Here is a 144,179-nt window from a genome sequence, read left to right on the forward strand (position 1 = left end):
ATAAAAGCCCAACATTATTTTTTGTTTTTAAATGTAGTAGAATGGACTGCTATTTAAATAAAGCTGTTTTCAGGGCTTCAAGTACTACGGCATGGTGCCAGATTTTCGGTGAAAGAGCCACTAGCTCAGTGACAAATCCAGAGAAGTAAACATTTGACATAATTGACACGTCTAGCAAAACACCGCCAAGGCGTAGAGAAGGCCAACTTCAAAATAAACCTCCCTATACCAAGTAACATGTGGGGCGCAATGCCAATGAACGCTTTTATTTTAAAGTTGTTCCCGGAAGCATTTTGCCAGTCGCGGGCCACGGCGCGACGGATGACTTGACTCGTCCTGCGGAATGTATGTTTGCCGTTCTTATTGCTGGCGTAAACAATTGAGACCAACGTCAACAAAACAACTTCATACAGAAATCACGTTCGATCACCAATTAAAAGCACTAAAAGAAGACTTAATTACGCTGACATTGTATTGCACGGTGCCTGTTGCCAGTGTTTAGGGCGTTTACAGTGTTAGCGTGCTAACAGTGCTAGCGGCTGCGGCTCGAGTCATCGGACTACTTTTCAAAGGCAGTCTAATCGACGTAATGATGTGCACACTTTGATGCTGACAGCCGGACACAGTTGCCATTCCTATTAAATAAACCGAGCTCACTCAATTGTGCACTTGACGGTCGGCAAAATCACAACTGTAGTTCTGACGTCGCTTTGTCTCACAGACGAAAAACTACTCTACTACTACTACTCGGAATTTACATAGAGTAAAAATCAGTCATGCAATAGAGACAGGTAAAACAAAAATAACACTAAATAAATGAATAATTATCTTAAGTGGGTAAAATACAGCAAGCACCATAAAACATTGAAACAATGACGAGTGACTCATCATGAGTCTCATGCCGAGTCAAACGGCAAAGAGTGGGTAGATTAGTAGTGGGTAGGTTGCCTAATATTTAATTGAACGTCATTCCAAAATCCATGGGGAGAGATTTCTCTAAAATCTTTCTAAAAACTTTCTAGAGGAAAATAATGTGCTGTTAAGCACAATTTAAATTTAAGTAAAATCTTATCTAGAAATGAAATTTGGTCAATTATTATTAAGTAGAAATATATTTTTAATGTCTTCTGTATTCATAATTGTTCTTTCACCTTGTGAAAATATTATTTTTTATCCAAATACCTGATTATTCAATAGAATTTTCCGTATAGATATTTAAATACTAAAATATTCTATAGCTGCAGCACAAGAGGGGACTGCAGCCCACAGTGCTATACTGTACTATACATAATATAAATGGATAATGAAAGAGATGACCTGACACTTGGGGAGGACTGGCCATCGGGAAATTCACGAGTTTTCCAAATGCCCAGTCCATCCACGGCGACAAATCGAATAGTAATTAATGGCTTGATGTTGGTCGAAGAACGAATCGGCATGTTGGACACTGCACCACCACTCGCCCCAAAAAGTTCGGGCTCAGGAATGTTTTTTACTTTAAGTCCTGTTTTTTAGCTATACTGCCCGGTCTCTCACTTCTGCATAGCAAATCAGAGCTGCCTGTCATTGCTCTTACTGTTGAGCTCAACTCACCCCCTTTAATTTCTGTGTACTCAAGGCTTGGCCTATCTACGACTACTACTATTACAAATACTATTACTACTACTATTACTACTACTACTACCTTGGACAAATGATTAGGTACGCCCAAGATTCTCGTGCCCCCGCCCACCCAGTGCAGCAGCCATCTTCAACAATTGATTAGGTACGCCCAGGATTCTCACCACTCCGCCCACCCAGGGCAGCGGCCATCTTGGCCACTTGATATATCATACATCAGCATGACCCCAGGACATGGTCATTAGCCATTAACTGGCTATTACTGGCTGTGTTATTAGACATCAACATGGTCCCAGGTTATGGATAGTCAAGTCATTAGCCATTTCTTGGCCATTAGCATTATCTTTGCATTAGCTTAGCATGCTAAGCTAACGTGATATGTGACATTAGCATGACCCCAGGATGTACCCAGTAGGGGCCCCTTCATTTGCCACTTCATGGCTATTAGCATTAGCTTACACGTAATGTATGACATCAGCATGACCACAGGATATACCCAGTAAGGGTCATTAGCCACTTCCTGGCTATTAGCATTAGCTTAGCATTGGCTTAGCATGCTATACTAACACGTGATATGTGACATCAGCATGACAGCAGAACGGACACGGACACGGACGACCTAACTACTACGGAGGTCTCGGTCAGTATGCTGGAGTCCATAAATAAAAAGTTAGAGGTCCTCTCCCTAATCTGCGAGGAGGTGAAAGGATTTAAGGTAAGTATGGAATTCTTCAGCCAACAAATAAATGATCTCCAACGCAACAATGCCGAGATACACGCTACACTCGTGACTGTTTCAGCCGAGTTAGAAACCATTAAAAAGGAAAATAAAATGCTAAAAGAAACTATTCTGGATGTTCAATCCCGTAGCATGCAGGATAATTTAATATTCTCAGGTATATCCGAGAACACCTCTGACAATCCAGAGGTTGAGATAAAAAAATTTATGACGACATCGTTAAAAATTCCTCAGGAGACGGTAAATAACATCTCCTTTCACCGGGTACATCGGCTTGGAGCCCGTAGGGGCAATAGACCCCGTCCTATTATCGCCAAATTTGAGCATTTTAAACAAAAAGTATTTGTTAAAAGTAAAGGACGGGAGCTTAAAGGGACCTCATTCGGAATGAATGACCAATTCCCTAGAGAGATTAATGAGCGGCGAAAGGTACTGTTTCCTATAATGAAACAAAATAGGCAGGAGGGTAAACGGACTATGATGGTCGTTGATAAACTATACATCGATGGCCAACTATTCCGGAACCCCAACTCCACTCCCTGGCTGTTCTAATTAGCATCGATGGAACTAAACTTTGTTTGATTATTAGATGTATACGTATACATATACATATACATATAATGTATATGTGGTTATAAAACCTAAAATATGAATACTCATTATGTTTACGCTATATTATAAATATAATAATAATACATAACTATATCTAAAAGTAGATTTAAACAAAAAAAAAAAAAATCTCGCTTGGGTTACCAGTTACTGGTGTATTATAATGTTGTTTAACTCCCCACTAACGTCCTTCACTTTCACATCCCTACCCGTTTTTTCACTGTTATATTTACTTACACATTTCCTTATATTTTACACAAATTATATAAATCACCTAACTACTTTGATTCTATCCTATAACATGCCAGTATTGACAAATGGCCTATGCAGATATTTACACAGGACTGAGCCTATATTGTTTGTATGCATAAATTAGTTCTGGTTTCCTGGAATGTTTGTGGCGCTCGCTCACAGGCAAAAAGAATAAAAACTTTAGACCATCTCTTAAAATTAAAAGCAGATATTTGCCTCCTGCAAGAAACCCACCTACAAAAATCTGAAGAAAAATTACTTATTGATAAGAATTTTAGCCAAGCATACTCTGCCCCTTATAACAGCAGACAAAGAGGAGTCTGTATACTCATACATAAGAATTTACTCTTTACTCTAAATAATACAATAACAGACCCAGAGGGCCGATACATTATTATTCAGATAACTATATTTAATAAGATATATACACTTGGCAATTTATATGCCCCTAATAATGATGATCCGGCCTTTTTCCATGAATTTTTCTCTCAGCTGTTTGATTTAGCAGCGAACTCTACTATTATTATTGGAGGAGACTTTAACACAGTCTTAAATCCATTAATAGACCGTTCTAATAACACAACATGTATAAGGCGATTACAATCTACTAAAGTAATAGGGGAATATATGGATGATTTTGGCCTCGTCGACAGCTGGAGACTTAAAAACCCAAATAAGAAGGAATTTACCTTCTTTTCCGCTGTACACCGGTCTTTTTCAAGAATTGATTATTTTCTTACAAATAACTCTATTGCTGATAAAACTGTTACAAAAATACATCCTATTATTATTAGCGACCACGCACCAGTCTCACTTTCCCTACAAGTTGATTATACTTTTAAACCACCACCAACATGGCGTTTTAACATCTCTCTTCTAAACGATGCAGAGTTTGATAAAATTATAAGGAAAGAGTGGGCAGACTTTTTGGAAATAAATGACTCTCCAGGCCTATCGCCATCTCTTCTCTGGGAAGCTGGGAAAGCAGTAATTAGAGGTAAAATTATATCATATTCATCTTATAAAAAGAAACAGGATCAAAAATTTGAAAATGACTTGGAAGATAAAATTAAACAACTGACGGATGAGTACGCAATAAACCCAAATGACCAAATATGGACTGACTTACAAAATACAAAAATACAGTTAGACGATATGCTAACTAAAAAGACAGAGTTTATAATACAACAATTGAGATACAACAACTTTGAATATAATAACAAATCAGGTAAATTTCTTGCAAACCAACTTCAACGCAATCGGGAAAAATCTCTTATAACGGCTATTAAAGGGACAACTGGTGAATGTACACAATCACCAGAAGAAATTAATCAAATTTTTTATAACTATTATCGCAACCTATACTCAGAAACTAACAAACCTAACCCTGAGCATATTGAGGCATTCCTCAGTAGCTTAAATATGCCTCAGTTAACTACTGAATATAAAGATATGTTAGAAGCGCCACTTACTATAAACGAGTTGTACAGTGCTCTAGATAGTATGCCTAATGGCAAGGCACCTGGCCCAGATGGTTATCCGGCTATATTTTTTAAGCACTACTGGTTAATGCTTGCTCCGCTATTCTTAAGAGTAGTAACAGAAATTAAAACTAATGGTTACATACGTCCACACATGAATACAGCAGCAATTAAACTTTTATTAAAGCCAGAAAAAGACCCCACCCTTCCATCAAGTTACCGTCCGATTTCACTAATTAACACTGATATCAAAATTATTACTAAGGCTTTCACATCTAGATTAGAAACAGTAATCTCGACAATTATTCATAGCGACCAAACAGGCTTTATTAAAGATCGCCACTCTACTAATAATATTAGGAGGCTCTTTAACCTTATTAGCATGTCACAGCGGCATGATAAGAAGGCAGTTATTATATCGTTGGATGCAGAAAAAGCTTTTGACAAAGTTAACTGGTCCTTCCTCTTTGCTGTTTTAAATAAATTTGGCTTTGGGAAATCATTTATCCACTGGGTGTCAGTATTATATGATTCTCCCAAAGCTACAGTTACTACTAACGGGATTATATCTAAGCGCTTTATTTTACAGAGAGGCACAAGACAGGGATGCCCACTATCCCCTTTATTATTTGCAATATTTATCGAGCCACTTGCAATAGCCATACGCCAGGAAAGAAGGATTCAAGGAATTCACTCTGGGGTAACAGAACATAAAATTAATCTATATGCCGATGATATTTTACTTTATCTAGAAAACCCGGCGATTTCGTTAGGGGAAGTATTTAACTTAATAACTAAATTCTCACAGTTGTCAGATTATTCTATTAACTGGACAAAATCAACACTTCTACCTATTACAGAAAATTCATGGAACCCTGCAAGCCAGGACCCACATTACTCATTTCCTATAGGTAATTTAAAATACTTAGGCATAAAAATCTCACCTAAATTAACTGATTTAATTCACTTAAATTTTTCTCCACTTCTGGATAACATTCATAGTGACTTGGAACGCTGGAATAATCTTCCTATTTCTTTAATAGGACGAATAGCCACCGTTAAAATGAAAGTTTTACCTAAAATAAACTATTTTTTCTCAATGATTCCATTTAAACCTACGGCTAAATGGTTCCAGTTGTTGGACTCAGCCGTTACAAAATTTTACTGGAAAAAAAAAAAAGCAAAGATTAGTCTATCTACTCTTCAGAAAAGTAAATCCAAAGGTGGCCTAGAGGCACCAAATTTTATGTACTACTATATAGCTAACCAGCTACAATATATCGTTCTATGGGCACAACCCAACAGAGATACTAACTGTTGGCTGGAACTAGAACAGAAGGATTGTAATAACCTCAGACTTCTAGATTTACTCTTTATTACAACATCGATTAAGCGACATAATTGTTTTAAAAACCCAATGATCTCCGCCACCCTGACTGCTTGGTGGAAGGCATTAGAAATTACAAAAGCCCAAGTGGAGCCCTGTGGGCTTTCTCCCCTATGGCATAACCCTGACTTTCGAATTAACAACCAAACGTTTTATTTAGGTGTGTGGGAGCAGAAAGGAATCACACATCTTCACCATCTCTTCTCAGATAATATGTTTATATCATATACATCTTTGCTCCAAAAATACAAAATAACAAACGGAAATTTTTTACATTATCTGCAAGTTAAAAATATGATAAAGAAACAAATTCCAACACTTCAGGGTACGCTCCAACCGCCTGGCTTAGCTAAAGATATTACCAAGCTCTCTCCGACAACAACAAAAAAACTTTCAAAAATATATAAGTTACTTTCATATACGGATAAAATGTCTTTACCCATCTTAAAATGGGAGACAGACTTGTCTATAGCTCCGGAATCTGACTTTTGGATTCAAGTTTGTGAAAATGCATTTAAAATGACAAAACACACAAATTTACAACTTATCCAATACAAAATAATCCATAGAACATACATTACTCAATATATGAAGAAAATGGGCCTCTCCGACTCCGACATTTGTCTCCAGTGTTTACAAAACACTACAGACACTTATTTTCATGCTTTATGGTTATGCACCCCGGTTATGTATTTCTGGACTAAAGTCTTAGAAAAACTTTCCGCTATCTTGGACTATAGGATACCTTTATCTCCAAACTTGTGTTTGCTAGGTGACCTAACAACAACTGACCTACCACATAAACAATTTCAATCTACACTTGTAGCCCTTACTATCGCTAAAAAAACAATTCTTGTTAACTGGAAAAATAAACAAACTCTGAATATCGACCAATGGTCTAACCTCCTTATAAATCACATTTTAATGGAAAAAATATCGGCCTCAAATAAAAAACAAATATCAAAATTCATAGAAATATGGTCTACGTATATAGAATATTTTAACCTAATTCTGGTTATTTAATTCTGCCTGTTAGCGAGAGCCACCACATTGTGATAACTTACATTGATGTCTCTGCATTTGGCAGTTTGTTACTAATGGTTGTGTTTTTATAGTCAGGAACCCAGTTGCTGCCAACAGGATCGAACAGATTCACCTCCAATGGGCACTAAAGGCTAATATTCGGATTCACTGCATGCCAGGGGACTAACGCTACAGGTGCTGTCCCCCCTGGCTGGGCGTGGGCGGGTCTGCCCCTCTGTTGGCTGCTGGGTGGCGGCTGCGTCTTGGTCGTTCCCTGGGTCTCGTGGTGGGTGCTGTGTTGCGGGGCTCTCCCTGGTGTCCGGGGCGGCGCCGCCCCGGCGCGGTCCGTCGCTCTGGGTCCGGCGACGCGGGTCGGGGCCTGTGGGCCGCCGGGGTGCCCCGTGGTTCCCTCTCCCCTCCCCCTTCCTCCCCCTTGCTTCCTCTCCCTCTTCACCTCTCCCCGCCCGTCCTCCGCCTCCCTGTCCCTTCTCCCTCGTCGCCCTTCCTCCTCCTCTCCCCCTCTCTCTGCGGCCCTGCTGCTGCCTCCTGCCCTTCCTGTCGTCTCCTTCCCCCGTCCCCTCCCCCTCCCCTGTCCGCCCTCCTCCCCCTCCCCTAGGCCGGGGGTTCCGTCCGTGGCCCGGGTCTCGGCGCTCCGGGAGCCGGGGGAGTGGGCGGGGTTGGTGTTGTGCCCGCCCCGCTCCGGTGGGCCTCCGGGCACTTCGGGCGGGCCCCGGTATCCGGGGGGCAAGCCCCGCCGGGGTCCCGGTGGGGTGGGTGGGGGTTTTGGTGGGCGGGTGCGCCTCCCCCCCCCCGCCCGGTTGGGGGGGGCCCAGCTGGTCGCTCCTCTTAACTCACTGCACTAGTTTTGCACAATACATTTTAGGGCACATAACACACTTTGGGGGGGAGTGGGGTGGGGTGGAGACACCGTCTCCGCCCTGCAGCTCCCCTCCAAATTTTAATGCACCACACAACTGGGGGGGGGGGGGGCATCGGTTGGGGCGGCCGCGGTATGAAGCAGTGCTGCGGTCGCCTGTCCGTGTGCACCCCCCCCCCCCCCATTAATTTATTTTAATGCACCACATACGCTCATTGACATGCCTGGGGGGCGGATGGATCGGAGCGGGGGGGGATATCATTTCCCTCTGCTCCGGTTCACCTGCCCCCAATTTTAATGCACCACACACACACACTTATGTATATACACTGGGTGGGGTCACACACACGGTTTAGGGGTAGAGTTCGCCAGTCGGCGAGCTGGCGAACTTAGTAACAGGGTTAGTTTTTCACTTTGATCGTTGGGGTGACGACCGGGGCCTCTCCCCGCTGGGCCTGGGGTTCGGGGATGCCGCCCGTCCTCCGGTGCCCCCATCTCCCCTTCTGCCCCTGGTGTTCCGTCCCTCCGCGTGGTGGGGTGGGCGCGGGTGCCCTCTCCGCTCCGCTGCCCGGCCCCCTCTTCGGCGCGGATGCCTGGGTGCGGTGTGTCCCCGGGGTCTGGGGTCGGGGGCTGGGGGGCTGTCGGTTGGTGGGGGTGGGGGCGGGGGGCGGGGGCGGCTTGGTTGGTGGGGGGGTGGTGGTGGGGGTGCCGGGGTGGGGGGTGCTGGGGTGGGGAGGGTGTCTGGGGATTTGGGGACCTGGGGGCGGTTGGGGCTGGGTTGGGGTGGGTGGCGGGGGTGGGGGGCGGGGGGGTCGCGGGGGGAGCGGGGGTTGTGGGCCGGTGGGGTGCCTGGTGGGCCTGCAGTGCCCCGTCCTGCTGCGTTGGGTTGGGGGCGCGGGCCGCGTTGGGGTGGGGGGCGCTCCTGCTCCGGGGTTTGCTCTCCGGCCGGTGGCCCCTGCGGGGCCCGGGGGTCGTCCCTTGGCGCGGCCGCGGCCTGGGGGGCCCTGAGGTGTTGCGCTTGCTCTGTCCTGGCGGAGGTCGACGGCTCCCCTCTTTGGTGGAGATTTTCATGCATGCTAGATCCACCACACCAGCATCTATCGAGACTCAGACACAATTTGTTTCTCCCTCAGGTCATTGATTCGGTGGAGGCTGGTGTCTGTGGATCTCACTCTGCTTCGTCTGTCCTTTCTACCTTTCCTCAGTTTCTCCTTTGGGCCCTTGAGGTTTCCCTGATTTGTTGGAGTTGGGATGTCTTTGGGGTTGGTGAAGGTTAGTGGCCCGGTGGGTGGTGTCTGGTCGGTGCTGGGCTTCGCTTTTCTTTCTTTTCTTTGGTCCCCCTTTGGGTCTCCTGGCGGCCCCACGACTCTGGCTGGATTTTGAAGTGTTCGGTTTAGGTGAACGGTATGGGAATTCTTATTTATTTTTATTTTTTTTCGCACGCACGCACGCACGCACACACACACACGCACGCACACACGCACAAACACACATACAAAAAAAAAAAAAAAAAAGGGAGAACAATGATGATGACATTTCAAATGATCAATACTGAGATCTCCCAAAAAGAAAAAAAAAAAAAAAAAAAAAAAAAAAAAAAAAAAAAAAAAGCATGACAGCAGAATATACCCAGTAGGGGTCATTAGCCACTTCCTGGCTATTAGCATTAGCTTAACATTAGCTTAGCATGCTAAGCTAACACATGATGTATTACATCAGCATGATAGCAGAATATACCCAGTAGGGGTCATTAGCCACTTCCTGGCTATTAGCATTAGCTTAACATTAGCTTAGCATGCTAAGCTAACACGTGATGTATGACATCAGCATGACTCCACGATATAACCAGCTGTGGTCATTAGCCACTTCCTGGTTATTATCCTAGCATTAGCATTATTTCAGTTGGCTAAGCATTATACATCCACCACCAACCCCCACACGCTAGGGTTGGTGGTGGCCATCTTGGCCAATCGATTAGCTTCACCCAAAATTCTCAAGGGCGGCGGCCATCTTGGCCAATCGATTATGTACGCCAGAGATTCCTGAGGTTTAGAATCATACTGTGGTTAGGCAAAAATGGGTGTTTTCAACAGTACGACATTTAACATGACACCGAGAGAGCAATATTCTAAAGACCAAAGTGTCACGGCTTGAGAAGGGAGGACCCAGATGTAGTGAGGTAGGAGAGCCACGGCAGGGATGCGGATAACTTAGGTTTAATTGACCAACAAACCTAAACACAAAATCACACACACAGGCGGACAAAAGTAAACACAAAATCACGCTCATAGGCGGATAACAAACAAAATCAAAATCACGCACAGTGGCGGCAAAAAGGTAAGTCATGGCTGTTTCTCCAGTGCCTGAAAAGGAAACAGAGCAGCTGACCCAAATCATGACACAACGATGCTACAGCACAGCGTTCTACGCCCAGTGTGCCACCTCTTACGTAGGCTACACATACAGTGCTGCTCAAAAGTTTGTGAACCTCTTGAGCAATTTGGATTTTCCAATTGCTTCAGCCTGATTTTGTTGTTCAATCTGAACCATTACATTTCATATGCAATAACAGGTGTAGGTTAAGCATTTCAATGCAATGTTCTTTTTTAAAAATCAATTGTGTAGTCAACTAGATTCACACAATCCTCCTCTCGCACAGACAGATTAAAAAGAGATCAACTTTGACAGACCTTGTGTCCAGTCATTTTTATCCTCTTTGGGTCCAAAACTAACATGCACCTCTGGTGAGTGAATGAATACTATTGGAATACCAAAAAGATAACTTTTAAACATAAGATGCTAAAATTCCAACACTACATAAACTATAATGTTCTTGCATGTCTTGAAAATGCACAAGTACACCCATCTTCACAATAGTACATAGTGCAGTTATACCCTTGGGGATCCATTGTAGAATGACTTCGAAACTATTAGGGACAAATTGTTTATCATACGCTATCCATCTTAGTATGCAAAGATCATATTCTACATTTGATTTCTTAATCAACTTGAACCATAGTTCCATTATAAAACGTGTTACAGTATCCATGAATTTATCCTCATGCATCTCCATCCTACCATCTGCAAGGAGGCTTTGAATCTCCCTTCCATGAACAATGTTCTTCTTCCATTTTGATATAAAAGTCTCATCACACCAGTTGACCACCGCTCTCATCTGTGCAGCATGGAAGTATTCCCTAAGATTTGGAAAGGCCATTCCTCCTTTGTCTTTCCTTGCCTGAAACATTTCAAATTGAACTCTTGGTTTTTGGTTATTCCATACAAATATTGAAATAACTTTGTTCCAATTTCGAAACTGTTTGTCAAGAATATTAATGGGCAAGGGTTGAAATAAATAAAGGATTCTCGGGAGTATGTTCATTTTTATAACCTCAATCCTGGAGCTACAATTAAATCCAAGAACTTTCCACCTTGCAATATCATTTCTAATGTCTTCGTCTATCTTGTTATAATTTGCATTGCATAGATCATCCATGACCCGAAGATATTTCAATTCTTTGGCTCCCCACTTTAAGCTATATCCCATTTGTTTGTCTTTAGTTGGGTGATACTTAAATGTCAGAACTTGTGTCTTCTTTAAATTAAGTTTGTAGCCAGAACAGAAACCATATAATTGCAAATTCTTAATCAGTTTTGGTAAACATGAGTTTGGATCCGCCAAGTAACAAATAACGTCATCAGCAAAGAGACCCACTAAGTGTTCTTTTCCGCCAATTCGTATCCCCCTCAGAAGATTGCAAAAAGGGTTGGTGAAAGACATCAACCCTGTCGAGTAGACCTCTGCAGCTGTATGGTATCAGTCAGGCTGCCGTTTATCTTTTTTTTCTTCGTATAATAATAAATAATAAAAAAAATAATAATATTAACTAGAAAAATAGAAATTTTGAATGGGACTGCTGACTCTTGCAAGGTGGAAACACGCATGTACTGTACTATATGTAGTACTTGTAGCAATAGTAGTAGTAGTATAGTAGTAGCACTTAGATACCTAATCAATTGGCCAAAATGGCCGCCGCCCTGGGCGAGCAGAGTGGCGAGAATCCTGGGCGTACCAAATAAATTGGCCAAGATGGCCGCCGACCCGGGTGGGCGAGGGGGAGAGAGTCCTTGCCGTACCTAATTAATTGGCCAAGATGGCTGCCGCCCTGGGTGGGCAGAGTGGCGATAATCCAGGGTGTACCTAATTAATTGGCTAAAATGGCCGCCGCCCTGGGCGAGCAGAGTGGGGAGAATCCTGGGCGTACCTAATCAATTGGCCAAGATGGCCGCCGACCCGGGTGGGCGAGGGAGAGAGAGTCCTTGAAGTACCTAAATAATTGGCCAAGATGGCCGCCGCCCTGGGCGAGCAGAATGGGGAAAATCCTGGGCGTACCTAATCAATTGGCCAAGATGGCCGCCGACCCGGGTGGGCGAGGGGGAGAGAGTCCTTGAAGTACCTAATCAATTGGCCAAGATGGCCGCCACCCTGAGCGAGCGTAGTGGCGAGAATCCTGGGTGTACCTAATTAATTGGCCAAAATGGCCGCCGCCCTGGGCGAGCGTAGTGGCGAGAATCCTGGGTGTACCTAATTAATTGGCCAAGATGGCCGCCGCCCTGGGCGAGTGGAGTGGCGAGAATCCTGGGCGTACCTAATAAATTGGCCAAGATGGCCGCCGACCCGGGTGGGCGAGGGGGAGAGAGTCCTTGCCGTACCTAATTAATTGGCCAAAATGGTCGCCGCCCTGGGCGAGCAGAGTGGCGAGTATCCTGGGCGTACCTAATTAATTGGCCAAGATGGTCGCCGCCCTGGGCAAGCGTAGTGGCGAGAATCCTGGGTGTACCTAATCAATTGGCCAAGATGGCCGCCGCCCTGGGCGAGCGGAGTGGCGAGAATCCTGAGCGTACCTAATAAATTGGCCAAGATGGCCACCCGTACATAGGCCAAGACTTGAGTACACCAAGAAAAAAAGGGGTTGAGTTGAGATGAGCGAGATGATTGGCTGAGGCAGTTGCTATGCAGACGTGAGAGACCAGGCAGTATAGCTAAAAAAAAGCACTATTTAAATAGCAGTCCATTCCATTGCCTTTAAAAAATAATAATAATAATCTTGTGTATGTTTTTTTTTTAAATGTATTTTTTATTTTTTATTTAAATAAGCTGAACAGTATAAAATTCAAACGATTGAAATCGGTCAAGAAATGTGGAAGTTTACCATAATCGACATCAACTAAAAATATCTTACTGTCACTTTAAGAGCGCACACGCATTTGATTAGAACTTGTTGGACACACTTGAATTCACGCACCAACATTCTATTGATATTGTATGACAGACGCACACCTGCAACGAAAGCCTCTCACGACTTAACGGTTCAAGATACAGATTCAAGAAATGGCTCGTTAGAACGGCAAGGGTTTGGGGAACACGAGCATGTTCTCATTTTTTTTATCAGATGAAAAATGACCAAATGAGAGCAGGTTGAAAACTTATGATTTATCCAAAATGAAGAGGAAAAAGGAGGCGAATTTAACATGGAAAAGATAGGCGAGTTAGTCCGACTTCTCCTCGCTTAAAGTGAAAATAAAGGTACTCAATGACACCTTAGCCAAATAAAAGTTAGTTTGTCTGAAAGAAGAGACTTGTCACTACAAAATGTGAGAATTTGATGTCTAGTGAGCAAAGATTGTGGCCATGGTGACGAGTTGAAGTGAAACTTTTGACTTTTGGAAATATATTTTTTTGGTTCCCGCCACTCAAAGCCTAATTGCGCCACAGAGTGTAATAGAAGGCTATTTCACTCACTGTCTTTGAACCCGCACAGGGGGGGGAGCTTTCATTCCTTAAAATAAATTTAAAATAAATAAATAAAATAAATCTAAAGATGGGAAAAATTCCTACAAAATGAGCTAAAATTCATATCGGACAGATAACGTATGCGCGCGCAGCGTGTCTTGGAAAAAGGTGCTTGATCTGTAATTTGTCCCACCTTTCTCCATTCATTTCCTATGGGAGTTTTTTGGGAATTGCGTCGCCATGGTAACTCGGAATTCCTAGAAAAGTAATGCCGCACCGAGTCAGATCGAGCCGCATCGTTTGATACCTCATTTGTCCCGGTGCGATCTACGGTACGGGCCGCATTTTTGCGGAAAAATCTGGGGATTTTCTAGGGTGGAGCTTATGCTTATGCTTGTGCTGCTTTCAGCAGTCCCATAATAAAAAGAAAAAAAAACACTGTCCTAGGTAGAATAACAATATGTGCCTGCTTTGATTTACTCAGTATAGTTTTATGTGACAATTCAGGGGGTTGATTCTTCTACAGGACAGATGGGATGGGGGAGGCGAATGTGTTAATTAGTCCCTTTGTGCTTTACAACTAGCCAGGAAGTCTCCTCTGAAAACGACTCAACTCTTATCTTATACCTGTGTTTTTCCATTCCTGGGACAAAGAGAGGGGAGGGGCATGGTTGGCCAACTGTATTGAGACATCATTGTGACAAATGGGGGCGTAGTCATGTGACTCTGGGAGGAAACGGGAAACGACACAGTTTGAGAGACAATATGGAGAGAGTAGGCTCATATTCTCCTGTCCACGAATTTGTGAATAAATCTACAAGAAAATGCCTGAATTCACTGATCTGTATGTTTTATTAATCAACGGCATGAACACGCAAATGGTAAGAATTTCTCATCCTTCAACACAATCACACGTGACTTGGAGAAAGGTGGGGTATCGAACAGCCGGCCATCTGGCAACCGTCTCTGCAACCTGAGCCACAGCCGCCACGAATTAATCCAAACCTCTTAAAAACCTGAAATAAAAAAAGCCCAATTAACACCATCAAAAGCGTTTTCGGCATCAAGGCTTATCAATGCTGCCGTTAAATTGTTACGCACAATCTAGTCAATAATATGTATCGTTCTCCATATATTATCATGGGTTTGGCGCCCCTTAATAAATCCCTTCTGGTCCTCATCAATAATATCACCCATAATATGTTCAAAACGTTTAGCAATAATGGAAGTATATATCTTATAGTCCGCATATAGTACTGATATTGATCTATATCCTGAGCATGTTTCAGTATCTTTACCCTTGGGAATAACTGATATCAAAGCCTCATTCCAAGATGATGGTATTACCCCATGTTCAAGATTATAGTTAAATGAGGATTCAAGTAAGGGTACAAGTTGTGCCACAATTCTTTTATACCATTCAGAAGGCAGCCGATCTCCCCCAGGGGATTTGTTTGGCTTGAGTTTTTAATGGCCTTCTCTAGTTCTAATCTACAAATAGGTGATGTCAAAAACTTTTTTGTGTGTCGTTCCTATTGAAGGAATATCTAGCGTGTCAAGGAGAGATTTAATCTGGTCAGTAGTTGCCGACTCAGGTTGACTGTATAGCTCTTTATAATAATTACAGAAGAAAATGTTGATTTGATTTCCCTCAGATCATATGTCAAATTATTGGTTTCTGGGTCCCTAATTTTGCAAATCGTCCTGTCTGCTTGTTGTTTCTTTAGTCTCCTGGCCAATAGATTTGTAGCCTTTGATTTGGATTCATAATATGATTGTTTCTTTTCCACCTCTATACTATACATGCTATCCAAATTGTCCCTACATTGCTGAATTTTAGACAAAAGCTCAGGATCCCGAGTGCTTTTGTTCAATATCAAGTAACTTTCCCCTTTCCCTCTTAAAATCTTCTTCTTTCTGCTTCTTAATTCAAGCTATAAATTTACTTTTCACGACTGCTTTCAGAGCATCCCACAAAATATTAGGATGACCTCACCATTATCATTCTCTTCTAAGTATATATGAATATCTTTCTTGACTTCTTCCCCAAAAAAACTTATTGTTTAACAGTCCAATGTTCAGTCTCCATAATGTATTTAGATTTTCTAATTTTAACTCAACTACAAGATTCATTTCACAGTGATCTGATAAATCAGCCACACCAATTTCGCACAGCTGTATTCTGTACAAATCACTCATAAGAGTAAAAAATAAAAATAAAAAATCAATTCTAGCATAACTATTATTGGGTCCTGAATAGTGGGCGTAGTCTTTCCTGGAGGGGTGTAGCTCCCTCCATGCATCAACAATACTAAATTCTCTCAGTATGGGTTTAAGGCATTTAGTAGCATAAGTGGAATTTCTTCTAGTTTGCTATTCATCATCATGTTGAAATCACCCCCACATACGATCATTCCCTCCATCTTCAAAATAATCCTCTCAAACAAGGTCTTGGAAAATCTAATGTCCATCATTTGCGGAGCATATACATCAACTAAAGTCACAGTTCCAATCTTCCTACCACAATCCTAAAATTTCCCTCTTCATCACAGATTTTTTGGGTACATTCAAATCTGACCAAGTTAGAGATGAGCATAGTCACACCTCTTCAACAACCTTGTTGACAAATGCTATAGAATACATACTGGTGACCAAACTTTTCCAGTTTTTAATTTTTCCTGTTCAGACAAATGAGTGTCTTGGAGAAACACAACAAGAGCATTATCTTTTCATAACTTCATCATGACTTTACGACGTTTGACAGGATTATTTAGATCATTCACATTCAACGACAATAATCTAATGTTATTTCTCATCATGTCTTACCATCACTTTAAATAGCAGGCCCCAAAACATAAAAAATACATGAACATTTAAACACTCGCAAAACATCAAAACTTGTGACTTGACAAAACAAGGGTATGGTTCACCACCCTTCTTGCTCCCTGTTGGTGGTAGTGGGGCAGGAAACTTCAAACCTGAGGGGGCCCCCACTAGTATTCTCCAAGACCGGAGATTGACTAGAAAAGTCCAACATAAACTCCTTACATGCAATTCCCTTTATTGGTTTACTTAAAAATATAAATTTCAGTCATGAGGTCTTGTATTGCATGGGTGGCCATGGGACGTAAACCTTGTGTCCTTTAACTTTTAGAAAATAAAATGTAATTAAAAAAATTATGTTAAGTATTAATATAAAATATTGATTCCATTTCCTTTTCAATTTAAAAAAAAGAAAGAAAAAAAATGACTTCCAAAATTATGGTATTCAAACTTAGAATACGTACCACCACATCAGTACAAACACTAGCCCTATAATCCACCCACAGTTCTCGATGCGCCCGCTGTATCTGGAGTTCCATGTCAAAGCAAGATTCTTCTTAAGAAAAGCACTCACAATCATCAAACAAAAATGGTCTGAGCTCAGGTGGACAGGACCCCACAAGGTGACGGAGAGGACATCTTCTGCAGTTTGCCTGCATGGAAAAGGTGATACGTGGTATCACATCTCCTCCACCCGACCGGCAAGGACACCGGCTGGAGCCATTGTCCCTGCACCAGGCAATCACCCAACAACAACCGAGAAGCAAACCGGCTCCCACTGACATCGTTCTATTCAAATTTGAGTTCACGGTATACGGGCAGAATAATCCCGGTGACTCATCCTGGGACCAGGCAGTCTACCCTAAGGTCCTGAAGAAGCTGACAGCACCCTCCAGCAGCAACCGAAGAACATCATCTCGAGATGGCTTTGAAGTGGGAACGCATCTCCATCTGCTGCTACATCACGACACTCTTTCTCATATTGACTTTTATGCCAATCTGGTATCTCTGGAAGCCCCTCAGTACAACCTTGAACGTAACCACAACACATCGTACTAAGCGAAGTATTGATTCTCCACAAACTCCCTGGCACCCCATGGACAGGGGACATCCCTTAACTATCACATGTCAACATGTGGTACACATGCTTACTCCACTACAAAATCTTTCAATGAATCAAATTGTTCTTTAATACCACATACTGCTAAACAACCTTCTCTCACTGCTAAAGGGATGTTTCATTGTTGTGTGCTTTTGCTTCTTATTCTATTGGTAAGATGATAATGTCCAATCTTTCCACACAACCCTTGCTTAATGTTGCGCCAGCCGATGACGGCGCTTGTACTTTTTTTTTTCTCTTTAATTTTGTTTATTTCATGTGTCGGACTCTTTTGAGTCCGAAAGGGGGATTGAAATGTATCTTTTGCCCAGATTTAGTCATAACTGTTTTAATTTACTCATTTCCTCAGTAGAGCTTTGTTCTGCGGATGTGTCCTTGTGAGTGTTATCGCAATTTCTGCCAGGTGCACTCATGACTGAATAACCTCCTCTATTCCTCAAATGGGCTTTGGGTTTGAATGATGTCCTTGAGTTTTATCTCATGTCCGGTCAACTCTGGTTGAACTGTTTACTGGAAACTGTGTGGTACCGCCCTTCAAGATAGTATAAGAATATTGTAAGTCCTCTGTAATCTTCGCACTTGTGAGAGGCTACATCCATTGTCTGTAACTCACTTGTGCCTGGAATATTCTGTAGAAATAAAAGCTTTGAAGGAACTGTTCATCGATCTCCAGCCTGTATTCAGATAACCAACATTCTCACTACCTGAAAGAAAACGAACACGCGGCGGAAAAGATCTACTCCACAACAACCCTAACCCATAAAGTCAATCATCGATGTTCCTTCTGCCTCCTACGGCACCCCGTAAATTTGAAGATTGTTCGTTCGTGAGCGACCTTCCAAATCAACGATTTTGTCTTGCATTTCACCACCGTAAGCACTGTATCCTTCATTGATTGACAGGCCAACTCCAACGCTACTATGCGAGACTGCGCCTCTGCAATGATAGCGTTAAGGCTCTGTAGCTCTCTCAAAACATCATTCTTGAATTCGACAAGGTCGTCTTTCATCGCCCACTTTCATCTTAAAGTTGACGAGGTTTTGTTTCAAGTCGGCTTGGAATTTCGATTATCTGACTGCAGCTGCACACAGCTGGTGAATTTTGGCCATAAAATTGACATGTCCGGAGCACGCAGTCAAAACGGAGTGGAGCCGCAACACACGCACGCGGTGTAATCCTGGGGTAAGGCAAAAGGAATTCAACCATCTATTGAAGATTGACCCCGCTGCGTTGGCGGAGCCGATTCATTTCCTTTCTATCGACTTGTTCAAATTACACCGTCTGCGTATGCGCTGCGGACCAGCTCCGTCGTGCCGCATCCCACCGGATGGATAGACCTATTTCCTTCTACCTTATATTTTTTTTGCCGGACGACCCATCCATTGCCATGCGTCAAATGGCAAAGTAGCACAACATTACACAACATTAAGCGGGACAGGAAGACCGACGCAGTTTCAAAATAAAAATGTCCGGTTACTTTTCAGAATAAAATACTCGCTAGATCTTATTTTGCAATCATGTCAACACAACGACATAATGCTTAGTGCTTAATTCATTGTTTAAACACCAGCAAACATGGACGAGGAGAGATTTATAATGGGGGTGGAAAGCCACAAAATTATATGACACGGGCACATCCTTTTATAAGGACAAACTAAAAAAGGATGCTGCATGCAACGACATAGCAGAAGCTATGGGAGTGGACGCTGAGTTCATTCAAAGGAAGTACACCTCTCTTTCTGTTTCTCTTTTATTCTCTTTTTCTTTTCTTTTTTGATGTGCGTGAGTATGTGCATGTGCGGGTGAGTGTGTGCATATGTGCCGCACATATGTGCATATGTGCCGCAGCCCGCCGGACGGGTAGACCTATTTCCTTCTACCATAAGGCAATATGAGTGTGTGCTCATTAATTCACCTAAAACCTATTAAAAATCCCATACCGTTCACCTAAACCGAACACTTTTGAATCCAGCTAGAGTCGTGAAGTTGTCAGGAGACCCGAGGAAAGATCAAAGAAAAGGAAGAAAAGTGAAATCCAGCACCATCCAGACATCACCTACTACCCACCTGGTTAACAACCAGAATCTTTCACCAACCCCAGAAACATCTAATTTCCAACAAATTAGGGAGACCTCAAAAGACCAAAGGAAAGACTGAGGAAAGGAAGGAAGGCTAAATGAAGCAGAGGGAGATCTATAGACATCAGCCTCCACCGATTCAACGACCAGAGGAAGAAGCAGATTGTGTTTGAATTTTGGTAGATGCTGGTGTGGTGGATCTGGCATGCATGAAAACCTCCACCAAAGAGGGGAGCCGTCGACCCTGGCCAGGACAGAGCAAGAATAACCCCCCAGGGCCCACCAGGCCGTGGCAGTGCCAAGGCACAACTCCCGGGCTCCGCAGGGGCCACCGCCCGTAGAACAAACCCAGGAGCCAGGAGCGCCCCAACACGGCCCGCGCCCCAGGCCCAACGCAGCAGAACAGGATACCGCAGGCCCAACAGGCACCCAACCGGCCCACCCACACCCGCCACCCACCACCCCCAGGCCCCTAAACCCCCAGACACTTATTAAAATTCAAATTTGAGGAGAGTTGTAGGTCGAAGACAGTGTCTCCACCCTACTCCCACCCCCCAAAGTGTGTGTTATGTGCCCTATGTGTCTATTAGTGTATTGTGCAAAACTAGTGCAGTGAGTTAAGAGGAGCAACCAGCGGGGCCACTCCTGACCCAGCAGGGGCAGGAGGCGCACCCGCCCACCACACCCCTAACAACCCCACCCAACGGGACCCGGCAGGCATATGGAGACAGCACGGTGGGGCGACAGGGCTCGCCCCCAGATACTGGTGCCCGCCCGAGGTGCCAGGAAGATCACTGGAGCAGTGCAGGCACAACAACCCCATTCGCCCGCGTGGCCCCTGGAGCCCCGAGACCCGGGGTAGGGGGAGGAAGGCGGACAGGGGAGGGGGACGATACGGGGGGGAGACGACAAGAAGGCCAAGGGGGTAGAAGGAGGAAGGTTGGGAGAAGGGACCGGAAGGCGAGGGACGGGTGGGGAGAGGCGAGGAGGGAGAGGCGGCAAGGGGGAGCCGAGAGGGAACCACGGGCACCCCTGAGGACCACCCACCCCGAACCGCGTCGCCGGGCACAGAGCGATGGACCGCGCCGGGGCGGTGCCGCCAGGGAGAGCACTGCAACGCAGCACCTCCCAAGAGGCCCAGGGAACGGCCAAGACGCAGCCGCCACCCAGCAGCCAACAGAGGGGCAGAGCCGCCCAAGCTCAGCCAGGGGGGACAGCACCTATAAAGTGAACCCACTGGCATGCAGTGATTCCGAATATTAGCCCTTAGTGCCCATTGGAAGTGAATCGTTAGGAGTTGGTGACTGTAAGGTGTTATTTGATGTGGTCTACTCAATCCTGCTGGCAGCAACTGAGTTCCTGACTATAAAAACACAACCATTAGTTACAAATTGCCAAATATAGAAACAGCAATATAAGTTATCGCGATGTGGTGGCTCTCGCTAACAGGCAGAATTAAGTAACCAGATTTAGATTAAAATATTCTATATACGTAGACCATGTTTGTATAAATTTTGATATTTGGTTTTTATTCGAGGCAGATATTTTTTTCCATTAAAATGTGATTTATGAGGAGGTTAGACCATTGGTCGATATTAAGAGTTTGTTTATTTGTCTAGTTAACACAAATTGTTTTTTTAGCGATAGTAAGGGCTAAGAGTGTAGATTGAAATTGTTTATGTGGTAAGTCAGTTGTTGTCACCAAGCAAACACAAGTTTGGAGATAAAGGTATTCTAAAGGCCAAAATAGTTGTTTTTCTAAGACTTTAGTCCAGAAATACATAACCGCAGTGCATAACCATAAAGCATGAAAATAAATGTCGGCAGCGTTTTGTAAACACTAGAGACGGAGTCTGAGAGTCCCATTTTCTTCATCATATATTGAGTAATATATGTTCTATGAATAATTGTATATTGGATAAGTTGTAAATTTGTGTGTTTTGTCATTTGAAATAGGTTTCCACAAACTTGAATCCAAAAGTCAAATTCCGGAGCTGTAGACAAGTCTGTCTCCCATTTCGAGATGGTAAAGACATTTTATCTGTATACGAAAGTAACATATATTTTTGAGAGGTTTTTGTTGTTGTCGGAGAAAGCTTTGTAATATCTTTAGCAACAGGCGGTTGAAGCGTACCCCGAAGTGTTGGAATTTGTTTCTTTATCATATTCTTAACTTGCAAATAATGTAAAAAATTTAGTTTTTTTATTTTGTATTTTTGGGGCAAAAATGTATATGATATAAACATTATCTGAGAAAAGATGGTGGAGATCTGTAATTCCTTTCACACACCTAAATAAAACGATTGGTTGTTAAATTGAAAGTCGGGGTTATGCCATATGGGAGAAAGCCCGCAGGGCTCTAATTCTGCTTTTGTAATTTCTAGTGCCTTCCACCAGGCAGTGTGTTTTTAAAACAATTGTGTCGCTTATTCGATGTTGTAATAAAGAGTACATCTAAAAGTCTGAGGTAATCCTTCTGTTCTAATTCCAGTCAACAGTTAGTATCTTTGTTGGGTTGTGCCTATATATTGTAGCTGGTCAGCTATATAGTAGTGCATAGCATTTGGTGCCTCTAGACCTTTGGATTTACTTTTCTGAAAAGTAAATACACTAATATTTGCTTCTTTTTTTTGTCCATTAGAACGGCCGAGTCCAATGACTGGAACCAGTTAGGCGTAGGTTTAAATGGAATCATTGACAAAGAATAGTTTATTTTTGGTAAAACTTTCATTTTAATGGTGGCTATTCGTCCTATTAGAGAAATGGGAAGATTATTCCAGCGCTCCAAGTCACTGTAAATGCTATCCAGAAGTAGAGTGAAGTCTAAATGAATTCAATCAGTTAATTTAGGTGAGATTTTTATGCCTAAGTATTTTTAAATAACCTGTAGGAAATGAGTAGTGTGGGTCCTGGCTTGCAGGGTTCCATGAATTTTCTGTAATAGGTATTAGTGTTGATTTTCTCCAGTTAAAAGAACAATCTGATAAATGTGTCTGCTCCTCTGTTGGCTGCTGGGTGGCGGCTGCGTCTTGGCCGTTCCATGGGTCTCTTGGGGGGTGCTGCGTTGTGGGGCTCTCCCTGGTGTCCGGGGCGGCGACGCCGTGGTCCGTCGCTCTGGGCCCGGCGCGACGCGGTTCGGGGCCTGTGGGCCGCCGGGGTGCCCCGTGGTCCCCTTTCCCCTCCCCCTTCCTCCCCCTTGCTGCCTCTCCCTCCTCGCCTCTCCCCGCCCGTCCTCCGCCTCCCTGTCCCTTCTCCCTCGTCACCCTTCCTCCTCCTCTCCACCTCTCTCTGCGGCCCTGCCGCTGCCTCCTGCCCTTCTTGTCGTCTCCTTGCCCCGTCCCTTCCCCCTCCCCTGTCCGCCTTCCTCCCCTGTCCGCCGGGGGCTCCATCCGTGGCCCGGGTCTCGGCGCTCCGGGGGCCGGGAGGGCGAGTGGGTTGGTGTTGTGCCCGCCCCCCTCCGGTGGACCTCCTGGCAACTCGGGCGGGCCCAGTATGCGGGGGGCGAGCCCTGATCCCGGTTGGGGGTGGGGGCCACGCTGGTTGCTCCTCTTAACTCACTGCACTTGTTTTGCACAATACACTTTTATAGACATATAGGGCACATAACACACTATGGGGGGGGGGGGTAGGGGTGAAACACCGTCTTCGCCCTACAACTCCCCTCCAATTTTAATGCACAGGAGGAGGAAGGGTGACGAGGGAGGAGGGACAGGGAGGCGGAGGATGGGCGGGGAGAGAGGCAGCAAGGGGGAGGAAGGAGGAAGGGGGAGGGGAGAGGGAACCACGGGGCACCCCGGCGGCCCACAGGCCCCGAACCGCGTCGCCGGGCCCAGAGCGACTGACCACGCCGGGGCGGCGCCGCCCCGGACACCAGGGAGAGTCCCGCAACGCAGCACCTGAAGGCATTATTTGATTACTTTATTAAGTGTAATCTTTTGCGTGTTCAAATAAATTGCAGAATTGAGATCGTATGAAAAAGTTCATATAAGGAGTTTATTTAAGAGCTCTTAAAGACACAGGAGAATAGCTTACATTCGAAGATGATGTTAAGCCTCCAGTGTGACGAAAATGATAACATACAGTTGCTTTATACTTGAAAAAAGAATACTCCCGCCCTTAGATTTGACAAAGAATTAGTGTTCTTAATAAGCAGACATGAAGATACTGATACGATTATCTCAGCTCCCCACCAGCCTCGGAGAAATTATGTAGACAGGCTTTGACCTTGGACCTTCAGTTTTTACGACCAAATGGCTAATGACATGAGAACTTGACCACTTTTAAAACATACACATTCTTATCTCAAGAGCTGGAAGGGAGTGAGAGATTCCAATATATTTCACAAAAACATTATCACAGTGTTATTCATTTAACTACACAGCTATATGGCATCTATATACTTATAAGTAAATTCAAAAACAGTAAAAATATAAATTGAAAATGTTAAATGTCAACAGTTCCTCAATTGAACTAGTAAAAGTTCATAACAAGACATTTAACCCCTTAAAACAGTCTAGAGAAAAATTCTAGCGGGATCTTCATCGGATGTCGCAACAGCGGTTATGGCTTTAGAAGTTACTGATTCTACCATTAAATAAGACGACTTGTTTTGAACATTTTGTTTTTCAATAGCTGTGGTAATAAGTCTTTGGCACAAAGATCTGATACACGGTACACAACAGCACCCACAAGTAGTTAAAAAAGCTGCAAATACAGACACAGAAATTAGAATTGATGAAACCAATGTTTTATATCTACCAAAAGCATCCATCCAGGTATCCCAAATTGACGCATCAATACCGGAATGCTCTTTCATTTTTTTATTAAGTGTTCGGAGTCCCTCAATTGCAATGGTTAAACTTCCATCCAGTGCAGTATTATTAGGAATAAAAGTACAACATTGTTCTCCGAACATTGAACAAACACCACCCCAGACTCCATTGTGTATTTAGTCATTTTTGGTTGATTTACTCATAGTTTTATCAATGCAAATTAAAATTGGAAAATAGTGATCAGGTCCGGAGAACCATGCCCATAACATTAGCCCAAAACAAGAGGTATTATTTATGGTTACATTAAGTGGCCGCATATTACCTTCAGGAAGAACAAAAGTTCATTCGAATTGACCTCCCATTCTACGCAATGTTACTCTTTTGCTAAAGAAAACTGCCTCCACGCTTGAACCTGACGGCCAGTAACGTCCACTTTGGGTGGTAATCAGGGAACTCCAGTCTAGTCGTAAAACACTTCCTGTCAAATACCACCAGTACTTGAGCCAAAGGCTCCCCTTCGTTGACCCCCCCACCACTAAATCCCCTCAAAGATTTAATGGGAAGTTTAACAGATGTGTTTGTGTTAGGAGCAACTGTCAGAACAATTGAGTTATTATAAGCCCAGGACATTATCCATGGAATTCGAGGAGAAACAACATTTATTTTATCACGGTGTGTTGTATTCAAACTCGCGTCAATGAAAAACCAGATTGGCACAACAATTAATATGAGGAAAATCGTCGCGATGTAGAAAGTAGTAGCAGATTGCCTCTGTGAAGCCATCTTGAGAAGAAGTTCGTTTGTCGAAGGAGAAGGACGTTTGTCAGTCGCTGGTTGATTTTTTTTTTTAGAAGAAGAAGAGGTGTTGTCAGCCTCTTTCCGAACCCTGGCTCACTGCCAGAGATCCAAGGATTGGTCACCGGGATTATCTTCCCAGAGTGTGACTCAATCGTTGTGAATTGATGAAAAGGACACGTGACTCAATCTCCATTGAGTGATTTCCTCCTCCAGAGCAGCAGATTGACACTGGATCAGCTTTTCCAGGCGAATCAATTGTGAAATGATGCCCAGGGAAAAGGCACTTGAATGAATCTCCTTTGAGCGACTCCTCCGCAGGCAGCTCGTCAGGTAGACACTGGAAGCCGGCGTGTTTGGATCCGTCAGATGGCTCCCCTGGTGTGGGCGTTGATCATCAGATGGTTGCCCTTGGTGGCAGCGTTGAGCCAGATCCAGCGGGCCTGGTAGATGACAGGTGGTACCAAGTGTCCCCTCTCCTATGCAAGCACACCGCACAGGATGTACGCTCTTTCACCGTGAACGGTCCCAACCACCTAGGAGCACACCATTTACGTTTAGTAACTTTCAACCACTCATATTCATAATCATTTATTTTTGAAGGAACATCTGTTTGGTTATTTCTTAACTTGGAGAATGTAGATACTATCTCCTTAATTACTGGGGGCCTCTCAACGTGTGACTCTCCCAGCGGAGCATTAGGAGCTGGAAAAGGCCTTTTTTTATGACCTTCAAAAGGAGTCCAGCCTTTAGCCGAATTTAATGACATGCGCACATTCATCAATGTGACAGGAAGAGCTTGCAGCCATTTCAATTTTTATGAGGCCAGTGCTTTAGCCAACTTTTCTTTAATGTTTCTATTCATTCGTTCAACTTGTCCCTGTGATTGAGGATGATAAACAGAGCCAAATGTATGTTTTAGCCCCAATGCTTTCTCTACCTCCTGTAGATGTTTATTTTTAAAGTTCGATCCATTGTCCGATCGAATTTTCTTGGGGAAATGTGGCGGTATGTAATGATTAATTAAATGTTTTACCACAACCTCTGCTGTTTCAGACTTACACTTCCGGCCACCCGGAAAAGGAATCCACAATTACCAGTAAATACCGGTAACCTTCTATTGGCTTTAACATATCAGTAAAATCCATTGAAATTACTTGTCCCGGAGCTGTCACTTCTGGATCGTGAGTGCCAGGAGGAGGTTTAGTTGTAGGCATACAGTTGAATTTATTACAAACACTGCAGTCCTGCAGTTCACTTTTCACGATCTGTTTCATGTAGGGATGTGACCAATTTTGTAGTCTCCTCAAAGTTTCATCTATACCAACATGGCATATTCCGTGGGCTTCAGAAATTAGGATTTTTAATTGTGTCTGTGGTGGGATATATTTACCTTCTCTCAGCCAGATACCTGCATCATCTTGTTTCGCCCCTTTCGCAAGCCAAACGCTCCTTTCCTCGGGGCTTGCTTTCAGCTGCCACTGCTTAATTGTTTCCGGAGTTATTTCTTGTCTGTCTCCTAATTCACCTTCGCTCACCATAAGTTGAAGTTCTGGGCTGTATCCGGCATCATCGGAATCATTCCCTACTGAGACAAAATCATAATTTTTTGAATGCCCTTTGCATTTGATCACCGCCAGTGCTTTTGGTAATAATAATGCATCCATCAAATTAAAAATGTCTTGTTGTTGTTTAATAGGGGACCCAGACGCAGTCATAAAGTAATTTCTTAGCCATTCTTTGATGGCAGTATGCAAAACAACATGTGCATAAGCTGAGTCAGTATAAATGTTCCCCTCCGTGAGTCATCACCTTATCGTGGTGGAGGGGTTTGCGTGTCCCAATGAGCCTGGGAGCTATGTTGTCCGGGGCTTCATGCCCCTGGTAGGGCCACCCAAGGCAAACAGGTCCTAGGTGAGGGACCAGACAAAGCATGGCTCAAACGACCCCAATGATGAGTACAAACATTGGATTTTCGTTTCCCTTGCCCGGACGCGGGTCACCGGGGCCCCCCTCTGGAGCTAGGCCTGGAGGTGGGGCTCGAAGGCGAGCGTCTGGTGGCCGGGCCTATACCCATGGGGACCGGCCGGGCACAGCCCGAAAAGGCAACGTGGGTCCCCCTTCCCATGGGCTCACCACCGGTGGAAGGGGCCAAAGGGGTCGGGTGCGCAGTGAGTTGGGTGGCAGCCAAAGGCGGGGGCCTTGGCGGTCTGACCCCCGGCTACTGAAGCTAGCTCTGGGGACATGGAATGTCACCTCTCTGACAGGGAAGGAGCTCGAACTGGTGTGCGAGGCTGAGAAGTTCCGACTAGATATAGTCGGACTCACCTCCACACACGGCTTGGGTTCTGGTACCAATCCTCTCGAGAGGGGCTGGACCCTCTTCCACTCTGGAGTTGCCCACGGTGAGAGGCGCAGAGCAGGTGTGGGCATACTCATTGCCCCCCAGCTAGCCGCCTGTACGTTGGGGTTTACCCCGGTGAATGAGAGGGTAGCCTCCCTCCGCCTTCGGGTGGGGGGACGGGTCATGACTGTTGTTTGTGCTTATGCACCGAACAGCAGCTCAGAGTACCCACCCTTTCTGGAGTCCTTGGAGGGTGTGCTGGAGAGCGCACCCCCTGGAGACTCCCTCGTTCTACTGGGGGACTTCAACGCTCACGTGGGTAATGACAGTGAGACCTGGAGGGGCGTGATTGGGAGGAATGGCCCCCCCGATCGAAACCCGAGTGGTGTTTTGTTACTGGACTTCTGTGCTCGCCACGGACTGTCCATAACGAACACCATGTTCAAGCACAAGAGTGTCCATATGTGCACCTGGCACCAGGACACCCTAGGCCGTAGTTCGATGATCGACTTTGTAGTCGTGTCATCGGACTTGCGGCCGTATGTGTTGGACACTCGGGTTAAGAGAGGGGCGGAGCTGTCAACTGATCACCACCTGGTGGTGTGTTGGCTCCGATGGCGGGGTAAGATGCCGGTCCGACCAGGCAGGCCCAAACGTACTGTGAGGGTCTGCTGGGAACGTCTGGCAGAATCCCCTGTCAGAAAGAGTTTCAACGCCCATCTCCGGCAGAGCTTCTCCATTGTCCCGGGGGAGGCGGGGGACATTGAGTCCGAGTGGACCATGTTCCGCGCTTCAATTGTTGAGGCGGCCGATCGGAGCTGTGGCCGTAAGGTGGTTGGTGCCTGTCGTGGCGGCAATCCTCGAACCCGCTGGTGGACACCAGCGGTAAGGGATGCCGTCAAGCTGAAGAAGGAGTCCTATCGGGCCTTTTTGGCCTGTGGGACTCCGGAGGCTGCTGACGGGTACCGGCTGGCCAAGCGGAATGCGGCTTTGGCGGTCGCTGAGTCAAAAACTCGGGCATGGGAGGAGTTCGGTGAGGCCATGGAAAACGACTTCCGGACGGCTTCGAGGAAATTCTGGTCCACCATCCGGCGTCTCAGGAGAGGAAAGCAGTGCACCGTTAACACTGTGTATAGTGGAGACGGAGTGCTGTTGACCTCGACTCGGGACGTCGTGAACCGGTGGGGAGAGTACTTCGAAGACCTCCTCAATTCCACCAACACGCCTTCCTTTGAGGAAGCAGGGTCTGGGGACTCTGAAGTGGGCTCCCCTATCTCTGGGGTCGAAGTCGCCGAGGTGGTTGGAAAGCTTCTCGGTGGCAGGGCCTCGGGGGTGGATGAGATCCGCCCGGAGTTCCTGAAGGCTCTGGATGTTGTGGGGCTGTCGTGGTTGACACGTCTCTGCAGCATCGCGTGGACATCGGGGACGGTGCCTCTGGATTGGCAGACCGGGGTGGTGGTTCCCCTTTTTAAGAAGGGGGACCGGAGGGTGTGTTCCAACTTTAGAGGGATCACACTCCTCAGCCTCCCAGGTAAGGTCTATTCAGGGGTGCTGGAGAGGAGGGTCCGTCGGGAGGTCGAATCTCGGATCCAGGAGGAGCAGTGTGGTTTTCGTCCCGGCCGTGGAACAGTGGACCAGCTCTACACCCTCAGCAGGATCCTCGAGGGTGCGTGGGAATTCGCCCAACCAGTCCACATGTGCTTTGTGGACTTGGAGAAGGCGTTTGACCGTGTACCTCGGGGAGTTCTGTGGGGGGTGCTTCGGGAGTATGGGTTACCGAGCCCCCTGATACGGGCCATTCGGTCCCTGTACGACCGATGTCAGAGTCTGGTCCGCATTGCCGGCAGTAAGTCGAATTTGTTTCCGGTGAGGGTTGGACTCCGCCAAGGTTGCCCTTTGTCACCGATTCTGTTCATAACTTTTATGGACAGAATTTCTAGGCGTAGCCGAGGCGTTGAGGGGGTCCGGTTTGGTGGCCTCAGCATTGCATCTCTGCTTTTTGCAGATGATGTGGTGCTGTTGGCTTCTTCAAGCCGTGACCTCCAGCTCTCGCTGGAGCGGTTCGCAGCCGAGTGTGAAGCGGTTGGGATGAGGATCAGCACCTCCAAATCCGAGACCATGGTCCTCAGTCGGAAAAGGGTGGAGTGCCCTCTCCGGGTCGGGGAGGAGGTCCTGCCCCAAGTGGAGGAGTTCAAGTATCTTGGGGTCTTGTTCACGAGTGAGGGTAGGTTAGAGCGGGAGATCGACAGGCGGATTGGTGCAGCGTCTGCAGTGATGCGGACGCTGTATCGGTCCGTTGTGGTGAAGAAGGAGCTGAGCCGAAAGGCGAAGCTCTCGATTTACCGGTCGATCTACGTTCCTACCCTCACCTATGGTCACGAGCTGTGGGTCGTGACCGAAAGAACAAGATCCCGGATACAAGCGGCCGAAATGAGTTTCCTCCGCAGGGTAGCCGGGCTCTCCCTTAGAGATAGGGTGAGAAGCTCGGTCATCCGAGAGGGACTCAGCGTCGAGTCGCTGCTCCTCCACGTTGAGAGGAACCAGTTGAGGTGGCTCGGGCATCTGGTTCGGATGCCTCCTGGACGCCTCCCTGGGGAGGTGTTCCGGGCATGTCCTACCGGCAGGAGGCCCCGGGGACGACCCAGGACACGCTGGAGAGACTATGTCTCTCGGCTGTCCTGGGAACGCCTTGGGGTCCCGTCGGATGAGCTGGCTGAAGTGGCTGGGGAGAGGGAAGTCTGGGCTTCCCTGCTAAAGCTGCTGCCCCCGCGACCCGACCCCGGATAAGCGGAAGAAGACGGACGGAGTATAAATGTTCACAGTCTTATCTTTTGCTAGTTTTAATGCCGAAGTCACTGCGATGATTTCTGCACGTTGAGCCGACTGTTGTCCAGTGAGTCTTTTTGCCACCTTTAGTTCAAAAGTTGAACCTGTCATCTGCGTTACTGCGATACCTGGCTGGAGTCCTTTATCGCCCTTAAAGCAACAGCCGTCCGTAAATAACGTCAAGTCTGGGTTGTCTAGTGGGATGTCGTAAAAGTCATCCCTCAGTGAGTTGTCTTCAAGAGTTCGCTGAGTGCAGCAGTGCAGTTGACCTTCGAGGAGACCATCAGCCATATTTCTTCCTTCGTGTATAAACAGAATGTGAGGCTGTGTCAAAACGGACTCAATCTTTCTCTGCCTCCCTCCAGCCGGAGGAATCAGTGTCAATCTTTGCCCAGTAGATCTCAGCCGAGATGCAGGACATGGCGTGTTGAGGTATCACAGGCAACTGGGAGGAGACTTTAGAGGTAGTAGCTTCGCCGCAGTAGAAGGTATTTCCATCTGGGAATTTTAGCGAGAGTCCTGTCGATCCACACTGTATCAATGGCGCAGTTTTTATGAGCAGATCCCGTCCCATTAGATTCACAGGACAATTGGGTGCATAGACGAACTCATGTAGGAAAGTTTGTGTGTAACATTGCGTTTGTATAGGGCTTTTCAAGTTCAGGACAGGTTTTTTTCCCTTGAATCCAACCAGCGAAATGCCATTTGCTGTGAGCTGGCATTTTGGCGGCAATGTCATTATGGTAGAATGTCGTGCTCCTGTGTCCACCATAAATGATAACGTCGTGCCTCCTACTGTGATATCAAACATTGGTTCATCGAGGGCAGATTCAGGGCTGAGTCATTGCGGATATTGTCCAGCAGGTGGCGGCAGGAACTCCTGTTTAGGAACAGAGGGATATTGTTGTTGTGGCGATGACAAGCCACGTGTAGCACCACGCCCCCTCTGGTGAAGGAAGCCACGGCTTCTCCGCCTTCCACTCTGCCGACCTCTCTGCACACGCCGACCTCTGCCCCTGACAACACCTGATTCCTCCTGGCAAGTGTCTGCCCAGTGACCAGGGCGACCACAGTTGAAACAATAATTCCGATCATATGATGCTCCATTCTGAAACATAATCAAATCTGATCCAACAGTATTAGGTGATGACATGTTCACAGAAGCCGAACTCACAAAGTCCTCCTCTTTTTTCTTCAAAGTTTGTAATTGTAGCATTGCCAATTGTAATTCAGTATTCTTACGTTTTTCATTTTTTGATTCGATATCTTTTGCATACCTTCTCAAATGATGTTTAAGATGACTCAACCACCTTACATGCTCGGCACCTGTCAAGTCCAGATTGGCCTCCATAGCTTGCACAATTGGTTTTGGAGCTCCTTTTAAAATTGCAGAACGAAAAATTTGTGAATACAATACAGTATCGGTCGGCAAGTGTCCAGTCTTTAATGAGAATTCGACAAGTGCCCGATCAATGAATGTAGCAGCGTCCTCATCAATTTTTTGAGTGAACAGCAAATCGGAAATGACAATTTCTGGAATGGCGAACAATTCACCTAATACTTCAAAAAGTGACAAATAATTATCACGTGTTAGCGCTTCACCATCCAGTAGAGAAGGCATCCCAGAATTAGACATTAACACTTCAAGTTGAGAGAGCGGACACGCCTGCGTTAACAATGCACGCACATCCCCCGCTGTCAAGATCTGACTTATGACCTCTCTCTGAAGAGACCTCAGCTAATTCTGCCCCCCCCCCCCCCCCGCCTGCAATGGGGGCAGCCTTTGTAGCAATACGCTCAGATCGGAAGGCAAATAAGGCTTATACAGAGTGGCAGAATTTCCAGTGGCCGGATCAACTTTAGTCAACATGGGTGCTTGCAAACTTGTCTTAGAGCGAGTCGCTATTTGATTAGAAGCACTGTCTAAAAGTCTGTCTGACACGCTGAAGTCACGTGACTCAGAAACATTCTCCACTGCACATGTTAGCTCTGCCAATTTCCTATGTATATCTTCAATTTGATAGCTATTAGCAACAACAGATGCTTCTCCGGTCATTTCACGGTCCCGCTGTCTGAACAATTCATCACGTTCGGCCCTCAAAACACGATTTTGTTCAATCAATTCATCTTCAGCGGCCTTTTCAACACGATTCACAATAGCACGCCATCTAGAACGCGTTCACTGTGGAAACTCCGCATGCCGAGTCAATTCCAATCCGAAAGCTCTCGCCTGGTTCAATCTTTCCTGCGGATCATCTGTAATGGCTAACACTTTATCCAAATGCAACTTCAGCCATTTTACAGAAGCATGTACGCCAGCAGCTAACGCATTAGCAGCCTTCACAACGGAGTCGCCAGTTAGCTTCTCATCACAGTTTCCCGAATCCCATTTTACATCAAGATTACCACCATTTACTGTTAAAACAGGTGCCTGCAAATCCTGCAGCATCTGAATAGCCGTACTATACGGTGATTCAGTAAACGGGTTCTTAGGGCCAAATCCCTCACCCGCGCTCATTTCAGCATAAGCAGGCGGAGCCGGTAGCTTAGCATCAACCACGCGTGGCTAGTGGACTCGCTTAACACAGCCTTACGAGCAACCTTTAGAGAGCTGCCCAAAGCACGCATTCTAGCGTTAACCAACATTCGATCCACCACCTTACATTGTCGTCTAACTTTTCTTCCATTCGAAGAAAATATAGATGTATTTTTCACGGAGCTATCCAGCGCCTGCCGCTTTTTTACACAAGAAAGTTCCACGGACTTCATCAATGCAATCAAACACGTCGTAGATAGTAACGGTGGAAACCAACCACTATCACAATTAGAGCGCATCCATTCATGTAAAAGAGTCTTCAACTTACGTCTCCGCCGTGCCGGGAGCGCGTCGATCATCACAATGGATGCCACCTCGATTTGTGCGCCGAGCGGCAATTTCTGACTATGGACCGGATGTGTATGCAAATCAAACCAACCGGAATCACGGTCAAATATATCGTCCATGATATGTAATGATAATTAGTAATAATTATCATAGTATAATTATATAATTATGTATAATTATGATAGTAGTAATAATTAGTCGTTTTAATAATTATAAAGTCAGTGACGTCTCACTTATGGTACTACAATACAACAGGTCAAAACTATTCTCATTAGTCCCCCCAAAAAATTATTATTATTATTTATTTTATTATATTTTTTTTTCTCAAAAAATAATAAAAAATAAAAATGAAACAGAAATTAAATATCGCTTTAGCGACAATAAATATATCCAGGATCTAACGATTCCGTCACGGGCGGCTTAATTCAACAAAATCAGAAAGAACAAAAATAAATGAATAGCCCTTCCACCGCGTGGAATCTGCAAATGCCGTTTGGAACGGCGGAGCGCTCCTACTTGACGTCACTTCCGTATACAACGGGTATCACTTCTTATGCATAGTTCAATGTCGTAGTAATTTTCAAAATCGAGGACTTTTGCGTCCTTCCGTAACAAAAACGACTTCAAACCCACTAATACTTGTTCACACAGATCTCAGATACAATTTAGTAAAGACAAAATTGCAGCTGTAGCAATCCCAAACAAACAGAATTTCTCTACGTGGATAAATGTCCACTCACCTTATCAATATTTGGCGCCGTTAGAAATTCAATGCGTCCAGGATCATCACAGCTTTGGCAAAAAACGTCCAAATTTGTTTTCGTTGAGGTCACCATTTTAAAGACATTATTTGATTACTTTATTAAGTGTAATCTTTTGCGTGTTCAAATAAATTGCAGAATTGAGATCGTATGAAAAAGTTCCCTTAAGGAGTTTATTTAAGAGCTCTTAAAGACACAGGAGAATTGCTTACATTCGAAGGTGATGTTAAGCCTCAAGTGTGACGAATATGATAACATGCAGTTGCTTTATACTTGGAAAAAGAATACTCCCGCCCTTAGGCTTGACAAAGAATTAGTGTTCTTAATAAGCAGACATAATGATACTTGCATTTAATGAAATGAATTAAATTGACACAAGCTTGCTCAAAACATTCATGATGTCAGTAAGGTGGGGGCTTTAGGACCCAGATGCGGGAAGGCAGGGCAAGGAGGCAGAGGTGCAGTCCAAAAAGACGTTTTAATATCTAATCAAAAAAAACCTAACTTCAAAATGCAAAATAAACTGAACTAACAAAACATGAAGCTAAATATGACAAAACAACTAAGGCGAGACTAACAACATGACATGGATCCTGATCAGGCGAAGAGGTCAGCGTGACGTGGCGAAAGACTTACGACCGACATAGACAGGGGGGAGACAACCGACTAAATACACCAACACTAATGACATGACAAGACACACCTGGCTGAGGGCACTGATTGGATGACACATGAGGGTAATGGGGAAAGGTGGACACAATCAGGGTTGACACAGACACCACACGAGGAAGGGCAAGTGACCAGAAACGAGAGGAGTCAAACTTTTCACAATAAAACAGGAAATGACAAGACAAGGGGAAATACAAGGAAAACATGACAGGGAGTAAACAAGACTGAAAATAAACATGACACATGATACATGCAGGAACAAACTTAAAGTAATAAAAATCAGTGATTTTGATTAAAATAGTTAAGTATTAAGAGATTTTTCTGTCATTTACCTTTTTATGCAAATTGATGATGGTGACAATCGTTGTGATTGGCTGTGTTAGACATCAAATCCAAATTGGTTGTTACGTTTTGTTTCCCTTCCAGTAACCTGCCTGAGTAAATTTTTTCCCTATTTCATTTAAAAAAAATATTTCAAAATTTTAATAAAGTTAATTATGATGATCTTTACTTTATGGAGATAAAGGTTCCACGTCAACATTAACGGTGGCCAGATGGCCTGTTGCCATCATGTGATGTGACTGTGTCAAGCCAAGCCATTATTAGTATTAATATTTTTTTATTTTTACACTCCAAGTAATTACGCTTTCTATTAACAGCAGCTGCAGTCTGAGTTGAGATTTTTAAACAAGTAATTTTATTTCTGTCTTTCAATAAATAGTGAATGTGCAGATTTTTTGCTGAGCGCCCATTTAAGGTAATCTGCCAAAAGAAGACGACAAAGAAGAAGAAAAAGCAGAAGAAAAAGAGGCGTTTGGTCACTGTGCTTATTTATATATATTGATTTTATAGATAGGTTACCAGCAAGAGAGGCAGAAGTTTGTCACTGACCAAAGTGCTAACTCCCTTGTAAATGTGAAACTGTGCGCCTGTATGGCGTCTCGGCTCTGAGGCGCTCCCAGCAATGCTTTGCGGGACTGGGGATTGAAATTGTGTTTGAAATGCATGTTCTGTGTAAATTATTCCATTAGTTAGTGCTCCAGTTGTTTTATTGGTTATTGGTGGTGCTTTCTAGTTTGTTGCTACGTGGTGGTTTAATTTTGCTGTGACACCGTGACCCTGAGTGTGCGTCACATGGGGAAGAATGACTTGCCTGCATTCTGGGAGTTGAAAGCGGGTAAGTGAGATCATCTGCTTACAATAATAAAAGCATTCACTGTTTCTTATTGTCTCTTGAGTGCCACACCAGTGCGAAGCTGATATTCGTTAATTGAAAAAAATGCATGACAAAGGAACTAATCACTATTACAATACATAAAAATAAATAGTGGGAAAATAATTTGCTTTTGCGTTAATACAAATACGGTGGTCACGAGATATGCAACGAGGAGGAAGTAGTGAATTGGTGCATGAACCGCCAAACAGGAAATCAATAAAAACGCCATACTTAGAGACCAGCCGCGAAAGTAAAAAAAAAAAGCAGTGATTTTGAGTAAAATGGTTAAGTATTAAGATTTTTTTTAAATCATTTGGCTTTTTATGCAAATTGGTGCAAATCGCCGCAGTTGATTGTGTTTGAAAGGAAATGCAAATCAGTTGATACTTTTCCTCCGTGCCTGAGTGACCTTTTTTTTCTATTTCATTACAAATATATATCAAAACACAAATCAAAGTTCAGTTAATTGTCATTATCTTTACTACATGGAGACAAAGGTTCCATGTTAATTCAATGAACAAATTTAACTAATAAATGATCACTCTTATTTTTTTATATATATGCTTTTATTGACACAATTCAACACAAATTTACATTCAAGAACATATCTTGCATAGTTACCTGACAAAATCTTTGTTCATCACTCTTTTTTTTGTTTAATGAGGTGTAATGCCGTTGACGTGACGTCATTGGCCTGCAAAGCTCTCCCGGGGGAATGATTTGCATTTTCTAGCTAAATAGCCAATCAGTAATCTCCATTTGACACAACACACTGCACTTCAATTGAAACCGTGTCTAAAATGCACAATAACTCTTATTTCTTCACAATTATAATTTATAAACCCTGAATTTTACTTGGACATGTTCTTGCCTGTATTATTTTTAATATGTTTGGAATTTTATTTCATGAAACCCTGACAGTGATTGGTGTCACAAACAATGACTTAAAGGGTTGTTGTGCAATGTGCTATATTTACAGTTAGGTCAGTAACACCTAGTGCATGCAGTTCCATGCTAGCCTTGCAAAGTAGGCATGGTTCTGTCAGTTCAGCAAGGGGGATGGGTGAAAATCCATCAGTTTGCCAATATTGACGGGAGGGCCCTCAATGATGGAACCCATTTTTCGCTGATAGAATGATGAATGACGGATTGATGATTACAATGCTGTTCATCTTGAGATGTTGACAGATTGACAACGATGGAAGGGTGTCCTGACTGATGACAATTATAGAATGACGGATGCTCAAAATTCATTGTTGTGTCCACCTCTGCCTTTGGCACTATGGCGATGTCATTTTTAATAAAATATTAGGTGTTTTGCTGGTTAGTTTTCTAATGCGGAAGTAAAATGCCGGGTTCGGTAAAACCCCAACTCTCCCCGTGTGCTTTCGCCCCCGGCGAGCTAGGTGCAGTCTGCTGTTGGGGCTTTGCGTTCGAAAACTCCTTTGAATGACCACGCATCGCAAGCCATCATTTACAAAATAAATATTTGAAACAAAACGGCTCCTTGCCGCAAGAAATCATGGAGGAGAAGGGGAGGAGAAGCAAGAAAGGCCTAGATACACCAACCTGACGTCGGCCAAATGTGACCGACGCCTACCCCCTGTGGCATCGGCCCAGTCGGCACGTCACATAGAAAAATTACGTAAATACACACCGCACCGACACCGACTATTACGTACCTTCAGCGCATGCGTGAGAAGTAATTCACCTCCGTACCATTGGCAGCGGTAGTCATTATCCCTAAAGGCAACCGGCAACCTCTTTACGGGGGCGGGATATAAAAACGTAAACAATTCATACTGGTGTTCTATGTACTCCATTGTGGCGTATCCTGGCCACTGTCGACTCCTGGCTGCTACTGATCGTCAGCTCACCCTAAAAGCTTTGGCCCTGCTGCCCTCCGCCTTTTGGACGTGTTGCCAATCTCCAGCTTCTGAAGGAGACCGGCGGACGGAAGGGCCATTCACCCCTGCTGCTCCCACGAGGAACGCGCTGTTAAATGCGCGGTCATTGACAAACAAAACTTTTATTTTGAGGGAGTTTTTCCTTTCCAACAACTTGGATTTCCTCTGCCTGACTGAGACCTGGACTGGTGCTGGTAAGTCCATCGCTATGATTGAGTTACTACCGCCTGGCTGTGCTTACTTGGATGCTCCGAGGACGTCGGGCCAAGGTGGAGAAACGGCGACTTTAATAATATATATATATATATATATATATATATATATAAAATATAAACAATGTCTATTTACCACATCAATCACAGCTTTGAAGCCACCTTCTTTGAGTCGGCCAAACTGTCACTGTGCTGTCATTTACCAACCTCCAAAATACAATAAGGACTTTTTAAACGACTTTGCAAATCTTTTTGCCGAAATCATGTTGAAATATGATCATATGCTATTTATGAGAGACTTTAATATTCACGTGTGCGACCCTGAAAAAACATAATGTTGAGTTGAGTACTTATGCGCATTGTCACTTGCTCTTCTTGCCCCGTGCGCTGATTCGCTAGCTAAAAGCCAATCACAGTGATCAAATGCCCCCAACGCCGATTCAACATGTCAAATTTGCTGGAAATGCCAGCAATTGGTGATATTTTTGGTGAGGAATTAGTATTTTAACATGTCAAATAGCTCTAAAAAGTTGATTTTTCACATTGTTGTCCTTTTAAGGTGCATATTGCTAGTTTAGTCTCTAAGCTCAGAGTGAAGCTAGGGTTCTATTACCGCAACAAATCTTGTTTTTCAATTAAAGCCCGTAAATGAATTGTGTCTGCAACATTTCTGCCACTTATTGACCATGGCGATGTGCTGTACATGGTTGCTTCACTCAAATGTCTTCAATCTTTAAACACTGTTTATCACAGTGTCTCAAGGTTTGTCACTGGTGATGGACGCCTCACACAACATTGTGACTTGTATATTAACCTATTAAGGCCTAAAGCGCCTGGCAAAACATGCCTCTAAAACCTAAGGGTGACTTTCGAGTCACCCCGAAAACCTGAAGTTTTCATGGATATTCAACAGTATTGTAATGCCTGCTAAATAATTGATATCTCAGCTCCTGAAGCAGATAGAAACATAATTCCCAAAACATTTCAGAGCTTACACCTGGGGTGTTCACACAAAGCTAAGTTTATTATTATAAACCTTCAATATTGTTTTAAAAAAAAATCAACAAACAACTGTGTTGCATCTGCGGGTATATTTACCTTTAACACTGGAGCGCAGTTGTAATAACCTCAGGAATTCAAGTGATAGGTATTTGTCATCCATTCCATTACAAATCCTCCTAATTGTCTACAAACATATTTCTTAACAGTATGTCACTGTCGACCAGTTGCACTGATTCGAATTCCTCCCGCGCCGTCGTCAATCGTGTTAATGAATTTATTTCATTACTCCCGCTAATCTAAAATTCCAGGACATGCTACGAGGCCCACGTCACCCTCTCGTCTATATTCTGAAGCATTTCATCGGCTAAGATGTGAGGTGTGAGACTGTACTAGGCCCGGCTTGAGAAGGCAGGACCAACGGGTAGTTTCCTGGTGGGCCACCAAAGGTCGCTATTTTGTAAATCAACCAATAATGTGCTTTTGATAAACATTGCCAGGCCCAGAGTAACAATGTCAAGTCAAGTTGGAGCGACGTGAATTTTCCCGCTTGATTGGCCTGATGGTCCACAAATTAGGCAGACCAAGAAGCATGGCTCGTTTGGGTCGCTATTTCATGCATAAATAATGAACCAGCATTCGCTATTTGCTAAGCAAACATCTGTCTGATTATCTGTTCGCTCTGTCTCGCTCTATGGCTGGCGCTCTGTATCTGTCTCTTTCACTCTTGCGCTATGCTCCAACGGCAACGACGTTGGGTGGGATGTGAAACTATTTTAGATTGATACACTAATATGGGGGGGGAAATTATACATCTTCATTAAAATGCTGTGAACTATAGTGGGCTGGTCTGAGCCCGGAAACTCCAGGGCTGAAAATCAGTCTTAGTCCGGCCCTGACTAGGTGTGTTAGGTGTAATGCAGCATCACAAATGTCTTTAACCCCTAGGCGTTATTGTGACCGTTTTTTGGCTTTTTGCTGGTTCTGACCAAGCCATTTCAAAATAAAATACTGCCCACGGGTTAAACGCTGATGATGCCGTTTTTCACTTTCTGCTGGTGCATTGCTCACATGGCCAATTATATTTGTCTAATTAGTGTTTCTGCTTGAAAGTGTGTAGTAGTGTAGTGTGTAGTGAGAAAGTCCAGCAGTTGGCCAAATGTTATGAAGGAAACAACATAGACAGAAGACGAAGACAGAGCAAAAGCCATTATCACGCAGCGTTCAAGTTGAGATGCTTGAAAACAGATGCTCACAGTCTTTCTGAGGAATTTAAGTGCTTCTGTGTGGTAATTGATCTGATCGCAACATGGCCATAACATTTCCTCTCTGGTCAGCGGCCTGAGTCTCATCAGGGTGTTTTGAAAGCCTTCAGGTCGAGATGTACACGATTAGCAGAAATGCATCTGGGAAGTTGTCCAAATCACTCCTAATGCATGGCTGGTAATGGTGTAGGGCTGATGGAAGGTGGTTGTTTCTTCTTTTATATCTGATTGCAGATAATGGATACTTTTGTGTATTATTTAATACTTACGACGCTGTTGCTCAGTGTTATTTAATTATGTTCTATACTGAGCATGTAATGGACACAAATTGCTTGATATAGTTATGCATTTTCTAAGTGAAAAGAAAAAAACTGAACAAAAATATAGTTGTACTCACTGGAAATATTAATTTTTTCTTGTTAGGTGCAAGTTTATAGAGAAAGTAAAATATAGCACTGTTTGTTTGTTTATTTATTTAAAAGAAAAAATATAAACTACAATGTATACTGATTTAAAAATGTATATCTGGGCTCTGTAGGTGTGTTGTATTGTACTGTAGGTGTGTGTGCAGACTGGGAAGCTAATCAAGTAATCATTGGAATCATTATTTGTGCTTTATAGTGTTGGTCAGTTATTAAATTCAACTGTGTAACTGTGCTCTCACAGAAGCCAGGGAAGTCAAGTGCAGAGAGAAACAGATAGAGATTTTAAGACGTCACATTTCTACATCAATTTGGACAAACATTTTTGACAAGATGGTATGTAGCCTATACCCACACTTGTATTACATAATAAATAAAATAGATAAAAAATATAATTCTAAATTTTAATACAAAACATAATATAAATGGAAATAAAAACAAAAATATATACAAAAATAAATAAAGAGAAATACAAAAAATATACTGAAAAAAGTCATCTTGCGCATTTGTAATGGTTACCTAGTGTGAAATTGTAATGCCAACAATGAAAACATTATTTTGGAGTTTTACACCCTAATATTTAATGTATAATTATTTTTCCTTTGTTTAAATCACAAGAAATATGGAGTTGTCTTCTTAACAAGATATATTTACGTAATCTCAGTGAGTCATGTTAAATATAGCCATACTACATACAAGAGATTTGTTGTATCAACACAACAGCAAAGTGGAAAGGGCCACGGGTTCTCGCAGCCGTTGCATGATGGGATTTGTATGCTTTTTGTCTCATTATGAATTATGTGCACCATTTTATACTTTAGTTTTTTTTCATTTTGCCTAATCAGTGACTCCTTTAGTCCTGATAAATCAACCAAGAGATTTGTTTATTTATATTAACACATTTAAAAGTTAGAACCCGAGAAAAAACCTTATCTTACAAGCCGTTGAAAATTTGCTAAATCCTGAAATCCAATTTTGTCTTTTTCTGGATTATTAAAAGCTGTCATTTTTATGTTCTGTTACATCCACGTTATTGTGAGTTGTAATTTTGCACAAGTGGCAGAATGCTAGATGGGTGGTTTACAAGACACGTTTACTGTCACATGTGAGTTGTGTTTGGTAGACCCCAAAAGAAAAGGACAGACCCAGCCAGAGCGAAAGTCACTCAATTTTAATGGAACCACAAAAGGCGCATGGACACAAGGTTGCTTATGTCAAAGGGTAAAGTTTGGTGGAGGACCCAAACGCAGCGAAGCAGGGCAAGGAGGCAGAGGTGATGGACAAAAAAGGAATTTAATCATTCAAAACAAAAGCGAACTCCAAATGGCAGTAAAACAAAACATGGGGAGGACAACAAGGCAAAAAACTGGGAGCATGAGAAGAGGAAAATGAACCCACACAGACAGAGGACTAGGAGGAGACAGGAGACTAAATACACACACGCTAATGACACAACAAGACACCACTTGGGGCAAGACACAAGTGGCTGAGGCTGACTGATTGGTTGACACGAGGAAGGGCAGGATTCCACTTAACAAGACCAAGGGAGAAACACATGGAAAAACAGAACCCAAACATGACATCTTAAACAAAAGGCGACGACGACAATAAGGTGTACGTCATGGGCAAGAAAACACCCGGAGGGCGGATAAAACAGAGAGGAGTGAAGCACACAAAATTGAATAAAGAAAAATGCTACTAGTCTAATTACTAGTGGTGTCCACAACACCAAGAAAGATTGCTGCTTGGAAGATAGCCGTATCGAAACCATCAGGTATAGTAAGTAGCGTCGCGGAGCAATAACCTGACACTCTTCTCTGTGGCTGCCAGGCTTTTATTTCGGCCTGATGACAAAATGGGCAGCAGGTGCGTCGGCAGGATCCGCCCTCCAGCTGTTTCTCCAGCAACTGCAGGGGAGAAATCAGAAACAGGAAATTGCAGAAAACCAAAACATAACATTTACAATAGCTATCAACTATTTAATTGTGGCATTTAAGCACAAACTATGAATATTAAGTTTATGTTAAAACTGATTTGGAATCAGGATATGTTATTGTTAAAGCTGTTTAAGTAAGCTGTTGCAGGGTTCAAAATTTCATTGCCATGTTGACTATTTCATGTAAATTTGAATTGTATTTAGTTCACTGATTCTTGTGTGTGTGCGTGTGTGTGCGCGTGCGTGTGCTGGGAGGGCGGGGACTGAATTCATCATAATTGTGAGGTACCGTTTGCCAATTATTTAATGTCATCTTGTCTCATGAATTTCCCTACATTTTTCTGCTATGGGATAACACTTTTTGTACAAAGTAAAACAAAAAAAGTTGAATGTACAAAACTTTTATTTTTGTTCGGACTAATAAACTTGAAAAGCAGTGGTGTTGTACTGAATATTTCTCTTGGTTTTATTTGTAACTATAGTTTTCTGTCAATGAAATCCTATTTAGCCAATTCAAAGTAAAAAGAAAGCAGATCCAATTTGAAAATTAGTAGTGTAGATAATTTAAAAAACTAAGTAGCTTCTACTCATAAAAGCCTATTTAAAAACTATAATAAGTAATCCCAAAGACGACAAGATTGACCAGTGAAACTATAAACTCAAGTAGAATTTAATTGCAAATTTAGATTTTACTCAAATAAAAACTTGCTTTGTTTTAACAAGGATTTCAGATTTTTTTCTGAGTAAAAACGACTCAGAAAATAAAAAATATAAAGAAATGTGGAAATAAATACAAAAATAAATATAATTTAAATATAAATCAATAACTAAAAAGGCTATGCTCTCATATTTAATTATTTCATGCTGCAGAGGCTTTCAGTATGAAATGCATCATTAGTTTAGTTTAGTTTATTTGAGCATGATACAAACATTTGTATCCAGTAGTTAATACCAGTACATTGTGTTGAGGTCGTCAAGGAGTTTGTGTACCTCGGGTCAAAATTTGCCTCGAGTAACTCCTGCGAACCCGAGATACTCCGCTGCCTTCAATTCGCCCGCAGTGCAGGTAGACTCTCCAGGGTCTGGCGAAGCTCCTCCATCCGTTTACACACCAAACTTTGTCTCCTCAACGCTCTAATAATTCCCGTTCTCCTCTATGCCAGCGAAACCTGGACGCTCCTGGTAGAACGGCCGAATGCCGTCTTGATGCGTTCCATAGGCGCTGCCTGCGCTCCATCCTCGGTATCTGTTGGTACTTTCGTTGGCAACGCTGATGTCTACGCCAGGCCTGGCACCCCCACACCAGTCTCAATCATCATCAGGAGACGGTGACTACAGCTGCTCCATGTGGCCCGCCTGGAGGACTCGGTACTGGCCAAACAGCTCCTCATCGAATCTTCTCGCCCACCCCCTTGCGGCTGGCTTGATTCCTCTTTTGGTAGCCAGGAGAATGCTCTATCCTTTTATTGCCTCTTTTTTTTGGGCATCTGGTCCACAACAGCTGTCAATCATTGATAAAGTGTGGCGTTTATTCAAAGTGGCAGACGCGTTTTCTATGCTGCGCTAACGCCCATTTTGGGACGTGTGACGTCAACGTCCGGATCTCTATGTGGGTCTTCTGTCTACGTCACCAGTCCGCCCCATGATAGCTAGGAAGTTGCAACTGTGGGTGGGGTGTTATTTGTTTCTGTTTATGCATGAAAGTAATTCTGCATCATGTTTCGGACAGACGCTCTGGCGGTCAGAAACTGCTGACCATGTCATGGGCAAAGTGAATCTGTGTGAGGATGATTCTTATGTTTCTAATAATCAAGTTAAGACCCACTGTAACATAATTATAGGGAAGTGCATTGATGCTCGCCCACAGAAATGTTTTCAGAAACATAACAAGATAAAAGATTTAATTGGTTGTTTCATTTCACGTGTTGGTTGGGTAGATATTCTGGGGACCCAATTAGTTGTATAAGAGCAATTTTAAAAGTCAATCTTCCGTAATGCTGTAAGTCCCCTTAGAAGCATAAGTTGCTTCAACAAAATACAGCATATTGGCTCAAAAGTTGTACTATTTGCATAATAACAATTTTAAAACTCAAAAGTCACACACAACTTCATGCATTAGCTCATGTGAGATTGTTGGAATGAAGGATTCTTACCATTTGCGTGTTCATGCCGTTGATTAATAAAACATACAATGAGATCAGTGAATTCAGGCATTTTCTTTACATTTATTCACAAAATCGCGGACAGGAGAGGATGAGCCTCCTTGCGCTATCTTGTCTCTCTCACTGTAAAGTTTCCCCGCTCCGCCTGTGGGTAATATCCTCTTTGTCCCCCAACGTTACCTACCAGAGTCACATGACTACGCCCCCATTTGTCACAATGATATCTCAATACAGTTGGTCAACCATGCTCCACCCCTCTCTGTCCCAGTATGGAAAAACACAGTTGTTAGCCTTTCAGAACAAAGGGTCTAATTAACACATTCACCTACCCCCATCCCATCTGTCCTGTAGGAGACTCAACCTCCTTTAAACATTTGAATTGTCACATCAAAACTATACTGAGTAAGTCAAAGCAATTTTGTCCAATCCTAAACAGTTATAATTAAATTGAAACAGAATATTTCTTTCAATTCCCCCATTTGGGCTCGAAAGAGTCCAACACACAAGATAAACATTAAAAAACACTTCAGAGAGAAAGTCCAGCGCGGATCTTGATCGTCACAAATGACTATCGCAACATTAAGCAATGTTTGTGTGTGGAGTTTAGAAATAAGAATAGCAGGAGAGAGAGGGTAGTTTATCAGTCATATGGCATTAAAGAACAATTTGATTCATTAAAAAAAATTCAGTGGAAGGGGCATATCATATAGGAGGCATAACATGATGTGATGTGGTTATATTCAACAAAAAGTGTCACGACACAATAGCAGATGTGTCCGCGCCGCGAAGTCATCTCGTGATGAAGGTCTTTATGGAACAGTGCCTCGAAAATCACTTGACAGCATCCTCCTCGAACAGACAGCCGGGGCATCTGGTTCAGCAGCTTGGTTACCCCCCGGTCGGGGCTCAGGTGATATGATTGATGAGCCTTGTGGACCACATGTGGGGGATGTAGAGTGATGTCCTCCTCCCTCTACGAGCAGTAAACCAGATCGACCTCTCCTTCACCAATCTGTATGCAAAACATTTTCATTTAGTCATTTATAACATACATATTCTCCATTCTTTAATTTGGAAAGAGCACCTGGTAGTTTTTGTTAGTTGGGAGTTAGTAAATGTTAATTGTTTAAGTTGTAGGACTTGAAACGTGCTCTTGAACCCGGGAAAAGTTCTGTTTGTTGTGACATTCAAACAGAATCCGTTTAATGACATTTGCACATTCATTGATACAATGAAAATCTTGTAGCCAATTAAAACTTTATGAGGCCAATTGTTTAATATTTCTATTTTACTTTAATCTGTCCTTGGGATCAGGGATAATATACTAAATCAAATATGTTTTAATCCCAATGCCTTTTCTATATCTTATAAAGTTTTGTTTTTGAAATGGGTTCCTTTGTCTGATCCAATCTTCCTAGGAATCCCTTATGATGGTATATAATGATTAATTAAATATTTTACCATGATATTTACTGTTGTAGCTTTAGCATGAATGTCGTTCTTGTCGTACATCAAAGAACCAGCAAATGTCTGTATTTTTTACGCTGGTTTTTATTATATCAGTGAAAACCATATGAATAAACAACATCATCACTCAGAGCCAATCACGGCCGGCCGGACACGTGAACACTCTGAGGAGCGTTTGTTTCTGAAATGGAATATATTTACCTTATTTTCGCCATAAGTGTCGTCTTTGCCGAAACTTACTTTTTCCTCCAAGTCAAAGTCCGATCACCTCAATTCTCCTCCTGTGAATTCATTCATTCTCACAGACTGCAGAATTATCACATTCAGACTAACTTATAGTTCTACATTTATTTAATTCAACATGAATTGTTTGTGTGCATACCTTCCTTTGTGATGATACACACAGACAGACCAGTGACTCCCCCAATCTGATAAAGATCAACTTTGATCATTTCAGACGTGTATGTGAAAACTGTAGCAGCGAACAGATGCTGCTTCAAAGAGGGAGAAAAACAGACACCATGTGTCCTATAGACAAGAAGTCTCAAATTGGGGCAATTTAGCCAACACCAAAACTACAGGGGCGGATCCGGCTGAGCTTGCAACAACAAGTCATAAAAAACAAAAGCCTTTGAGGCAAGCGTTTGTGATGCAAATTTTAATCCTATTCAGGCAACACAAAGTGAGGAAAACAACTCAAGCAGATGTAAATTAAGATTAAAGATCAGAGGGAAAACAAGACAAAATTCCTACTTTAAACAAACCAAAAAGTAATCTTAAAATGCTAATTAACCCCACCTCTTCTCAGATTAGTGGGGCTTGTAAAACACAGCAGGGAACATTAGATCACAGTGCTGTTAGCTTAATCAAAAATTAAAAATTTAACCAGCAAATTCGCCGTAAGTGTTCCACATCAATGAGTCCCAATCCAGAAGCTAAAATTTTAAAAGAAAAATGGGCAAAATTCAGGAGACCAAATCCAACAAGCATCAAATAAAGGAAAATAGAGTAATTAAGATTGAAAGAAATTTTATCCTATCACATATTCACATAAGCCGTTTTCAATTTCAGAAAATGCGTTGCTATAGATCACATCTCCTGTTCTGACATAGTACAGAGTGCAAATGTACACAAACAGACCAAAATACAACCGAGGAGCCAAACTCAGATGATTCTAGAGCTTTGAGTCAACAACTGGAGTCAATATCCAATCCTGTCCAGCAGATGGCAGCAGCTGCGCAGGGCAAAGTTCAAAGCGGGCCTGGGCTTTCACTGGAGATCCCCTGACAGTTTCATCAAGACGGCCGTGATGAGAGTTCGAGATGTCTGCTCAAAAAATAGACTGGACATTATGCTCAACCCAAAACAACGCATAAGAGCCATTGAACAGTCACTGGGCGTGCGGATATACGGTGTACTTCCTAGATGCTGTCTGTGGCCACTTTACCCCCTCGAAAGTAGCCTTCGTGCAGCTTGCCGTCCACTCTTTACACCAAGCAGAGCAGGAGAACGCTGTCCATATTCGTGGCCCAACAGCCAGGTTAATCCAGCACGTTTGTTGAGTCACCCAAGAGAAACACCTCTAGCCAAAGATTGAACCTGCTTGACACATCTATACACTCGTAACAGACAGAGGGAGATGAGATCGTAGCAAGAGAGCACTATCTGCTTGTTGTAATTCTTTTTTTTTAATGTATTTATTTTTATTTATTTTGTAGTTTTTTAAATTTATTCACTACACTATAGCAAGTAGTATTACTATATTTACGCATATTTCCACCATAGACTTCTTCTTCATTACATGTTACCTCAAATTATGCTTAAAATGTGACAACTCCCAGTCAGCGCCCACATGGGGAGTTCCCTCAAGTCTCAGGACTGCCACACAAAATGGCCGACTTCAAATTCTGGAATGGAACACAGAGAGAGAGAGAACAAAGGTTAAATCATTTTCACACCTACGAATGAGTTATCAGAGAGGCAGGGGAAAAATAAAAAATGAAAATTCTTTATCAAAAAAAAAAATTATTACTCCACATTCAACTATAAAAGCAGACCTGATTAATAAAATAATATGGATAGTGGCCTGTAGATACATCTAGACCTCTATATCCTTCCGCTTATCAGGAATCCCATTGATCAAACAGATTAGCATCAGAAGACCCCCTGCTACGCACACACACAAAAGATTGCAACCAGATGTTGCTTATCACAAAAAATTACAAGTCTCCCTCCTAAAACAACAGCGCACTTCCCCCAATCCCCCACAGGCCTGTCTTGAAACAAGAGTGGGGGAAGGGCTTTAAAAATTCACAGACAAAGGAGGAATTCTCCCCCACAACAAAATATGCAGAACGAGTTTCTACCACCTCCCAATCTCACACCCCCACTTTTGAGGACAAAGGAACGGTAGAGAGAGAAGAAAAAAAAATACTTTCCACCCTTTTTTCATTGAAACCTGTTTTTTCCACTTTCTGCAAACGGCATTCATATACATCCTATCTTATCTCCCTTATATTTGGAGACACAAAAATACCTGTCTCCAACAAACTCTCCAACAAATCACTTTACTTCTGTTCTTCTCCATTTTCATAAAGGCAGTGAGGAGAAAAAAAAACACAAAAACTGCCCTTTTACGTCAACACTTCCCCAGGACATTACGCAATCCACCTTTTCCATTGTCAGGGCCACACAAACAGTCACAACTCCCTGCACACAAACAAGAAAAAATCCCCCCAAAAAACACACAATTCACACATATATCACTACATATATCTCACACAGTCAAGCAAACAAAGTCACCTACTAACTGGGCCCAGCACTCACTCATACGCAACACAAACCCCTCAAATTAATTCAGTGACGTCTCACTTGGTGAACCAATTCAAGAGGCCATATCCCTCACAGCAACGTTGCTCATCACTCCTCAAAAAAATAAAAGAAACAATAAATATATGCGCATCTATCGATTCCTTGGTTAAGGAGTAATCCAAAACGTCAACCTGTACCATCTCAAATGCATAAAATAATAAATACTGCAGTAAAACGATCTCACATGCAGTCTATCGATTCCTTCGCAGCGAAATGTTGTTTCCAACTTTACATCAACTTAACAATTGCCTCAGAAATGCACGGACTTACGATCTCTAAGATTCCTCACAGAACGAGACTGCCATGTGTTTTTCGTAATTTAATAAAAAAGCATGCTTCAACCTGTATGTCCCATGACTCATCTTAATTGTGCACAATCCATCGTAACGTTACGTTCTAAACTTAAACCTAGGTAGCCGCGCCACAGACACGTCGCGCACATTTTAGAAGACAAACAAAGAAAACCACGTGCCGCCAAAACACCGGCACGGAACTTAACAAACAAACGCGTACACTAAACAAAGACAATGCCAGTTCACTCAGATCTCACGTACAACGTAGCTAAATTTAGCCGACGAAACCCGTCGCAGAGTCCACGACAAACAGAATTCATCTAACAACAAGGATAAATAGTCCTCTTACCATATTAACTCGGCGCCATTGGAAGTCTGTTCGTCGGGGACCCCGCCACGAGCCACGTCGAACGGCAGATCTCGAACGTCGTGGTCACCAATTGTTGGAATGAAGGATTCTTACCATTTGCGTGTTCATGCCGTTGATTAATAAAACATACAATGAGATCAGTGAATTCAGGCATTTTCTTTACATTTATTCACGAAATCGCGGACAGGAGAGGATGAGCCTCCTTGCGCCATCTTGTCTCTCTCACTGTAAAGTTTCCCCGCTCCGCCTGTGGGTAATATCCTCTTTGTCCCCCAACGTTACCTACCAGAGTCACATGACTACGCCCCCATTTGTCACAATGATATCTCAATACAGTTGGTCAACCATGCTCCACCCCTCTCTGTCCCAGCATGGAAAAACACAGAGTTGTTAGCCTTTCAGAACAAAGGGTCTAATTAACACATTCACCAACCCCCATCCCATCTGTCCTGTAGGAGACTCAACCTCCTTTAAACATTTGAATTGTCACATCAAAACTATACTTAGTACAGGGATGTGATTTTTCCGCTAATTCGCGGAATTCCGCTTTTTTTTATCTCCCCCCCAAAAAAAAAAATTACGATTTTTTTATTTTTATTTATTTATTTATTTAGTAGTTCATTGTGTATGCACATGACTCCGACAGATAACATCTTCTGCTATAACAAAGACATTTGTGGTATGCTCTAATATGAGTTACTTTTCATTTGGTCATGATACAATTATTTGTTCATGAAATTTGAACTCTTCAACATTATTTATGTGTTAACTTAGTAATCACATTAGTTAGATATGATGATATTCTCAGTGATAGTTTTTAAAAGCAAAGGCAGTCCAATGTTTTTAAATGTGACTGATTTTGAGTTGACTAAAACTGCCATTTTATATGGGATAGTTCAATATACATTGAAAATTTATGCTGTTGTTTTGTCTATTTAGCTGGGTGCCAGCGGCCCCCAGACCCCCAGCTAAATTTTCAGATAATTTCACTTTGGTCAAATCACATCCCTGTTAGTAAATCAAAGCAATTTTGTCCAATCCGAAATAGTTATAACTAAATCAAAACAGTTATAATTAAATTGAAACAGAATATTTCTTTCAAGAGCTCAGGTAGTTGCATAAGACTCAGTGGGCATTGAGAGGACTGTCTATCACAAAGGGCTCTTCGTGCCCATTGCAGGTCGCGATCTAAGTCAGCCCGGGGGCGGGCTTGACAGAGTTTTTGTATTTCCGCAGACACACAAAGCTTGCTGCACGTAAAAACGGCTATTTAGTGTGTTGTGGACGTGAACAGTCAACTTGATTTGCCGCCAACTGAAGCAGCTCCTCTAAGTCCCTTTAAAATTGGTACACATGAGGTGCAGTCCTTGACATGGTAGAAGAAGAAACTGATTTGCTGGAATTCTTGCAGGAGGTCAAAGCGCGCATAAGTACTTTGTACGTTTATAAGGAACTGCAAGGTTTGATTTTTTTTTTGGTAACATACCTAGATCATGTAACTTATGATTTCAGATTTTGTACAGGTATGATACTGTTTTGGCTGCCATGTCTGATGTTGTCAAGGACTTATACTGTAGGCCTATATGAATGGACTAACAATTCTTACAGAAGTTAGGGTTACATTTCACAGCCAATTTTGTCCATTGCTTTCATTTCATTGCTCATGATTCTGACATGTTGCAGACAAATCTTTGCGTAGCACTCGTAGATATATCCTAAAAGAGTAATTTATAAATGTATTCCTACCAATGAAATGTGCATGTAACCAGCGCTATTTGCAGACTTATTGGTACAATCAAACGCTACACACTGTAGCACTTTCTCCATAGAGACAGTAAATAACATGAAAACGCTGCAGGGAAACAAATATTTTCAAGTTAGGTGGGTTTAGTGAGTGGCAACGTAAGATGGCTGCCGGTGGCTTCATTTCTCACTACAGTGAATAAGTGCCAGTGCGTCCATTCATATATAAGTCCGTGGATGTTGCTCACCATAGTCCAAGGAACGCTCAAGAAGTTTGTGTGAATGCACAGACACGTGGAAAATTAGAGGAAACATTACTCCATGGGTAGATGGTGTAAAATTGGCCAGGGAGATCACAGATTACATTTGTGAAGTGGGAATCCCACCCACCAAAAGACTGCAGACATGGGGGTGAATTTAAAGATAAAATAAAGGTGGCAATAATAATAATGCATTCAATGAATTAATTTCTATATTGATTCAGAGGGTTCTATCAATGCATGCCGTTGTCACATTTATGAATTAAATATGATGACATCTACCACGCGTCCATGAAGGGAAGAATTTACTCGAGCTCAAATGCACCGTCTAAAAATGTAAAACCCCAAGTATGTTTTGTATTTAGTATACAAATACTGCACATATATATACTGTACATATAAGTCCTCAGTTATGTTCTTACAGTGGTCACATTAGTGAAGTTTTCGGAATGTGCCACCTGACATTACTGTCCTCATTCTTGAATGCCTACATGTGTTGGCTCTCTGTGTGGTATGCAACAAAGAATATAGATTCAAGTTGAACACCCAAAATTATAACTATTCAATATATTAAAATAAATTGGATGAAATTAAAATATGTTTTGTTATCGGTGGGGGCCGGCCGGCATCTATGCTCCCCTCGTGTGCGTGTGTTGGGTGGTGCCTGTTTTCCTGCGATGCAACTTCGAATGTGCCAGCGCCACGTTCTGATTGGACGACTGCGCCAGCGCCACGTTTTTATTGGATGACTATGTGAAGCCCGTTCCTGATTGGCGGCCATCCCCAACTTCCTCGGCTGTGACAGCACCGGACCTCCCCACCAATCATCGAGCTACACCTGGATGGACTGCGCGAACAAAAGCGCTGTTCTTCAGTCATTCAAGGCGGCTGGAACTCAGTAGTGCAACTCGCCTCGTCTCGCTACGTGTCTCTTGATTTCCGGGTTTTACTGAGACACTCGGTGTTTGTGCTAATCTGTGTATTTTCTTTTGATTGAGCCATTTGTGGTCTTTTGTGTATTCATTCGGTTAAGCCATTAGTGCTTTTTGTGTATTCGTGATTTAGTGTTTCCTTTGTGATTTCTGTGTGACTCCATTTGTGCCAGACCAGCCGCTTGTTAAAGGGCAGTTTGTGCCCGGCTGTTGACGATATCTTTCGTTATTTTTGAAAATCACTTTCTTAAACCCCTACCACCCAAATTAAAACTGTTAATTCTCATTCAACTATTCAAAAACCTCTTTGTTTGTGTTACTTCCCTTCCCCTAGCCGGTCGTAACAAGTTTAATCAATCCTTTTAGAAATTTATTTTAATAATACTGGTTTATTCTTTACAGCAGTCATTGAATTCTGTGAAGTCTGTCGGTTCAGTGCTGCGTATTTATTTATTGTGCGTTTATTGTTTTCTGTTTAAATGTTGGTTCTGTTGTCATATTTTTGGGTTGAGGACTATGACAATAATGTTTAAAATAATGATGATGACAATGATAATGACAATGTTTAGTTGTTTGGATGTTAAGTTTTGTACGGATGTGTGTGCTTTTGGGGGGGAAATGGGTTTTTCCTCTCTTTTTCTGAATATGTATTTTTTGGTGAATTTGTGTGTCCATGGAATTAATAAAAAAAAAGGGGGAAGGTCCGGTTTAGTGCTGTTACGAAGAAAGACAAAGTCTGATCAACGGACTGTTGGAAACTTGGGACTAACCGGAAGATGTAACATCATTCGGTACTCAGAACATACGCATTCTGAGTATTGTGCACTACAGAGCGTATTTCCGAACATGGCCAAATTCTCGCAGATGCAAGGCACGAAAAATGTGGGCAATGCGGATGCCGCACGGAGGGGCGTGGTTGCTGAAATAACATAATTTCACCATATGGAGCCATGCGGACCTCATGGACGTGTCAAGCATAAACCAAGCTAATAGACACGGGCAGGCAAAACATTCACCGGACCGGTTCCACAGCAAAGCGGCATTTTTTGTCCCTAGATGTTAGTGTCTCCGTGGGACTTTTTCAGGGCCGAGCGGTTACAACTGAACCGCTTTATAGAACCATCTTGGAGGTGATTCTGCAGCTGTGTCGTCACTGTCATCTGATTGGCCGACAGCATCGCAGCAAGCAACGACGTGGAACACGCCCATTTCCTTATTTTATGCAAGCGAGGCAAGAGGCACCCGCCGGTCTTCGTCAAAGTCATAAAAATGTAGTATATACAATAAATATAATCATGTTTTACAACAACGATGAACAATATTTTCAATTTGAAAAGTACTTGTGGATGGATTTTGTGGTTTAAAAAAGTTGCGAGTGCACTCCGCTGCCTGGTCGTGTGGTCCCATTCACTTCAATGAGAGCTCCAGCGGCATTTATGAATGAGGCTGAGCTCTCCATTCAGAAATAGCTTTGCGAGCCGGTCGTGAAATCAAGATCGCAATATTTCATCCATGGTGGTCCATATGAAATTGTAAATATGGTTTAATGTTGGCGCGACTTGCCACTCGTGAAATGTTATGGCAGAGCGGAGAGCCGCACGCACTGCAGGAGTGCAAGCTTGGCTTGGACAGTTCAAATGATCCCGCTCACTTCCCGCCGCTAAAAACTATTAACTTTGTTTTGTTTAAGTTTAATGATAATTTATTTAAGTCAAACGAGTTAAGTCACGTTTGGGTTGTGTTTGTTGGACCCCAAAAGAAAAGAGCAGACCCAGCCAGGGCGAAAGTCACTCAATTTTAATGAACCAACAAAAAGCGCACAGTACGTGGACAAAAGGTTGTTCAACAAAAGGCGACGACGACAAAAAGGTGTATGTCGTGGAAAAAACAAGGAAACACAAAATCACGCCAGAGGGCGGATAAAACAGAGAGGAGTGTAGCATACAAAGTAGATTAAAGAAAAAAAAACGCTACCAGTCTAATTACTAGTGGTGTCCACAACACCAAGAAAGATTGCAGGGAATAGACTATTACTATACATTGTATTTATAAAACCAGTTGTTTTCTCGTTGTTTTTCGGATTCAAAAAGTCAATGTTAAAATCACCACACATTATTTAAGTTTTTTTTAATCATTTGTGTAACTGAGAATATCCGCTAGTTTTCATTGAGTATGTCAAGACATAATCCTGGGGTCCTATACAAACAATTTATAATGACATTTGGTGCATTTTTTCGTGCACTTCAATGGTTAAACATTCCATTATGTTGTCAATGGTGGTAGTCAAATATTAAATTTTACTGCATCTTAGAGCTTTGTCTACATATATTGCGACACCCCCCCCCCCCCTTCTATTTTCCCTATATGTTGCAAGCAATTCATATCCTTCCAGTCCCATTTAACTTATTTTTTTTCATCATCAAGCCATGTTTCCGATATGGCAATTATTAAGCATTGAAGTATTAATAACGATTAGTCTAAAGAGTGAGAACTTTGCGTAGGAGTGTCACACTTTGTCTTGGCGAGCTTAACAACATACTAAAGGATGGTCTTTTAGGTGGATAATTGTTCAGTTAGAGCCCTGAAAATGGCTAAGAAGTTAAGTTCCATGCAACTGGATGAACACCAGCATGTTCAGTCAGGGCAAAAAATTTGTTCAGAAAAAGTGTCTTAAAAAAAAAACTATATATATATATCGCTTCAACGGCTTGCACGGGCATGTATCCAGTAGTATATACAGATTAGTGAGAGGAACACAGGAGAAGTGACAATGGTGGGTGATTCAAGTACAACAACATCACGCAAAATATTTTACTGTAAAAGTTATGGAGGTTGCGCAAAACTACGACACAGCTATCCGCCATTGGTGACAGACTGGCCGTTTTGCTCGCAGTCATGCAAGAATTGGAGATATGTCATCAATCTACGACAATGCGCCGTCATCGAGCTGTGACCACTACGTCATCCCTAGAGGAGTATCCCGCATATGGTGTCCACATTGTAACGTACGGGGCGAGATTTAGAATCTTTCCACCCTGGAGCCCGGTTCCAAAAGTGATCGGTTTCAAGCTCCGAAATGGCGCCGTTGTGTGGACGAACTGCCCAAATGGTGAAAAACGTGTGTGGATACATTTAAACGGGCTTTCGTGTGGACGGGGCCCAAATACTCACCCACTAGACAATGAGACACACCTGGATAATACACTTGGCTGAGGGAAGACAATCACAGGTGGACAAGATAACACTTGGCAAGATAAAGGGAGACACAAGGAAACATAAAGACCACAAAACAACAAAAACAAACAACCCAAACTCAAAACACAACAACATGGGATAAAATAATGAGCCACGATGTCCCCAGCACCCGAAACATCTTTTTATTTATTTTTTATTAAATCAACAAAACCAATTTAACTGAAAAGAGCTTGAATAAAGAAACAAAGTTTAAAAAAAGAGACACTAGTTTCACAAGCTCTTTGGCTACCGAACTTCCACACAATTGCTAGCAACTTATGACAGGAGTTATCACCATGCGATGGCAACTCTGGTCTATGGGTCGCAAAAACGGTCACGCAAACGGAGCGTAATGAAGGCACCATCTTAAAATACTCTGTTATCAACAATAAATACAGTATGATAAAAAATGTTGGCATCATAGAATTTTCACCGGCATCATACAAATTTGATGAAACTTGGTCAGCATATCCTCAAATACCTCAAAATTAATTCAACTATGTCAGTCGACATATATATAAAATTTGGGGTTCAAAGATGACTTAATTAGACGTGCATGTGACAGAAAAACTGCTTGCAACTCGTGAAATGGAGAAAGAGGCAATAGAGGAGATTCTCCTGTACGTCATACCTAAAAATTTACACGGAAAATCCATTTTTAACCAACCACAGCACATTTTTATGAGCGGAGCTCCAGCTTATTAGGCACGACGTGATCACACAAAAATGGTGTCACAAATATGGTCCATTGTCATGTACCTACTCAAAGTAATATGACAGAAATACTCGATTTTATACTGAAATATAGCTGTCCTTGTTAGCTAGCTATTATCCAGAGGCTAATAGAGGTTGGGAGGTGCAAAAAAAATTGACTTTGTTTCCCTCGCTTCTGCCTCGGCTCGACGACCTCGTACTTAACAACCATATTTGACATTTGTTCATTTGTAGCCCACGGTAAGGCAATAGAAATACTGACTTTTACATTGAAATAGCATACTGTATGTACCTAGTTAGCAAACAATTAGCCAGTGGCTAACAACAGCCACTGTGGTTCATTCACACAATAAAGTTGATTTGAGTCACGGTGATTTATCAGAGTCGTGGCGCCGTAAAGGCCACATATATGCCCTCTGCCGAAAAATCTGAATACTTGGCATGGTCATCGTCTTGAGGCTTTTCTGGCAAATATTCAACTGGATCTGTTCAACGTGCTCGACATTTCTTGTCGCCACTAGGTGGTACTATAGGTATAGCAAAATATTGTCTTCAGACCGCTATTAATATACATGTGAATTTGGGGAATTTTTTTGGAGGAGCATTTCCTCTTTTCCCATTTTGGAGGTCAGCTACATTGTTTTTTCCTCTTGGATAATCCCACTCCTGTCTGTTCCTATGAACTATTTATCCTGTACCGTCACAATCCCGTGATTCAAGGTGAAGTTGACTAACATCCCGTAGGATTCCCCAAAAAATGTCATCTTGTAGCAGTCACTGCTTTGGCCCTAATAATTTCTACAATAACAATAGGGACCTTCCAGCGTTTGTGGCTCGAGCCCATTAAAATCTTTTTGCTCTCATCCTGTAGATTATCTGCAGCTAGCATGCACTTAACTTGTATTGATTACATATGGGTTCACTTTAAAACTACCATCTCTCTGTCATACACAACTACATACAATCTGTCATTTTCTTCTCAATGTTGTTGGTTCTGGTGCAATAGTATTGCTGGGAGTGGTGAAAAACATGCTCCTCCCTTCTTCCTGCCCTCACACTGTGTTCTGTTGGGGTACACCACTCCTGTTCTGAGTGGACTCGTAAAGCTGCAGACCACCACTCGCAGCGGAGCCATCTGCATTGCCACCGTTTCTGACTGTACTCCTCATCTTTTCAGGGTCCTCACCTCTTCAAGGTAAGAAACATATCTAGTCTCCTTTACGTAAAATATGTTTTGCATCAGAAGACAAGATTTAGAGGAGTATTTTACTAATTTTATAATAGGGCAGACTTCAAACGCCTCAGGACTAGTTCCTACAAGTAGAGGCAGCAGCATGTGCAAATATGTATTATTTGCCTGTGGTTACACCAGAGCCAGGGAAGTTGTCAGTGTTTAAACACCAAGTGCAAACTTTTTTGTGCAAATTAGACTTGATCTTTCAAATATTTCAAGTTGAATTTATCAATCATCTAACCATGCATCCAAACACAACTACATACCGGGTTTTAAACTACCCAAAATGTAGGCTCTACTTTCAAGTTGGACGCTAGTGAAATGAGCCAGAGAGGCAGTGATGTTACTCAAGCATTGTCTGGTTCTACAAACATTGACGTCAAAGATAGGAACATTGAAGCACTGGTGGCCGGTGAAGTCATGAATCAATGAGCTCATGTTACTACATGGTTTTCAAAGTATTTACCCCCTTCCTGAGAAACACATCTCACTCATATCCTATTAAGCATAACTACAATTGCATATTCATACAGTGAAATGTTCTAATACAATACATGTGCAAAGTATAAAAATGTAAAAAAAACAACACAAGATAATAAAAAGATAATATTTTATTTCAGGTTATTTTAATTCTTACTTTCAACTGTACTGTATCATACGATAAATATAGGTAATATACAGGTGCTGGTCAAAAAAATTGAATATACAAAAAAAGTTGTAAAAAAAATGTAAAGAATTTCTGTGATTCCATTCAAAAAGTCAAACTTTCATAGATTATAGATTCAGGGCCCACAATTTAAGTGATTTCAAGTATTTATTTGTTTATTTTTAAATTATTTGGGCTTCTAGCTCATAAAACCCATGAAAACAGGATGTCAAGTGTAGCTGGCAGTGTGCGCCAGCTACGCTTGACATCCTGTGAGTCTCCGACCACCACCAAACATTCACACCTTCCATACACCAGTGTGAGTAGCACTGGAGGCAATGTGTGTGAAGTGTTTTGCCCAAGGACACAACCACACATGACTTGGGGAGAGCAGTGATCGAACAGCCGACCTCCTGGTTACTGAACGACCTTCTCTACACCCTGAGCCACGGCCGCCGTTTTTGTGTCTGGTGGCAGTCATTTTCCTCTTGATAGTACTGTATTGTGGCCCCTGTTTTCCTCTTGTAATACAGTAGTGCCTGGGGGTCCTGGAAGCGACTCCCAGGCAATGCCACGGCGCATCGAGGCAGTGATTAAGGCTATTGATTGGCATATCGTTTTGAAAATACCATTCATCCATCCATCTTTTTTTCCAATTCAAAAGACTGGGAAGTACGCATGGTGATTTATTCACATTTTTTGACATCTTGTTTTCATGGGTATTATGAGCTAAAGCCCAAATAATGTAAAAATAAACAACTAAATACTTGAAATCACTTAAATTCTAGGCCCTGAATCTATAATCTATGAAAGTTTGACTTATTTTTAATGTAATTACAGAAATTATTCAACTCTTTGAGGATATTCTAATATTTTTGACAAGCACCTGTATAAGGGGTGGGCCTAAAAAAAATTGGGTTTTGTTATTTAACAATATATGGCCAAAAATAATATAATAATAATATAATAATATAATATAACAATATTATATAACAATATAATATAACTATATTATATAATATAATATTATATTATATTATATTATATTATATTATATTATATTATATTATATTATATTATATTATATTATATTATATTATATTATATTATAAGAAAAGTCAGTGTGTAAAGTGCATCAGTGATTGCGTCAAAATAAACTTTGATTTAGTTTGTAAAAGCTGAATTTTTGATACAGATCTTCATACTTGCCAACTTTGGGTGAAAACTTGGGAAATATTTTGTTCATTGGCGTATCGATCGGCCCACTTGCTATTGGGGAGTGGGGTTGTTCGACCAACATGCAGCCATTACTATTCGCAATTAATTGCCGTGGGGAGTCGCTGCATCACACGCTGATTAATATTCATCGACTGGAGCAAATGGCCACTGGCTGAAAAATGGACTGGGCCTTCGGGAAAGTCATACAATTTTCGATGACCAGTCCTCCCCAAGTGTCAAGTGTCTGGTCATCTCTTTCATTATCCATCTATGCTATGTATGAACCAGTATAGCGCTGCGGGTTGTAGTCTCCTCTAAGGCTGCAGCTAGCGAACATTTTGGTATTCAATTATCCTACTTCTATTGAATAATTCAGATAAAAATAAAATATTTTAGCTTGATGAAAGAACAATTATCGCGGCCGTGACTCAGGGGTAGAGCCCGTCATCCAGTAACCGGAAGGTCCGCTGTTCAAGTCCCTCTCTCCCCAACTTATGTGTTATGTCCTTGGGCAAGACACTTCACACACATTGCCTCCAGTGTCACTCAGTGTATGAATGGTGCAAATGTTTGGAGGTGGTTGGAAAGGGCGTCAGCGTACACTGGCATCCATGCTTGCGTCAGTCTGCCCCAGGGCAGCTGTGACTACGTACGTAATTTACTGCCACCAGTGTGAGTGTGAGTATGTGAATAATTTATCCACTGTGAAGCGTCTTTGAGTGTCCCTAAAAGCACTACTGTATATAAATCTGATGTATTATTATTATTATGAATACAGAAGACATTAAAAACATATATCCACTTAATAATGATCAACTTTCATTTCTAGATAATCAACTTGAAAGTGGGAAGATTTTTATGCAGCCTGGTTCGGTTTTAGGAGGAGAAAGGGAGCCTAACCCTAACCCTTAAAGGCCCCATAGTATGAAAATGCACTTAAGTAGGGTTTTCTATCAATAATATGCATACCGTCCGCGACTTCTTTAGCTTTCTCCTCCTTTCTAAAATGTATGCTTCAATTGGGCAGATTAAACTTCCGTGACTTAGTGATGTCCAAAAGACACGGAAGTGCAGTCGACCCAGCCCCCTCGGGTTAGTGGCACCACCTGTGGTAAAGGTTTGTCACGCCCCCTGAAATTTGAGAAGCTGGCTGCTCCTTTCTTTTTCTTCCACTGCTCACAAATGCTCCGTAGAGAGGGGAAACAATGATCAGGAAAAAGTGGTTGCTTCCTTCGTCCCAAGTCTTTGAGAAGACAATGGATTAATTTTATTTTTGAAGGACGTGTACCGACATAATTTCTCAAAGGACTGTTTTGTTAGTCAAAGCCTGTTCAGAGCTGGATTTGTAACACGTTTAACCCCTGGGCGTTATTTGACCATTTTTGGGCTTTTTGTTGGTTCTGACCAAGCCATTTCAAAATAAAATAACGCCCAGGGGTTAAACATAATGGATCGGTCCCAACAGTGTGACACGACTGCAAACGGAAAAGATGTAAGTTTAACATTTTTGATTTAGCCGTCCTTCCCATCCTTTCTAATAAGAGATGTGCACCTTCTACCATATTACTGGTGTATTTTTAGTGCTTAAAGTGGAAGTTACATTTGTCGTGTGGATGTTGTTTGGTTACAAGAGGTCAGATATGATAAAGCAGACGGTGGTTGGATGATATGAAGCGGTTGCGTATTGTTTTGTCAAGATATAATCTGCGGTGGTTAATTTACTGTGACTGGCAATTCGCCACCTAGTTGACATGACTTTGTGATGCTAACTGGTCGCAAAGTGTTCTCGACGAGATGGCTTGCACGTTGCGACCGCACAGGGGCCTAAATGTGCACATTTGTGTTATTCATAACCGCTTGTAAATGTCTACAAGCATTCACAGCAAATCAGAGACATTCGACATGCCGATTACGGCAAAATAACCATTGCCCAAACAATCACAATCTAACGCTACAACATAATCTCTGTAGTAACGTTATGCTACTTTTTCTTGTGGTAAAACGTTATGCCACTTTTCCACATATTAAAATAGTTCTCAAATGTGTAAAAGGCATGTCTGTATTTTTCTTTTCTTTTGATTCATGGCCAATCGTTTCCATTCACAACATTAGCACATGGCTACCATGACCGAAATCACTGCCCCTTCGAGAGAGAAGGGTATGGCCTAGATGTGGCCTGGTGCAGCTAATTACATAAAAGTGACACACCCCTAAAACAGGCTGTTTTGAACAGAGCGTTTTTTGGCTGATTTAGTGACAGCAAAAATATTAGATCCAAATTCTATTTTGATGAATGCATATCACAGACATGTCTTTTACACATTTAAGAAGTATTTTAGTATGTTGAAAAGTTGAATAATATGAGACCTCTAAGGACTGGAGTGATATGTTATATGATAGTGTCACTCAGATTGGTGTATGGGTGGTGCAAATGTTTGGTAGTGGTTGGAAGGGCCGTAGGCGCACACTGGCAGCCACACTTATGTATATTTACTGACACCAGATTGTGAATATGTGAATTGCAGGTGCTTGTCAAAAAATTACAATATCCTCAAAAAGTTGAATAATTTTTGTAATTCCACTCAAAAAGTCAAACTTTCATAGATTATAGATTCAGGGCCCACAATTTAAGTGATTTCAAGTATTTATTTGTTTATTTTTACATTTGGGCTTCCAGCTCATAAAACCCACTAAAACAGGATGCCAAAAAATTTGAATAATGTGAAGAAATCCCCATACATACTTCCCAGTGTTTTGCATGGGGAAAAAAAGATGGATTGACAGACAGATGGTATTTTCAAAATGATATGTTAATCTTCAGTAATTGGTTGGGAATCCCTTTGCCTTAACCACTGCCTTGATGCGCCGTGGCATTGCCTGGGGGCCTGGGGCTTTCTTGATGCTTTGTTTTTGGGTCTGGTGGCCCTAGTTTCCCTCTTGATAGTAATGTATTGTGGCCCTCGTTTTTCTGTTGTAATACAGTACTATCAAGAGGAAAATGAGGGCCACTAGACCCCAAAACAAAGAGCTGACAGCAAGCACCAAGAGGGCCTGGGCTTGCAGGACCCCCAGGCAATGGCACGGCGCATCGAGGCAGTGGTTAAGGCAAAAGGAATCCAACCAACTATTGAAGACTGACATATTGTTTTGAAAATACCATCCACCCATCCCATCCATTATTAATAATAATAATAATATGATTATGTTCTGATCTCTTTGTTTTGGTCTGCAGCGCTCTGAATGAGCTGCAATTTTCAGTCCAGTCAGAAGACCTTTACAGTAATCAAGTCTGCTGGAGATAAAAGCATGGATAAGCTTCTCTTGGTCTGCTTGGAGCATGCAGTCCTTCAATCTGCATATGTTTTTCAGCTGGTAAAAGGCTGTCTTAGTGGTTGAGTTGATATGATTACTGAAAGTCAGGTCTGAGTCTATTAGCACCCCAAGATTTCGAACACAGTCTTTGATTTCTAAAAACAGTGAGTAAAGACAATGCTCTTTTATTTGTTGCCGAAAACAATGACCTCTGTTTTGTTTTTGTTTAGCTGAAGGAAATTTTGGTTATCCAGTTGTTAATTTGATCTAGAGAGTGACACAATATGTTAATTGAACTGCTGTTATTTGGGGCCATATCTTTCAAATTAATATCCACTAAAAACTCACGTTCAACTTTAGTGGACTAAAAAAAATAAATTAATAAAAACTTTTTTTTTTTTTACTTTTTTTTGGGGGGTGGGGGGATTAATCGATGAAATAATTGATAGGAGACTCGATTTTTGATTTTTTTAAAAATCGTTAGTGACAGTACTAAAGTAAAAGCAGTTTAATCGACCTGATGGTTGCACACTTTGATGCTGACAGCCTGGCGCAGTTTCCGTTCCTAGTGATGATCAGTTTAACAAATTAAGCTTACTCAATTGTGCATTTGTAGTCAGCAAAATCACAACTGTGGTTCTGAGGTCAATCTTTCTCACAGACCAAGAACTACTTAACTCAACTTAATTTATAAAGCACTTTAAAACAGCCAGCGCTGCTTTAAAGGAAGCAATAGGGCTCGCCCCCCGGATACTGAGGCCCGCTCGAGGTGTCAGGGGGTCCACCGGAGCAGAGAGGGCACAACACAAACACACCCACCCGCCCGGCCCCCGGAGCCCCGAGACCCTGGCCATGAATGGAGCCCCCGGCCCAGGGGAGTGGGAGGAAGGCGGACAGGGGAGGGGGAAGGGACGGGGGAAGGAGACGACAAGAAGGGCAAGGGGCAGCGGCAGGGCAGCAGAGAGAGGGGGAAAGGAGGAGGAAGATTGACGAGGGAGAAGGGAGAGGGAGGCGGAGGACGGCGGGGAGAGGCGAGGAGGGAGAAGCAGTAAGGGGGAGGAAGAGGGAGGAGAGAGGGAACCACGGGGCACCCCAGCGACAGACCGCGCTGGGGCGGTGCCGCCCCGGACACCAGGGAGAGCCCCGCAACGCAGCACCCCCCAAGAGACCCAGGGAAAGGCCAAGACGCAGCCGCCACCCAGCAGCCAACAGAGGGGCACAGCCGCCCACGCCCAGCCAGGGGGGGGACAGCACCTATAGAATTAACCCACTGGCATGCAGTGAATCCAAATATTAACCCTTAGTGTCCATTGGAGGTGAATCTTGAGGAGTTGGTGATTAAGGTGTCGTTTGATGTAGTCTGCTCGATCCTGCTGGCAGCAACTGGGTTCCTGACTATAAAAACACAACCATTAGTTACAAATTGCCAAATACAGAAACAGCAATGTAAGTTATCGCGATGTGGTGGCTCTCGCTAACAGGCACAATTAAGTAACCAGATTTAGGTTAAAATATTCTATATACGTAGACCATGTTTCTATAAATTTTGATATTTGGTTTTTATTTGAGGCAGATATTTTTTCCATTAATATGTGATTTATGAGGAGGAGGTTAGACCATTGGTCGATATTCGGAGTTTGTTTATTTTTCCAGTCAACAAGAATTGTTTTTTTTTGCAATAGTAAGGGCTACAAGTGTAGATTGAAATTGTTTATGTGGTAAGTCAGTTGTTGTTAGATCACCTAGCAAACACAAGTTTGGAGATAAAGGTATCCTATAGTCCAAGACAGCGGAAAGTTTTTCTCAGACTTAAGTCCAGAAATACATAACCGGAGTGCATAACCATAAAGCATGAAAATAAGTGTCTGTAGTGTTTTGTAAACATAATAATAACATAGTTATTAAGTGAAATACTTCTCCTAACGAAATAGCAGGCTTTTATAAATAAAGTAAAATATCATCGGCATATATATAAATTTTGTGTTCTGTTACTCCAGAGTGAATTCCTTGAATCCTTCTTTCTTGGCGTAGAGCTAATGCAAGTGGCTCAATAAATATTGCAAATAATAAAGGGGACAGTGGGTATCCCTGTCTTGTGCCTCTCTGTAGAGTAAAACTTTGAGATATAATCCCATTAGTAGTAACTGTAGCTTTAGGAGAATCATATAATATTCACACCCAGTGAATAAATGACTTCCCAAAGCCAAATTTATTTAAAACAGCAAAGAGGAAGGATCAGTTAACTTTGTCGAAAGCTTTTTCTGCATCCAATGATATAATAACTGCCTTTTTGTCATGCCGCTGTGACATGCTGATAAGGTTAAAGAGCCTCCTAATATTATTAGTAGAGTGACGATCTTTAATAAAGCCTGTTTGGTCGCTATGAATGATTGTCGAGATTACTGTTTCTCGTCTAGATGCGAAAGTCTTAGTGATAATTTTAATATCAGTGTTAATTAGTGAAATCGGACGGTATATTTTGTTTGGAATCTTTTTCTGGCTTTAATAAAAGTTTAATTGTTGCTGTATTCATGTGTGGGCGTATGTAACCTGTTACTACTCTTAAGAATAGTGGAGCAAGCATTAACCAGAAGTGCTTAAAAAATATATTCGGATAACCATCCGGGGCCGGTGCTCTGCCATTAGGCATACTATCTAGAGCACTGTACAACTCGTTTATAGTAAGTGACGCATCTAACATATCTTTATATTCAGTAGTTAACTGAGGTATATTTAAGCTACTGAGGAATGCCTCAATATGCTCAGGGTTAGGCTTGTTAGTTTCTGAGTATAGGTTGCGATAATAGTTATAAAAAAAATGTAATTAATTTCTTCTGGTGATTGTGTGCATTCTGTGAGAGCTGGAGATAAGTCTGGCGAGTCATTTATTTCCAAAAAGTCTGCCCACTCTCTTCTTATAATTTTGTCAAACTCTGAGTCGATCAGCAGTGAGATGTTAAAACGCCATGTCGGGAGTTGTTTAAAGGTATAATCAACTTGTAGGGAAAGGGAGACTGGTCCATGGTAGCTAATAATAATAGGATGTATTTTTGTAACCGTTTTATCAGCAATAGAGTTATTTGTAAGAAAAAAATCAATTCTTGAAAAAGATCGGTACACAGCGGAAAAGAAGGTAAATTCCTTCTTAGTTGGGTTTTTAAGTCTCCAGCTGTCGACGAGGCCAAAATCATCCATATATTCCGCTATTACTTTAGCAGATTGTAATCGCCTTATACATGTTGTATTATTAGAACGATCTGTTAATGGATTTAAGACTGTGTTTAAGTCTCCTCCAATAATAATAGTAGAGTTTGCTGCTAATTCAAACAGCTGAGAGAAAAATTCATGGAAAAAGGCCGGATCTTCATTATTAGGGGCATATAAATTACCAAATGTATATATTTTATTAAATATAGTCACCTGAATAATAATGTATCGGCCCTCTGGGTTTGTTATTGTATTATTTAGTGTAAAGAATAAATTCTTATGTATGAGTATACAGACTCCTCTTTGTCTACTGTTATAAGGGGCAGAGTACGCTTGGCTAAAATTCTTATCAATAAGTATTTTTTTTCCATATTTTTGTAGGTGGGTTTCTTGTAGGAGGCAAATATCTGCTTTTAAATTTAAGAGATGGTCTAAAATTTGTATTCTTTTTGCCTGTGAGCGAGCGCCACAAACATTCCAGGAAACCAGAACTAATTTATGCATACAAACAATATACACTCAGTCCTGTGTATATATCTGTATAGGTTATTTGTTAATATTGGCATGTTATAGGATAGAATCAAAGTGGTTAGGTGGTTTATGTAATTTGTGTAAAATATGAGGTAACGTGTAAGTAAATATAACAGTGAAAAAACGGGGAGGGAGGTGAAAGGGAAGGAAATTAGCGGGGGATTAAACAACAATACACCAGTAACTGGTAACCTAAGCGAGATTTTTTGTTTAAATATACTTTAGATATAGTTATGTATTAATATTATATTTGTAATATAGCCTAAACATAATGAGTATTCATATTTTTGGTTTTATAACCACATATACAGTAAATGTATACATCATAATAATCAAACAAAGTTTAGTTCCACCAATGTCAATTAGAACAGCCAGGGAGTGGATTTGGGGTTCCGGAATAGTTAGCCATTGATGTATAGCTAATCAACGACTATCGTAGTCCGTTTACCCTCTTGCCTATTTTGTCTCATTATAGGAAACAGTACCTTTTGCCGCTCATTAATCTCTCTCGGGAATTGGTCATTAATTCCAAATGAGGTCCCTTTAAGCTCCCGTCCTTTACTTTTAACAAATTCTTTCTGTTTAAAATGCTCAAACTTGGCGATAATAGGACGGGGTTTATTGCCCCTACGGGCTCCAAGCTGTAGGGTGTGTTCTAACCATAGAGGGATCACACTCCTCAGCCTCCCTGGTAAGGTCTATTCAGGGGAGGGGAGGGTTCATCAGGAAGTTGAATCTTGGATTCAGGAGGAATAGTGTGGTTTTCCTCCCGGCCGTGGAACAGTGGACCAGCTCTACACCCTCGGCAGGATCCTCGAGGGTACATGCGAGTTCGTCCAACCAGTCTACATGTGTTTTGTGGACTTGGAGAAGGCGTTCCACCGTGGTCCTTGGGGATTCCTGTGGGAGGTGCTTCGGCAGTATGGGGTACTGAGCCCCCTGATACGGGCTGTTCAGGTCCCTGTACGACTGATGACAGAGCTTGGTCCATATTGCGTGCAGCAAGTCAGATTTATTTCCAGTGAGGGTTGAACTCAAACCTAAGGTTGCCCTTTGTTCCTGATTCTGTTCCTAACCTTAATAAACAGAATTTCTAGGCGCAGCTGAGGTGTTGAGGGGGGCCAGTTTGGTGGCCTCAGCATTGCATCTCTTTTTGCAGATGTGTTGTTGCTGGCTTCTTCAAGCCACAATCTCCAACTCTCACTGGAGTGGTTTGCAGCCGAGTGTGAAGCAATTTGTATGAAAATCAGCACCTCCAAATCCAAGACCATGGTCCTCTGTCGGAAAAGGGTGGAGTGCCCCCTCCGGGTCAGGGATAAGATCTTGCCCCAAGTGGTGGAGGAGTTCTTGAAGACAAGTATCTTGGGGTCTTGTTCACGATTGAGAGCAGGTTAGAGCAGGAGATCAACAGATGGATTGGTGCAGCGTCTGCTTTGGTGCAGACTCGATTTACCGGTGGATCTACGTTACTACGCTCACCTATGGTCACAAACAAAATGCTTGTTGTACACTATTCTGTAGAGCCTCTGCTAATCTACAAAATGCGTCTGCAAAGCTAATGTCGCTAAACATGATGGAGTCCAAAGTTTGCAATGCATACGGTGTCTACGTTAGGCACCAATCATCGCCACAATGGGAGCAAAAAAGCTTAACTTCTGTAAGTATCATTATCACCAGGGAGGTCCATTGACAGATTGACGAATTTATTGATGAATTGACAATACATTGATGGACGAAAAACACCCTGAATCACCCGGTTAGAATCACCCTGTAAATTTCCATTCCCAAAACACACTTGCCTCAAATCAGATCTGCTGGCTAGTCTGCAGTTCAACACGAGTGATCACACCTTGGAGAGTTGTTGCACCAAGTGGAGTGACATGAATCATAGCTCCAACACAAGATATGTCATTTGAAACAAAAGAGAGGATTATCAAACTTCTTAAAGAAGGTAAATCATCACGCAGTATTGCAAAAGACGTTGGTTGTTCACAGCCAGCTGTCTCTAAAATCTGGTACAAACAACATAGGAAGGTTGTTAAAGGCAAGCATATGGGTAGACCAAGAAAGTGTCAAGACAGAAAAACTCAAAGCAATATGTCTTGAAAACAAAAAAATCACAACAAAACAAATGAGGAACAAATGGGCGGAAACTGGGATTTACATAAAGGAAAGCTCAACAAAAGTGAGATTTATGAAGGTAACTGCTATAAGAAAACATGCACATTTCCAGTCATTGATGATATGGGGCTGCATGTCAGGTAAAGGCACTGGGGATTTGGCTATCACATCACAACTTCAAAAAATGCACGTTACATTAACATTTTGGACACTTTTCTTATCCCATCAATTGAAAGGGTGTTTGGGGATGATGAAATAATTTTTTCAGGATGACAATGCATCTTGCCATAGAGCAAAAACTGTTAAAACATTCCTTGAAGAAAGACCCATAAAGTCAATGTCATGGCCTGCAAATAGTCCAGATCTCAATCCAATTGAAAATCTGTGGTGGAAGTTGAAGAAAATGCTCCATGACAAGGCTCCAACCTGTCACGGTTGTGTCACGGAGCGGCGTGGCGTCTGTCGACGTGTGGCGTAAAGGACCCAAAATGCAGGGAGGCAGGAGAACCAAGGCAGGAGTGCGGGTTAGACGGCTGTAATTTATTGTACAACTCAAAATCAAACTGACAGAACAAACTCCGGGGAGTGACCGTGACCATCGGTAATGATCCCACAAGGACTGATCATCACCCGGTAACTAAATACACCCACACAATTAGATTGATTAGTCACACCTGGGGCCAGGCACAAGTGGCTGAGGGCCCGGATTGGTCAGCCTGCGGAAGGGCAGGAATCCACTCAGGACCAATCGGGACCCTCAACCAAAACCAGGCCTTCCCAGACATGACAGTACCCCCCCTTAAGGGACGGATTCCAGACGTCCCTAAAAAGTTCCAAAACAGGGCGGGCGGAGGGGGCGCGGAGGCGGGAACCTGGCACGTCCCTCAGGACTAGTCCGGGGGACGTCCCGGACGCCAGACAAGGGGAGCCCGGCGGCGCCGATCTGGAGGGCACCCCGGACGCCACACCGGAACAGGACGGCCGTAGGATGAACATCTCCTGTCCACTCCCATGGGCCTGACACCGCCATGGAAGAGGCGAAGAGACCCCGCATGAGAGCGGCCGAAGCCAGGAGGCCCAGGGCTGCAGTGGCGAGGACGCCCGGGGTCCTGAGGCTGCCGTGGAGGCGGCAGACGAGGCGCGAGGACTTGAGGCTGCCATGGAGACGGCCGACGAGGCGCGAGGATTTGAGGCTGCCGTGGAGGTGGCCGACGAGGCGCGAAGACTTGAAGCTGCCGTGGAGGCGGCACGGAGTCCTGGGGCTGCCGTGGAGCCGGCACGGAGTGCTGAGGCTCCGACGGCCGACGTGGCTCGGAGACCTGGGGCTGCGGCGGCAGACGCGGCTCGGAGACCTGGGGCTGCGGCAGCAGACGCGGCTCGAAGACCTGGGACTGCGGCGGCAGACGCAGCTCGAAGACCTGGGGCTGCGGCGGCAGACGTGGCTCGAAGACCTGGGGCTGCGGCGAAGCCGGCACGGAGTCCTGGAGGTGCCGCAGAGCCGGCACGGGAACCTGACAGTACCCCCCCCTTAAGGGACGGATCCCAGACGTCCCTTTTAAAAAGTTCCAAAACAGGGCGGGCGGAGGGGTCGCGGAGGCGGGAACCTGAGGCTGACGCGGAGCCGGCACAGGAACCTGGAGCTGACGCGGAGCCGGCACTGGAACCTGGAGCTGACGCGGAGCCGGCACTGGGACCGGGAGCCGGCACTGGAACCTGGGGCTGACACGGAGCCGGCACTGGAACCTGGGGCTGACGCGGAGCCGGCAAAGGAACCTGGGGCTGACGCGGAGCCGGCACGGGAACCTGGAGCTGACGCGGAGCCGGCACGGGAACCTGGAGCTGACGCGGAGCCGGCACGGGAACCTGGAGCTGACGCGGAGCCGGTACGGGAACCTGGAGCTGACGCGGAGCCGGTACTGGGACCGGAAGCTGCTGTGGAGCTGATCCAGAATCCTGGGGCTGCCGCGAAGCCGGCACGGAAATGTGGGGCTGACGCGGAGCCGGCACAGGAACCCGGAGCTGCCGCGGAGCCGGCACGAGAACCTGAGGCTGACGCGGAGCCGGCACTGGGACCGGGAGCTGCTTTGGAGCTGATCCGGAATCCTGGGGCTGCCGCGGCTCAGGCGATGGTGCCAGGGGCTGCAGCGGCACAGGCGATGATGCCAGGGGCTGCAGCGGCACAGGCGATGATGCCAGGGGCTGCCGCCGCACGACGCGCGCCGCCGGAACGGGAACCGGTGACGGCCGCAGGACACGCGCCGCCGGAACTGGACGCGGGCGCTGCACAGGGGCCGCCAGAACGTCGGCTTCGGGCGCTGCCATCAGCGCCGCCGGAAACACTGGCAACGTGCGCTCCGCGAGCGCCGCCGGAAACACTGGCAACGTGCGCTCCGCGAGCGCCGCCATCACCTCGGCTACGGGCGCTGCACACACACACTGCCGAAAACTGCAACGGTACCTGCCTCTTGGTCCGCTGGATCCGTTTTGGTGGGATCATTCAGTCACGGTTGTGTCACGGAGCGGCGTGGCGTCTGTCGACGTGTGGCGTAAAGGACCCAAAATGCAGGGAGGCAGGAGAACCAAGGCAGGGGTGCGGGTTAGACGGCTGTAATTTATTGTACAACTCAAAATCAAACTGACAGAACAAACTCCGGGGGGTGACCGTGACCATCGGTAATGATCCCACAAGGACTGATCACCACCCGGGAACTAAATACACCCACACAATTAGATTGATTAGTCACACCTGGGGCCAGGCACAAGTGGCTGAGGGCCCGGATTGGTCAGCCTGCGGAAGGGCAGGAATCCACCAATCGGGACCCTCAACCAAAACCAGGCCTTCCCAGACATGACACAACCTGCAAAGTTGATCTGGCAAAAGCAATCGGAGAATGTTGGAGCCAGATTGATGAACAGTACTGTCTGTCACTCATTAAGTCTATGCCTCTGAGACTGCGAGCTGTTATGAAAGCCAGAGGTGGTGCTCCAAAGTACTAGTGGTGTGTTTCTTTTGTTGTAGTTGTTTTTTCATGATTCCATAATTTTTTCCTCAGAATTTAGTGATTCCATTTTTTTTCGTCCTTCGGCTTGGTCTTAAAAAATGTTACTGTTTTTTCTTGATATCTTTTAGTGTTTCTGAAAGCCAGAAAGTTGCCATTTAAAATGATTTTAGTTTTGTCATGTCTGTGCTCTACTTTTTTTCTACAAAATTAAACAACTACGCGAAACAACATAGCTAGAAACAAAAAATATTTGAGGAACTAGGGAAAATGTCTGTTACCCTTAATGAGTATATTCTATATTTTTTTGTACCCAGTCCTGTTATTGTGACAAGGTGCGACAACAGTGCATGAAACTGTGCACATATGACATTTTCGTCTGTGAAAGCACCTGTTTTTTTTCCCTCTTGATTTGACTCAAATCCGTCGGGGTGATAGAGAAATTTAATCCATTCACGGCATAAAATTTAAGACAAAAATCCAAATTCAATACTTTTTTTTACTTTTAATTTATTATTTCCAAATTTGTGAATTCAATACTTTTTTTTAAAGACACCGGGAATCTTGAATGTTCTCTTCCAATTGTTATCCTTATTTAGCATACAGGTGTTTGGTGCTCTTGAGGTTGACCTGCTGTGTAAATGTAGAAGTGGACCTTTCCTGCTGATGGTTGTTGGCGGTTATTAATATAAGATATAATATAATATTAATAAGTTAAAATCCTAGTAAAGGAACCTGTGTTTAAAAATCACCTTTTATTTCTTTATGTTCCACACGTGTTCGTTTATGTAAAATAACTGCAACAAATTAAAAGTCAACCAATTTATTTCCTGACAGAGGAGTCCATACATACATTCAGAGCTCTGGGATCAACCGCTAGGTCTATCTTAGCTTCTAGCAAAGACGATGTAAATTGACCTAAACTATCTATTCCTTGACCCCCTTCTTATACAGTTTTTTTTTTCAAAGCAAAAGTAAGGAGTTGTCTTTGTCTAATTGGTCTATTGCCGTTGCCATGCAGAAGGTGGGTGAATTTCAGTTGATGATGTCAGTCTGTTCGCTTGCCAGCAGCTGTACAAATGATTTTTTATCAATGAGCCTTCTTTTGCACATTAAGTTTAGAACAGCCTACCCTTAGCCTTGACGCTTGCCTCCCTGTCCTTCCCAAGTTACACAAGAATTTTCCCTTAATAATTCTATGCACTCATCTTTGTTCCAATAAAACATAATTAAATAAGTATAAGTCAAGCCACTAGCGTGATTATATCATTTGTAAGCTACCTACGATTAAGTAGCATATCCACATCCCATTACTGGTAAGCATGACAACATCAAGGTCTTCAGTCAATAAATACTATTAAGGGTGATAGTATTTCCTTTCTTTTTAAGTAAATAACCAGAACTATAATTGATCATTTTCCCAATATGCCAATATCTTCATTACTTTGGAAGCTTTTAAGTGAAAACCACACATTCTTATTTTTTGCTAACAGGAAATGGCTTCAAAGAGAAAAGTGGGTTACAAATGTCGCATAGCCACTGTTCTCTTCCTCCTCCTGGCTAGCATCGCTGGGCTCATCGCTGTTACTGTAATCCAGGGTAACTGGCGGTCCAAAGAATATTCTTTAGAGGTAAGCCTTGACAAACTAGCACATATAAACTCACTAACACTAATGTTGTTTTTCAGCCTCTTTCACAAAGAAGTCCACCGGCAGCTACTTAACTGTGCAATAAATTGTTTTAAACAGAGGAGTTGAGAAATGTAATGCATAATTTCTGTTACTACAGTACGGTATAGTGATTGACTCAGGATCATCTCGGTCCAACATCTATTTGTACGAGTGGCCAGGGGAAAAGGAGAATGAGACAGGAGTGGTAAAGGAGATGTTGAACTGCAAAGTTTCTGGTGAGTCCAAACTTGTGTTGTAAGAGTGATATATGACATGTTGCTGTTTTTTGCAAGACCATGAAACTCATATATTTCATTGTACTTGTAGGTGTGCCAATCTCTGAATTGAAAATAGATTTGAAGAAAGATGAACAGACATGGGAAGGCTTCAAAAAATGCATGAAAAACATCTCTGTAGCCATTCCTGCTAAGAAGCACAAAACAACCCCTCTCTTCTTGGGAGCTACTGCTGGAATGAGACTCTTACAGTAAGTAAGCAAAGGGAGCATTTTACAGTACCTTTTGCAGCATCCTCTCAACAAAATTATACAATTTAGAGCATGTGCAATGTGGGGTAGGAGAGATTTTCGGTCCATCACCTGCACCTTTTCCCCTATTTGTTCAGTGTTTTGTTTTTTTATTCTTTTTTTGTGTGTTTATGTGCTTGCATGTATTTCCGAGCAGCCCCTCAACCCATATGATATGCACACACAAGTTGTTACACACATAACTGGGGTTTTTGACATACAGTACACAATGACGCTAGCCCCCCTTTGGAAACTGGCCTGGAGGTGTGGCTCGGAGGTGAGCGCTTGGTGGCTGGGCCTGCGCCGATAGGCCCAGCCGGGCCCAAAAGGACATCGTGGGTCCCCCTTCTAGTGGACTCACCACCTGTGAGAGGGGCCTTAGATCAGGTGCGATGTGAGCTGGGCAGCAGCCAAAGGCAGGGAGTTTGGCAGTTCGAGCCACAGCTAGAGAAGCTAGGGATGTCACCTCTCTGGCATGGAAGGAGCCTGAGCTGTTGTGCAAGATCGAGAAGTTAACACACAGCCTAGGCTTTTCTACCAGCTTTTCAGAGAGGTTGTAATCTTCCACTCTGAAGTTGCCCATGGAGAAAGGCACAGAGCATTGGCATATTTGTTGCCCCTAGCTCGGTGACGAGAGGGTAGCAAGATGGGTCCTAACTGCTGTTTGGTGCATAAGCAGTACCCACCCTTTTTGAAATTCTTGGTGGAGGTGCTAGTGCTTGTCAGTCTGGGGTGCTTCAGTGCTACCAAAACCTGAGCGATGTTCTGTTACTGGACTTCTCAAGTTAAAGTACCACTGATTGTCAAACCCAACTAAGTGGGCGAAATTCACTGTCCGCATTTGACCCATCGACTGAGGGAGCGGTGAGCAGCAGGGATTGCGCTCGGGTATCATTTGGTGATCTAACCCCCCCAATTCCAACCCATAATGCTGAGTGTCAAGCAGGGTGGCAATTGGGTCCCATTTTTATAGTCTTTGGTATGACCCGGCCAGGGATTGAACACACGACCTCCCAGTCTCAGGGCAGACACTCTACCACAAGGCTTCTGTGCTCATCACAAATTGTCCATAATGAACACCATGTACACATATTAGGGTGTCCATACGTGCACTTGGCATCCATGGCCGCAGTTCGATTCTGTGGTCGTGTCATCGGATTTGCGGCCGCATATTATGGAAACTCAGGCGAAGAGATGGGTAAAGCTGTCAACTAATCACCACTGGTGATGTCTTGGCTCCAAATGTGGGGAAAGATGCCAGTCCAACTTGGCCAACCCAATCATATTGTGAGTGTTTGCTGGGAACGTCTGGCAGAAGGAGTTTCAACTCCCACCTACAGTAGACCTATGTCCCAGGGGAGGTGGAGGACATTGACTTTGAGTGGACCATGTTCCGCGCCTCCATTGTCGGGGCAGCCAACTGGAGCTGTGGCCATAAAGTGGTTGGTGCCTGTTGCAGCAATCTCCCGAATCCGAGCGGTAAAGGATGCTATCAAGCTGAAGAAGGAGTCCTACTTTTTTTTTTTTTTTTTCTTTCTGGGAGATCTCAGTATTGATCATTTGAAATGTCATCATCATTGTTCTCCCTTTTTTTTTTTTGAATATGTGTTTGTGCGTGTGTGCGTGCGTGTGTGTGTGCGTGTGTGCGTGCGTGTGTGTGTGCGTGCGTGCGTGCGTGCGTGAGAAAAAATAAATAAATAAATAAATAAGAATTCCCATACCGTTCACCTAAACCGAACACTTCAAAATCCAGCCAGAGTCGTGGGGCCGCCAGGAGACCCGAAGGGGGACCAAAGAAAAGAAAGAAAAGCGAAGCCCAGCACCGACCAGACACCACCCACCGGGCCACTAACCTTCACCAACCCCAGAGACATCCAAACTCCAACAAATCAGGGAAACCTCAAGGGCCCAAAGGAGAAACTGAGGAAAGGTAGAAAGGACAGACGAAGCAGAGTGAGATCCACAGACACCAGCCTCCACCGAATCAATGACCTGAGGGAGAAACAAATTGTGTCTGAGTCTCGATAGATGCTGGTGTGGTGGATCTAGCATGCATGAAAATCTCCACCAAAGAGGGGAGCCGTCGACCCCCGCCAGGACAGAGCAAGCGCAACACCTCAGGGCCCCCCAGGCCGCGGCCGCGCCAAAGGACGACCCCCGGGCCCCGCAGGGGCCACCGGCCGGAGAGCAAACCCCGGAGCAGGAGCGCCCCCCACCCCAACGCGGCCCGCGCCCCCAACCCAACGCAGCAGGACGGGGCACTGCAGGCCCACCAGGCACCCCACTGGCCCACAACCCCCGCTCCCCCCGCGACCCCCCACCCCCGCCACCCACCCCAACCCAGCCCCAACCGCCCCCAGGTCCCCAAATCCCCAGACGCCCCCCCCCCCCACGTGTGGTGCATTAAAATTTAGAGGGGAGCTGCAGGGCGGAGACGGTGTCTCCACCCCACCCCACTCCCCCCCAAAGTGTGTTATGTGCCCTAAAATGTATTGTGCAAAACTAGTGCAGTGAGTTAAGAGGAGCGACCAGCTGGGCCCCCCCCAACCGGGCGGGGGGGGGAGGCGCACCCGCCCACCAAAACCCCCACCCACCCCACCGGGACCCCGGCGGGGCTCGCCCCCCGGATACCGGGGCCCGCCCGAAGTGCCCGGAGGCCCACCGGAGCGGGGCGGGCACAACACCAATCCCGCCCACTCCCCCGGCCCCCGGAGCGCCGAGACCCGGGCCACGGATGGAACCCCCGGCCTAGGGGAGGGGGAGGAGGGCGGACAGGGGAGGGGGAGGGGACGGGGGAAGGAGACGACAGGAAGGGCAGGAGGCAGCGGCAGGGCCGCAGAGAGAGGGGGAGAGGAAGGGCGACGAGGGAGAAGGGACAGGGAGGCGGAGGACGGGCGGGGAGAGGTGAAGAGGGAGAGGAAGCAAGGGGGAGGAAGGGGGAGGGGAGAGGGAACCACGGGGCACCCCGGCGGCCCACAGGCCCCGACCCGCGTCGCCGGACCCAGAGCGACGGACCGCGCCGGGGCGGCGCCGCCCCGGACACCAAGGAGAGCCCCGCAACACAGCACCCACCACGAGACCCAGGCAACGACCAAGACGCAGCCGCCACCCAGCAGCCAACAGAGGGGCAGACCCGCCCACGCCCAGCCAGGGGGGACAGCACCTGTAGAGTTAGTCCCCTGGCATGCAGTGAATCCGAATATTAGCCTTTAGTGCCCATTGGAGGTGAATCTGCTCGATCCTGTTGACAGCAACTGGGTTCCTGACTATAAAAACACAACCATTAGTAACAAACTGCCAAATGCAGAGACATCAATGTAAGTTATCACGATGTGGTGGTTCTCGCTAACAGGCAGAATTAAATAACCAGAATTAGGTTAAAATATTCTATATACGTAGACCATATTTCTATGAATTTTGATATTTGTTTTTTATTTGAGGCCGATATTTTTTCCATTAAAATGTGATTTATGAGGAGGTTAGACCATTGGTCGATATTCAGAGTTTGTTTATTTTTCCAGTTAACAAGAATTGTTTTTTTAGCGATAGTAAGGGCTACAAGTGTAGATTGAAATTGTTTATGTGGTAGGTCAGTTGTTGTTAGGTCACCTAGCAAACACAAGTTTGGAGATAAAGGTATCCTATAGTCCAAGATAGCGGAAAGTTTTTCTAAGACTTTAGTCCAGAAATACATAACCGGGGTGCATAACTATAAAGCATGAAAATAAGTGTCTGTAGTGTTTTGTAAACACTGGAGACAAATGTCGGAGTCGGAGAGGCCCATTTTCTTCATCATATATTGAGTAATGTATGTTCTATGGATTATTTTGTATTGGATAAGTTGTAAATTTGTGTGTTTTGTCATTTTAAATGCATTTTCACAAACTTGAATCCAAAAGTCAGATTCCGGAGCTATAGACAAGTCTGTCTCCCATTTTAAGATGGGTAAAGACATTTTATCCGTATATGAAAGTAACTTATATATTTTTGAAAGTTTTTTTGTTGTTGTCGGAGAAAGCTTGGTAATATCTTTAGCTAAGCCAGGCGGTTGGAGCGTACCCTGAAGTGTTGGAATTTGTTTCTTTATCATATTTTTAACTTGCAGATAATGTAAAAAATTTCCGTTTGTTATTTTGTATTTTTGGAGCAAAGATGTATATGATATAAACATATTATCTGAGAAGAGATGGTGAAGATGTGTGATTCCTTTCTGCTCCCACACACCTAAATAAAACGTTTGGTTGTTAATTCGAAAGTCAGGGTTATGCCATAGGGGAGAAAGCCCACAGGGCTCCACTTGGGCTTTTGTAATTTCTAATGCCTTCCACCAAGCAGTCAGGGTGGCGGAGATCATTGGGTTTTTAAAACAATTATGTCGCTTAATCTATGTTGTAATAAAGAGTAAATCTAGAAGTCTGAGGTTATTACAATCCTTCTGTTCTAGTTCCAGCCAACAGTTAGTATCTCTGTTGGGTTGTGCCCATAGAACGATATATTGTAGCTGGTTAGCTATATAGTAGTACATAAAATTTGGTGCCTCTAGACCACCTTTGGATTTACTTTTCTGAAGAGTAGATAGAATAATCTTTGCTTTTTTTTTTTTCCAGTAAAATTTTGTAACGGCTGAGTCCAACAACTGGAACCATTTAGCCGTAGGTTTAAATGGAATCATTGAGAAAAAATAGTTTATTTTAGGTAAAACTTTCATTTTAACGGTGGCTATTCGTCCTATTAAAGAAATAGGAAGATTATTCCAGCGTTCCAAGTCACTATGAATGTTATCCAGAAGTGGAGAAAAGTTTAAATGAATTAAATCAGTTAATTTAGGTGAGATTTTTATGCCTAAGTATTTTAAATTACCTATAGGAAATGAGTAATGTGGGTCCTGGCTTGCAGGGTTCCATGAATTTTCTGTAATAGGTAGAAGTGTTGATTTTGTCCAGTTAATAGAATAATAATAATCTGACAACTGTGAGAATTTAGTTATTAAGTTAAATACTTCCCCTAACGAAATCGCCGGGTTTTCTAAATAAAGTAAAATATCATCGGCATATAGATTAATTTTATGTTCTGTTACCCCAGAGTGAATTCCTTGAATCCTTCTTTCCTGGCGTATGGCTATTGCAAGTGGCTCGATAAATATTGCAAATAATAAAGGGGATAGTGGGCATCCCTGTCTTGTGCCTCTCTGTAAAATAAAGCTCTTAGATATAATCCCGTTAGTAGTAACTGTAGTTTTGGGAGAATCATATAATACTGACACCCAGTGGATAAATGATTTCCCAAAGCCAAATTTATTTAAAACAACAAAGAGGAAGGACCAGTTAACTTTGTCAAAAGCTTTTTCTGCATCCAACGATATAATAACTGCCTTCTTATCATGCCGCTGTGACATGCTAATAAGGTTAAAGAGCCTCCTAATATTATTAGTAGAGTGACGATCTTTAATAAAGCCTGTTTGGTCGCTATGAATAATTGTCGAGATTACTGTTTCTAATCTAGATGTGAAAGCCTTAGTAATAATTTTGATATCAGTGTTAATTAGTGAAATCGGACGGTAACTTGATGGAAGGGTGGGGTCTTTTTCTGGCTTTAATAAAAGTTTAATTGCTGCTGTATTCATGTGTGGACGTATGTAACCATTAGTTTTAATTTCTGTTACTACTCTTAAGAATAGCGGAGCAAGCATTAACCAGTAGTGCTTAAAAAATATAGCCGGATAACCATCTGGGCCAGGTGCCTTGCCATTAGGCATACTATCTAGAGCACTGTACAACTCGTTTATAGTAAGTGGCGCTTCTAACATATCTTTATATTCAGTAGTTAACTGAGGCATATTTAAGCTACTGAGGAATGCCTCAATATGCTCAGGGTTAGGTTTGTTAGTTTCTGAGTATAGGTTGCGATAATAGTTATAAAAAAATTGATTAATTTCTTCTGGTGATTGTGTACATTCACCAGTTGTCCCTTTAATAGCCGTTATAAGAGATTTTTCCCGATTGCGTTGAAGTTGTTTTGCAAGAAATTTACCTGATTTGTTATTATATTCAAAGTTGTTGTATCTCAATTGTTGTATTATAAACTCTGTCTTTTTAGTTAGCATATCGTCTAACTGTATTTTTGTATTTTGTAAGTCAGTCCATATTTGGTCATTTGGGTTTATTGCGTACTCATCCGTCAGTTGTTTAATTTTATCTTCCAAGTCATTTTCAAATTTTTGATCCTGTTTCCTTTTATAAGATGAATATGATATAATTTTACCTCTAATTACTGCTTTCCCAGCTTCCCAGAGAAGAGATGGCGATAGGCCTGGAGAGTCATTTATTTCCAAAAAGTCTGCCCACTCTTTCCTTATAATTTTATCAAACTCTGCATCGTTTAGCAGAGAGATGTTAAAACGCCATGTTGGTGGTGGTTTAAAGGTATAATCAACTTGTAGGGTAAGTGAGACTGGTGCGTGGTCGCTAATAATAATAGGATGTATTTTTGTAACAGTTTTATCAGCAATAGAGTTATTTGTAAGAAAATAATCAATTCTTGAAAAAGACCGGTGTACAGCGGAAAAGAAGGTAAATTCCTTCTTATTTGGGTTTTTAAGTCTCCAGCTGTCGACGAGGCCAAAATCATCCATATATTCCCCTATTACTTTAGTAGATTGTAATCGCCTTATACATGTTGTGTTATTAGAACGGTCTATTAATGGATTTAAGACTGTGTTAAAGTCTCCTCCAATAATAATAGTAGAGTTCGCTGCTAAATCAAACAGCTGAGAGAAAAATTCATGGAAAAAGGCCGGATCATCATTATTAGGGGCATATAAATTGCCAAGTGTATATATCTTATTAAATATAGTTACCTGAATAATAATGTATCGGCCCTCTGGGTCTGTTATTGTATTATTTAGAGTAAAGAGTAAATTCTTATGTATGAGTATACAGACTCCTCTTTGTCTGCTGTTATAAGGGGCAGAGTATGCTTGGCTAAAATTCTTATCAATAAGTAATTTTTCTTCAGATTTTTGTAGGTGGGTTTCTTGCAGGAGGCAAATATCTGCTTTTAATTTTAAGAGATGGTCTAAAGTTTTTATTCTTTTTGCCTGTGAGCGAGCGCCACAAACATTCCAGGAAACCAGAACTAATTTATGCATACAAACAATATAGGCTCAGTCCTGTGTAAATATCTGCATAGGCCATTTGTCAATACTGGCATGTTATAGGATAGAATCAAAGTAGTTAGGTGATTTATATAATTTGTGTAAAATATAAGGAAATGTGTAAGTAAATATAACAGTGAAAAAACGGGTAGGGATGTGAAAGTGAAGGACGTTAGTGGGGAGTTAAACAACATTATAATACACCAGTAACTGGTAACCCAAGCGAGATTTTTTTTTTGTTTGTTTAAATCTACTTTTAGATATAGTTATGTATTATTATTATATTTATAATATAGCGTAAACATAATGAGTATTCATATTTTAGGTTTTATAACCACATATACATTATATGTATATGTATATGTATATGTATACATCTAATAATCAAACAAAGTTTAGTTCCATCGATGCTAATTAGAACAGCCAGGGAGTGGAGTTGGGGTTCCGGAATAGTTGGCCATCGATGTATAGTTTATCAACGACCATCATAGTCCGTTTACCCTCCTGCCTATTTTGTTTCATTATAGGAAACAGTACCTTTCGCCGCTCATTCATCTCTCTAGGGAATTGGTCATTCATTCCGAATGAGGTACCTTTAAGCTCCCGTCCTTTACTTTTAACAAATACTTTTTGTTTAAAATGCTCAAATTTGGCGATAATAGGACGGGGTCTGTTGCCCCTACGGGCAGGAGTCCTACCTTTAACGCCTGTAGGACTCATGAGGCGGCTAATGGGTACCCTCGGCAGGATCCTCGAGGGTGCATGGGAGTACGCCCAACCAGTTTACATGTGTTTTGTGGACTTGGAGAAGGCGTTTGTATGTGTCCCTCAGCGAGTTCTGTACGGTATGGGGTACCGAACCCCCTCATGCAGCATGACCGATGTCAGACAGGATTTGTCCTGGCTCAAATTGAGGCAGAGGTGGTACCATCCTGACTATGATGGGCGACTACACATACCAGGTATCGTATCGGTGCCTATACTAGTCTTATTTTTAGGTATCGTACTCACGGCGGAGGCCGATACCATTATCAGCCGCTTTCCTTTAGCCGTTTTACGATCAGGAACTAGAAATTCGAAAGTATATGAATAGAAAGTTGCCATTAATTTCATGAAATTTAAAGAAAAATAATATATTGGGATATATAGGTATTTCGTTATTTTGGTATCAGTATCGGTGACTACTAAAAATAAGTGTTATCGAACATCCCTAATCCTGACCATGCGCCATGACGTGCATGTATTCTGTAAATTCAACTGACTCGTTTTCATTTTTTACAGGCAACATACTTTAAGAGTTCCAATAATAATAAGACTGTTACCATGTTAAAGCATTCATTCATTAAAATGGTTCGGCCATAACATTTAGTGATTGGGAAGTATCGGCCACTGTTTTTTCCAGGATTCATAATATTAATTAGTTGCATGATGTGGCGACGTCTTAAAGTACAGCCCATCAAATGCACAGAAGTGTTCACATATTGATGAAAAATCTATTTCCAGGTTTAAACCAGCAAGACAACCAAGCACCAGCCAGTGTCATGTCAATAATGCATCTTGGCCGCATCTCAGAGTCAATGGCTAGTCTTCCTCACTCACCGGGCACTGAAGCCCTCCGGCAGCCACCAAAGCCGCTTTTCCCGAAGCTGGAGCCGTGACCATGTAGGCAGCGGAGGCTCTGTGCTGCGCCTGGCTGGAGTGCTCATTTAAGTGGATTGCCCGGCCGCGACCCGCAATTTCTTTTTTTTTCCTTTATACTAGAATCATTAAAAAATCATCCACTAGTACATATTAAATTGTAAATAAAGTTCAGCATTGTTGTAAAACACCTAAGGTAATTGCATATACTGTGTTTTTATTACTTTGGCGATGGCTGGAGCATGCCATCTCTGCCTCGTTACCAAGAAATGGGCGTGTGCAATAGTTGCGCCGTGATAGGTTTCTTCTTCGGTTGTTGCTTCAGGTCTTTCCGGTGCACTGCTGTTGATATAGTGCATCCATAATGGCGCAACGCTGCAAGTTAAAATACTGCAGTTAAAATACGTTTCTGCCGAGCTCAATCAACACAGCTGGAGCGCTGTTTAGTGATATCAGTCGCTCTGGCTCCAGGCGGCACAAAAATTAGCTGGAGGTGGCTTCCTCCGAATTTTGAACGCAGGAAAAACCCTGTCAGAGTTTAGTTCACGTTGGTGGCAGTAAGTCGGATTTGATTCTAGTGAGGGTTGGCCTCTGCCAAGCCTTCCCTTTGTCAAAGATTCTATTCATAACCTTTATGGATAGAATTTCCAAGTTCTGTCAAGGCATTGAGGGGGGTTCAGTTTGGTGGCCTCAGTATTGCATCACTACTTTTTACAAATGATGTGGTAGTGTTGGCTTTATTATGCCGCTATCTCCAACTCTCACTGGAGTGGTTTGCAGTTTGAAGTGGTTGGGATGAAAATCAGCACCTCCTGACATCATGGTCCTCAGCCGCAAAAGAGTGACGTGCCCTCTCCAGGTCAGAGATGAGATCCTGCCTTAAGTGAAGGAGTTCAAGTATCTTGGGGTCTTGTTCACGAGTGAGGGAAGGATGGAACAGGAGAGCGACAAGCTGATCAGTGAAGTGTCTGCAGTAATGCAGACTTTGCATCAGTCTATTGTGTAAAGCTGTGCTGCAAGGCGAAGCTCTCGATTGACCGGTCGGTCTAAATTCCTATTCTCACCTATGGTTGCGAACTGTGGGTCGTGACCGAAAAAAACTGATCTTGGATACAAGCTGCCGAAATAATTTTCCTCCGCAGGGTGTCCGGGCTTTCCCTTCGAGATAGAAGGAAAAGCTCAGTCATCCATGCCCGTGCCACCTCATCTGCCTCCTCTCAAGTCAGAGCAGGAGTGCCTCAACTCTGAGGTTATGTCCAAATTCCCAAGGCTGGGTCCTCCAAAGGCCGAATTTGTTGGTTGCATGACATCATCCCTGGCGCGACTCGACAACACACACAGAAATATGAATGGATTGTCAATGCTGCTTGTCAGTAGTGCATTGACCGACAGTCCATTCTTGTGTAAAGCTGTCAGTGCATGCTGTCGAGTTGTGCCGGGAGTGACGTCATGCAGCCGACAAATTCGGCCTTCGGAGGACCCAGCCCGGTTTTGGACACAACCTCAGAGTTGAGGCACTGCTGCTCTGACTTGAGACGAGGCAGATGAGGTGGCTCGAGCATCTAGCATTCCTGGTGAGAGGAGGCCCCGTGGACGACCCAAGACATGCTGGAGAGGCTATGCGCCCTATTTTGTAGCCAGGCGCATGTGCACTCAGCATAAATACTCAATTTCTGTGGCAGTGCAAAACTGGTCTTAGCTGTTTGGGGCGGTCTTGCAACGTTCTAAGGGTGTATTCAGACCTGCACTGTTTGGTCCGCTTTAAGATTAAGATTCCCTGATTGTCACACCCACCTAAGCGGGGCGAAAATTATTCTTTGACCCATCCCCTGAGGGAACGGTGAGCAGCAGCAGCGGCCGCGCTCAGGAATCATTTGGTGATCTAACCCCCCAATTCCAACCCTAAATGCTGAGTGGGTCCCATTTTTAAAGTCTTTGGTATGACCTGGCTAGGGATTGAACCTACAACCTTCCAGTCTCAGGGCGGACACTCTTCCACTAGGTCACTGACCACGGACCAGAGTTAATTTCCCACGTTGATTTGGACGTTTTGTGCAGGTCTGAATACACACAAACACACTTGCTGCAGTTCGTTTTGCAGTCTTAATACAAACCACGGCTGAGCCACTTCAACTGCAGGACATATGCGCCTTTTTGCCACCGTAGCCAAGCATCATAAATTCATTCATAATCCTCTGTATTCTGTTTAGCCACACAGCTGTCAGCATGTTGTGGGGTGGGGCAGCGGAGCGCAACGGCTTTACTGTTACTGTACGCAATCGACGACACTGTTCCAAATTTGGTAACAGAAAATAGACTGCACTCAGCGTAAAGACAGGTACATCTTGATATTCGTGCTAGGGCAAGTATATTCTCGCGTGTTGGCGAATTTGGTGGATGCTCTACGACTTACTGGGCGTCAGAGGCGAAAGTGGGCTGTAACAGTCCGGTACTACATTTCGGTAAAAGATTTGGGATCGGAACTATCGGGTGCTTTGGTCCCAAAAATATGACAGCTATGCAACTGTCAAAAAACATGTCAAATAACCTGCCAGCCTGCCACACACGCATCCACTAACGTCAGCTTTACAATACAAGTGTTAACAAGTCTAAAGTCTTCTGAATCATTCCAGTGTGCTTGTGTAGCTAATCCGTTTCCATGATATATATTATTTTATTTATTTGTATTCCACGGAGTTCTGTCTACCGGCTCCGTTTGTGTATTTAATTGATGTCACGTCGATGTGTGCATGCGTGCTTGCGCCGCAAACCAACCACCACGTTCATGAAGACGCTCATACAAATAGAGTTTGTTGAACAACAGCCAGGGATGATGATAAAATTAAAGTAACCCAGACTCACAGCACGGGGAGCCACCCTGCAAGAAGAGACAGCAGAACCCTCCCAACCACATACAAATACAGATAATGCTGCTAGCCCTACTGTGTGTGGGGGTAGGGGGTGGGGAGTAAGTCAGACAAAAAAATAATAATAATGGTTACATGATCAAAGTGAGTATCTATCTAGGATGCACCTCCTGTTGTAAAGTGAAGTAACTCAGTGTCAATTTGGACTTATTTTTGTTAATTTATGTTACTTATTTATATCCTTAAAGTATTAATGTTATGTTCTAAAGAAGGGTTCTTAACCTTTTTTACCTTGGGGCCCAATTTTTCCTGTAAATAAGTAGCCCGGTGCCCATTCAGAAATGATGGTTTATGTTGACTTATTATTTTTTTGTATTTAATAACTAAATTAAATTTAGTTAAGGTTTATAAAATCATTATCAAATAACATGATACAATGTAGACATCAATTACATTTATTAATGTGTAAACAGTGACACCCAATAAGTTGCCCAACAAGCCAGAATCAACTTCTTAGGAAAAACAAAACAAAACACCAACATCTTTACCAGATAAAAATGCACGAAGCGAGGAGAGTTCCTGGTAACCGAACAAGATGGACGTGTAACTGCGAGCTTCCGACTGTCGGTTTACTAAAGTACCTCAAATTAAGGCAAATTGTCGTTATTGTTGACTCAAGAAGAATATGAAAGGAGGGAAACAGAATCTGAGTCATAAGGTCGGAAAGAAGCCAAATTAAGTAAGTGAAAACAGCGAACTCAGCGGTGACGACGAAGAGTCTAATGAGGCTAACGTGGCGGAAGCTAACATGGCTACTCAAGATGTAATGCTTCAAAGCTTCTCACCCAGTAGTTTAAGGATTTCCAAGCCGACTTGAAACAAAACCTTGTCGAATTCAAGAATGAAGTTTTGAGAGAGCTGCAGAGCCATAACGCTAACATCGCGGAGGCGCAGTCTCTCGTAGTCGAGTTGGAGTCGACTTGCCAATCAATGAAGGATACGCTGCTTAGTGAAAGAAAACGCTGACATGCAAAAGAAAATTGTTGATTTGGAAGGCCGATTCTCGAAGGAACAATCTTCGAATTAACAGGGTGCCGGAGGAGGCAGAAGGAACATCGATGATTGATTTTGTGAGTGCTTTGCTTAAGAAGAATGTCGCTTTGCCGCATGACATGGAGCAGATACAGCGGGCGCATCGAGCACTTGGACCCAAGCCAAATACATCAATGGCTTCTCGATCGATCATTGTCAACTTCCCTACAGTTCTATGTTAAGGAAATTGTCCTCAAGAAAGCATGGCGGAAAAGGATTGAAGTCAACGGCAGGCGGATTTACTTTGACAATGATTACACGGCGGACGTCATGGGAAAGCGGAAGGCATATGGCCCGATAAAAGCAGCATTGAAGCAAAAGGCCGTTCACTTTCAAACGCCGTACACGAAGATGAGAGTGTACTGAGATACAGGACTTCAAATCTATGAAAGTGCGGATGAGGTGGCTTTGGATTTGACCAAACGTGCCATCGAGGTGACTACAACTGCAAGGGAGAACACATCGGCTGCTCTTGAGGTTTGAAGGAGGCGGTTTCATGGAAGCGGTCTGACCCGCGGGTTACAACAGCACAATGTGCCAAGGAGAAGCTCAGTGAGTTCAGACGCAATCAACAGCCATAGTTCCAGACAATGGATAAGTGCAACATTTTATTTTTTGTCTTTATTATGTTGGGTTATAACTGTGGCTGGCTTATGGGGCTAGTGTTTGTACTGATGGCGGTACACATTCTAAGTTTAAATACTATTATTATTATTATTTCTAATTGAAAAGGGAATGGGAATTTTTTTTTTTTTACATTATTTCTTAACTCTTTCACTGCCAGACGTTTTCAGAAACAGGAGGTCGCCAGTGCCAGCCGATTTAAGCATTTTGACTGATCTTTCAAGGTCCACAGAAATGTTGTGTTTGGACTATGGAAACACACATACTACCAAATGAAAGATTGAACTCTCATCTTTCATCAGAAAAAAAAGTTTGTTTCTACCTTATTCCGTTCTTCAGTAATCAACAATAGGAAATGGTTAGTTTCACCGAAATGCTCTGTTTTGAAACAAAAAGCGGAGAAAAAGAGCTTTTGTGAAACGATGTTATTTCATGCACTCTAGTGAATTCTACACTTCTTTTTGTCCATGAATGATGCCACAAACACCTAAATAGTGCTTTACTTCTGTAATACACCACCACAACAATGAAAAAGTGTTTCAAATACAGTTTTTCCTTTTGTAACACTGCCCTGCGTGCAAGGAGACGGAGCAGGATTTGCACAACAGATACGTTTCACTTCGATTGTCCGTTTCGCGTGCAGACGTTACACTTTCTTGACGGCCTTTTTTTCCGGGGAATAGCAAGTAGCAGACTGTACCCCACTACTCCGATGAATATGCATTGGACTCGGGGCACTCTTCGTCGTCCGATTGAACGTTCGCCTGAGCGTGCTCAGTTGTGCTCCGAGTTTTCCGGTGTTAGCATCGCTAGCCCGTGAACCTTTATGACGTTGTCATAGCCGCCGCGTCAGCGCTTCCAACTTCAGCGTCAACCTCGGAGTCACCATCATCATCATCGATGATGATCATCGTCGTCATCAATGTGCTCTTTAGCGTTGGTCGATGCCTTTCGTCTTTGAAAAAAATTCCCAAGTGTGAGCTGCTTGCAACCGGTCGCCATTGTTCGCTTCTTCAGCCATCTAGCTACGCTTCACGTCTTCTACTGCCGCGTCAATGCTTCCAACCTCGGAGTCACCATCATCATCATCGATGATGATCATCGTCGTCATCAATGTGCTCTTTAGCGTTGGTCGATGCTTTTCGTCTTTGAAAAAAACTGCTCGAGCATGAGCTGCTTGCAACCGGTCGCCATGTTCTCTTCCCTTCCCCAGCCATTGTCCCCTCTAGCTCCGCCTCACGTCTTCTACTGACGCCTACCCAATCTTGTCAAAAGAGAGTCATTGCTGCCATCTAGGGGCCAAAAATAGTCATTAGGCTAACTAGATCTGCTTGAAACTTTCACCACAGCTGGCCAAGGCTTTCCTCCACCCGTTTAAAAAAAATAAAATAAAATAAATTGGATGACGTCTTTTAACGTCATTGGCGATTGGCGGCGGTCGAAGAGATGTGACTATGCTCATCTCTAACTCGGTCAGATTTGAATGTACAAAAAAAATCAGCGATAAAAAGGGAAGATTTAGTATTGTGGTAGAAAGATTGGAAAATACAACTGTGACTTTAGTTAATGTATATGCTCTGCCAATGACTGGCATTAGATTTTTTAAGGCCTTGTTTGACAGGATTGTTTTAGAGATATATGGGTGTATTCAGACCAGAAAAGTCCTTAAGTCCGCTTATTTGCTCAGGACCAAAAGCTGACTTTTTTTGTGTTTTGTTTTGGTTTAGTGTGGTTTACTGTGCTTTTTGCAAGTGGACTATATTGCGTAATCACGTCGCCCCGCGTGACGATCTGCGCTCCCATTGGACAAAAAGGACGAAGGCTGAACGCTTAACGAAACCCGGAAATAGAAGAAAACATTAAATTCTGCAGTGCGAAGTGCTGCATTACTTTCCCGCATATTTTGGGTGTTCATAGATGCAAGATATTTACGAGCGTCAAGAGCAGCTCATTGAACAGAGGTTCAGCGACGCTGTTTCTAATTTTGGAACACCCTCGTTGATTGCGTGCAGTAAGGAGCTGTTGTGTTCCTCTGACCCGCCCTACAACATGCTGACAGCAGTGTGGCTAGACAGAATATGGAGGAAAATTAATGGATTTAGGACAATACTAACAGGCAATATTACAGATAGTTTTTTCCACACAGGAAGTGGTGGAAATATTTGGTTTAAAAAAAAACACCCTGTTGCATGTGTACAAAGTCGTTGCTGCCCAGAGTTATAAAACTGAAATTACTTTGCGGCCCACTAGATGGTGCTTGCGGCCCAACAGTGGTTAAGAATCACTGTTCTAGTTTAAATTGAGGTTTTGCATTTAGATGTGAGGGAATAAGGGAAAATATTAGGAAATGGCGTTGTTATTTTGCACATAATTGAAAAAAATTTAATTTCAATGAAAATCAGTTTTGCCTGTATGCCTTGTTACAATCATATTACAGTAAGGGTAATGCAGTAACCTAATGCATGTACAAGACCTGTTGTGTTTTGTGTGTACTCTACCAAAAGGCGTTTTTTAGTTTTTTTTGCATGTTGGTGGTTTAAAGGAGGAATTACAACAACCCACCACCCCAACCCCCCACCCCTCGAAAAATCTGTCAGTCAGGGAGTTCTGGGAAGAAATTATAACCACTTTCACCCCTGCTGGGTGTTCCAGTGCACTGTGCCCGTCTGCGCCTCACCAATTTGCCCACAAGAAGTAGACAAAATTCTAGACTTGCCTAAAAGGAAGTGTATTTTGCAGCGTAGGTGGTGTAATTATCTTGATTTTAATGCAAACTTGAAAATGTAATTTCTGGAGAAATTTCATTTGCAGGCTAAGAGGCTGAATGAAAAAATTTGGATTTTTTTTGCAATTATGTTGAATGATGTTGAATGACATGGAATGATATTCAATGACTTGGAATGAGCTGCACATGTTGAAGTTGCTGTGGTTTGAATCCGTCAAGAAATGTAGAAGTAGTTGAATGAGGAAAAACAGCGGAATAATAAAAATAGTAGGGGAAAAAATAAGCTGGTTAACAAGGAAGCAAGGAAAGAAGGCAGGAAGGAACAGGCAAGAATCCATGGTGTACCTAATCATTTGTCCAATGTTAAGGTCTTTACCTCTACCTTACAAGTTTCCTAAAAGAAGCTCTTGATTTCCTTACCCAACTGTCCAGTAGGGATCTACAAATTTATGTTAATGGCCCAAAAAGCATTTTGTGCACAAATATTGTTTCCACAAAAAATCTAAACAAAAAAAGTTCCATGTGTTACATCCTTTCCACCTTTGAGCAGCTCCCTCTCCAGAGGTCTCTGCACGCCCCTGTGTGTTTGAAAGGCAGATTCTGTAAGCCACTGTTGTGCAGTGCCCATAGTAGTTATGCAACAAAATTTCCAAATTGGATCTACTGTGACGGTGTGGTCAATGGCAAGGATCCAGATGCAGAATCGTGAACAAAAGTTTATTGAGCACAAACAAAAAATCACCTCCTCAGGGAAAAAACTCTTGTTGCAAAAGGTTAAAAACACAAAATCACTACGAGGGAAAAATCCATATAAATGTCAACTCGAAAAACAGGCTGGAGAGCAACTGTAAAGCAAGGTTGAGTAATCTTGGGGCAAAAATCGTCTGGCAGAGGAGGAGCGTTTGGAGCTGGCTTAAGAAGCCTTGCTGATGTCCTGCAGATGTGCAGAACGAGCCCTGCTCTCCAGCAGCTCTGCCCAGCCCGCTCACACTGCCCTGGTAAATAGAGAAGGGTGTTGGTCAACATTGCAATCACAACGGACAAAAATCACAACGACAACAATACCCCCTACCTAACGGGCGCCTCCTGGAGTCCTACCCGGAAACCTAGCATAAAAGTCCTGCAGCAGCTGAGGGTCGAGGATGAGGGAGCGGTATATCCAGGAACGCTCCTCGGGTTTGAGGAGGGAAACGTGAAACACAGGATGGACCTTGAGTGAAGAGAGAAGGCTGAGGCGGTCGGCACTGGGGTTTATGATTTTGGCCACTGGGTAAGGACCAATAAACTTGAGACATCTTGCGTGAATTAGCTGGAAGAGGGAGGTCGCGTGTTGAGAGCCAAACTTATTGTCCCACCTTGTAGTCAGGAGCTGGCATTAGGTGGCGGTCCGCCAGCCGTCGGTTGCATTCCGCCGTCCGACCAAGAACAGCTCGAGTTTCCCGCCACACTCTCCTGACTCTCAGGAACTGAGCTCTGACAGATGGCACCGCTGCGTCTGACTCCTGAGTGGGGAACATGAGGGGTTGGAAACCAAAGTTGACCATAAACGGTGACATACCTGTGGCTGAGCTGATTAAGGAGTTGTGTGCATATTCAACCCCTGGGAGGTGAGTAGCCCAGGAAGAAGGAAGTCGGGAGGCAACACAACACAGCGCAGTCTCCAGGTCCTGGTTAGCCCGTTTGACCTGGCCGTTGGATTGGGGATGGTAACGGGAACACGAGGCTGGCAGTGGTTTCCAGTGCCCGACAAAACACTTTTCAAACTCATGATGTGAATTGCGGGCCTCTGTCAGAGACTATGTCTTGGGGAATGCCGTGAAGTCTAAACACATGAGTAACCAATAGGTTAGCAGTTTCCAAGGCGGATGGTAATTTGGGGAGAGGAACGAAATGAACTGCCTGGGAAAAGCGGTACTATGGTTAGTATGGTGTCATGTCCTTCTGATGGTGGGAGGCCGGTTACAAAGTCTACAGCAATATGTGACCAGGGGCGTGGCGGAATGGGTAGGGGTTGAAGGAGGCAACCATCAGGTGTTGGCAGGCCCCGGAGACCCTCTTGTACTTCCTGTTCCACTTTCCATCTCAACGCCCCCACTACGCAGCCGGGAGTGAGGATGGTCTCCTTGGGGGTGTCACCCATCTGCAGGGGGAACTGTTGGGAGAGAGCGTACGGCTTGACATTCCTCGAGCCAGGGTGATAGGTGAGGGTGAACCGGAGACGACCCAGGAAGAGTGCCTAGCGGGCTTGACGCAAGTTCAGTCGCCGGGCAGTGCGGCGGTATGTTCTTGTAGTCTGTCCAGATGATGAAAGGCTGCACTGCCCTCTCAAACCAGTACCGCAGGGCTAACACTACCGCCAGTTCGTAGTTTTGTTCTGCAGGGGTCAGGCGAGGGAAGAAGTAGGCACAGGGATGGAGTTTCCTGTCCGCAGGCAGGCAGTGGGAGAGGACGGCACAGACCCCGGAGTCTGAGACATCAACCATCAAGTTGGTGACTGTAAGGTGTCATTTGATGTGGTCTACTCGATCCTGCTGACAGCAACTGGGTTCCTGACTATAAAAACACAACCATTAGTTACAAATTGCCAAATAAAGAAACAGTAATATAAGTTATCGCGATGTGGTGGCTCTCACTAACAGGCAGAATTAAGTAACCAGATTTAGATTAAAATATTCTATATATGTAGACCATGTTTGTATAATTTTTGATCTTTGGTTTTTATTCGAGGCAAATATTTTTTTCCATTAAAATGTGATTTATGAGGAGGTTAGACCATTGGTAGATATTCAGTTTGTTTTCATTATTATATGATTCTCCTAAAGCTACAGTTACTACTAATGGGATTATATCTCAGAGTTTTACTCTACAGAGAGGCACAAGACAGGGATGCCCACTGTCCCCTTTATTATTTGCAATATTTATTGAGCCACTTGCATTAGCCATACGTTACATACATTTAACTTAATAACTAAATTCTCACAGTTATCAGATTATTCTATTAACTGGACAAAATCAACACTTCAACCTATTACAGAAAATTCATGGAACCCTGCAAGCCAGGACCCACACTACTCATTTCCTATAGGTAATTTAAAATATTTAGGCATAAAAATCTCACCTAAATTAAGTGATTTAATTCATTTAAACTTTTCTCCACTTCTGGATAATATTTATAGTTACTTGGAGCGCTGGAATAATCTTCCTATTTCTCTAATAGGATGAATAGCCACCATTAAAATGAAAGTTTTACCCAAGATAAACTATTTTTTCTCAATGACTCCATTTAAACCTACGGCTAACTGGTTCCAGTTGTTGGACTCAGCCGTTACAAAATTTTACTGGAATAAAAAAAAGCAAAGATTAGTCTATCTACTCTTCAGAAAAGTAAATCCAAAGGTGGTCTTGAGGCACCAAATTTTATGTACTACTATATAGCTAACCAGCTACAATATATCATTCTATGGGCACAACCCAACAGAGATACTAACTGTTGGCTGGAACTAGAACAGAAGGATTGTAATAACCTCAGACTTCTACATTTACTCGTTATTACAGCATCGACTAAGCGACATAATTGTTTTAAAAACCCAATGATTTCCGCCACCCTGACTGCCTGGTGGAAGGCACTAGAAAATACAAAAGCCCAAGTGGAGCCCTGTGGGCTTTCTCCCCTATGGCATAACCCCGACTTTCAACTTAATAACCAATCGTTTTATTTAGGTGTGTGGGAGCAGAAAGGAATTACACATCTCCACCATCTCTTCTCAGATAATATGTTCATATCATATACATCCTTGCTCCAAAAATATAAAATAAAAAACTGATTTTTTTTATATTATCTACAAGTTAAAAATATGATAAAGAAACAAATTCCAACACTCCAGGGTACGCTCCAACTGCCTGTTTTAGCTAAAGATATTACCAAGCTTTCTCCAACAACAAAAAACTTTCAAAAATATATAAGTTACTTTCATATACTGATAAAATGTCTTTACCCATCTCGAAATGGGAGACAGACTTGTCTATAGCTCCGGAATCTGACTTTTGGATTCAAGTTTGTGAAAACGCATTTAAAATGACAAAACACACAAATTTACAACTTATCAAATATAAAATTATTCATAGAACATACATTACTCAATATATGATGAAGAAAATGGGACTCTCAGACTCCGACATTTGTCTCCAGTGTTTACAAAACACTACAGACACTTATTTTAATGCTTTATGGTTATGTACTCCGGTTATGTATTTCTGGACTAAAATCTTAGAAAAACTTTCCGCTATTTTGGACTGTAGGATACCTTTATCTCCAAACTTGTGTTTGCTAGGTGACCTAACAACAACTGACTTACCACATAAACAATTTCAATCGACACTTGTAGCCCTTACTATCGCAAAAAAAAAAACAATTTTTGTTAACTGGAAAAATAAACAAACTCTGAATGACCAATGGTCTAACCTCCTCATAAATCACATTTTAATGGAAAAAATATCTGCCTCAAATAAAAAACAAATATCAAAATTTATAGAAACATGGTTTACGTATATAGAATATTTTAACCTAATTCTGGTTACTTAATTCTGCCAAGAGTGACGACCTTTAAAAAAGCCTGTTTGTGCGCTATGAATGATTGTCGAGATTACTGTTTCTAGTTTAGATGCGAAGGCCTTAGCAATAATTTTAATATCAGTGTTAATTAGTGAAATCGGACGGTAACTTAAAGGAAGAGTGGGGTCTTTTTCTGGCTTTAATAAAAGTTTATTTGCTGCTGTGTTCATGTGTGGGCGTACGTAACAATTAGTTTTAATTTGTGTTACTACTCTTAAGAATAATGGAGCAAGCATTAACAAAAGTGCTTAAAAAATATAGCCAAATAACCATCCGGGCCAGGTGCTCTGCCATTAGGCATACTATCTAGAGCACTGTACATCTCGTTTATAGTGAGTGGCGTATCTAACATATCTTTACATTCAGTAGATAACAGATATATTTAAGCTACTGAGGAATGCCTCAATATGCTCAGGGTTAGGCTTGATAGTTTCTGAGTATAGGTTGCAATTATAGTTATAAAAAATGTGATTAATTTCTTCAGGTGACTGTGTGCATTCAACTGTTGTCCCTTTAATAGCCGTTATAAGAACTTTTTCCCGATTGCGTTGAAGTTGGTTTGCAAGAAATTTGCCTGATTTGTTATTATATTGAAAGTTGTTGTATCTCAGTTATTGTATTATAATCTCTGTCTTTTTGGATAACATATCGTCGAACTGTATTTTGTAAGTCAGTCCATATTTGGTTATTTGGGTTTATTGTGTATTTGTCTGTCAGTTGTTTAATTTTATCTTTTAGGTCTTTTTCAAATTTTTTATCCTGTTTCTTTTTATAAGATGAATATAATATAATTTTACCTCTAATTACCGCTTTCCCAGCTTCCCAGAGAAGAGATGGCGAGAAGTCTGGAGAGTCATTTATTTCCAAAGGGTCTGCCCACTCTCTCCTTATAATGTTGTCAAACTCTGCGTCATTTAGCTGTGAGATGTTAAAACGCCATGTCGGGGGTGGTTTAAAGGTATAATCAACTTGTAGGGTAAGGAAGACTGGTGCATAGTCGCTAATAATAATAGGATGTATTTTTGTACCAATATTATCAGCAATATAATTATTTGTAAGAAAAATAAAATCTATTCTTGAAAATGACCACACAAACTGTTGCTCGGGATCTGGGTGAATAAGTACAGGAGTGTTTGGAAACATACATTTCAAACGTTCAAAAGCAGATTGAGCTGCCTCAGACCAAACAAAGCCCACTTAACTGGTGGTGAGTTGAGACAGCAGAGCTGAAATACGGCTATAGTCACAAATGAATCGCCTATAGAAATTTGCAAACCCCAGAAAACGTTGCAGCTCTTTGAGAGTGGAGGGGGCCGGACAGTTTTCGGCCGCTTCTACTTTGGCCGGGTCGGCTCTCAGTTGTCCCTTCTCAACCACGTAACCTAAGAAATTAACTGAATCCACATGAAAGCCACTTAGACTCCCTTCAGTTTGCCTACAAGCGGGGTCGCGGCACTGACGATGCTATCAACAGCATCACACATCTGGTCACCAAACACCTAGACGGCCCGAAAGCTTATGCACGCGTGTTGTTCGTTGACTTTAGCTCAGCGTTCAACACAATGCAGCCGCACCTGCTTTTGGGTAAACTGAAGGAGGTGAATGTGAACCCGTACATCTCGAGGTGGTATCACTCCTTCCTGACACAGCGCACACAGCAAGTCAGGGTCAACAGCTCCCTCTCGGAACCCAGATTGATAAGCACAGGCGCCCCACAGGGCTGCGTCAGCTCCCCGGTCCTCTTCACGCTGTACACAAATGATTGTGTAACATCACACCCAGAGAACTTTATCATTAAGTTCTCTGATGACACAGCTATCGTCAGCTTGCTGCAGGCCGACGGTAGCCCACTGGACTATTTCTCAGAAATAGAGAAATTTGTCCAGTGGTGTGACCAGAATCATCTTGTGCTCAATGTGGGGAAGACAGAGGAGGTGATATTTGATCCAAAAACTGTTGGTGACCACAGGCCAGTCGTCATTAAAAACAATCACATCAGCCAGGTGGGTTCATACAGGTATCTGGGGGTCCACATCGACAACACACTCAGCTGGAGGGTACATGTTGGAAGTCTCTGCTCCAAACTCCAACAGCGTCTTTACTTCCTACGCAGACTTAGGGTCTATGGAGTGGAGCAGAGGATCATGCTGTTGTTCTACCGGGTTGCATTGGAAAGTATCATCAGATACGGCATTGCGGCCTGGTACGGCAACCTGACTGTGCAGTCAAGGTCACAGATTGCCGGTCTGGTGCGGACTGCCATGAAGATCATGGGGGTCAGAAATCATCCTTCCCTACAGATGCTTTATGAGCGGTCCATCACCGGACTGGCACAGAAAATTGTTAATGACCCGACTCACATTCTGCATCATGAGTTCCAGCTACTGCCTTCCGGCAGGAGATTCAGGGCCCCCAGAACGAGGCTGAACCGCTACAAAAACTCATTCCTGCCGACATCCATCAAATTGCTTAACAACCGACATTAACATTGCAATAAGATATATATATATGGTGCAATGTTGTGTACATACCTATGTGTGTGTTATATATATATATATATATATATATATATATATATATAGAAGTGTGTATATGTGTGTGTGTATATGGGTGTGCAATGTACTTCTCTACACATGTATACTCCTGTGAAGACTTCTGGGAAGTCTACTTATTGCTGCACTTCTTATTTATTTAATTTTAATTTCATCTCTTTCTATTCTGTTGTTTTCTCTTACTGTAAACTGCAGCTGGACGGAGTCCAGGAAAAAGTTCCCCACGGGGAAAATAAAAGTATATCGTATCGTATCGTATTTCTCAGCTTTCACATATAGTTTGTTTTCGAGGAGTCTATGTAAAACATCGCGCACATGGCTAGCATGCTCCTCAAGGGAGCGAGAAAAGATCAGTACGTCGTTCAAGAGCTCTCTAAGAACATCATTAACAAGTGCTTGGAAAACGGCAGGAGCATTGGTCAAACCGAAAGACATTACCAGGTATTCAAAATGTCCTAAGTGCATATTGAAAGCAGTCTTCCACTCGTCCCGGACCAGATGGTAGGCATTTCTCAAGTCCAGCTTTGTGAAGATCATCGCTTCCTTCAGGGGACTGAATGCAGAGTCTATCAATGGAAGAGGGTACTTATTTTTCATAGTTATGTCATTCAACCCTGTATGGTCTATGCATGAACGTAGAGAACCATCCTTCTTTTCGACGAAGAAGAAGCCAGACCCAACCGGAGAGAAGGAAGGTCGAATCAGTCCGGCTGCCACCGAGTCGGTTATGTAACCCTCCATTGCCTCATGTTCAGGTTTGGAAAGGTTGTACAACCGCCTAGAGGGGAGAGGAGCTCCAGGTTGGAGATCAATTGCACAGTCATAAGGCCTGTGGGGTGGTAAAGTGTTTGCTGAATACCTCCTTTAGATCATGGTACTCAGGGGCTACCTTATACAGGTCTATGTCCTCAGGTGAAGGAGCTGTGCTAGAGGCCCGAGCTGGAACTACTGACTGCAAACAATGAACGTGGCAGTATGTGCTCCTGCTCCGGATGATGGATGTTGCCCAGTCGATATGAGGGTTGTGTTGTTTTAGCCATGGGATGCCCAAGATCACTGGAGTCGATGGTGAGGTTATCACAAACAGTTGTATTGTCTCATGATGGTTACTGGAGAGAATTAGCTTGAGAGGCTCGGTCTTATGGGTAACTGTCTCTAGCAATGTGCCATCAATCGCATGAACATCCTTTGGGGTGGATATCTTGTAAACTGAGAGGTTATGTTGTCTAACAAAGTCTGTGTCAATGAAACTATCATCTGCACCAGAGTCAACCAGGACCTGGACCGAAGTGGATTGTTGAGGAGCATGGACCGTACCTGTCACCTGGACGCGGGAGGCGGAGGATGTGGAGATTCGGCTCTCTGGGTTGGGTTGCTGGGCTGACAGTCGGGTCGGCTGGGGGGGGTGGCGTTGGACACTGCACTGCTGGTGGCCCTTGCTGGTCCTTCATTTACTTGATTTGGCCACCCAATTGCGCCACACTTTCTGTGAGCTGTTGTAGATGATCCATGATCTGAAGCAAAGTGGACTCGTGCTGGCTCACCTTGGCTGCCTGGCTGGAGAATGCTCGTTTAAGGTTCTCTGATTCTGCTGGGTCCATTCTTGCCAGACGATTCTGTGACGGTGTGGTCAATGGCAAGGACCCAGATGCAGAATCGTGAACAAAGGTTTATTGAGCACAAACAAAAAAATCACCTTCTCAGGGAAAAACTCTTGTTGCAAAAGGTTAAAAACACAAAATCATCACAAGGGAAAAATCAACATAAATCTCAACTCGAGAAACAGGCTGGAGAGCAACTGGAAAGCAGGGTTGAGTGATCTTGGGGCAAAAATCGTCTGGCACAGGAGGAGCGTTTGGAGCCGGCTTAGGAAGCCGGCTGATTGCTGATGTCCTGCAGATGTGTAGAATGAGCCCTGCTCTCCAGCAGCTCTGGCCCGCCCTCTCACACTGTCCTGGTGAATAAAGAAGGGTGTGGGTCAATATTGCAATCACAATGGACAAAAATCACAACCACAACATCTACTCCCCATTCATGGAAGTAATATAAGATGTTTACACTAGAGCTCATACAGTAAATGTCATGTTAGACAGACCTGATTTAAATACAATTAATTAACTATGCTACATTATGTACATTCCTTGACCATCTTAATTGTGTTTTGATTAATGTAGCGTAGATACAACTTTTTGATGTAAAAATGTTGTTATATTTGCCACCATTTTTCTCTGCTTTGTTATAAGAGAGAAGGATATGCAGCGTGCTAGTGAAGTCCTGGATAGTCTGAAAATATATCTCCAAACTCTGCCCTTTGACTTCCAAAATGCATCTATCATTACCGGTCAGGAAGAAGGACTGTATGGATGGATTACTGTCAACTATTTGATGGGAAACTTTCTCGAGGTAAAACAAACCAAGCATGAAAACAGCTCTAAGGTGTATCTTACAACTTTTCTAAAAATAATTAGATATCACTGACAATAAAGCCCAGCCAAGGCCAGCTTTCTTGTGGCAGTCTGTTTGTGAGCATGTATGCATGACAATTTAAATATGTTTTACATGATTGACTATTCCATTTCCAAATGCATTTGTTACACTATTTCTGAGCAAAGTTTCCTTGTAGCTGATCATCATCATTTCATCATTAGCTCATACCAGAATATACAGTATTAATCAAAGTTCGCTCACAATGATGTTCATTTTATTCAAAGAGTATGTGGTATTTATGCAGTATTTATGAGTGTGAAATACATTAGAATTCGGCACATTTGGAAAAAGGATTACACTAGACAGAGCACTTACTAGTAGAGTACATATAAACTGGCCAGTGTTCCTGGCTTTTTATACATACATGCTTTATTTTGTGTTTGCAGAAAAGCCTATGGAACACCTATGTTCGTCCACAGACATCAAAGACTGTGGGCTCAATGGATCTTGGTGGTGCATCAACACAAATTGCCTTTGCTGTTAATGAAAAGCTTAGTGGGCCTGATTACATGCACATCAAGCTATATGGCTACCCTTACAATGTCTACACTCACAGTTTCCTCTGCTATGGCAAGAACGAAGCTGAGAAGAGGGTCCTGGACAAAGTAATTCAGGTATACCAAATGTAGCAGCAGAGGTGGGCATTCCGTCAATATTGATGGAATGTCAATGATGGATGACATTTTGTTGACGATAACGAATGAGAGGAAACTTGGAAAAATTGATGAAGCATTAGCAGAAGTGAGTTTTCGTCCATCAATGTAATAATTGATAACCAGGTCAGTACCAACGAAACTTCTCAGTCCGTCAATGAGAGATGCCCATTTCGGTGACGAATGACAGAAACACTTAACGGACACCCACTTTGCTGATGCACCACAGAGTACTTCCACTTCTTTCCTGGTACTGAGGCCAAGGCACTCTTTTTCTCCTACAGTAAACAACTAAATATACACTTAACAGGTATGCTAACTTCCTCGCACACCATTCTCCAAGCCTTGTCTCTTCTGGGTTTATCCCAATACTGATAGCTGCCCATGTTGTAAAGCTTAGGTGACTACAGACTGATGCAAAGGGGTTCTTCATTGTGCCATTTTATGTCGGGCAAGTTATTGAACAGGCTTGCGAGGGTGCACACATGTAGCGAGTGTTGGCATTTCATCAGGTTTCATTCAAGACGGCAAAACGTTGCAAAGACCCTTGCAAACCAGTTTTGTGCTCGCCATCAGCTTTTCTTGTCATCAAATTTTGAACATGTTCAAATTTGAGAGCATAAAAAACGGTTTGTGAGGGTCTGCAAAGTTTTGCAGTCTTGAACGAAACCTGACAAAATGCTCAGTGAGATAAGGGTTTAAGGGGGTCCTAAAAAGGGTAAGCACTGAGTCCGTTGTATTCTCTGCAGTTATAACCATGTGCACATACCATATGTGGTGATATTTGTGAAGAAAGGAATAGTAAAATAAACAATGTCAAGTGGAAAACAGTGTTGACAAAATTGAATTTAGCATGACGGAAGTGTAGTTAAAATGATGTTGACGGGCTGACAATTAACGGACCAATGAAATTTAGTCTGCAATGAAGTAAGCCTGGTTAAAATAACGTTGACAGATTGATGATTACAATTTGGTTAGGCTTGAAATATTGACGGATTGACGATGACGGATGGGTGACCCGACCGTTGACAATTGCCAAATGACAGACCCTCAAAATTCATTGATGCGCCCACTTTTGTTTTGCAGAGTGCAACCGTGTGTGTAATCTCCAGGTTAATATCTGCCTTGTTTATGCATATACAGACCAAAATTCAGTGATGTATTGAAACGATTGAGTGCTGAAGCTTCTACTTTGCTGCCAACAGACAGGAGGCAACCAGTCAATGATACATTATGTCATTAACTCTTTGACCGCCAAAAACGTTTAATAACGTTTTGTAAAATCCTACGGAGGATCGCCAAAGACGTTAAAAGACGTTCACTATGTTTTTTTGGGGTTTTTTTTGGAAACGGGTGGAGGAAAGCCTTGGCCAGCTGTGCTGAAAGTATCAAGCAGATCTAGTTAAGATAATGCCTATTTTTGGGCACTAGATGGCAGCGATGACTCCTTTTAGACAAGATTGGGTAGGCGTCAGTAGAAGACATGAGGCGGAGCTAGAGTGTTGAGGGGAGAATGGCTGAGAAAGCGAAAGTGGGGACCGGTTGCAAGCAGCTCACGCTTGAGCATTTTTTTCAAAGACGAAAAGCATCGACCGATGCTAAAGAGCACATTGATGACGACGATGATGATGATGGTGACTCCGAGGTTGACGCCGAAGTTGGAAGCGTTGACGCGGCGGCTATGATCACGTCATAAAGTCTCACCGGCTAGCGATGCTAACGCCGGAAAAACGCGGAGCACAACCGAGCACTTCTGCACAGGCGGACGTTCAATCGGACGACAAAGAGTACCCCGAGTCCAAATGCATATTCATCGGAGGAATGGGTACAGTCTGATCACGGAGAAGACACTGGTTATGGATTACGATGCCACCATGAATGGAGCGGATATGATGGATCAGATCATCTCTTACCACCCGGTATAGGAACTGAAGGACATGAGGAAGCCAGACGTAACACCACCGTAACGTCACCGTAACGTCACCGTATCATGATCCTGAGAGTAGACTTGATGGCAACATGGCCAAACACACACTTCAGTATATACTTTAGTGATGTGTCGGTCGCGAACGAACCGGCTCTTTGACGTGAACGACGGGAGCTGGGAGACGCTTTTTTTTTCTCTCTCTCTTTTTTTTTCTCTCTAAAGCCGCATTTGATTGGTGAGTATGTGTGTGTGACGTCTCTGTGTCTGCGCTCAGCGCTGAGCAGCAGAGGGGGGAGGGGCACACGACAGCACGCTGCAAGCAGTCACACACACTCGAACGCGAACGGGAGGGAGGAGACGAGAGAGAGGAGGAGAGCGCTTGTATAAACGGAAAGGTAAAAAAAACAGTTAAAAAATGAGTGACAAGAGAAAACACAGCAATATATGGACACATTTCAATACAACAACTGACAAAACTAAGGCAGAGTGTAAAGTCTGCAAGACTAAAATTTCATATCGGGGAGGCTCTACAAACAATTTACACCGGCACATGAGAACTACTCATCATTTAGTTCAATTGGAGGAAAAAAGGCAAATAAATGAACCTGACAATGAAGGTGCTACTGCAACTGTTGCTGCTGCGGCTGCAGTGTCTTCAGCATCATCCAGTGCACCACCACAACAATGGAAAATTACACAAGGAAAAGTGACAGAGTTAGTGGCTGCTCTCTGTGCATCCATGGACAGAAAGTTCCACCGAATTGAATACAACACTGTTCTCTCAGAATCCACCATTCTTGACCCCAGATTCAAGAAGCTGGCCTTTAATGACAACAGAGCGGTTGATGAAGCTCTTCAGAGAGTAACTGCAGCCGCAGCAAGATCCAGCCAGCCAGTTCACTGCCAGAGGGTCAAGAGGGAGAAGGGGCAGAGCATGAACAAGAGGAGCCACAAGCATCTGCTGTTTGGAGGTTCTTTGAAGAACGGGTAAGTGGAGACACTACAAGAAGGAATCCTTCAGCTGATTCAATTCTGGAAGTGAGATCCTACCTTGAGGAGCCCCTTCTCCAGAGAAGTGCAGACCCACTGAGCTGGTGGGAGACCAAGTCTTCCATTTACCCACGACTTGCACATGTCATGGCACGGAGACTGTGCATTGTTGCCACTTCAGTCCCATCTGAAAGAATCTTCTCAAAAGCAGGACAGATATTAACGGAGAGAATAAATAGGATCAGCCCCTCAAAGTTTAGGCACTTGGCATTTCTGAATGTATATCTAGACTGAAGAACACTGTTTTCTGGATGCAGATTTTTTATTTTATTTTTATTTTACACATTTTAATTTATATTTTGCTGTGCGATTCTGTTTGTCTGTTGTTTCACTTGAAAATTGTTATTGTTAATTCTTACTTAAGTTCATTTGTAAATAGTTAAATGTTTGTTTTACACTATCTAATTTGTTTGCTTTCTATTTGAGTTTATAGTCGAGTTTATAAATAAAAGTGTATTTTATACAACAAACATTTGATATAGTGCAATTTTTTCACATTAGTATTTCATATTGCGCAGTTTTAAATTGTTGTTGGTAATATATTTATTTAAGCGACAAAAAATGTAAAGAGCCATTTGGGACCCGAAAGAGCCGGCTCTTTTTAGTGAGCCGAACCAAAAGAGCCGGTTCCCTAAAAAGAGCCGGAATTCCCATTACTAATATACTTGCTATTCCCCGGAAAAAAAGCCGGCAAGAAAGTGTAGCGTCTGCACGCAAAGGGGCAATCGCAGTGAAACTAATCTGTTGTGCAAATCCTGCTGCGTCCCCTTGCACGCAGGGGAGTGTTACAAAAAGAAAAACTGTAGTTGAAACATCCACACAATTGTAAATAGTACCACGGTTGCACACATTTGTAAATAGTTTGCCAAATTGTTTTGTCAAATTGTTACACTGTTGAATGTAAATAAGCAGATTTTGCTATCAAAAAACACTTTTTCATTGTTGGTGGTAGTGTTTTACAGAAGTAAAGCACTGTTTAGGTGTTTGTGGCATCATTCATGGAAAAAAAGGTGTCAAATTCACTAGAGTGCATGAAATAATATTGTTTCACAAAAAGCTTGATTTCTCCGTATTTTGTTTCAAAACAGAGCATTTGGGTGAAACTAACCATTTTCTTTTGTTGATTACTGAAAAACGAAATAAGGTAGAAACAAACTTTTTTTCTGATGAAAGATGAGTGTCCAATCTTTCATTTGGTATTATGTGTGTTTCCATAGTCCAAACACAACATTTTCTGTGGACCTTGAAAGATCAGTCAAAATGCTTAAATCGGCTGGCACTCACAGCATCCCTTTTCTGAAAACGCTTGGTGGTCAAATAGTTAAAGATAACTATCATACTATGAGTATAGTATATACAATGTGTGTCTTCAGTATGTATGAAATGCATTATTTCTTACTGCATGTCACTTTTGTTGAAACAATTAGTGAAGTGAGTAAGAGAGTGTGTATACTTGTATGTGACAGGTATACATTGAACCTTAAAGTGAATGAGACACAGGACATAATCACCTCAAAAACATTTTCAAGAAAGCGTACAAATAAATACAGATAATATGATTCAGCGACTGCTTTGGTAAATACACGATGAAACTGCCTCGTAAAAAAGAGATTTCTGTGAATTTTTCAAGCCTTGACAGGTTGGAGAGACAGTCCTCCAATAAATACAACCACCGAGATCGTTTTAAAAATACAGAGGGTTGTGTCAGGAAGGTCATCCGACATAAAACTTTGCCAAATCAAACATGCGAATCAGGTATATGACTTCCATACCGGATCGGTCGAGGCCCAGGTTAACAACGACCGCCATCGGTGCTGTTGACCTTAAAGGATGCCGGTGGAAACTAGACCACTATTGGTCGAAGAAGGAGAGGAGGAAGGTGTGTTCGTAGGAAGAAAGAAAAGAGGAACACCAAGAGTCTAGGACTGAGAGTAGGGACTGAATGTTGAAACTATGACAGGAAAAGGTAGAGAGCTGGTTGACATGATGCAGAGGAGGAAGGTGGACATACTGTGTGTTCAGGAGACCAGGTGGAAAGGGAGCAAAGCTAGAAGTTTAGGAGCAGGGTTCAAGTTGTTCTATCATGGTGTAGATAGGAAGGGAAATGGAGTAAGAGTTATTGTGAAGGAGGAGTTTGTTCGGAACGTCCTGGAGGTAAAACGAGTGTCAGATAGAGTGATGAGCCTGAAGCTAGGAATCAAAGGTGTGATGATCAATGTTGTTAGTGGGTATGTGCCACAGGTAGGATGTGAGCTGGAGGAGGAGAACTTTTGGGTGGACCTTGATGAAATGATGCAGAGCATCCCCAGAAGTGAGAGAGTTGTCATTGGTGCAGACTTTAAGGGACACGGTGCAGGAAAAAGAGGTGATGAGGAGGTGATGGGCAAGTTTGGTATCCAGGAGAGGAACGCAGAAAGACAGATGGTGGTTGACTTTGCAAAAAGAATGGAAATGGCTGTCGTGAATACTTTCTTCCAGAAGAGGCAAGAACATAGGGTGACCTACAGTATAAGAGTGGAGGTAGGAGTACACAGGTAGACTACATCTTGTGGAGACGGTGTAATCTGGAGGAGTGAATGCAAGAGTGTAGCCAGACAGCATAGGATGGTCGTGTGTAGGATGACTCTGGCGGTAAGGAAGACAAAGACTGCAAAGGCAGAGCAGAGGACGAAATGGTGAAGGCTGAAAAAGGAAGAGTGTTGTATGATTTTCGGGAAGGAGTTGAGACAGGCTCTAGGATGGTCAGGAGGTGCTTCCAGATGACTGGACAACTACAGCAAATGTGATCAGGGAGACAGGTAGGACAGTCCTTGGTGTGTCATCTGGAAAGAAAGGAGATAAGGAGACTTGATGGTGGAAAAAGGCGGTGCAGAAGTGGATCCAGAAAAAGAGGTCAGCTAAGAAGTGGGACACTAAGAGAATCGAAAAAAGTAGACAGGAGTACAGGAAAATGCAGCATAAGATGAAAGTAGAAGTGGCAAAGGCCAAACAAGGGCCTTACGATGACAGGTATGCTAGGTTGGATAGTACAGAGGGAGAGACTGATCTATACAGGTTGGCAAGGCAAAGAGAAAGATATGGGAAGGACATGCAACAGGTTACGGTAATAAAGGATGTGTTGACAGATGCCAGTAGTGTGATGGGAAGATGGAAATATTACATTTAAGAGTTGATGAATGAGGAAAATGAGAGCGAGCGAGTAGAAGAGGTGACTGTTGTGGACCAAGAAAAAGCAAAGATGAGTAAGGATGAAGTGAGAAGGGCATTGAAGAGGATGAAGAGTGGAAAGGCACTTTGTCCTGATGATATGCCTGTGGAGGTATGTAAGTGTCTTGGAGAGGCAGCAGTAGAATTTTTGACTGGGTTGTTTAACAGGATCTTAAGATAGTGAGAAGATGCCTGAGGAATGGAGGAGAAGTGTGCTGGTGCCCATTTTAAAGAACAAGGGAGATGTTCAGAGTTGTGGAAACTACAGAGGAATAAAGCTGATGGGCCACACAATGAAGCTATGGGAAAAAGTAGTTGAAGCTAGACTGAGGGCAGAGGTGAACATTTGTGAGCAGCAGTATGGTTTCATGCCCCCCAAAAAAAGAGTACCACAGATGCAGTATTTGTTTTGAGGATGTTGATAGAGAAGTAGAGATAAGGTCAGAAGAAGCTGCATTGTGTCTTTGTATATCTGGAGAAAGTTTATGACAGGTAGCCCAGAGAGGTATGTTCAAGTGGTGCAGGACATGTATGAGGACTGTAAGACAGTGGTGAGGTGTGACGGAGGTGTTCAAAGTGGAGGTAAGACTGCATCAGGGATCAGCTCTGAGCCCATTCTTATTCGCTATGGTAATGGACAGGCTGACATACGGAGGTTAGACAGGAATCTCCATGGACTATGATGTTTGCAGATGACATTGTGATCTGTAGTGAGAGTAAAAGGTTAGTCGTAGCAAGACGGAGTATCTGTGTGTGAATGAGAGGGACGCAAGTGGAAGAGTGAGGTTACAGGGTGAAGAGACAAAGAAGATGGGGGAGTTTAAGTATTTAGGGTCAACAGTCCATAGCAATGGAGAGTGTGGAAAATAAGTGAAGAAGCGTGTGCAGGCAGACTGGAATGGGTGGAGAAAAGTTTCAGGTGTGATATGTGATAAAATAGTCTTAGCTAAAATGAAAGGAAAGGTTTATAAAACTGGTGAGACCAGCGATGTTGTTTGGTCTGGAGACAGTACCACTGAGGAAAAGACAGGAGGCAGAGCTGGAGGTGGCAGAGATGAAGATGTTGAGGTTCTCTTTGGGAGTGACCAGGATGGATAGAATCAGGAATTAGTACATCAGAGGAGCAGCACATGTTAGAGCAGGGGTGGGCACACTCGGTCCTCGAGGGCCGGAGTGCTGCAGGTTTTGGATGTTTCTTTTCTCCAACACAGCTGATATATGATCAGCTCATCAGCAAGCTCTGCATAAATCTGGTAACAATCCTGTTGATTGGAATCAGCAGGGAAACCTCCAAAACCTGCAGGACTTCTGCCCTTGAGCACCGAGTTTGCCCACCACTGTGTTTAGAGGCTTTGGAGATAAAGTCAGAGAGGCCAGCCTGAGATTGTTTGGACATGTCCAGAAGAGAGATAGTGAGTATATTGGAAGAAGGATGCTGAGTTTCCAAAAGCCAGGTAGCAGGTCTGGAAGAAGACCAAAGAGAAGGTTTATGGATGTAGAGGACATGAAGGTAGTAAAAGCAGAGATTGCAGAGAACAGGGTTAGATGGAGGCAATTTTAGATTATTGTCAGATGGTGCCAAATTACGATCAAGTGTTGCGTATTTTAGTTTAGCGACCTCTATTGGCTATGTTAAACAGTGCAAAAATCCAAAAGCGAGACTCGAACCCGGTCCGTCTTGTCCGAAAACAGGTGTTTATCTGACTGAGCCAGTGATTATTTCAGTGTTGTCTACATGTTTTCTTAGTGTTGACTACATGTTTTCTAACCCTAACCCGTCTAAAACTTGACTGTGCCTTTTCCTAACCTTAACCATTAGTGTCCCATGTAAAGACTTAACGTGTACTGTACAACCTCACTGAAAGCCTCATCCTAACCCCAACTATTAGTCCGTGACAGCAAATTGACATAAATGTGAACACAAAAAAAACCCACTAAGGTCATTAACGGCCCGTTAGTGCAGTAAGTTCGTCTTCCGACCAGATGACCCAGGTTTGATTCCCATTGTCATGGTCTGTGTTTGGGTTTTGTTTATTGGTCATGTTTTCCTTGTGTGTCTCCCCTTTGTCAATGTCTCATCAAGTTTTATCATGTCCTCGTGTGCTTGTCATCCCGGTCCCTGGTGTTACCCGAAAACCTCCCCAAGCCACGTGTGTGTCATGTCCAGGTGTCTCGTTACTTATGTGTATTTAGTTCCCTGCTTTCTTTCAGTCCTTGTCGAGTCATTGTCCGTGTCCCACCCAGTTTTCAGCTCCTGTGTGTCCTGCCTGTTCTAGTTTGATACCCGTGAGTTTATTCCCAGTTTTGGTTAGTACTTTATATCTTGTATTGCATCTTGTTTGTTTTGTGTTTTTGTTTAATTAAACAACCACTTTTTTTGAGCACACCTGCCTCCTCGCTTGTTGCATTTCCACGCCCCCCTGGTGAGCCTGAGCTTGCGTGATGTCAGCAGCCCTTAGCAGCCCTCCTCACTGTTGACTCTCGCCATCGATGAAGAGCTGTCACTAAGTTTTGTTTTTGTGTTATTTCTTTGTTGCGACCGAACATTTTATACCGCCAACAGAGTGTCATAGCAAATTCTTTGCTACTCAAAAGGGATATAATAAAGCCGTAATAAGCATGATGATGACCCGTTTATCTGTCTTTCTGTCACTGGCACTGTTAGAGGTTGCAAGCTAGAAATTGTCGGCTTGTGTGTCGGTTTGAACAAAACCGGCAACGCAACGAGACGGCATTATACAAATTCAGGTGGGTGGAGAAAAAACACATACGAACAGTCAGCCAGCACGGATGCTGTCGTTTGCTGATGTTGTATACGATTAGGCCACTGGGAGTATGCCACTGGGGAGATTTTGCGCAGGTAAAAAAAAAAAAAAAAAAAAAAATCCAATATGTTTTGATTTGATAAGACGCTCATTTTGTCGTATATATCATATTCTTCAAAACAACATACTGTATTAAAATTTGTCCTGAGATGTCCCATACACTTTAAGTGCAATGAAAATAAATAGCAATATGTCTACTATAGAATGTCCACTGTAAATGATACAGGTCCACATCGTTACATTAGCCTTGTTTCCTTACAGCCCTCTTTAATTGCTTCCTTCACGTTCTCCATTCCTTTCTTTGACCTTTCCATCTTTCCCTTAATGCTGCAGGAATCATCGGACCCTGCCAACATTAACAACCCCTGTTACCCCACAGGCGTGAACATAACCATTAAAGCCTCTGCCATTTATGACACAGAGTGCACAAAGAAACCAAAGAATTATAGTCTGAATCAAGAATATCTCATGGTAGGATCTGGCAACTCAGACCAATGTGGGAAAATGGTAAACTCCATATTTGACTTCACCACTTGTTCCTCGACTTACTGTTCCTTCAATGGGGTTGAGCAGCCACCAGTCACTGGGGAATTTATGGTAATATGCAGAGTACACGCGCACTTACACACACACGCAAAACATGTAAAATAACGATGTTGGTATTGTTTATTTCTTCTGTGTCTTCAAGGCATACGCAGGCTATTTCTATGTTGCTCGAGCTTTGTTGATGAAAGAACAAACCAACCGCATCAGACCATCAGAGTATGATGAATTCAATACCTCAATCATCGCAGTATGTAATGCACCTTTGAGTGAGGTAAGCTCTTCCAACTGCTCTACCACCACAGTAATAAACCAGAAGGGGCAGTGCTCTAAAAAAAGGCAGAACTGAAGTTTTCAGGTTGACCTAACAATTGTTTCATTATACACATCACACACACGTACACACACACACACTTGAAAAAATAAACATATGTGTATATAGAATAATATATATCTGTCTGTGTCTGTACCAGACATTTGGAATTGGTCCGTGTTGTTATTGTCAACAACCAGTTTCGTATTTTTCAAGCTCTTTTATTTTCAACTATGCTATGCTATGAATGACGTCAGATTAGTTATTCATGCACATCTCAATACTTGTGTGCCACATAGTGGTCAGACAGACACCACAGTTGAATTAAACGGTGACAAATGGTGAACTTGTTGCCACAACTCTGGTAAATGGTAGATATTCCTAAATGTTAATTGAAACACCATTGTATTCAATTTAATTCTTTGTTTGTATTCCTGGAAACTTGCCAACTCAATTTAGGCGGGAGACTCCCAAAGGAAGTAGCAAAGATTAGTAAGGATGACGTGAGAAGGGCATTTAAGAGGATGAAGTGTGGAAAGTCCTGATTATTTACATGTGGAGGTATGAAAGTGTCTATGAGAGGTAGTAGTAGAATTTCTGACTGGGTTGTTGAACATGATCTTAGATAGTGAGAAGATGCCTGAGGAATGGAGGAGAAGTGTGCTGGTGCCCATTTTTAAGAACAAGGGAGACGTGCAGAGTTGTGGCAACTACAGAGGATAAAGCTAATGAGACACACAATTAAGCTATGGGAAAGAGTAGTTGAAGCTCGACTGAGGGCAGAGGTGAACATTTGTGAAGATGATGAGGTTCTTTTTGGGAGTGACCAGGATGGATAGAATCAGGAATGAATACATCAGAGGACAGCACGTGTTAGAGGCTTTGGAAATAAAGTCAGAGAGGCCAGACTGAGATGGTTTGGACATGTCTAGAAGAGAGATAGTAAGTATATTGGCAGAAGGATGCTGAGTTTCCAAATGCCAGGCAGGAGGTCAACAGGAAAACCAAAGAGAAGGTTTATGGATGTAGTTAAAGCGGACATGAAGGTAGTTGATGTCAGAGCAGAGGATGCAGAGAACAGGGTTAAATGGAGGCAACTGATTCGCTGTGAAGGGAAAAGCCGAAAGGAAAAGAAGGAGAAGGTAAAAAGTACCTGGGTAGGCCTTTGTTTAACCTCTGTAGGGGGTGCTACAGAGAAATTTTCCCATAATTGTCTAAGACAATGTTTAACTATCAAATTTTTTGCCACGTCCGATGTATGTGCGAATTTGGCTGAATTTTCGTGCATATTTATAATAATAGACTAATAGAATAATTCCTTCAATTACAATAGGGACGTTCAGGCTGTAATGAGAATAATTTCTACAAAAGCAATAGGTACGTTGAAGTGGCTGCTGTTTAGGGCCTACCAATAATAGGGGGGATGGGGGGATCCTTCAATTACAACAGGGACCTTGCAGTTGTCGCTACTGAGCCCTAACAATAATAATAGGGGAAAAGAATAATTCGTCCAACTACAATAGAGACCTCACAGCGGTCGCTTTTCAGACCCTAATTTAGCAGCAAGTATTTTGAGGAACTAGAGGAAAGTTGAAGTCACGATACAAGATTTTAAATGTATACAGTACAACCTTTATTTAGTTCAGTTTGTAAAAACATCTGGGGTAGGACTCTTTTAAACCCCGAATATAGACAATATTCGGGTTTTGTAAGGCCATGTTAACACCGAATATGCTCTTTTTCGGGTTTTTAAAAACCTCAATAAGAACCCTGGGTTACTCCTATCATAACCGAATTCTGGTTCATAGACTACGTTTACATACAGGCAATATTCGGGTTATGGTCAGAATTCGGGTTTCTGGATCATCTACAATCTAATCGGAATAACATTATGTCATGCCGCAGTTTGTGAATAAACAACCTACTCCTTGCACCTGGGTCCTTCCTATCTCATTGTCAGTTTACATACGCAAGTTGACAGAGTTACCCCCGTATAAATGGCGTTTGGAATGGGGTAGATGCCACGGACTTCCGACTCCCGGGTTTCACACATCAGCGCCGTTTTTAGCCAGTGCTGGTCACGTTCCAACACTCGCCCCCCCACCCCTGCGCCCCCCAAACGCGCGCTCTCGCCGATGGGTGGGAGCGCGCATGGCGTCTCAGCTCTCTGAAATGCTTTGGACAACTGAGACGGACACACTACACCGTCGCGCCCGTCGACGGGAATGCACAACCGAGGGGCACAAAGTCATTAGTGCAAGAACTGGGACGCGGCCTGCACGTTGCAATCAGGAATCGGAAACAAAGCTGATGTGTGAATCCCGGAAGTCGGAAGTCCCGCCTCCTCCATGGCATATACCCCATTGCAGAAATAGACGTCATTTCCACTTCTAACTTTAAACGGTCAATGAAATACATTATATTCATGTCACTCACTACGCTAAATAAAGTAGTCGGTTTCCTACTCGGTCCAAAAGTGCGGTTCTTGTCAGTACACGCCACAGCACGGACTTACTCGTTTGGATAAAGTGGAACTATGTGTGTGTCATCTAATGATCCTACACGGACGTCTAGTGTTAAACACTGCAAGCTAGATTTAAACATTGTTTAAGCATTACTAGTGATGTTGCGTATGTCTCACATTAATAGTTGACGTGTCACAAACTGTGGCTTTTTGGCCATAAAGGCACACTATAACGTGAAAACGCAGCGAAGAAATCAATGTATTTAAGCGAGGCCCGTGTAGGACGGCGCTGCAGATCTAAGTTGTTACTACAAAGACCAAGATTCCTTGCGAAATAAGCGAAGAAGAAAAAAAGAAGACGAGAAGAAAATAGCAAGCATGCGCCCAACGAAAAGCAATGCCCCATTGATTCGAGCTATTCCGATTGTGTTTATATGAACCAGTATTCCGGTTATGAAAGGGGTAACCCAAGGGGCTTATTTGAGTTTTTAAAAACCCAAATAAGAGCATTTTCCGGTTATTGCGCGTGTTTACATGGCCATTCAGTTTTAAAAGGGTTATCGCCTGCATGTAAACGTAGACATTTAAACGCAATCGGAATACCTCGATTGACCGGGGCATTATTTTTCACAACCTCTTCTTCGTCTCCTTTTCCTCTTCTTCGCTTATTTGTACTCGCAAGGAATCTTGGTCTTTGTAGTAACAACTTGTATGCACAGCGCCGTCCCACTCACTAGTAGATGGGCCTCGCTTGAATACATTGATTTCTCCGGGGCGTTTTCACGTTATATTGTGTTTCTATGGCGAAAATGCCACAGTGTGTGACACATTAACTATTCATGTGAGACAGACGTGACACCACTCGTAATGCTTAAACAATGTTTATCTCCAGCTTTCAGTGTTCAACAATACATGTCCGTGTAGTAACATTAGATGACAGACACATAGTTCTGCTTTATCCAAATAAATAATTCCGTGGTTCTGGTGAGTACCAACAAGAACCACAATTCTGGAACGAGTAGGAAACCGACTACTTTATTTAGCGTGGTGAGTGACATGAATATAATGTATTTTTTGACTGTTTAAATTAAGAAGCGGAAATGACGTCTATTTCTGCCATGACGTCGTCGTGCTTCGTCTCCTTTACATCGGGTTATTCCAAACGCCATGTATACAGGGGTCAACTCTGTCAACTTGAGCATGTAAACATGTTATTCTGATTGTTCTAGAAAGCCGAATTCTGACCATAACCCGAATATTGTCTGCATGTAAACATTAAATTCAATTAAATTCAATATTTTTTGTCATTGCAAATAACATGGTTATAAACGAGATAAAGTTATGAGCCACAAATACTGGCATAGTGTGTCTGTAAAGTGCAGAAGTGCATATGGAATGTCTAGCAAACTCAGCAGAAGTAAAATGCATTAATCATACTTGCGCAAGAAAAATAGAGTGCTAAAGGCCAGTTCGTGGAATGGGGCATGGGGAAATAAAGAACAGAGTGGGTAGTTGTGTTGGAGCTGCAACAATGCAAGACCTAAACCATAGTTATTGCCGTGGTGAAATATGAAGATGTATCGTCACAGTCGAGAGGTTCTGGGTTTTTATCTTGGCTCAATTCCCCTGGTATTTACATTTTCTACCCACACACATTCATTTTCTCTGGATACTCTTGTACTTAACAACAATTTACCAAGTTTGCAGTGACATTGGATTCTTATTTCTTAAATGTGTGTCTGCTTGTTTCTTGCAACTTCTCTTCTCACATTCCTTTTTTAAAGCTTGTTGAACAGCAGCCACAGAAATCTAAAGAAAAAGAACACCATGCAACATTAGTCCTCTCAAATGTGTTGCTCTCATGAGATACATTGAGGTTTTAATTGAAGTTTTCAACAGCTTAAAAGACACATCATTACTTGGTTGAATTACAAATTGCACTTTTACTGGGGCATTCAAGTTTGGAGGTTCCACTCCAAGTGACAGATAAGTACAAATGCTAAACGTTAGAGAACCCATATGTAACAAAGACATTTGCTATCTTTGCTATATAACATTTTTCATCCTAATTATAAAATAACCCATTATTTTTCCTTTATTTTTCTTTTTAGCTGATGATGCAAATGACATGGATCTCTCCCAAATACCTTCGCACCTATTGCTTCGCATCTCATTACATCTTCACTTTGCTGACCAATGGTTACAAATTTGACACCAATACATGGAAAGATATTCACTTTCAAAACGAGGTAAGTTGAATGACAAAAAAACAACCCAGTCAGTATATTTTGTGTAGTGTTCACTGTGTGTGTGTGCACAGACATACACCGATGTATGTGAAATGACATCTTTACCAAGTTGGTGAGCCATAATGTGCTTGTGCTGTCACCACTAGCCGTTAGCTGTTGCAAACATGTTATTAATGGCGCCACCCATCTCAAATATTACATCCAAATCATCTGCAATTAAATAAATTGAAAGGCAGGCAATGTTTCCGTTCAGGGTGTTGAGGCTACGGCACTTTTTTTCTGCCAAAGAGGCTCCCTGAAATGAAGGGGATTATTCATGTGTGATACAAGAGCAAACAAAGTAGCTGGCCCTTTTTCCATGGCATAGCAGCTCACACATAAGAGATGTTCCTCAACAGCTGGCAGTGTTCCCAAATGACGAGCCAACTGACAAGAGGCTGTGTGTGCTGTTCATTGCCTTTGGGTGTCTGGGAGGCTTTCTGGCAATTGTTCCAAACACACTTGAATTCATTATGGGAACTGTAATGGGGATGTGGGTTTTCTGACACATTGTTGGAACATGACAGACTATTGACAGGCTTTTTGGAATTTTACAAGAAACAGGGAAGGTTTTAATAAATGATTAACAGCTGCATAATTTAAAGGGCAAGTCAACCCCCAAAAAATCTCTACAATAATTTTCAGCATTCACACTTTTGGTATTTCGATTGTTTATTTCACTTATTCTCCTCACTTTTTCGGCGTCATTCAACTCCCACATACAACGTTCTACTTACACTGTTCCACTTTCAACTTGCTCCAAAAACTCATGCCACCCAGGCTCATATTTTTCTCATTCAACATACTTAAACATTTTGCACAATTTAACGTTAAATTTTTTATTTTTTTATTTAGTGGGACTGACTTTCAACTTTCTATGTCGGCATTCCACTCCCTTACATACCACTCATCATCATTCGGAGGTCTTTGGCATTATGCTAAATTATATACATCTATACCTCCTGACTATCATATTGGGAAATGCATTATGAATTTACTTGAAAGGAGCCTCTTGTTGTGGTTTGGGTTTGATTTGTTGTTTGTCTTTTGTTGTTCGTCATCGGTTTTGTTTCTGTTGTCCCTGTGTCCTTCCCTTGTCTTGTCAAGCTTTATGTGATCCACCTGTTTGCCTGATGTCAAGTTTTATGTGATGCACCTGTTTGCCTGACCTTACTCGTGTGTCAACCAATTAGTGCCCCCTGCCACTTGTGTCTTGCCCAGGTGTGTCTCGTCATGTCAATCAGTGTTAGTGTATTTAGGCCCCGTCCAGACGGAAGCAAAGCCGGCTTCGTTCCTCAAACAAATCTCGTACACAGAAGCATTTCAAGACTTGCGTGTGTCCAAAAGAAGAAGCTGAGGATATTTAATGGCTGTAATGTATTTGCCAAGTCTCGAGTGGCACTGTAGCGCAGCCACAGGGAGTTAACGGGAAGTGAAGAAGAATCAGCGAAGAAGACGGCGGACACTATTTAAAAAAAACAAAACTTTATTGCAATCTACATAATAAACATGGCTTTGCATGTATCAAAACAACATGAAAAAGACGAACACAGGAGAAGTGACAATGGCAGGTGATTCAAGTACAACACCACTTGAACGTGAACGTGGGAATAAAGAAGCAAAATATTTTCTTGCAAAAGCATAAGAAAGCTCACCTGACTGGAGGCTGTGCAAAACGACTACATCACGGCTATCCGCCATTATTGTTGACAGACTGACAGTTCACGCGCAGACACGCGAGAATTGGCGCATACGTCATCAATCTGCAACAATGCGTCGTCATCGAGCTGCGACCATTACATCATCGCTAGAGTATCCTGCATAAGGTGTCCAGACGGACGTGTACGGGCCGTGTATTGAAATCTTTCCACTCTGGAGCCCGGTTTCAAAAGTGATCGGTTTCAAGCTCCGAAACCACGCAGTCATGTGGACGAACGGCTTAAACAGAAGGAAACTTGCGCAGATTCATTGAAACTAGCTTTCGTGTGGACGGGGCCTTAGTCTCTTGTCTTTTGTTCAGTTCTTGTTGGTTCATTGTTTGCTCGTAGGTGTTTGTTTGAGTTTCTGAGTCTGCCATTCGTCCTGTCCTTGCACTGGTTATTCTAGTGAGTTTTGTTGATTACTTTGTATATAGTTTTTTCCACGTCCCTTGTTTGCCTCTTCGTTTGTTCTTTGGGAAATAAAATCCCTTTTTGTTTTAACCTCCTGCAAGCCTGCCTCGCCTCCCTGTTTCCTGCATTTGCCCCCCACCCCCGAACGTAACACCTCGACTGTCATGACAAGTTTGCTCTATATTATTTATTTGTTTGTTACTAACTATGAGATAATTTTTTCAAAAACAATTTCCAGTTTAATACATTTTGTAGAAACTTTATTTGGACGTACGCCGCCATTGTTAATGCAACGCATTCAGTGCGTAGTGACGTAGAATGGCAGCTCGCTTTCTGCCTAGCAATGTGAAAGGCCTATAAAGAAAGCAAGTTAAGCCTCCGTTACGTTCCTAAAGAGACGATCAAAACTCTTGAATGCGTCTGGTGAATGACGAGAGCAAGGTGTGGGGGAGGGTGACTCTCCCGATCGCATGTTGTTTCTTTAGGAACACAACTAGGCTTAACTTATTTTCTTTATCAGCGTTTCACATTGGTCGGCAGAGAGCCATTCTAAGTCACTACGCACTGAATGCGTTGCAACATAAATAACAATGGTCGCGTAGTCCAAATAAAGTTCCTACAAAATATATTACACTGGAAATTATTTTTGAAAAATGAATCTCATAGTTATGTTAGTAACAACCAAATAATATAGAACAACTCCTAATATACCTGTTCAGCTTTGATAGTTTTTCAGTATTATACCACATTATTCAATATAATTACGCAGTGTTTCATGGCTTTTAAAGTCAGTTAGCTCAGTGGTTAAGCAAATGCTTCCCACATCAAGGTTAATATCCCGGTTGGAGTATATTTTAGTCTAAGTTCAATTTTGTATAATAAAAAACAAAGTACTTTATATTCAATATCAGATGGCATTATTCAACATTTTTAACGCACTCAATCCCCAATCATTTTCAATGACACATTCACTGGCATAACACTACACATCATTTCAAGGGTTGTCACAAGTCACCTGTGGCTCAATTGTAAAGCCAGTGGTAAAGCAGGTACCAGTATGTGAGAAATTGCAGTTCAAGTTCTGTTTAATATCATTTTTAAAATAATTCATAATCTTCACATCATGCATCTTACAATATACTTAAAAAACATTCACAACATTCCACATGCATTCAAATATTCACATTCAGCATTCATATGCAATTTTCTCCAGAAATTTCACATCTATTATGTTATATACAATCCCACTAGTCTAAATACGGTATTATGATATATTAAGAATGTGTTTTGTAGAATATGAGTTAAGCAGCCAAATCTACCGATTTTTACGCAACTCATGTTGCCACTTGACTGAAAATAACATACATCACAGTTGTTCAGGGCTCAGGTAATGAATGACCAATCACAGCTCAGCTTCAGAAACAATTGACCCATGATTGGTCATTACCTGAGGCCTGATGTCATTTTCAGTCGACAGCAAGTGGCAAAATAGATGGATGGAGATGGATTAAATACTGGTGGATTTTGCTGCCCAACTCATATTTCAACTACGCAGTATTGATCAAAATGCTGTGTTTTAAAGTCGTGGGGGCACATACATCATATTGTAAAGAACATTTTTGGCTTGAGGACATATGTGTTTTTATCTTCTTTTCAGGTAAAGAACACGAGTGTAGGTTGGAGTTTGGGATACATGCTTAGTAGCTCCAATATGATCCCGTCTGAGGTGAATGAAGTCCTCCCACTGACGGATCCTGTCTTTGCTGGTCTTATTTTTTTATTTTCAGCTCTGACCATTGTTACTGTCATCTTGATTTTCATCATTCTTATTCGCACATGTTATTAATTCCGAGGCCCAGCCCCTGGTCATTTTGACCATTTTGCCCTATCCCCCTCTGAGAGCCCAGCGGGTGGTCATTCTAACCTGAACACTTTTAGCTAATACCCTATCCTCAGACGCTGTTCTTTTGTTAATTGGGCTATTACTGGTGCACTGCACACTTCACAAAAGAACTGTGATTTTTTCACAATGCTTTTTATTTGTGGTTTAAAAAAAATACAAAATAGTATTTAAAAAAAATTTACCCCAAAAATACAAGTAATGAAAACAAAATCCAAACATATTTACATTCAGGGGTGAAAGTGGGCCGGAACTGTCCGGTACTGCGCTCCAGTAAAAGATTCGGGACCGTAATGGTGCTTCGGTCCTGGAAATATGATGGCTACGCAACTAAAAATAATCTGCTAGGCTGCCACACGCGCATCTACTAATGTGACGTCAGATTTACAACACAAGTGTTAACAAGTTTAATAAAGTGCTTCTGAATCACTCCAATGTGCTGGTGTAGCTAATCCGTTTCCACCGATATTTATTATTTTATTTATTTGTATTCCACAAAGTTATGTCCACCGGCTCTGTCTCAGTTTCATGCCTGCGTGCGCCACAAACCAACCACCACGCCAGGGGCGGACTGACCCACAGGGGCACTGGGGTTTTCCCCCGGCGGGCCGGAAAAAAAAATAATAATAAAAAAAAAAGGAACAACGCATAGATTGGCACTAGTGGCGTGAACAGGGGAGACTGACCCTTGGGGATTTGGGAAAAATTCTGAACAACTGCGGTCCGTCCAAGGTCGATTTGGACCGGTGTTTATTATTATCATTATTATTATTATTATTATTATTATTATTATTGCGCCCTTTGTGTTTTACAATACACATATGAATCATTTAAGGAAATATATGTTCAGCCAGCTCACTATTTTATAAGTACAGGCCGACTCACGGAGATGCTGTAAAGAAAGCCACAACAAGCCCCCAACGGCCCCACAGCCACGCTTTCGGCCGCCACTTGCGGGGGGACACACACGGCTGGGCACCTGGCGGAGCGACTCGCCCAACTCAGCTTCAAACACAAACTCAAAGCAATGTGTGAACTGACCGTTAATGCTCCGTCGGATCGTCGCCTTGTGACCAATAATAAGCAACGCTGCAGCAGCCAATTAACTACAAACAATCAGGAGCGCACGCACCACGTGCTGCACGACACTGACTTGGTGCTGCAGCAGACGTAGAGCCAGTACGCTGACTTGGTGCTGCGGCAGACGTGGAGCCGGTACGCTGACTTGGTGCTGCGGCAGACGTGGAGCCGGTACGCTGACTTGGTGCTGCGGCAGACGTGGAGCCGGTACGCTGACTTGGTGCTGCGGCAGACGTGGAGCCGGTACGCTGACTTGGTGCTGCGGCAGACATGGAGCCGGGACGCTGACTTGTTGCTGCAACAGACGTGGAGCCGGGACGCTGACTTGGTGCTGCAGCAGAGGTTTGGGGACTGTCCAACCTGTCACCCAGAGCGCTACCAGCCAAAGCCAGGTGCCGCAGGGCTTCATCTAATAATCCTATGGTCAAATCTCTGGAGACAAGTATTTCTTTGTGGCGGGACAGCGCCCCCGCTGGGTCCTTCTGTGGTCGAGTCATTCTATCAGGTTGAGGAGTGGGGTGGAGGACCCAAATGCAGGGAGCAAAAGGAGCAAGGCAGGTATGCAGTCAAAAAGGGGATTTAATTAAGAAAAAGGCAAACAAGGTACTTGGCAAAAATAACAAAATCAACGATGTCCAAAAACATAAGTCAAAGCAACAAACTAAACAGGAACACGGCTAGGCAAGGACCTGATGACGACAGGACATGGCATTGGTGTGCCAATGACAATAACTCGAGAAAGACTGAAAGAAAGCAGGTAACTAAATACGAAATACACATAGTAACGAGACAACGAGAGACACCTGGACAAGACACACGTGGCTTGGGGAACTGATTGGGTAACACCAGGGACCGGGATAACAAGCACATGAGGACATGATAAAACTTGAAGAGACATTGACAAAGGGCCTCGATTTATGTGTGTGTGTGTGTGTGTGTGTGTTTCTTACATCGATTGCTATGTGTATTAAAACACAATAGTTAACATTATTATGATCATATATATGTTTATCATTAGCAGCAGAAACATCAGCTGTTAAGGCCACTAGTGGAGGAAGTATTGAAGGACTGGGTGACTCCAGTCATGGTGGTGAGGAGGTGGTGCCGTTCAAGGAGGAGGAGGAGGAGGAGGGGGAAAGTGTGTTGGCTTCATTGGAGGAGGTGGAGGAGAAAGAACCGAATGAAGCAGGAGCTAGTAAGCAGACTTGTACAGATTGTGTTGGGCTGTTTACTGGGTCGGCAATTGTCCTGTATTAAGCGTAGAAGTAACTGTTACACAATCATTTTATGTTTATGTTCTAAGTACAATAAAACCGGAATTAGGAGCCTATTCACTATTGTAGTAGTTTTGACATCTATGGTCCTTTTTGATTTATTGATTAGGCCTACAATGTTTTTGCTCATACAGATCTAACAGTCCTGTCACCAGAGACAGAGGCAGAGTCCAGTATTGTGACAGCTAAGCCAAGAAGAAAAAATTGATGCGACTCTCAAAAAGCATGTTCATGAATGCATACATAAAAGCAAAAGCCAACATGAGGCCTGGACTAAAGGAAAGAGGATCACTTGTTACGTTGTTCTCCAAGACATATGTCAACAAAGTAATTGACGTAATCAGCAGTCATGGTTATCTGATTGACATTCTGTAAATTGACAGGAGTTGGACAATTTTTTTTTATATTTGTCATCCTTATAATTTTTACAATGTATGTGATTTGACTGCCTTTGATAAAACTTAGCTTCCATTGCATTCAACTGCACAAGAATTTTATTTATTCAATTATTTTACATTTTCACCTTTAGATAAAGTGTGCCTTATTTTTGCATGGATATCTGCACCACTTGGTTACATAAAGTTTTTGGATTTTGTTTACTCAGCTTCTAAATAACTCATTTCTGATGTTAAAGTTTTTGAAAAGCAGTTCACATTTTAGTACAATCACAGTAGCTGGCTTGGTTGATTCTGTTTGAATTTCACACATAGAGCTAGGATTTATTTGAATTTTTGGGGGATTTAGTAGCAGTGCAACGTTCACATTTTTATACCAAGTTTAGTAACGCAGACATCAACATGGCATCCTAAAGTGCTTTGAAGGTCAACCTCATAAGATTCTCTTCAGTTTGTAGCCTACCACAAAAATGGTTAGACCTAAATTCACTGTCACCGCTTACTGTTTTGTATTTGGAACGTTGGAACGCGGCAGGAGAGGGAAAAAAAGTCCTCTTTTTTTTGTGCTTGTCGTGGGCCTCTCCAACTCTAATTCCGGGGCTGAATTTGGAGCCCGGTTCATCCCTGCACCATGCTCATTACAATGCTGATGCAAATAGTTTGTTGCACACCTAGGGATAATGACAAAATTAAGGTAACTCAGACTAACAACAGGGGGATGGGGAGCCACACTGCAAGAAGAGACAGCAGGAATCTATCTTTGAACCAAGACCATCATCTAGAGGTGTAAAAAAAAAAATGTCGCAAATTGTTTATGAAGGGTTATTTTCCCATCACTACTGTCCAGGGACGTTTCTGGGTGGAGACTCAACGTTTTCCTTCCAGCCAAGCCACGGAGGCAAGCGACTATCAGTGGCATATGCAAATTTTGCAGCGTGAACGCACACTCCTGAGTGGTGGGCTGCTTTCACGCTCGTTCCTGGTTGGCTGCTTCCTTGAGCTTCAGTTTTGAAAGTTGTCTTCACAAACAGCCTACAAAGTGCTTGTCCTACAAATCCTTCTCAAAATGAAGAGGGACTACTTTTTCTTTTTTTTACCATTGACTTAGGCAATTACATGTCATAAATGCAACATCACTATTGAAAATTGCAATTAGAATATATAGGCATTTGCTGGGTGATATGGCCCAAAAATTAAATCTCTTCTTTCTTTCTTTTTCAGTCATTCAGAACGATGACGATTTTAATCAGTTTTAATCTAATAAACAAACATTTATTTAAAGGTGTCTTTTATTCAAAAATTATTTCTGTGAAAAATGTTCAGACATTAACATTCATAGTCAGCAAAATTACAACTCACAATAACATCTGGATGTAACAGAACATAAGAACAACAGCTTTTAATCATCCAGAAGACCAAATCCAATTTCATGATTTTGCAAATTTTCAATGATTCGATTTTCAAAACGATGATGAATTAAATGAATTTGATTTATTGCCCAGCCCTACACATATGCTTTTAATTGACGGGGCTTAACAAATATATTCAAACATCCATCCATTTTTTTTAACCGCTTACTTTCTCACAATGGTCATGTGGGTGCTGGAGCCTATCCGAGCCAGCTTCGAGGAGTAGGCAGGGTACACCCTGAACTGGTTGCCAGCCAATCCAGGGTACACAGAGATTAACACAAATCCACACTCACAATCACACTCTAGGGGCAGTAGAGTGTTCAATTAACCTGCCATGCATGTTTTTGGAATGTGCCAGAGAACCCGGAGAAAATTCACGCAGGCACGGAAAGAACATGCAAACTCCTTTCATACCTTTAATAAACACTGCTGTCCTGCAGTTCATTTTTAACAATTTGTCTCATGAAAAAATGTCACCCAGGTGTCTCAATGTTCCTTCCACACCTAAATGGCATATTCCATGGGCTCTAGAAATTATACTTTTCAATTGTTTCTGAAATGGAACATACTTCCGTATTTCTGCTATTAGGGTCGTCTTTTGTCATCTTTGTAGAACTTACTTTCCTCCAAGTCCAATCCTCTCCATTCTCCGCCTGTAAATTCCTCACACCAAACTTCATTCTCACATCAGACTTCCTTTTCAACGATACACAAACAGACCAGTCATTCCCCCTCACTCACATACTGTAGAAGTATCACTTCATTCACTAACATACTATAGAAGTATCACATTCAGACTAACTTATAGTCCTATATTTATTTAATTCAACATGACTTGTTTGTGTGCATACTTTCTTCGTGATACACACATACAGACCAGTAACTGACTCCCTCTCATCTGATAAGGATCAACTTTGATCATTTCAGACCTGAATGTGAAAACTGCAGCCGCTTCCAAATTGCTGCTTCAAAGAGGGGAAAAAACAGACACCCTGTGTCTTGTAGATTAGAAAAACAACCAAATTGGGACAATTTGGCCAACACCAGAACTACAAGAAGATCTCCAGCTGAGCTAGCCAGGAGCCATAAAAACAAAAGCCTTTGAGGCAAGAGTTTGTAATGCAAATTTGAATCCTGTTCAGGCAACTCAAAGTGAGAAAAACAACTCAAGCAGATGTAAATTAAGATACTGCAGCGGAGGACTTTTAGGGTCAGGAAGAGAAGAGAAAAAGATTTAAAACAACCCCATTAATCTATTGCAGGTCACAAATCTTCCAAATATCTGCCATCTCAACTAGTAAAAGAAACGAGTTATAATCAGAAAAACAAGACAAAATCCCTACTTTAAACCAACCAAAAAGTATTCTTAAAATGCTAATTAACCTCACCTCTTTTACAGAGTAGTGGGGGCTTGTAAAACACAGCAGGGCACTTTGTAGAGAGCCTCCCCATTGGATCCAAAGATCACAGTGCTCTGAGCTTAATCAAAATTAAAAAATTTAACCAGCAAATTCGCCGTAAGTGTTCCACGTCTGAGTCCTATCTGAGAAGCCAAAGTTATAAAAGAGAAATGGGAAAAAAAATTAGAAGACCAAATTCAACAAGCATCAAACAACGGAAAATGTAGTATTCAAGATTGAAATAAATTTTATCCTACTCTAATTCACATAAGCCGTTTTCAATTTCCAAAACTGCGTTGCTATAGATCACATCTCCTTTTCCGACACCGTACAGAGGGCAAATGTACTCAAACAGACCAAAATATGACTCAAGGAGCTAATCTCAGATGACTCGAGAACTTTGAGTCAACAACTGGAGTTCATATTCCTTCCTGTCCTTGCAGATAGCAGCAGTTTATGCAGGGCAAAGTTCAAAGCAGGCCTTAGCTGCCACTGGAGACCCCTGACAGTTTCATCAAGACGGCTGTGATGAGAGTTCGAGATGTCTGCTCAAAGAGTTGATGGACATTTTGCTCAGATAATTCATAAGAGTCATTGAACAGTCATATGACGAGCGGATATAGTGTACCATCCTTATCGCAGTCTGTTTGACCACTTCCCCTCCCGAAAGTGGCCTTCCGTGCAGCTTGCCGTCCACTCTGTGCACCAAGCAGAGTAGGCGAACGCTTGTCCATATTCCCAACAGCCAGGTTATTCCAGCACGCTTGAGACACCCAAGAACAACACCTCTTGTCAAAGATTGAACCTGCCTGAAACATTTATACACTCGGAACAGACAGAGGGAGATGAGATCATAGCAAGAGATCCTATCAGCTTGTTGTAATTAAAAAAAATAATTTTCTCAAAAAATATGTATTTTGTAGTTTTATTTAAATGTGTTCACTACACTATAGCAAGTAGTATTACTATATTTACGCATATGTCTACCATAGACTTCTTCTTCATTACATGTTACCTCAAATTATGCTTAAAATGTGACAGCTCAGTCACCCTGGCCACTTGGAGGGAAGTCCTCTCAAATTTCAGGACTCCTCAGACTTCTAGAATGGGACTCAGATAAGGACAAAGGTTAAATCATTTTCACACCTACGAACGAGTTATCAGAGATGCAGGGGAAATATAAAAAATGAAAAGTCTTTATCAAAAAAATAATAATAATTACTCCACATTCAAATAAAAGCAGACCCAATTAATAAAATAAGAATAGTGACCTGTAGTATCATCTAGGCCTCTATATATTTCCGCTTAACAGGAACAATTTGATTTTAACAGATTAGCATCAGAAGACCCCTGCTATTCACACTCACACGCACACACACAAGATGACAACAAGGTGTCACTTTGACACAACAGACTACAAGTCTCCCAAATTGAACTACAGCTCCCAAATGGAGACAATGGGAGAGGGGAAAACAACTTATCACACACACTCCCCTGTCCTTTTTATTTAGTTTAATTTAATTTTAACAGACAACAGTGCAAATAACCACCTTCTTAATTCCACAGGCCTGTTTTAAAACAAGAGCAGGAGGAAGAGCTTAAAGAATTCTTACAGACAATAGAGGAATCCTCCCCCACAAGAAAATATGCCGAATGAGTCTCTGCCAACTCCCAATCTCACACCCCCATTTTTTGAGGACAAAGGATTTTGGAGGGAAAAAATTACTTTCCACCCTTCTTTTTTCTGACTTTCTTTCGTACACTTAAAAAAATCACTGTCTCAAACAAACTTACACTTCCATTCACTTAACTTCTGCACTTTCTCATCTCCACAAAGGCAGTGAGGAGAAACAAAGACCAAACGGACATTTTGATTTCAAAAATCCCGCTAGAACATCACACAACACACCTTTCCCATTGTCAGAGTCACACAAACAGTCACAAACTCCCTGCAGGCACACAAACAAGGAAAAAAAATCACACAATCCACACATGCTCCAAACATTTCACCAACTGGGCCCAACAAACACACACGAACTTCTCAAATCAAGGCAGTGACGTCTTACTAGCCGATCCAATTCAAGAGGCCTGATCTTCATCGCAACGTTATGGCCGCGACACAGACACGTCGCGCACATTGTAAGACAAACAACGAAAAACCGCGTGGCCACAACACACCACGGAGCTTAACAAACAAATGCGTACACTCAACAATTCATTTCTAAACCAAGAGCTCTCGCTTGGTTCAATTTTTCCCGCGGGTCATCTCTCACAGCCAACACTTCATCCAATTTATGTTCCAATTTCTTAACAGATGCGGCTGCCCGCAGCTAACTCATCCTCAGCCTTAAAAACAGAGTCGCGCGGTAGCGTCTTACCAAAAACTCATCTCCTGCGCATGGCAACTCGTACGCTGGCAGAGCCGCTAGCTTAGCATCAGCCTCCTTGTTCTCAAAATCACTTAACACCGCCATCCGCGCAACTTTCACAGAGCTACCCAACGCTAACATTCTAGCACAAACCAACATTTGGTCCACGACCTTATATTGTCGTCTAACTTTTCTTCCATTCGAAGAAAATATAGATGTGTTTTTCACGGAGTTAATCAGCGTCCGGCGCTGTTTTACACAATCAAGTTCCACGAACACACCACATTTTTCAACGGTGAGAACCAACCACTATCACAATTAGTGCGCATTCATTCATTTAAAAGATTTTTCAACCTACTTCGACGCCGTGATGGAAATGCGTCCAGCATCATGAACGTTACAGCCTTTACTGTTCGCTTAGCGACCAATTCTGACTATCGACCGGAAGTGTATGCAAATCGAACCATCCTTAGTTACGGTCAAAATTTTTCGTCCATAATATGTAGTAATTTGTCGTTTTTAATATTTATAAAGTCAGTGACGTCTCACTTATGATACTACAATATAACAGATCAAAACTATTCTCATTAATCCCCCCCCCAAAAAATTATTATTATATTTTTTTTCTCAGAAAAATAAAAACAAGACAAAAATAAAACAGATATTAAATACCGTTTGCGCGACTTAATAAATAAAAATCCAGGATCTTCACGGGCGGCTTATCACACAGCACTCACACCGTAGAAATATACGGGCGGCTAATATCACACCACACACCGTAGAAATATACGGGCGTTTAACAAACAGCACTCGCTCCGTGTGATCAATACGGGCGGCTAATACCACACAACTCAACAGCACTCACACCGTGTGATCAACACGGGCGGCTAATACCACACAAAAATAAAAACAGCCTATTCCTCCATGGAAACTCAATCTCTCATGTGCCGTTTCAAACGGCGGAGCGCTCCTACTTGACGTCACTTCCGTACACAACGGGCATCACTTCCTATGCATAGTTCAATGTCGTAGTAATTTTGAAAATCGAGGACTTTCGCGTCCCTCCGTAAAAAATACGACTTTAACCCCACTTAACTTGTTCACAGATCCCAAATACAATTTAGCACAGATGAAATGCGACTGTATTGATTCTAAACAACCAGAATTTCTCTACGTGGATAAATGTCCACTCACCTTGTTAATATTTTGCGCTTTAGAAATCCGGTGTCCAGGATCAATCACAGCTGTCGCAAAAACGTCTCAATTTGTCTCCGTCGGCGTCAGGGTCACCATTTTGAAGGTATTATTTGATTACTATATTAAGTGTAATCTTTGCGTGTTCCAAATAATTGCATTGAGATCTGATGAAGAAGGATTCTTTGCAAAGATTTATTTAGAAGCTTCTAAAGACACAGTTAGGACACCCACATCTAAATGCAATGTGGAGCCCCAAGTGTGTAACAGTCTACAGAACATCAACTCATTTATAATCAAAAGATAAAAGGTTCCTCTTCCCCTCCTAAGTTGAACAAAGGGCAGACATGTCGACTCCTAGTTGAACAAAGGTGTAATGTTGTTAGTAAGCAGACACTTACATACAGACATGTCGACTCCAGGTTGAACAAAGGTGTAGTGTTGTTAGTAAGCAGACATTTACATACAGTTCCCCTTCTTGACTGGGGGAACAGATGCAATCAGGATCTGACCCCAGACTTTTAGTCTCTAATGACAAGAGACTCTGATAACATCATGCACATTCCTATCTTCAATAGAATTGAGGGTAAGAGGATCAAATAAAGTTCACAAAATCATTATTCCACGGTATTCTTTTAACAACACTCATGATTATATCACATCTATATGCCTATAAGTAAATTCAAAAACAGCAAAACTATAAATTGAAAATGTTAAATGTCTTCAATATACAGTATGCTTTAGCTAATAACTTGTGTTCTTTGTCCTACTGCACACCATCATACATTTGTATACATTAATATTTAGAAATGCTGGGGTTTACATGTGGATTAACTAATCACCAACTTGGCTAAAGGAGAAAGGTTTGAAATAATAGAGATACATGTAAATATATAAATGGTGCTAATTATCACTAGCGAGACGGACACGTCATTGCATTGCATTAAGCGATAGCCGTAAGCCTGCAAGTCTAAAGCCAAACATATTTGTAAAAAATGTAATTAAAAAAATTAATTGCTAGTGAATTGTGAATGATATTCACGTTGACGTTGTTTACTATACCTGCTGTGAAGACGTTTCCTCGAAGCTGTGCGAATCTCCGTCCATCGTGGTTGCTAGCGTCCGCCGTCTTTGTACCTAACCCTAACCCTAACCCTAACCCGCATGCACGGGTGGAATGATTGCAGCTCGACTAGTTTTGCCTGTGACTTTCGAAAAGACTTTACACTCACAGGTTTTAGATTCGTAGCCACAAGAAAGAAATTCAAATCCTCACAACTCTGATTTGTAATCAAAATAAAACAATTCAGACCCACATTATTTATATTCGTAGTCCATGAAAGAAATTTAAACCCTCACAAGTTTGATTTGTACTCACATGGAAACATTGAAAAAACACACTGATTATTACTGTTACGGATACAAATCGTTAATCACGCATACGTCTTTTTGACAGTGATCTTATTCCAAAGACACACACATTGTTATGACTTGTGTTTGTCTTTGTTTGTTTATTGAACATAAGACCACAGGTCATAAACCTGGAACAAAACAGATAAAAATAATATCACAACGATATAATGCTAATATTATATGTATCATTAAACAAATACATGCACTGTATACATTGTTATTTATTGTTGAAATGTATGGTCTATGTTGTTTCATTTTATTTCAAATAAAAACTTCTTTTTTTTTTATTACAACAAAGCTTATGCACAATAATCGCTATTGAATCTAATCAACTACATAACCCATAATGCTTTGCAAGGTTGGCTCATGCGCACAATGGCTCTCTTCTGCCCGTCACTGAGTCAAACAAACGTGCAGCTGTTTACTCAAACTTCACATAGAACTCTTCTCAGAACAAGCACTGCTCGCAATAGTCACAGTCTCAGTAGAGATGAATTTGTCCAGTAATCAAAAGTCTTAACACCAAGCATGCACAATCCATTCACAAAGTGTGGCGTAACTAGCGCAGCGCTGCCTCACAGTCCAACGACCATCGGTTGCAGTTTCTTAAAGCGAAAGCACCAAGACGTCATCTTTCAGTTGACACTTTCAGGTTCTCATCATGCCTGCCAGTCTTCAACCAGGGCCGCATTTCCTGCAGATAAGCAATGTGTCCGCGGAAATGCTCCCACATCAGTCAGTCTAGTGAAGGGCTTACGTAAAAGTACAATAAATCTAATGCATCAATTGGCAGCGGGTAACGACTTTTATGTAGCCCAATGTAGCGGAGTAATAGTAATGTTTCTTTTTCATACATCTACTCAAGTAAAAGTAAAAAGTATTGTGTGGTAAAACTAGTCTTAGAATTACATTTCTTTCAAAAAGTTACTCAAGTACATGTAACCGAGTAAATGTAACTTGTTACTACCCACCTCTGTGTGTCTGTGTGGTATGTTTATGGGCCAGAAGAAGCTCATTTTGTTCTGATGGTGTTGATTTTCAAACTTCCCATCTTGGTTTTAAATATTCAGCGTAAGTTCTTATTGTTGTTATACAAAGTGCCTTTTGTGTTCATGTAAGTTCGTTAATAAAAGTATGCTGGTGTTTTCTCACACTTGTATGATATGTTTTCTCACACTTGTATGATATGAAAGAAACAAATGCATTTTGTGATGTAGATTTGAACAATGGATTAGGGCCTACAAAACTTCTCAGTGTAAAGGCCTATATACACCAATCCGACGTCGGGAGTCGGTCAGCGTTGGGCCATGTTCAATCGATGTCGGGAGTCAGGGCATTTGATCACTGTGATTGGCTGTTAGCTAGCGAATCAGTGAGACGTGATGAATGCGGATAAACAGTACTCAATTTGATGTTTTTTCAGGACAGCACACATGAATTTTAAAGTCCCCCACAAAGAGGATGTGATCATATTTTAGCATGATTTCTGCAAGAAGATTTGCAAAGTCGTTTAAAAAGTCCTTATTGTATTTTGAAGATCGGTAAATGACACAGCACAGCACACCACAGTTTGGCCGACTTCAAAGATGGTGGCGTCAAAGCTGTTGATCGATGTGGTAAATAGACATCGTTAACATTTAAATTTGCTTTTAAAAATAGTTGCTGTTCCTCCACCTCGGCCCGACGTCCTTGGAGCGTCCAAGTAAGCACAGCCAGGCGGTAGTAATTCAATCATAGTGGTGGACTCACCGGCGACAGTCCAGGTCTCCGTCAGGCAGAGGAAATCCAAGTTGTTGGAAAGGAAATACTCCCTCAAAATAAACATTTCGTTTGTCAATGACCACACATTTAACAGCGCGATCCTTGTGGGAGCAGTGGGGGTGCATGGTCCTTCCGTCTGGCAGTCTCGAGGAACCTCCTTCAGAAGCTGGAAGTCGGAAGGCAGCACGGCCGAAGCTATTCAGGTGAGCCGACGATCAGTAGCAGCCAGAAGTCGACAGGGTCCAGGATACGTGGGTACATCCATGCGTTCCGGAACGAACAGGGGAACACGAAGCTTGTTCCAGCGCCCGTTTTTGCTTAATTTTTCTAGGAGAAGAGCCAACGTCTGGGCCGACACCACAGTGGGTAGGCGTGACCAATGACTGCCAGGGCACAGGCCCCTTTAGCACTGATGCCCCTTTGTTCATTTTTTTAATTTATTTTGTATTTAAAATAAAAATGGATTTGTGAAAGTAATTTTTTTCCTTTCAAAACTAAAAGTCAGGACATCATTTACATAAAACTAATTATTATTACGCTATCTTTGGATGACGTCCAGTGTTGTCACTTTACTAAGTAACGCGTTATTGTAATCTGAATACTTTTTTTTCAATAATGAGTAATCTAACATGTTAATTTTTCCAGACCAGTAATCTGATTAAAGTTACTTTCCTAAGTGGCTGTACGTTATAATTTAATTTAATTTATTTATTTTATTTTTTTTCCTGGAGAGCTCAGTATTGTTCATTCGGTAATTTTACCGATTTGACATGTCATCATCATTGCTCTCTCCTTTTTTTTATTTTTATTATTTTGTATTTTGGGTGAGAATGTGTATGTACATGTGCGTGCGTGTGAGTGTGTATTCATTAGTTCACCTAAAACCTATTAAAAATCCCATACCGTTCACCTAAACCAGCACCAACCAGACATCACCTACTACTCACCGGGTTACCAACCAGAATCTTTCACCAACCCCAGAAACATCTAAATTCCAACAAATTAGGGAGACCTCAAGAGACCAAAGGAGAGACTGAGGAAAGGAAGGAAGGACAGATGAAGCAGAGTGAGATCCACAGACACCAGCCTCCACCGATACAACGACCAGAGGAAGAAGCAGATTGTGTTTGAGTTTCGATAGATGCTGGTGTGGTGGATTTGGCATGCATGAAAATCTCCACCAAAGAGGGGAGCCGTCGACCCCTGCCAGGACAGAGCAAGCGCAACACCTCAGGGCCCCCCATGCCACGGCAGCGCCAAGGGACAACCCCCGGGCCAGGCAGGGGCCACCGGCCGGAGAGCAAACCCAGGAGCGCCCCCCACCCCAACACGGCCCGCACCCCCAACCCAACGCAGCAGGACGGGGCACTGCAGGCCCGCCAGGCACCCCACCGGTCCACAGCCCCCGCTCTCCCCACGACCCCATTCACCCCCGCCAAGAGTGTTGTTGCCATTATCTCTAAGGGAATTAGAATTAATAAGTTATTGATTTCATAGAGAAGATAAGTTAAGTTGAAATAAGCAAGTATGCAAGTTGTACTTTTTGTTACTTTTGCTTTGTTTTTGAAGTCTTAACCATAGTGTGGTAATTTGTTTTGTATGCCCCCCACTGGCCAGGTATGGCTACTACATTTAGATGCATACACTTCCTTCTGAGAAAAGGTTTAAAAAGCAAGTTGGCTGCCTTAGCTCTGGTTGTGTGTGTATGTGTGTGGGAGGGGAGACAAGCTATAGGCAGGCCTCTCGGCTTGTTAAGGTTTTTCAAGCGTTATTAGCATTATTTATGATATTCTGCAATATTTCAAGCTGAAAGGATTAATTTTGTTTATGAATCAACTCCTCATACTACCCAACATCCATAACCCGGTTCCTGACCTCATCGCCTGAAAAAACAATTGGTGAGTCAAATGCATTGAAGCCCTGCTGAGACCTACACTTGTCTTTGAATTAAGAATGTGGAAAGCTTTGAAAAATGGCACAAACAAATTGAAAAACCTTGCCGTTAAGGGCAAATTGGACTTGGACATGTGAAGCATTTAATGGATTGGGACTTGTGGAAACGTTGAACAATGGAAATGGAAATTAAATGTTTGGTGGAACTACAAGAACAATGGAAATGCTAACATGCTACTGAACTGAAATGTTTGATGCAAGAATTTGAATTGGGACGCATTGCCTTTTGATGTTGCTGTTTGATTTGCCATGTGATGAAATAAATGCTTTTTGACACCTGAAGTATAATACAGCATGATTCAACTTGAAGCATTGTGCACACATCAAAGGAAACAGTCAAGTAAAACACTAACAGGAAACCAAACCAATCATCAATCACTAGATCAATAACATTTATTTTCACTGCATTAAGACTTCTGAAAGGAAAAATGTCCACTACTAAAGAAAAAAGAGTTCCAAAACCCACCCTTGAAGTTATAATGGAAAAAATAAGAACTTTAACTGGTGTTAGGAAGGGAAAACTTTCAATGTTCTCAAGGGTAAAGAACATAATGACATCGATCATTTGAACACAGCATAGAGAGAAAAACAGATGATTAGTGTGATCACTTGCTTTACTTAGAACAGTTCACCACTGGACAGCCACAAGATATTGTACACAGTTGTTTGCATATGGATCCTTGTAACACTTACAAGGAAGCCAAAAGACTGTTGAAAGAGAACTTTGGAAACCATTTCCAAATTGCGACATCATATCTTGAGAAGGCCCTTAATTGGACTGCCATTGAGGCAGAGGATAAGAAGGCACTACTGTCATATGCAAATTTTCTTTGAGGGTGTAGCAATACCATGCATGAGATCAACTACATGGATGAAATGAACAGTCTTGGTAACAGGAGGATCTTCATCTCCAGGTTACCATTCAAGTTAAGAGCGAAATGGAGGTCTGCAGCCTATGACCACATGGACCGTACTAAAAGCAGGGCCAGATTCCCTCAGCTGGTGGCATTTATCGAAAGGAATGCCAAATTGATGTCAGATCCTGTATTTGGTGAAATCCAGGAGCCAGCAGCAAGAAGGGATATCAAAGGAGTGAAACGCATGTCCACGAAACACGGCTCAAACCTCACACAAAAACAAAGCCACGCCCTCTGTATTTGCTGTTCAGAAAGCCATGACATTTCCTCATGTCAACAAATTAGTACGAAGACTCACAATGAGAAAGGGGAACTGTTGAAGTCCAAAGGTGTTTGCGATTGACCGGTGGGATCTGCCAGCGCCTGCGTCCTACTATCCTGCATATTCAAAGAACTTAGGCAAAAGGTGAGACTTGGTGGGGGGGCGGCTTGGTGGGGTGGTACATGTGGCTAGGGTTCCGCAGGGGGAGGGTTGTCTGGGGGTGTGGGGGCAGCGGGGGCTGGGTTGTGGTGTGCTGCGTTGGGCATGGGGCGCGGGCCGTGTTGGGGTGGGGTTGGGGGGCGCTCCTGGGTTTGCTCTCCGGCCGGTTGCTCTCCGCGGGGGTTGTGCCTTGGCTCTGCCTCAACCTGGGGGGCCCTGGGGGGTTGTGCTTGTTCTGTCCTGGCCGGTCAAGAACGACTCTCTTTGGTGGAGGTTTTCATGCATGCCAGATCCACCACACCAGCATCTACCGAAATTCAAACACAATCTTCTTCCTCCTCTGGTCGTTGAATCGGTGGAGGCTGATATCTGTGGATCTCACTCTGCTTTATCTATCCTTCCTGTCTTTCCTCAGTCTTTCTTTTGGTCTCTTGAGGTCTCCCTAATTTGTTGGAATTTAGATGTTTCTGGGGTTGGTGAAAGATTCTGGTTGGTAACCCGGTGGGTAGTAGGTGATGTCTGGTCGGTGCTGGATTTCACTTTCCTTTCTTTTCTTTGATCCTTCCTTGGGTCTCCTGACAACCTCACGACTCTAGTTGGATTCTGAAATATTCGGTTTAGGTGAGCGGTATGGGATTTTTAATAGGTTTTAGGTGAATCAATGAGTACACTCACAGGCACGCACATATGCACACACATACCCGCACATACTCGCGCAGATACTCAGGCACATACAAAGAAAAAGAGAAAAAAAAGACAGAGAGAGAGTAATGATGATGTGTCGAATTGGTAAGATTACCGAATGAACAATACTGAGCTCTCAGAAAAAAAAGGAAGGATTCAATCTCACACAGTGGATGAGCAACAGCAAAGCTGTGCTGGCCTCCATCCCAAGAAAGGACCGGGACAAAGTGGCAAAAGACCGGGATCTGGACACTGAAACCCTACCTGTGGAAACGAGCCTTAGGCGTTCAGTGGAATGCAGACATTGACACTTTCAAGTTCAGTGTATCGTTGAAGAAGCAACCATGTGTACAAGAAGAGGCATACTGTCCACTGCTGCATCTGTGTATGATCCATTGGGATTCATAGCTCCTTTTGTGTTCACTGCCAAACATATCCTGCAGGAGTGTTGCAAGAACAATTATGGGTGGGACGATGAGTTGCCACCACGCATTGTATGATCCTGGAAAGAATGATTGCTGGGACTCGAACAGATTGCAGAATTGAACAATTGAACAACAGACCGGTGCCCAACTGCACCACTTCTGTGATGCCTCAGAGAAAGGATATGGAACAGTGAGCTATATATACGACTAACCAATGATAAGAACGAGGTCCACATGGCCTTCATAATGGGGAAAGTTCGTGTGGCCCCAATAAAACAGATGACCATCCCCAGAATGGAACTAACTGCCTCAGCACTGGCAGTGAAGATGGATAAGATTCTGACCACAGAACTTATGATATGGCTTGAAACTTCTGTCTTTTGGACAGACATCATGTCTGTATTCTGAATACATCATGAATGACAGTCAAAGATACAAAACATTTGTAGCAAACAGAGTCAGCAGGATCAGGGAAACAACACAAGTTACGCAGTGGAGATATTTTGGAACAAAGCTCAACCCTGCAAACCATGCTTCACGAGGGTTGGCTGCTGCAACCTTCCTTGACTGCAGTTGGTTCAAAGGCCCTGCGTTCTTAAAGGCAAATGAGAATAATTTACCTAAACCTCAGATCGACTCTTACCCGCTTAGTTCAGAAGATCTTGAAGTTAAAAGAACCAAAATCACTGTTAACACATTGCTAACCAAGGACTGTGATGCCACAAACACTCTCCTGCATTACTATTCTGACTGGAATGATCTGCAAAGCGCAGTAGCTTGGTTTCTCAAACTGAAAACTCTACTCATTCAAATTAAGAACAAGCAAAAAGAAGTCAAAATGTCTGCTAGAGCTCCAAGGTTGGCCGAAAAACAAATGGTGAAATTCAAAGAAAGCTTGAACATTGGAACTTTGTCCACAGATGACCTGAAGACTGCAGAAACCGCCATTATACGCTTCTGTCAGACTCAAGGATTTCCAGAGGAAGTGGCTGCCCTGCAAAAGGGAGAATCAAGCGTCAAAAGGAATAGCCCTGTCTATTCATTAGAGCCACAGAAGGAAAAAGGAAATATGCGGGTGGAAGGAAGATTAAGCAACCTAGCAAGGCCACTTGAACCAGTTCATCCAGCCATTCTTCCAAAGAAACACCACATTTTCCACCTTCTCATGAGACACATTTATAAAAAAAAAAAAAAAAAAAAGGTCATGGACGACGAAATCACAGCATGGAACAAATGACTATCCTAGTGGCAAGCTATACAGTAATTTCATGAATATGACTCCGGCTCCAGAGTGAAAAACTCCAAGCACAAAGACAAAATCCCCCATTATTAAAAAGTCAAATGCACTTAATAGTTTTGAAGATGGTACATTTTAAATTTAAGATGTGTGTTCGTGCAGTTGGAGTGGACGCTATCAGGCTCATTAATGTGACTTGAAACACGCAATTCGACACCTCTGTTACAATCTTTGTTAGGGTGTACGTTTACTAGTAAAATGTATGAACATTTATCTTCTAATTGCAACATTTATCTACTAACCTCGCAAAAAATGAACGCTGCAAATCCATAAATACTGCCAGTCCTTTCTGTTGATTGCTGCTATCAATCGACGTCTTTTGTCTTCAATAGTAGGTATGTGATCAAAAAGCAACATTTGTTTTTTTCCTTTGTCTGTCTGTACAACCGACCGCACAGCAAGATATTACCATTTTATAAGATAATCTGTTAGATAAAGGACTTTACGCAGTACGAGATTCAATGGTTACAATACAGGCATCAATCTCTACTGGTGTTCAGCAATGGAATAACTTAGACTTTGGAGTAACCAATGAAGGAATGTGTTTCTTTGTTTCCCGTGTTCATCATGTTGATTATCAAAACAGACAATGAGATCGGTGAATTCAGGCTTTTCCTTAAGGATTTATTCTCATAATCTTATGGACAGAGAGAGAGAGAGCGGCCAAACGCCTCCATCTTCTTTCTCATCTGTAACGCCCCTCCCAGAGCTAGTCACTAATATTCTTCCGTCCTTCTGAAAGTCCCTCCCTGTCTTATTCCACCAATCCTAAATTCCCTCCCTCTCTCTGCTCTCCTCTCAGAGAGTCACAAGATGGAACACAGAAGATCAGATAAAGATTGACTTTGTTTTCAGAGCCAGACATGCTGGCACTGGTTGTAAAACACAAAGAGATCTAATTAACACATTTGCTTAACCCCCACAAAATGGTTCAGGATTGTGTGAAAAGCCACACCCTCACATCCTTTGAATTCTCACACAGAACTATACTGAGTAAATCAAAGCAATTATGTCCAATTCTAAATAGTTATAACTAAATCAAAACAGTTATAATTAAATTGAAACAGAAGATTCACTTCACCAACAAAAGGGACATTGGCTGACTTAAAAAAATAAATTTAAAAAAAGTATAAAGAACTTATATTCAAAAGATACACTGATCACGATCCATAAATTCTGATATGATGACATTGGCACATAAGGTCACAATCTGGATGAAAACCCTGAATTTACAAGGATTGGCGTTCCTAAACACACACACAGCTGAACCGTTATCTTTCAAGTACTGTTAGTCACTTGGGAGCTGTTACTTCTTTGAAAAGCCAGTCTCTCCCACCTGATTGCTGAAATAAGAACTGATTCTAGCCTGAAAAACAACATGAAACTAATAAATTGGTCTTTAAGTACTCTTGACAAGATCTTCTCAACAATGAGAACTGGACCTGGACAACGCTCATGTCCGGGTGGAGTTTCATGTCTGGATTTGCTGAAGATAGCTGGGGAAGATGGCGGCCGCTGTGTCTAGCCTCACTCTAAGTGGAAGATGCAGAGGACATCTACCAGTTCATCACGCTGGTGGCTGAGATGCTTCTGCGAAGGATTGGAGTCCTCTGGCTGCATCAAATCCTCAAACAAATGCAGGATGGGGAAAAAAAGGCAGTGTAAATTTCCACTGTGGCTCTGAGCACCATCACTGGAGTGCAAGCCGACTTGTCCAAGGCCTGTGACGACATGTCCAAGGCCTGTGACGACATGTCACAGGTGAAGAATGACCTAGCTGCATCCAACATCGCCAAGAACAGAATGGCAACGAACTTGTCTACAAAGCTGAACAACCTGGAGATGATTGCTCGTCGGAACGCAGCGATTAACAGAAATCGAGACGAGGGAGGAACCGACTGAAGGGTGAGGCTGGTTGCCGGCTGCCATTTATCCTTAGCTATCCAATGTTACTGGACCAAACTGATCAACAAGAGAACAAATTAATGTTTTGATTAACAAAGACTATTGGGATGACGGACACTTGCACCAATCAACAACTTGATAATCCACACAACTATATGTGACAAATTACCACTCTGATTTTCTACGTCTCTTTTAAGCTTCGGCTTCATCCCGTCAGCCCTTTTTCTTTTCGGGTATAATTGTATGTGAAAAGTGATTGTTGTCTCTATGATTGTCTGAAAGGAAAATTTAACATTAAAAAACAAACACAAACAAACAACTCTGCTTCCTCAAAGGAAGACGAGTCACGGTGGACTTCGAAGTATTCTCACCGACTCACGACAAAGTCAAGTCACCGAGTCAAGGTCAGCAGCACCCAATCTCCACTATATACAATGTTAAAGGTGCACTGCTTTCCTCTCCTGAGACGCCGGATGGTGGACCAGAATTTCCTCAAAGCTGTCCGGAAGTCTTATTCCTTGGCTTCACCAAACTCCTCCCATGTCCGAGTTTTTGCCCCAGCAACCGCCAAAGCCGCGTTCGGCTTGGCCAGCCGGTACCTGCCAGCTGCCTTTGGAGTCCCACAGGCCAACAAGGACTGGTAGGACTCCTTCTTCAGCTTGACGGCATTCCTTACGGCTGGTGTCCACCGGCGGGTTCAAGGATTGCCGCCACAACAGCCACCGACCACCTTACAGCCACAACTCCGATCGGCCACATCAACAATGGAGGCGCGGAACATGGTCTACTCTGACTCAATGTCCCCCGCCTCCCCCGGGACAAGAGAGAAGTTCTGCCGGAGGTGGGCATTGAAACTCCTTCTGACAGGGGATTCCACCAGACGTTCCCAGTAAACCCTCACAATACGTTTGGGTCTGCCAGGTCTGACCGGCATCTTCCCCCACCGTTGAACTCCAAAACGGGTGGGTACTCTGAACTGCTCTTTGTTTTATAGGCACAAACAACAGTCGGGACCTGTCCTCCCACCCAAAGGCGGAGGGAGGCTACCCTCCCGTCTACCGGGGTGAACCCCAACGTACAAGTGACAAGCCAGGTGGCAATCAGTATGCCCACACCTGCTCTGCGCCTCTCACCGTGGGCAACTCCAGAGTGAAATTTCTCTGCCTCATACACTCGCTCGGGCTCCTTCCCTGCCAGAGAGGTGGCATTCCATTAGGGATGGGAATTGATAAGATTTTTATGATTCCAATTCCGTTTTCAATTCTGCTTAGCAATTGAATTCTTTACTCTGTTATCGATTCTTTTTTGGTAAAAAGATGAATAAACAGATTAGCATCCACTCTTTTATGTCTTTAGTTGTATGTGTAAACAAGAGACATGTTTAAAAGTAACATGGCCTTACAAACTCAACAGTGAAGTTTTAAGAGGTCCACATTCGAGGACTTGGTCATGGGGTCCCCAGAAAAAAAGCAAAGAAAGAAAGAAAAAAGATTTAAGAAAAAAAGATTTAGAATAAACACAACTATATATATCTTTTAAAATCATCTTTTGTAGAAATTTACAAAATACAACCTATATTATTTAGTGACAATAATGTCTTACTCCAGTAACATTTCAACACTCATATATCATCAATATGAATTGAGTACTCAAAAACTCCTCATTCCTGCCTCAGTCAAAAGAGACGCAGCCAGTAGACTGGTGTGTGACACAAGTGAGTCAGTGTGGTCGTGTGGAAGTAAAGTGTTTTTAGAGTTTTTTGCAACCTTGAATGAACCCTGATAAAAAATTTAAAAAAAACACAACAGTCGCGGGCTGCGGCGTTTACCCTCGCAAACCGGCGCGGTTTAGTGAGATACAGGCTTTAACATGAACAGTTACTAACGGCACGTTTCACATAAATGCAAACTAATATAGCTACTACCAGTACCTGGAGTGTTGATAGGAGAGAAGGCTTGCATTGCTGGCAGACGTTGCTGCTGTGTTGATCCCACCGGGACTCCGGAGCGCTCACAAATACGACAGACAGTCATCGCATGCTGTGTGTGCAAATCTCTTAAATAGTGGTAGTGTTTCCTCCCTTCGACGATATATCCAATTTGCAAACATTGACAGTTGGCCTGTTGTTAACTTTTCTTGGAAGATGTCAACAACATTTCGAGCGTGCCGCCATGTTTGTTGCTTAGCGCGCACGCAAATGTCGCGCAACTTGCGTAGGTGGTGACGTCATCGTCCCACACGGAACCAATAAGGGAATTGTTAGCAAAAACGGCAAACAATGCCAAGGAATTGAAACACTGAGAGCCGGTTATCAACAAGAACCTGTTTTCGATTCCCATCTCTACATTCTATGTCCCAAAAGCTAGCTTCTGTAGCCGGGGATCGGACCGCCAAGGTCCCCGCCATTAGCTGCTGCCCAGATTTGCACCCAACCCCTTTCTCCCCTCCCATGAGCCCATGGGAAACACATCATAATCACAATTACAATTTTTTATAATAAGCCTAAGGGGGGTAAATGGACTGCTTTTTCAAGCGCCTTTGACAACACCACATAGTGCCCAAAACGCCTTACAATTTAAGCCTCACATTCACACACACACACACACACACACACACGGTCGTCATCGCTGTTGTTGGGACCTGGCCGCCCAGGCTCCGACGCGGTGCACTTATCCCGGCCATTCATTTCAATGGGGGATTCCGACTGGTCGCCCGCCATTCATTCCAATGGGGGATTTCGACCCATGGTAGCCCACCATTTCTTTCAATGGGCGATTCCGACCCTGAGGCTTTTTCATAGGTAATTGTGTATTTGAATGTTTGCTGGGGCCAAGTAATATTTGCTCAACTTCACCACCTGGAAGACTTTTCCCAGAAGCCGGTAGTATTGGCGATGCACGCGGATGTTATGCCCCATAAAATCAGCGAGTTGGTCCATTTCAACTTCAAAGTCAAGCGCGGTGGCTAGGGTTGCTCCGCGCTTCTGAGTCTCTGTGGGAATTCAGCTTCGCATGCATTTGCGTGTTTGCGTAAAGAATCACATCCATGGATGTGCTGTAGTGAGCCTTGCATTGCGAACAGTTAAGTGTTTTGCGGTAGTACGCCACAAGATTCTCGTTTCTCGACCAGGAGTTGAAGGCTTTTCATCATCTGGCGTAATTAGAACCGGCGCTGGCATTTCCCACGAATAGACACAAGCGCTCAAACAAGTCTCTCTTACAACGCACAATTAAAGCCATCTTGCCGCTCGCCCCCGCTTTCATGCTTTGTGAAATTGGACAACAGCATTGCCAATACCTCGCCTGCTTGGCGCCGGTTGAGAGCGAAGCATTCTGTGAGGCATACCTTGGAGAATTCACGCCAGACAATGGGTGTTGCACTCCGGGTCAACGACTCTATAAGCAGCAACGGCATTCTTTCAGGAAGGCGTGCAGCTTTGTGACATCTTCTTCAAGCAGGAGGGCAACGTTCTTCCGGCGGCCGGCTTTGCTCAAGTTCCGGCAGGCAGAACTGAGTAACGGGTGCCGGCGGGCAGAACTGAGTAACGGGTGCCATGTATGTTGCGGAATTCAGTTGCTCTCCAGCTGGCTTGTTACCAAATGTGCCCGAGCTTTGACACCAAAGCCAGTAACAAGAACTTGGATCGGAGCGGCTTGTACTCATATGTTATCTTGACTATTCCGACCACCAACATATACTTCCATGGGTTGATTATGTTTGTGAGGCTGGTTTCTGGATCAACATGCAGCGCCTGGAGTGCAAATTGGCCGATCTGACGCAGTCTAGCGCGCACGTGTGATGTTACTGTGCAAAGTACCACCCAAAATGAGCTTATCGGAAATGACCGTTTCCGTGACTGCGTCGGCGACCATAGAACTAACTAACTCTGGCACTGGCTACATCCCTGCGGTGGTTGTCGGCGCAAGGCATGTAGGGACTGTAGTTGATTTTTACCTGAAGAAGCTGGACGCTGCTCGGGCTTAAGTGGGCAAATGCGGACATGGTGCCATAAGGCTCGGCGGAGGAAAAGCCCACTGCAATAAATAAAATGCATGTAGTTAAAGTGCTCGATGTCGGCCTTTGGCCTCCTCCGGGCTACGAGCTGACCCGTGCCAGCCACCGATATCCGGCTGTTGTGCTCATTGTCGCCTCAGTTGCGCAGCGCATTTATCTGTCGCCTCCGCTCAACAGACCCCTTTGCAAGACCCACAAAACTAGCTACTTTGTTGCGATCCGCATGGACGCTTTCAAGGTGGCAAGCGATTTTTACATAGGCATTTTGACAGTAGAGGCAATAGTGGTTGGTGCCCTCGTTGGTTACCGAAAGAGGCATGGTCGTGGAGGTGGCGGCGAGGTGTTCGACCTGCAGGGATCGACATGGATCATTATTGCGAACCAGCAATACTCCCTTTAAACGTGGTTTAAATGTAGTGATGGCAAAATCGAAACTGTGTTTTGGTACGTACCGGAACACTGGCGGAACTTTTGATTCAAATCATCGCGTTCCTAAATCTGCCTCAGAATCAGGATGTCACGAGACAGTTGCATTTCGCGTTTCATTATGCCTCAAAACGTCACATTAAAGCCTCGTTTCCACCGCCAGTATCTAATCTACTCTACTCTACTCTGCAAAAGCCCCGGCTCTTCTCTACTCTACTCGCTTTTTCTGGTACCTGCTCCTTTGCGGTTCTAAAAAAAAGTAGCCTAGCTCCAAAACATGACGTAATTATTTTGGAGGTGAAGACATTTAATATTTTCAATTTGTGGTTTTACTGTTTTTGAATTTACTTATAGACATATAGATGTGATATAATCGTGAGTGTTTAATAGAATACAGTGGGATAATGATTTTGTGAACTTTATTTTTATCCTCTCACCCTCAAAGCTATAGAAGATAGGAATGTGCATGATGTTATCAGAGCCTTTT

The 144,179-nt window shown here is 42.9% G+C and overlaps 1 protein-coding gene and 1 long non-coding RNA gene across 2 annotated transcripts; one reads left to right on the forward strand and one right to left on the reverse strand.

Annotated features, from left to right (window-relative positions):
- Positions 1-57,956: 57,956 nt before the first annotated feature.
- On the forward strand, positions 57,957-119,918 carry entpd3 (ectonucleoside triphosphate diphosphohydrolase 3). The gene is made up of 10 exons (XM_077576915.1): positions 57,957-58,052; positions 73,619-73,756; positions 73,914-74,031; positions 74,123-74,282; positions 99,828-99,987; positions 100,458-100,685; positions 110,067-110,330; positions 110,422-110,550; positions 115,165-115,302; positions 119,110-119,918. The coding sequence occupies exons 2-10, from the start codon at positions 73,622-73,624 to the stop codon at positions 119,296-119,298; spliced, it is 1,521 nt and encodes a 506-aa protein (XP_077433041.1). The 5' UTR covers positions 57,957-58,052; positions 73,619-73,621; the 3' UTR covers positions 119,299-119,918.
- Positions 90,316-93,493, reverse strand: LOC144058454 (uncharacterized). The gene is made up of 3 exons (XR_013295441.1): positions 91,776-93,493; positions 91,493-91,630; positions 90,316-91,415 (listed from the first exon to the last, which is right to left on the reverse strand). It is a non-coding gene; the product is annotated as an uncharacterized LOC144058454 (long non-coding RNA).
- Positions 119,919-144,179: the final 24,261 nt, after the last annotated feature.

The sequence above is a fragment of the Vanacampus margaritifer genome, chromosome 9 (assembly GCF_051991255.1).
Source record: "Vanacampus margaritifer isolate UIUO_Vmar chromosome 9, RoL_Vmar_1.0, whole genome shotgun sequence".
Classification (NCBI taxonomy): Eukaryota; Metazoa; Chordata; class Actinopteri; order Syngnathiformes; family Syngnathidae; genus Vanacampus; species Vanacampus margaritifer.

Bases quoted from the DNA above. Each gene is read 5' to 3' on its own strand.
- entpd3 (XM_077576915.1), top strand. From the start codon at position 73,622: ATGGCTTCAAAGAGAAAAGTGGGTTACAAATGTCGCATAGCCACTGTT. The intron at 110,331-110,421 runs GTAATATGCAGA...TGTGTCTTCAAG, and splicing joins CAGTCACTGGGGAATTTATG to GCATACGCAGGCTATTTCTA. The intron at 115,303-119,109 runs GTAAGTTGAATG...TCTTCTTTTCAG, and splicing joins ATATTCACTTTCAAAACGAG to GTAAAGAACACGAGTGTAGG.